At 43.7% G+C, this 144,179-nt stretch overlaps 1 protein-coding gene across 1 annotated transcript; it reads left to right on the top strand.

Moving 5' to 3' along the window:
* The first annotated feature begins 39,651 nt into the window (after window positions 1-39,651).
* ROR1 (receptor tyrosine kinase-like orphan receptor 1) lies at window positions 39,652-100,750 on the top strand. The gene is made up of 8 exons (XM_014938893.1): window positions 39,652-39,745; window positions 53,152-53,439; window positions 54,695-54,725; window positions 83,897-84,024; window positions 85,245-85,562; window positions 86,990-87,235; window positions 92,185-92,396; window positions 98,372-100,750. Exons 1-8 carry the CDS (start codon window positions 39,703-39,705, stop codon window positions 99,794-99,796), a joined length of 2,691 nt encoding a protein of 896 aa, XP_014794379.1. The 5' UTR covers window positions 39,652-39,702; the 3' UTR covers window positions 99,797-100,750.
* The last annotated feature ends 43,429 nt before the right edge of the window (window positions 100,751-144,179 follow it).

Raw genomic sequence — 144,179 nt, 5'->3', positions numbered from 1 at the left:
TTTTCTCTATATTCTTGTTTAATTCAAACACTGAACAGAGACGTTTATGTGTTTAAATGACTTGAAGATGTCTGCGGTTGTATTTTAAAGGTTGTTTCTTAAATGGCTGCTCACTTTTGAAAGCATTAGAGCTGAAATAGGATGAGCTTCTCTGAAAACGCTGAGGGGACAGCCAGGAGGGCACGACATCCTTGGTCTTTGCATTGCTGAGAAGGACTACGTCATTGGTGGCACCTTCAGCAGTGGTGGCACAGAGCTGTGGATTTCCATGCCCTCTTCTGAGCCCACGCTGGTCACTGGCAGGGAGCGGTAAGAAAAAGAAATCAGTAGCTTTTCATGGGCTTTGGGGCAAAAAGACAGTTGTGTTTTTCCTTTCTGGATGCTCCAGGCTGTCTCAGCTTCCTTGAGCTCTATCGTGTCTTGAGCTCGTAACGGAAATTCTGTATCTGACTACCATGGCAGTGTAGTGTCTTTAATAATACAGGATAATTACTTTTCTTTTTTATTGTGTATCAAGGAGATAGGACAAGGGGAAATGGCCTCAAGTTGTGCCAGGGGAGGTTTAGATTGGATATTAAGAGACATTTCTTCACCAAAAAGGGTTATCAAGCATTGGAATAGGCTGCCCAGGGGAGTGGTTGAGGCACCATCTGTGGAGGTGTTCAAAAGACGAGTAGACATCGTCCTCAGGAATATGGTTTAGTAATTTTTATTTCCTACCTCTTATTTACTTTTTTGTCAGAGTTAGGTTGGTGGTTGGTCTAGATGATCTTTAAGGTCCCTTCTAGCCTAGACGATTCTATGATTCTAAGGCACTTACCCAGTACTAAGTATGTCCCCTGTGCAGGAGCATTTAACTGGCACCTACTTTTAAAATATTGTCTTACTTGTCTTGCAAGGACCTAAGTTCTACCAGGGAGGGTCAGAGGACTCCAGCCTTTGAGCGCCGTATCCATATCCATTGGCTTTTAAAATCCTTACGTACGGACTCTTGAACAATAAAACTATGAGGACCCATTTAAGGATGGGAAAATTGCCCTTCCAGGATGGTCCTGCAAGTCTTGGGCGGTAAAATGAGTAGATAATTAGTGAGCTCTATTAAGGCATTAATGTGTTTGATGGACGTCAGACTTCCTGAGCATTCCTGCAGGACTTCTGTGTTGCTTTCATCAATAGACGTGTCGTCCTCAGTTCTGTAGGAGCTATTTACCAGTAGGGCTGGTAAAGTCATTTTCCTCATTACCAGTGCAAATACTTTACTGCTGTGCTGCTTATTATAATATTGCAGAATATGAGGGAAAGTCCTCTGCTGTCACTAAAACTTACCAGGTGATTTCAGAACATTTCTGTGTAAATGGAGTTGGAGAAAAGTAAATAATTACAGTACTTTGAAGCAGTTACATCTGTGCTAACTCTAAAGGCTGCTGTGGTAACGATAGAATTCCCTTTGTAATACCTGTTTTGGCAGCTCAGGGAATGCCTTGGTAGCTCGCTTTGGCATCCTTGGGTCTGTTGTGGTTTTGTTTGCTTCCCATCTCGTGGGTCTCTTTATTCCTCAAAGACGCGTAGTTGTTTATCTTGATCGTTGGGGAATATGAAATCTGTTGACATATAAATAAAGGCAGGTGTTATTTGTAGAGTTTTTGTGGTCGCTGATCTACAAATTATGATGGAGGTATTATCTTTGCTATTGTATTGCCACGCTGCATTCCTCAATACTTTTGTAAACTAGATTTATGTGTGATTTATGCGATTTTAATGTATCCCATATGTTAAAAAAAAATGGCAGTGAATAGTAATCAAAGGATGCAACTTAAAAAACACGTCACAGCTGATGGGATTCCTAACCCAGTACTCTTGGGGCTGTCCTCACAAAAGACGTGGTATCTGTGACTCTGTGTATCCTGCTCCACAGCGGTGGTTGGTTGAGTGGAAGTGGTTTGGGATGGTTTCTCCAGCTCCTGAACCCCCACCAGCCTTAGGGCCACCAAAAGGCTGTGTGTGGCTCTACCCAGTGTCTGCGGAGAGATGTTCGGAAGAGGGAGGTTGCTCTGATGGAATGTACTAAGAGTTGGTTTTTGGTGTCCTCCAGCCATCTGGATGGAAGCGGAGGGGAAGGGATGAGGGAGACTCGAGTGGCTGCCGAGATGAGGCGTCACTTTCAGCCGTTCTCGTCTCAAAACCCAACTGCTGAATTGCACCGCGGCCGCCAAGTTTTGTAACCGGCTTCTCCGTTTTCCCCCTTTCATCCATTATCTTTACCTCGGGGAGATTACTCATGTAGGTAAATGTTACTGATGGGAATCGGGTTGGTAGGACCAGGTCCACAGACCTGGTGTTTGCGTTGCTGTTAGATTGCAGTTTCATTTAATGGGGCGGCGTTAAGAACAGCGCTGTTGCAACATGTTAAATTGCTTTAAATACAATCAACCCTTCACATCATGCTTTGGGTTGATCATTGCCATATTTGTAAAAGTAAGGCTGAAGACATTTTCTTGGCATGTCCCGACCGACGTTATACAACCCGTAACGCAATCGCGGATTGGAAAGGCTTTAGTACTTTTAGGGAGAGGGTTCCAGGCCAGGGAACCTCAGCGTGGAGATGCTGTCACGCACAAGACTCAAATGGGCAGTGACGTAAAGGCTTTTCAAACAATCTCATGCAGTAATTTAACTTTGTTGGACTAGATTTAGACAATTTTACCTCTTTAAGATCTTTCAGGTTACATTCTAATTATTTCAAATGCCCCGTGTGGCACAGTGGAGATAACACTAAGTGGCTGTGGTTTACTTTTGCTGTTAAACTTCACGTTTAAAGAGAGCTCGTAGGTATACATTTGTTTTCTTTGACACTTGGCATAGCCAAAAATGCGCCGTCTTGATAAAGACAGGATGGCTGAGGTGGCTGTTAGCTCCAGGGGTTCCCATATTTGTTTTTCCTACATCCCTAGCAGATTCTGCAAAGGGAGAACTCCAGCTGCCTCGCAAAGTTCAACCTGTGAAAGTAAAGCTCTGCAGTGAACGCGCAAGATCACTCTACTTACCCTGTAAACCTCAAATCTCATTTGTCATCAAGGACTTTTAAAGATGGTATTAAAATTGAACTGCGAGCAAGAGATTTCTAGGCAAATTTTTACCTTTCTTCAGATTTTATTGTAAGATAAATATTTCAAAAATATCACTCTACCGAGCTGAAACAGAAACTTTTCAAATCTTTACATTATTAAGTACCACCGATACGTAGATTTAAACAATGAGGTCAGTCATTCTGTGAGTGGCTTCTGAAATGCCATTGTTCCCAGCCACGACATTATTTTGGAGGTAGCTATCAAGTTTCAAAGTTATTAAATGTTATTCAGCCCTCCTCTTGCTGCCGTCCACCCCCCCTTGAAATTCTCTCAGCAAGCATGTGCCGCTCCGCAGTCCCACGAGATTAGACTCTGTTGAGAAATGTGTAGGTGAATGATCTTTTTGTATTCTGGGCCACTGCGATGCGCTATTTGAGAAACCAGGAATGAGGGCTTATATTGCCCCAGCGGGTTGTTGTTAACTCTCTGAATTCCTAAGTTAGAACAAGATGAGTTCAGCGTATCCTTTTGTGTTTGCTTCTCCAGGAAACGTTGCGACGGGGTCTCTTCTCTGCTAGGGTGAGAGGGCGGTTCTGTAGGAAAATTTATTCTGGCTGCTTGAACTTCAGCCACTTGGGCTGGAGAGTTTTGGATTCCAACCAGTTTAATCTTCTTTTTTTCGCCCCCTCCTCCTGAATCACATGGCAAAGGAAGAGGGTGTTAAAATGCATCCCTTTGGTAAGGTTTCAGGTGTTGATTTGGGAGTCGTATTAGCAGGTAGGTGGTGAGCACAGGGGTCTGTCACGCAGGAGGACACAAAAATTCCCAAACTAAGTTACAGAGGAGGGAAGGAAAAAGGAGATTATATTGTAATCTCTCTAATGCCTTTAGAAATGCCTAAAAGTCACGCATATAAACTATATGTAAAATGTCCTGAAACTGGCTACAGAAAACATCTTTTCCTCTTTCTCCTTAAAATCACTTAAGAGACTTCAGAAAATCCCTGAGAATCTCATTTGAATGGAGAAAGTAAAAACCCAAAAATCAACACCTATCACTCAGCCTCAAGTACACGCAGCTTGCCTAAAGAGCAAGGGCTCGAAGAGAGGGAAGGAATGTATTATCTCAAAGTACATTTGTAATTATTCCGATTCAGCCTTTGCTAATAGTTACCACACAATGTCGTTTCAGATGCCACATTCTCCCCTCCCAAGTTTAGAATGGCAAATAGCTCTGTGGGAAACGCTGACTCCCTTGAAGTGGGCGGTATTGGATAGTAAAGGGAAAAAAAAAAGCAAGAAAAGAGAGGAACTGTTTTAACGTAGTCCAAGGGAATGATGGGTGAAACTGAGAAATGGAAAATACAGAGCAAGCGTCAGGAATGAAGTCCTCATTGCAGGATTTTTTAGCCTCCAGGATTAACTATGAAAGTGAATGGTGGGAACTCTTGTCGCTTGGGTCAGCGGCAGTAACGTGAAATAAACTTTTCAGAGAGTGCAACAGGGAATAATATCGCCGAGGTAAGAGAGTAGATGCAAATGCTAATGTGATTTCCCAACACGGAGGGGAAAGTTAGAGACTCGGAACGCTCTATGGCAGGCTCAACATGATTTAACTTCATGCGTGTTGCCAGGTTGACTTAGCAATTGTTGATTAAACAAAATATAAAACATTTTTCTGGCCAGGCCTGACCGTGTTGCAATTTTGGGACGTTTTATAAGCTGTTAAATGAGACGCTGACATCCTGTGTCTAGTATCTACAGATAGGCTGATCTGAAAGCCTTGGAGACCCTGAGGGTCTGACCTACATTACTGGTACTGTCAGTGCAGCAAGCTCGTATATCTTTCAAGCTTTTTGACAATTTAAAGGGCAGTCAGCCTAGCCCAAATAGTTAATCTCTCTGTCTCTCTTTCTCTCTCTTCCCCCACCTCTAAGATTCAAAGAGAAGGGAGAGTGCCAAGGAAAAATTTATTAGAGTACAGCATGCCCGTTTCTTTTTTTAAGTTAAATAAAAGAGTGTTGGATTTAGTTAAAATATGTTTTTGTTAAAATGGAAAGGGATTTAACCTCTTACTTTCCAAAAGTGAAGAGGGAAGAATCCACACAATGCCTGCTCCAGTGATTTGTTGTTTTTAGGTTAAAAAACACACACTGTCATCTGAAGGTAGAGTGGCTTCAGCCTGAGAATCACCATTCAAAAGCAGATGAGCCCTTTAGGGAGCAAAAAACAATCATCAAAGATGCTGGGAGTCATACTGTGGAGCATCTAAACCCATGTGGTGTTGGGGGGGCTGGAGAGCCTCCTGACCCGCAGATCAAAGGCTGGTTGAACCCTTTCTCCATGCCCCTCTGGGAAATCAAAACTCCTCACCTACGCCGTGCCTCCTCCAAAAGCCACAGTAGGAAAGCAGGACGCGTGCTCCGTTCCTCCCCCAGCTTTTGTAGAACAGCGTCTCCATTGTAGGGAAATGAATCAAAACATCCATCGCTAAATCTGCATCCAGTGGTTTTTCTGTTTGCTTTGATCAAAGCGTTTGATCATTATATTTATAATTTCTGTGCGAAGATGACATTCAGAGGCACATTTGCCATCATTCCTCTCTTCACTGTTAGACAGGACAAGCGTATAAGCATCTATTAACACTTAAAAAAGCCTATAAAGAGCTGAAGAGAAGAATTGTCATGGGGCAATTTTGGAAGAAGAGGCAAGCTCTGTGAAAACTGAAATGGCCGAGACCCTGCAGTGTCCCCTGTGTCTGGGAAGTGGCCTCGTGTGGCAAGAGGCCACCGGTGCTGTCAGAGGCAGCATCCCCGAGCTCTTGCTGGGTTTCAGCTGGATCCATGCAGCCAGTGGGAATGGCCAGAGCAAACGGCTCTTCCCTTGCAGCCTCTGCCCGGATTTAACTATTCCCTTCCCCCAGGAATTGTGCAACATGAGCAAAGTGAAATAGAACTGAGTATGAGCACATGAACTGGAGAAACCTCGTTTCCTGGGGATTTATGCCTTATGGGGTTCACTGCCAGCTCGAATGGAAAGACCTTTTCACATCTGGAGCATTTAAAAAGCGCTCTTTGCCTTGTAGACTGTGGTGGTTGTAAGGGCTGAGCTCACAGTTCTGCTTCCCCTCCGTCAGGGCAGGGAGGGTTTCTCTCCTTTATCCACCCATTTATATTAACACACAGGAATTTAATTGTAAAGCCCTTATGCTCATAGGGGAGTGTTCACCCGATAAAGAGCCAGCCCAAAGGGGGTTAAATAGGGCTGTATGCTGCAGTATAGTAAAGATAAATTCTTCATTCTGTCTCTCTGCCTAGCTCCATTTTCTCCGGGTGCTTTCAACGGCCTCTTCTTCCTCTGCCGTGTCGAACACAAGCTGCTTCCCTTCATTTTCAAAGTCCATCCCAGCCTGTTCTCTATCATATTTCCTCGGGCTGAGGAGGGGAGCCCCTGCCTTTTGCTGGCTCAGCCTTCATCATCTACTCATTAATCGTTCAAACAAATGACTTTGTGTTTTCCCGTACCTCTCCCCTCATGCGTGGAAGGAGTTCCCCTTCGGTATCTGCAAAGCTGTTTCATTACAGCCGCTTCAGAAATCCTTCCCTAAAGCTTTCCTCTGCTGAGATGCTGACAAAAAAAGCCTTGTTATCAGTGGGGCTTGTGAAGGCGCTGAGGCTGCTGCCGGTCACACTGACCCTACTGTTCCCTTCAGTCTCCCTCGCTCCGGGTCGCGGAGGTTTTCTAATTCTTGCCGGCAGAGAACGTGATGAATTCAAGCTGCTTAACCCCATCCCCATTTTGATAAGGCGTTGGGAGGCAAGAGCAATGGTGGTGGATTGTAACATAGAATCATAGGATCATAGAATTGCCCAGGCTGGAAGGGACCTCCAAAGGTCATCTAGTCCGACCTCCCTGCAGTCAGCAGGGACACCCCCAACTAGACCAGGTTGCCCAGGGCCTCGTCGAGCCTCTCCTTGAATATCTCCAGGGAAGGGGCCTCAACCACCTCCCTGGGCAACCTGTTCCAGTGCTCCACCACCCTCACAGTGAAGAACCATCTCCTAATATCCAGTCAAAATCTGTTCCCCTTCAGCTTGAAGCCATTCCCTCGTCCTGTCACTGCAGGCCTTTCTAAACAGGCTCTCCCCAGCCTTCCTGTAGGCTCCCTTCAGGTACTGGAAGGCCGCTATTAGGTCTCCCTGGAGCCTCCTTTTCTCCAGGCTGAACAACCCCAGCTCCCTCAGCCTGTCCTCGGAGCAGAGGTGCTCCATCCTGAGATGTTCATGGTGGGCAGGGAGGAGAAAGTGACCACCTCGTTTGGACGTGTGTTGGGGTGCACTCAGGGACCAGTTAGTCTGAGTAAATGGGGAATTTAAATCACGTGATGAAGAAATATTCACTGTCTGGGACACTTTGTGGGGAAATAACACTATATGGATCCAATCCTGAAGTCTCAGTGTGAAACATCTTAATTTTTCTAGTTTGGGTCGACTCAACAAGATATTTGAAGACTAAGCACTCATTTTAAAAATAATATAAATGCATTTTAAAAAAGAATTTTAAAAAATATCCAGACCTGATCATCTCAGGGACATGGTTTAGTGGTGGGTTGGCAGATCTAGGTTAATGGTTGGACTTGATGATATTGAAGGTCCCTTCCAACTTAGATGGTTCCATGGTTCTTTGATTTGGGCAGGTGGTTTGAACAGCCTGAGGGACAAGTGGCGTTTCCGATGGACTTCTCGAAAAACCAAACCAAAATTACTCTTGATGTGAAAGGGCTGACTTGTTATCAATTGCTGTGACTTGTCCTTCTTGTTGACTCAGCTCCCTCCGCAGCAGAGCCGTGCTCCCTAAAACCCAGCAAGTTGGAGCCGTCAGAGGAAGCAGCTGCAGGATAGTTTTCACAATCCAGGAAACCAGTTCAAGTAGTCTAGATATTTATCAGTCAATGTCAGGATAAATTTATTTGCGAGTTTAACTTAAATTATGATAGATCCATTCTATTCCTGTTGTTTCTCTTCCTGTACCATGTGCTTTTTCTTTCCTGAAGGTATTAAATTGCTACATAAATCCTGGTAATCCTTCATTCATGGGATTTAAGGAAAAAATCCAGGAAGAAAGTTGTCAGGAGAGTGGACAGTTATGCAGTTATTTCCAGAGTATGTGCTGCCAAAAAGCTAATTGTTCAAGTGCTAGAATAGCTTCTGCCACATTATGGAATTAGCTAAATGCGGTGGTTTCTTGTAACAACTTTTGCTAAAACATTTGACCACTTGATTCAGGTCTCACAGCAAACTTTCTCAGATGGAAAAGTAAGCATTCTTAACTTCTCCTTAACTAAGGAGAATTTTTTTTTCCCTAAATATGAATTATTGTATCGCCATTGTGGACAGCCTGGAAATCTCTTTCAGGGCGGAAATGAACAACCTCACTAATTTTAGTGATTTTTGACTTTTAAAAAAAATTATGATACCACTTTTTCTGGAAGTTTTGCACAATTGCTTGGGTTAACACTGGGACTGTTCTTTGGCTGTGCAATTACTCCAGATCTAGGAAGCACTCAGAATAATGACCTGATGCTGTGATAGTGGAATTCCTGAGAATGCCCTGTGTCAATATGGCCATTAAACAAATCTGAATAATTGCAGAAAGCCCATAATCTACTTTATGAGGTACGTTCCTTGTATTGCCATAAGTGGCAGAGGCGCAGAACAGGCAGAGCAAAATGACACTCTAATTTTGCAGCCCAATCCACAAGCTTAATTAAAAATGTGATTTTTAATTTAATCATAGTTCTTAATTATTTAGCTTTATAATTCTTTGACGCGTTTGTATCCCAAAGATGAGTGTATTTAAAATGAAGAGTCTTTGATCTCTAATTATGCTTAAAGAGTATAGAAAGTCAAATTGGCCACTAGTGTTTACTTTTATTCAGAGAAGTTGCAGATAGTATTTGCAGAGCCTAACCTGTCATTTAAAATTGTAGCTAAGGTGTCCTTTTCCCTCTCTGCTACAATCTCAGTTAAAATAGATGCTGTAAATAACGTCACAGCCCTCAGCGCTAAAAAGCGTGAAAAGAATTCTTCTCATTTCTATCCTCAGCTACGCACGTTTCTCAGGGATGAGGTTTTTTATTTTGTATGTGGAGGTTTTTTCCCCCCCCTGTAAATCTTTCATTTCCTAGAATGTTTGTTGCGTGCGATTCGTCAGAGCCCGTGTATGAAGTGTGATGGAAACCGTGAATGTAATCCCAGGAACCAGTTTAAGGGGGTAGCTCTGCGCCGTGTGGCGGAGGCAGCCCTGGCTGGAGGGATCCTGATTCAAAGTCCATGGAAAAGCTCCTCTGCCTTCAATGGCTTTTGGATCTTGGCCCACAGTCCTGGCTTCCCACCTTGTTTCCAGCTGCTAAAGTGCATTAAAAGAGGCTAAAAATACATCAAATAGTTTTCTAACATTATTTTTTCCATGTAAGCAACGGTCTTAGTTGCCATTTTGTCTTGTGGGTGGTCCCTGACCCTGTCTGTCCATACTGCAGTTAATGCTGTAAAGAAAGCAGAAGACTCAGGAGTGGCTACTTTTCCCGTTAGCAAGGATAATTTAGAGACAGAGGAACTGTACAAGAGAAAAAAAAGAATAGTGAGTCTCAGCAGCTGCTACTGGTCTTGTTGTGCTAGTGCCAATGTCTAAAGGGGTGGTGTAGAAGGGAAAGAAAGAAATAAGGTTTATATTTTAAAAAGGAAATTTTGATTTTTAAGGAGAGAAGGTACCTTCAGTAGATGATAGCGTATGCAGGGTGTGATGTATCCAACAGGTTGTGTAAGGCTGTGCGGGTGTGTGTGTCTCAGGGCTCAGCATCCTTTTCTCCAGGGTTTTTCCCTTTTGAGTGACAAAACAGGGATAGAGACATTATTAATGTCTCTATTTGAATTCTCCCTACCCAAACAAAAGATGTTGATAGAGGCGCCAGCATGCATAGTATGAACTTCCATTTCAGTGAATCTGTTTAAATCAGTAGAGAAATCCCTGATTGCCGCAGAACTTGGGTAGGACTTCAGATTCTCTTTGTTTTTGAGGAAGACAACTGAGGAAGATCAACTTCTCTCTGCACTGTTGGAGAGCACGGGTCAGAGGGCCAATGCAGTGCAGCACACGTTGGCCTGGGGCAATAGTTGCTTCCATCCCTTCCCCTTCCTCTGTGTTACCTATTCATGTCATGAATTCTTCTAAGCAGGGATGAACCTTCGTCTTTATCAATGTGGTCTCTGGAGCACTCAATCACTGATGGTAGCAGCAGTGGTGATATCTTCTCGAGCTTTGTCTCAGGAAATGCTTGAGGAAAGCCAGCTGTATCGGTTTTCCAGCTCATAGGATTTTGGAATCATTTTAACAATGTATCAGAACAAAACCCAAGGATTTGGAATAACTCTGAGCTTTGGAAAAAGTTTGATTCTGCTCTAAACCTGAGCACCGATGCTTTGCTTTCTGGAATAAAAGCCCTGCCTGTGAGCATCTGTGAACTCTGTGCAAGTTCAAAAACCAGAACCAGACCCACACTTTGTGGCTTCAGCCCATCTTTCATTCATTAATTTCTAAAGTATTTTATGGCCTTGGTTATCTGGCTGCTTCCTGATGCCTTTAACAGCTTCCTCGTAGCAAGTGAAGCTAATAAATTTACAATCGCCATTCTCATGGAAGTCTTAAGCAGAGTCACTTTCTTTAAAAAAATAAAACCCCAAAAGGGAGGGGGCTTCAACGTTTGATGTCTCTGATGTCTGGCAGTTGGTAGGGAAACAATACAAATAATCATTGTGACTGATGAAATGTATAGGAAGAAAAGTTGATAATTGGGTGGGCAGGAAAAAATGTATGACCTGGAAGATGCTGGATCGGTCACTGGAGCCCACCATTCGGGGGAGGAAGCGGTATTCCCAGCAGCATTCCCAGCTCAGGGCCCTCCGCGGCAGCACAACTTGTTAATCATCACACCATCAGACCGGCCAGAAGGCAGCTATAGAACTTAGGCTTTTGTGTTGCCGTGGATGCTATCTAAGCATTCCTGGAACAGTAATTTCCTTTTTGACCTCCATGGAAACAGTCATAAAACAATTCTTAAAATGTCAGGAGAAACTGCATCTAATGGTGGTGCTTTCGCCAAAGAAAACATACTTCAGTTTTGAAGCATTCCCACCAAAACACTGAAATCTTAAAGCTACTAATAGGCTGTGCATCAGTGCCTGAGCACTTTACCATGACATTTAATAAAATGTAATTCATATACCAGCCTTACTGAAATCACAGTATTCACCAAGGTGCACTAAAAACTTTCCAAAAGAGATCAGACAAAGAGTGAAGGGCAGAGGTGGAGAAGGACCAACTGGCTTATTATTGCTCCAATAATATTGCAGCGCGATAAGTGGTAAATGTTTAAAACCATGTCACACTCCTTTAAATATCTGTCCCTTGGTGAAAGGGCTGTGGTGCTCTCCATAAATGTATCGCACAGTAGATTTCACAACAAGAAAAATGTGACATTTCTGAGCAAGTAGATTTCACAACAAGAAAAATGTGACATTTCTGAGAAAGTCAATCGTAGAATGGTTTGGGTTGGAAGGGACCTTAAAGATCATTGAATTCCAACCCATGGTGGACACCTCCCACCAGACCAGGTTGCTCCAAGCCCTGTACAACCTGGCCTTGAAGTCCTCCAGGGATGGGGCAGCCACAGCTTCTCTGGGCAGCCTGTAATCCATATCCATGTGTTCGCTTCTTATAATTATTTGAATCTTTTTCTGATACTGCTTTTTGACAGCAGGGAAAAGGAGAAGATTCCTCATGTGTTTTTATGGGCGAGTTGCCTCTTGAATGGTGGGTCTCTTGTGCTTTCGTGAACTTGAGGAAGGAAGGGAAGGACTCTCGGATGTGCCTGGTGAGCGGTTGCAGCTCATTTTGTGTCTTACCCAAATCCTGCGTCGCAGTCAAGGGCCAATGGCTGAGAAGCCTTGGTTTATTGTTGCGTGGTCAGATTGGATCCAGCGCTCAGTTCAGTTCCTCTGAAGCAGAGTTTCCATGTTTAATTTAATTAGGTACCAGTGTCAGGAGCAGAGCGATGGGGGAGATCGGTAACGCCAGACACTGCCTTGTGCTGGGAGATGCTGGGCTTCCTCCGCTTCTCTTGGCATATGGGGCTGTTAATGCCCTTCCAGTTCTGGAGATGCTCGCTCACTCGATTTTAGGGAAATATGTGAGCTATTTCAGAGATAATGACGGCACTGTGAGCAGCTGGCTGGCCTTCCTCTGCTGCAGCCTTGATGCACATCAATAATCTGGTAGGGCAAACTTCAAAAGATTCAGAGAAGGGAGTTCACGCCAGCACACAAAGTTCAGCTGCTTATGGGAAGCCTATCCAAGCATATCAAATGCTTTTGGGCTGGAATTTGGACTGTGAATCTTTCAGGATTAGGCTCTTTTTCGTCTGGTGGAGGACAGTAATTCCTGTTTCCAGCAAGGCTGGAATACCATGAAGCCTTTGAAATTTTTTTGAGATTTGAGTTTCCATCCCGAAGATTATTGCCTGAAATCAAGTTGTGCTGATAGATATGGGAAAGAAGAGCAAAGAGCACTTAACCAAATTTCTTCAATGTTGGGTATGGCTTGGGCGTGTTTCAAGTTTTTGATGAAAGCCAAAGTCAGCTCTTTATTAAAACTGGCTGAGGCATCCCCGTTTGTGAGTGGCTCTCGGGCAGATTCCTGCCTGTACCCTACGTTTCTTTCATTCACTGGTGTTTTCAGATTGCCTTCATCTTTTCACCCTGGAATATTTTATTTTAATACAACCAAAGCGTTGTATTAAAGCTTTAAAAAATTCTACATGAAGCTGTTTGTACAATATTTACACTCCACTTTAAAACCTTTTAAATGTGTTTAAATATTTCTCCCTTCTTAAGCTCTTCTGCGCTTTAGAACATACTGCAATTTTGAAAGATGCTGCTTTTTCATTTTATTTTTATAGTTTTATTTTGCTATTTATTTTTTTTACTGGGACTGAGCTAAACTCGTTCCCTGTAACTGATAGAGATATCATTTAACTGATGTGGGTGTAAACTTTCACCCTTAAGACAATTTTAAAATTATATTTCTAATCTTCTTATCTATTCCATGAATCGTCAGTCTTGCTTGTAGGTTTTCTGGAGAAAATGATTTAATTATGAATGAATTCTTTCCATTTGGATTTGTTTATTTTTCTGAAAGATAAGTTATCTTCCTTTCCATGGGAGAGAGCAATTAAAATATTTCTAATCATAAATTTGAGAGTGATGCAATTCAAAGTACTTCACTGACTGTTTGCTGGGGTAGCAGAAATATAACTGATGGAAATGTATCAGAAGATTGTTGAGCCTGTGAATATGAACATCCTGATGAAGTGATATGAAAGGGAAAAGTAACAGAAGATTGCAGGAATAGTGAAATAAATGGAAATAAGTAATCAGTGCATCTTTGCTTTTCAGTTACCATTTAATTTGTGGCATTTATAGTAGTATTTACTGTTCAGCCAACTCACTTGTTTGGTGTAGACAGCCAAGTTCTTTAGAAACCTACCTGGAGAAAACCTGTAAAATGTCCTTTACTTGATTCTTGCTGCTTTGTGTCTGAGAATAAGAGCTTTAAGTACAGGAGATCCAATAAAGAATAGAGTGAAAATCTGAGGGTTTCCATGTTCACTTGGGTTGGAAGTGTCAGAAGTAAGCCCAGAAGGGAGAGAGAGGGATATAGTTTGGGGATCTGAAGGGGAGTAGGTATCACAGAAGACCCGTGGAGTATTTATTGGGTGGCGATAACGTGGTGGAGCTGGGGCGGTTGGGAAGTGAGGCCAAAGCAATGAGATATTAGTGCCTGACAAATTTTCTTGTAATCCTGTGTGGTCGTCAGCTCATGGAAGCAGGAATCTAAATATGCCTTTTGTCCACATGGATGCAGTCCTGGTGTCCATAACAAGTGATATGCCATGGCCCTGAGGTGGGCGATTTCCACCTACTAAGGGTGAACCAAAGCAATATGGTGAGGGGCCCAACATCAACCTCCTCCCCCATTTTCCTACTTTAAGAGCAGTGATTTCATCGGGGGCCTCTTTCTAGTCGAAAAAAGGGTTTCTGCTTCTGTGCTGCCTTGCTCTGTGCTCCTAGATGGGGTACTGCTGGGGCGCCTTGGAGGAAATCCCAGGTTTCCAGCTTCACCTGGTGTTCACAGGGGAGCCAACGTCCCACCAGCAGCATTTACAACCAAAAAAGTTTAAAATTAAGTGGGTAATCTGATTCCCAGCCTCTCGTCAAGTACAGCACATACCAAGGCTTTCACCTTATGTCACTGTTTCCCTTTAATTTTTGCAAGTTATTTTTCAACTGGAGACACTGTTTTCGCTTGTGCCATCATGTCATTAATTCACTGGACACATCCAGATAATCCCTATGTTCAAAGCCAGGGGAGGGAAGCAGATGGCAAGGACTGTCTAGCCAAAAGGTCTTCCAAGTTTCCGTGTTGACTTCAGTTGAAAAGGAGGATAAGCACGACTACACTGGCTTTTGGGATTTACTGCAATGCAAATTTCAGGCCATCTTTTGGGAAAATAACTATTTGTCTGTTTTTACTGATACACCTTGGGGAAACTTTCAGCCTTTTCAAGGTGGTGATATAATAGTTACGTGGTGGAAACCTTCTTTAGATATACGTGGTTTCTTTCTCCAAAAAAGTGGTCAGTATTTGCATTATTAATGGAAAAAGAATTGAAATTGGAACTTTTTGGACAGACTGTCTTAATTTCTTCTATAATCAATATTTTTTTACATAAACAAGAACCTAGAAATATACCTTGAGGAAACTTTGAACCTTTTCAAGGTGGTGATATATTAATTACATGGTGAAAACATTCCTTAGATAGACATGTTTTTTTTCTCCATAAGAGGGCTCCGTATTTGCATTATTAATGGAAAAGGAATTTAAATTGGAACTTTTTGGACAAATTGTCTTAAGTTCTTCTCTAATCACTATTTTTTTATATAAACAAGAACCTAGGAATAACCCAAATTTATAAATATGAAAAATTTTGGAAGAAATGCATTCAGCATTTGTGTCACTGCAGACGGTTACAAATTGAGACGGTCCGTGAGCGCTGAGGAGCAACGCTCATGCATTCACACATGGGCTTAATAAAAATCTAGTGTGTGGGTAAAACCAGAAAATATTAGTGCGCTATTCCAGTATGTTAGAGTTTAATGATACTCAAAATAAATCATGCCTTTTGCCATCCTTTGTAAGTAATGACTTGGATCAGATTACAATGTGCTTTCAAAGCCTTGATGCGGAATTTTGCCTCTTCTCACCAACAGTTCTTGTTGATGGATGAGTAGTACTTTTTTTATCAGATAGGGAAAAGGACTGTCTATTAACGTTTTCAATTAGCATGGTACATTTTCATAACAAATATACTGTGAGATGTTAATAAAACAGATACAGGCAGACAGTAATTCACAATAACTCTTTTTTAGAGCTCAGGGACTCAGGATCACATTGTATCCTTGGCGTTTTGCGCTGTTTTTTTTCTGGTGCAGGTCCCTTTATGACATGGACCACGAGCCCCTCTTGCAGTTGAGTGTTTAAGCACGTGCTTAAGTCTATTAAAGTTGCTCATGTGCTTAAGCACTCTGCTCAACTGGGCCCTGAGACGCGTTCAGGAAAAATGGATTTGAGGCTTTTTTGTTGAAGTTTTACCGGGCGCTTGGCACGTTGAATGTATGTCATGCGCGACTCCCAGTAATTAACATTCCTGTTCAGGTTCCTTTAAAAGTTCAGCAATATGGGACTCTTTTCAGAGGACTGGCTTTAAACCTTTGACCTCTCAGAATATTTCGAAAGAATTACAAAGACGGGTATGTTTAAACTATTCTGAGTTGCTTCTTCAAAAGTAAAATGTGTTGTCTTGATCTGAGTGGCCCAGAGAGTCTGTTTTTGGGGAGAGAGAGCATAAAAAGGGACCGTGATGACTGGTAAAAGGCTCCAGGCAGGTTTTTTGTGGTGAGTACTTTCCTGCTGGAGAAGGGAAAGGATGGTGGAAGACCTTCCTCTTCACCTGGCTCTGTTTTGTACTTCAGTGAATACACAAAATTATGCAAGGGTTCTTCTAGAAAAAACCTCACACCTCATTGTCCACCAGAGCAGGTTGCTCCAAGCCCCCTCCAACCTGCCCTTGAACCCCTCCAGGGATGGGGCAACCACAGCTTCTCTGGCCAACTTGTTCCAGGCTCTCACCACCCTCCCACCAAACAAGTTCTTCCCCACATCTCAGCTCCATCTCCCCTATTTCAGTGTCCAACCCTTCCCCCTCCTCCTGGGGCTCCCCTCCCTCATCCAGAGTCCCTCCCCAGCTTTCCTGGAGCCCCCCTTCTTTAGGGACTGGAAGGGGCTGGAAGTTCTCCCTGGAGCCTTCTCTTCTCCAGGCTGAACCCTCCCAACTCCCTCAGGCTGTCCTCCCAGCAGAGGGGCTCCAGCCTTAAATAGCGTTTGAGGAAGAATGGCATTTCTCTGCAGCATGAAGCATTTTAAGTGGTCACCCAACCCTGGCTCGTAGCCATCCAGCTGAGTTAGGAGCTCTGGGCATGTGGGAGTGGGGACGCTCTGTGGCAGATCCAGGCAGCTTTGACACAGAACTGTCTTTTATCTAAAAAATAAGAACTGGCTTCTCCAGCACTTCCAATGTTACGCTTTTCCCAAACAACAGCGCTGGAAGGGACAGTTTTGTGATATCTGGTGGACTCAAAGATAGACAAAGAAGTGGGGTGAATTTTTACGATATTTGGATAATCCTCTAGCACTGGGGCAATCCCATGTTTTGTTTCTGATGGCTGAATTTTTCCCCCCTTTTCCTATGCAGGCGAATTGGTGCTTTCTTAAATATTGACATTAATCTCCAGAGTTGGAAGCGAACCAAGCTTCTGTATTTCTTATCCTCCCAAATCGTCTGTACTTCAGATCTGTTTACCAAACGGACTATATTGCATTCCCATAAATCCTGTAGTTCGAGTTTGCTGTGATATTAATTTATTAGTACGCGTGCATTTTCAACATCAATTACGCTCTATCTCAACAGACATAATTCTCTCTTCAAAGGAGAGGGGAAGTCGAGCAGCTCTTGGATTTTTCCCATCCCATCCCCTCCCTTTGCTGGGCTCAGCCGGGCTTTCAGGCACTGGGATCCTGCACCAAAGGGAGGGATGAGAAGCATCGCTGCCGCAGCATTTCCTCCTATTTTGGGTTTTCTGATATTTTGCTTAAATGCCTGGCTCGTACGGAAGGAGGTTTCCCCTGAAAGCAAACCCACCACCTTTGCATTTGTAGGAAGGAGCCTGAAATTCTGATGGGAGTTTGAATTTCTGATTCGGAGAGCAAAAAAAGGGTGTTTGCTTTCTAAATGTGGTAATTTGAAATCAGTTTGGAGAGGGAAAAACAGTAAATTTTTTTCTTTTGAACTGAACAGCTGGAATAAATGTCTGTAGACGTGAAATCAGTTTGGAGAGGGAAAAACAGTAATATTTTGTTTCTTTTGAACTGAACAGCTGCAATAAATGTCTACAGACATGCACATCTTCATTTGTACCCAGAGCTTCCCACTACAGCAAACGTTGCCCCCTTTGGGGAAAACAATACCAAGGGTTTATTTCCTAAAATGAAAAATGCCAGTTATTTGAAAAAGACCTTTGTACCAGACCTACGCTTCATGTCCTACTGTTGCAGTGCTTGGGGGGGAAAAGGCAATGGAAAGGAAAAACTGCTTTCGTGAAAAAGAATTAAGCAATTTCGTTTTCTTCCTTGCGTTGGGCTGGAATATAAGTGGTGCCTTGTTAATAATAAAATAACTTCTCTTTTAGACGGGGTTTTTAAAACCATGAGTGCCGTTATAGTTTAAGTGCTTGTCAGCCCCTGTCACTGATGCGTTAAGGGAAAAAATCAGAAGGACATGAGACTTTGATCCAAAATTTTGCAGTTTTACCCGCATCCACTGTGTTTGTAGGTTTCACTGAATTTCACTGAATTTTTAGAGTTGGAAGGGACCATAGAGATCATCTAATCCAACTCCCAGGTTGGCAGACTCATTCCTGCCATCTTGCAGAATGTGTTTGGTTTCATTAGTGTGGGTTTCCAACAATACAAACCGTGCTTTTCCTTCATCACCCATTAGATTATTTAGTGAATCCGCGTGTAGAAGTGGGAGCGTTTCCGCAGTGCATTTTGCCAGGAATAATTATACTCATTGCCCCTGTTTTTTTCACTCAACATGTCAGAAGTTTGCAATACTTGATAGTGAAAAGAGAGGGGCCATTTTTCCATTTTTTTCTAGCAAACTAGTGAATAACCACAATCCAGATCGCTTCTTCCTGCGCAAGACTTGCAAGGGCTGTTAGGGGATTCTAGAGGCAGAAAACCCCTAATATTTTTCTCACTTTCTTTGCTTTTTTCCCCAGTTGCCCACTCAGCCCGGCCAGGGCAGCTCTGAATCCTGTGGAATGGCACAAGGTTGTGTTTCTTGCAGCCTCCTCTCCCTTTGAGATTTATTCCTGTGCAAGCTGGAATTCCAGCCTCCCTTTTATTATTTCTCTTTTTTTTTTTTCTTAATTTCCCCTCTATTTCTGTATTTTTAATTTAAATTCCCCCCTCCTTTTTTTTTTTAATTATTTTTTTTACAACAGTTATTCTTTAGTAGGTTATTAATTCAAATGGAAACCCAGTGATTTTTTTTTTCAAGTCCCTTTCCATTGGGATACCTTCCCAACTCGCCACACTGAGCTGCAGCACAGATGTTAAGCACATTTAACTGTGCAGTCGGCCTGTGCATATTTTTAACATAACTTGTCTTGAAAATATTTATTCAAGCCAAGACAACAGAAAATTAGAGTAATTTGATTGCTCAGGCTTAAGGAATAGATTACTACTGTTCCCAGATGTAAGAAACAACAGACTACTTACTCTCTCCAGCCTGAAAAAAAAGGTCTTTGGCTCCTGATAGCAAACGTATTTGCTATTATGTTCATAGTCAATCTTTTCAAAGTTGAATACCTTTAAAGATTTTCAGTTTAAACTTTTGCCAAGTGGCACGATGAGAATTTCACCCCAAAATAAGCTTGTTACGAAGGCTTTTCAAAATACCCGGTGCTCCAAGGGTGCGATATTGCAAAGCAAAGTTATAAATCATCTTTGCTGTGAAATGAGGGTGCCAGAGAGCTCTGGAGCGGACTCAGTACGTGGACTAGGCAGGGCTTTCAGCAGTCTGTACCAATTAAGCTTAAAGAGCTGGCAGTTGGCACAAAAGATGTGTGATCTGGGCTAGAGATGTGTTTTTTCCCTTCTCCTCTTTAACTAAATCGTCTTTGTTTAGATTTGCGATTATTACTCAGCCTTTTTGGACCTGTTTTTACTGGTGTGTTTTTTTCCCCCCTCTCTTTATATGACTTACATGCAATTACCAGTTTTCTGCTTATTCTTTGTATCACTCACCGTGTTTCTGAATGTATAGAAATATGCAGTAGGAGAGCAAGACGGAAATGCTAGTTGTTTTACCCAGGGTTTAAAGAACAGATTCCTAAGAGCTTGTTTGTATAATCAGTTTGTCAAAGTGCTGCAGGTGTTTTTAGACATTTTTCTGCAACTGCAGCTTCCGCCTCAGTCCTTCAGAAGCGTGTTTGGAGATGTAGCCTTGGATTCCAGTTTAACATGCAAGTACCGGAGCTATTTTCATGTGAGCTCCCCATCCGTGAAGCAATGGTCCAGTTTGCAAGTGGGGGCTGAGGTTTGTGTCTCCTCACGTTTCCACTCATGTGTAAATTCTGTGGTTCTGTACTCTGTGAAACTGCCTTTACACGTTTCACTTGGATGTTTTATATCTAGACACTTTTTTGACTTGTTAACCTAAAGGTGGTGGCCACAGATAGGAAGTTCTCTTTGTGTAAGAAGTGCTTAGGCAGATGAAGGAACCAGACTCACGTTACGTCCAAGGTGACTTTATTCACGTGGAGCTGGGCAGGTCCACTTGGTGAAATTGCAAGTCATCTCCATTTTCTCCTAGGTACCATTTTTATTTAATCTTTTTCTCTGGTGGTATTTATGACCTTTTCAAAGCCAGAGAGTCAATGATAAGCAGAAAGAACCAAGGTGCAGGGGTCAAATACTGTTAAAGAAATGATCCTTCTCAAGCTACATCTCTGTTGGTTCCCTCCAAGCAGTGTGCTGGTCCTTTCTCCCTAGGCTGCTCAGTTTATGCAGAAGATTATTCTTCAAGGATTGTCTTTCTCTCTTTTTTTCCCCCCTTGACCGTTTTTAACAAAAAAATGCCAATGTCTAGGGTTTTTCAGAAACTGCACCATGCAGCGTGGTGCATGCTTCATTGCAGATGTCCCCTCTCTGTCCCACCAGCTGTCCCTGCTCCAGTACTACATGGAGAAGAGACTATAAAAGCTTCAGTCCAGTGTCTGGTTTTACTTACGGACCTTGTTATTTTAGGGTGAAGATGAGCACGAGGAAATAGTCTTCATAATTGTTCTTGTACAACAGCTCCCTATAGTTGAAATTACTTCCTTGAACCCATCCTTCTTTTCTCTTCTCTGGGCAGCAAAGAATGCCATATTTTCACTTCTCTTTCTGCAGTAATGCCATATATTTCTCCACTCAGAGCTGAGCAGAAGGAGTCACTCAGAGGTGAAGTAAAGCACCATTTTCCCTCCCTTTTGGATCAAACCCTGCGCCTCCATTAGTCCAGGTATGACGATGGATATCCTTCTGGTCTGACCACTGTATGCCTTAAAGCCAGCTTTAACCATCCATGCTTGCAAAGAACAGCACTTTGAATCCCTAAAACCGAGGTAATGAAAGCAAAATCTTTAAGTGGATAAATGTTTTTGGGCTGCTAATCAAGTAGTGGGGAGCTCCACTAGTGCTGTGTGTACACTAGCCGCTGGAAATCTGGTTCGGTTGTCTAAAGGGAGATTTCCTTCATTCCTGTCCTTCCATGTTCACCTTTTGAAGAATACAAATGTTTGTGTATAAAAGGTCATTAGGGGCTGACTTACTGCTTGAGTAACAGCACCTTGTGTCATTTTTCACATAATAGCCAGGACGGAGCACAGCACCCTTTAAAAGGGAACTTGAACCACCCTGCTAAATGTTAACTGACAGCCCAGTAAAAACAAAAGTCTTCATTTTTCTCATTTGTCTGCTTTCTAACCAGCCAGAAACGGCGCAGAGTGCTCTTATTAGATCTCCAAGCATGCAACGGGGAGAAATCCTTGGATTCTAAAATTGCTGAGTACACACAAACGGTGCCACGGTGTCCTCGCCCAGTGCCAAAGCAAATCTCTGAGTTATGCAATTCTTCTCCTCGGGTGTTTGAGTTAGGTAAAATGTTCAGCGTGTCTGAGCTGCTCGTAAGAGTGTGTAATCTGTAGGGTCCTGCAGTTTATCAAGGTGCCGCCGGCAGACGCGGTGGCATTGGATTTCACACAGCCCTGAACAAGCCACGTTGGCTTGTGCTTGCCGTGGTGAGAGTGCCCTGGGTCGGCGTCTCCTGCTGATTTCTAGTAACGTGGCTCTGCCTGAAATCAAAGTTGTGTCTTCTCGGTCAGTCGGAGTTTAAGGGACAGAAAATGCCATGTTCATAGAATCATAGAATCGTTCAGGTTGGAAGAGACCCTTGGGATCATCGAGTCCAACCATCTCCCCTACTCTACAAAGTCCTCCCCTACACCATATCCCTCAGTACCCCATCTAAACGGCCCTTAAACACATCCGTTTAGTCCAGGAGGTTTTTCATGGGCAAGAAAACTCCACCCAGTCTAAGTCAAGGGGCCACAAGCCCGGGTAACTATTCCAGCTCAGTCAGTCCTCCCCTTATTTTACATCTGCAAAAGTCCCACCTATTTGTGTTCCATTAAGGTGACTCTGGTGGCTGCAGAGCAGGGTTTTTTCTCCTCTCCTGAATGATGATGTACCTCCATGTGCAAATAAACATTAAATTTAATTAAAGCTGAGGCCAAGATGAAGTGGCCTGCAGTAGACGGTGTGCAGATGAAAGGGGTTGCAGGAGAATGTTGGCTTCTTATCTGATGCAGGCAGTCAGCACGTGAGGCTTTAGAAGGGCTTTCAAACATCTCTACCTCTTCCTTTGCTTTTACTTAACTTTCTTTATTTTCATTGCTTGTAACTTGTAGAGCAGTTGTGAGCTAATAGCTTTGTAAGGCACTTTTCATCCACTTGTGCAGCTTTCAAAAGTGCTCAGCGTTTCCTAATTCAATAGCAGCTTTGCCGCTGGCTTCAATGGAAGCATAAGTGAGACCAAGTGCCTCTTGAAAAACCACATTGGTTTCCCCTGGGTTTTCTCTTTTTGACTCTTAGTTCATAGAATAAAGTCAGTAGCCTCATCAAGTCATAATTGTAACAGTTAAATTTTCAGCATATTCCTCTATTTCTGTGTTTGATCTCAGTATCACTAGACATCCCTTTCGATGGGGCTGCAGTATGGGTGAGTGATATATAGATATTAATTAGCTGTTAAGATGTAATTGTCAAGGAGAAGTTCCTACTCGAATCAAATATGTCCCTTTGCATGTACATAGGAAAATTTCTCTTTTCTAATTCTGTCTGTTGGTTTTGCTCTGCATTTAAGTGCTCAGTGTAGGGGAGTGTCCTGCTTCTCTTGGTGACCCCTGTCTTGCCTGGCTCCTTCCCTTCATCAGTGACACTTGGTACTGCTGGGACTTTTCCACCGCGCTGTTCTCTGCTGACTTCCAAGGATTATGAAGTATTTTTGTGTTTATTTATTTGAAAAGTTAAACCCACCTGGTCTGCTTTACATAAATACATGCTGAGATCTCCAAGACTCCCATGTCTGCAGTGCAGTGTTTATCCACTTGGAGCAGAGATCAAGTTCTCCTTGCCTGGCACAACGTCAAGCATAATGGCACTAAGTCAGCCAAATCCTGAAAGTTTTGGGCAGTCTTTTATTTATCCTTGTTAGTCAGAACTCCCTTGACCACAGTGGGAACCCTCTCAGAACTGGGAAGCAACATATGGGTATGAACAGGAGCCTGCAGCAGAAGAGCTCCCAGCAGTACATGCAGAGCTGAGGTGTCCCTGAACCCAAAAGGTCAGCTGTGCTGGTGTCTGGAGGTTTGCCAGAAAAATAAATCAGCTTTTTGGTTCTGAGAAGCTGTCAGTCTCTTTAAGGTGCCAAGGTGTGTGTGGCACAGTGTCTAAATGCAATGATTATACAGCTTTCCTTTTCTCCTGACAAACTTAAAGGTCTCTAGGTGTAAAGGGAGACCTTTTGCAAGTGTCAGCTGCAAGGCTGGAAAATGCACAGGTGCCTCATCCCATTCACCACCTCCATCTCCTCTCATCCCTGGGGAGCAAGAGTCTATCTTGGGGCCAACAGAAAGTGTGCAAGAGATAAGGCTCTGAGGCTCATCTCCGATTCCATTTGTTAAGTGAGTTTGTCTTGTGTTTAAACCCAGTGAAATGTTCAAAGAAGTTTGGTTTCTTTCTTGTAAAGCAAAGCTGGGAGGTGTAATGTCCAGCTATCACAGAAGACTAGCTTTGCTCATCCTTGCTCTCCATTAGGCTTGCACAGAGAGGAGCTCTGTCACCCAACATCACTTATTTCTAGATTAGCCTCCTGAATTCACGTGCCCTACTGCAAGATAAATCAGTCCTCATTTCTATCCTTGTGCTTTTGCTTTACATTAGTAAAAAGCTGCACACAAATGCAGCAGTTTAATAACTGCTTCCATCCTGGAAGGGGTTTAATAGAGGTTCTCCCCATCAGTGGAGATAAAAATTGCATTTGTTGCTTTGGAAGCGACAGTGCAGAAACCCCAGGCTAATCGTGTTGTTAAAGCACCCAGGCAGAAGTGGTTAAAATTTGGTGGCACGTTCTATATCAATAGCTCCTTGTTTTTAATCAATTTTAGCTTGAAGGAGCAGCAACAAAGCTTTGATTAGCAAACGTGTCCACGCTGTTTGTCTGCATCCATCACATAATTGAAATGCACTTTATTAGTGCAGGCAGAACGAAATTATGTTGATGGCCACAAGAAATGCCTCTCGGTGAACACTGTGCTGTGATTTCTGCTGTGAAACTCATCATGGGAAGAGGTTTTTGGGATCTGCTGTCTGTGATGTGACACTGCATGTGCAGGGGTTTGTATCCAAAACCCTGTATTTTTGAATCCAAAATCTGTACCTCCTTAGCTGTGTGCACACACGTGTGTGTGTCTGTGCACATATATATGTGTATGTATTAAATGGTTTCAGAGCTTTAAGCCAGTAATGCAAGGAAACCAAAATCACAGGGCTTCATTTGCTCTGTGGTTTGGAGAGAACCACATCTTCAGAGAATTCCCGCCTTCGGCATACCGAGCCCAGGCATTTCAAACAGGACATGATTTCTGCTGAGAAATGGGGTGAAAAAAGATACTTTTGGCGTGTTTGATATTCATGGTTTGTGCATGTTTGCACTGGGAGATAGGACGTTGTGGGGTGCCATCTCGATGGCCCTGAGTGCAGCAGAAGTCATTCCATTGCTTTACCCAGGCTATACCTCTCTGCTGAATCCAGTTGTGGTCTGTTCATGTCTTTTTATGACAATGCCTCCTGTTGCAGGTCAGTTTTATCCTGCCTTTGTGATAAACTGAGAATGTTTTCAATTTGGACTCCTATGAGAATGGGGAGATTTTTCCCCATTCACAGGCTTAGGACTAACCTGAAGTTCCCGGTCCCTCCAGGCTGAGTTGTTAGTATCCCAGAGGATTACTGAGATGAGAAATCACTGAGAAATCACTCACTAGGAGAGAAAAATTCAGTCCTTTGGCTCTCGGAGTTGCCAAGAGGGTTAGGTTACTACGTCTAGTCGTGCTTTCTGTGACGGGTGTTTGGCTGCTGGGAGCTGGGCTGAGATCACCAAATATAATGTCGTTATCAAATCAGGTAACCCACCAGAAAATCTCTTCTCTTACTCCTGTTTCACCCCTTCTGAGCCTTTAAGAGCTAAATTTTTAAAAGATTATTGTAATGCTATAATCTGTTATCCCTGGCCTTATGTAAACAGCATGACTAACAGCAGCACGCAAAGCCACTGTCAAAGTCAATTAATTTGGGAGAGTGGGTAAGAAAATACACAACTTAGCAGTGCAGTGTTTCAGGGGGATTAAAGACGTGCAGAAACCTGAGACAGCATCCAAAACCATTAATTGATGCTGCATTTTCCAGGTATCTCAGTAAAGCCTGGATTAGGTTCAAATATTCCTCGAGCATCTGTGGATTAAATAATGGAAAGTTTTTAGTCTTGTACAGCCACAGGGTAAGGAGTTTGATTACTTCAACGTCTTAATTGAAACTAAACAGGTGATAGATTGTGATAGTTGGCTAGAATCATGAAAATTAGAAGATAATCTGCCAGAATAATAAAATAAGTATTTCCAACACCTTTCTCTGGTCGCTGATGGGGTGTTAAGATTTGGAGCAATGAATGCTCTGTGTCTCTCAGGCAGGAACCCTCCTCCCAAAACCTCAGCCACCCCTCAAGAGACCAGAAGTGCAGTCGTGCGTGGTCTCTCTCCGTCATTCATTCAGAAGCCCCTTTGGTAGCATCAGAACCCTGCCTTGGTGGGATGAGCTGCTCAGAGCTGAGAAGTGGGAGAAGACAGAGGCCGTAGCTCCTGGCGTCGTGAGGGAGGGACCTGCTGATGAACTTTAGGAGGCTTGAAAGATTAAACAGCAGAAAAATTTGGCTTGACCGAAAGGAGTGGTTTGGGAACTGGTTACAGATGAGTGGGGAAAAAACTGGGAGGAGAAATCTGTACGTATTAGGCACAAAGTTAAGGAGAAGGCTATGGGACTTTCTACCGTTTCATTTTCCCGGTGCCCCGTTTGCTTCGCAGCTTTGAGGGGAAAACCATGTTTTCCTTTCCTTGTAAACAGCCTGCGCAAAATATTCCGAGTTGTGTCTGGATGCTATCAGAGCTGACTAATGCTAATGAACCCACGAGTCAAATTTAGCCCTGTAATAAGTATGCGCTCGTTTGAACTCGGCAGAATCTGCACACGCTCAGGCTTACTTTGGCAGACACTCGGGCTTATCACCTGCTGGGCTTGATATTCCTGCAGTCCTTTGGCCTGAAGAAGGAGGAATTAGGAGCAGTGATGAAAAAAAAAGCCTTTGGGCAGGCAGCTGGGTGGTTCACAGCTACTAGGCAAGCGGTTGGTCTGCTGGAACTTCATCTGGATGTACTGCGCTCAGCGTGTTTATTTGGATTGCCCTGCCTTTTCGGAGAAAACCCCTCTCCATTTCCAAGCTTAACTAGTTTCTTAAAGCACGGCAGTTGCCACGACTTTGAAACATAATCTCCGTAGATCTGCAGTAGCATTACATCAAATGCCTGGCTTCTTGTTTGTTGAGCTAATAAAAAAATCATCAGTGGTTTATCCTTCCATGAGGCTTCAGCGGCTGCAAAAGCAGTTAAGAGGGAACAAGCCAACTTTGCCCTGCTCCTGTTGATTTCCTATTGAACAGGCTATTAACTTTTAGAGACTCTGGTGGGGTGCTTTTTTTTTTCTGTGGCAAAGCCATTACGGGGTCACGAAGACTACGGTACTTCTGGGTGCAATTAAGATGAAGGCTTTCTAAGTCTTAGTTTGTGTTGTTTAGAAGCGGCTCTTTTGCACCGGCTGTTTCCTTAGTCCTGGCTGTGCTCAGGAAAGTGTATTCCTGCGTAATTTAAGGGTTCAGGAGACTGACTTCATCAGAGCTGTGGATTTGGTGGCTGTCGTTAAGCTGCCAGCCTGAAGCTCATGGTGCTGAGGTCCACATGCCCACCGTGGGGTGTTCACATATCCCTCAGTACTCGCGTAATTCTGCATCTGTTGAAATTGTGGGGAATCTAGTACAAGAAGGTGCTTAAGCCACTCAATGAAACAATTTGAAGATCACCCCAAAAGTAATAATGTAAATAAATTTGGTCCTATTTTTGAGTTTGGATTGAATTTTTCTTACAGTAGCCCCTGGACGTTCGCGTAATTCTGCATCTGTTGAAATTGTGGGGAATCTAGTACAAGAAGGTGCTTAAGCCACTCAATGAAACAGTTTGAAGATCACCCCAAAAGTAATAATGTAAATAAATTTGGTCCTATTTTTGAGTTTGGATTGAATTTTTCTTAATGTTAGAGATTATCTGAATCCAGGAGATCCTGATGAACCTTGGAATTCAGATTTTCCTGTAGTAAATAAGTTGTAACTGTGGCTGAATCCGTAAATTAACTCGTTCCAGCAATGAAAATATTAAAAATAAACCTCTGAAGCATTGATATAAACCTTTTGTGAAGACTAATTGCCGATATAATTGCTTTTGTTTGTTAGCATGTGGACAGCCCTGATTTGGAGTCCCATGAGAGCAGGACAAGGACAGATGTGCCTGTGTCGTGTCACCGTTGTGTCTGAAACCCAACCTGGGGCCATGAAAAGGGAGTTTGGTCTTCACCTCTGAGAGACCTCGTCCTCCCTTGAGGCTGCTAATGAATGCAAATTAGCTGGAGGGCCTTGGTTTGGTTTTGGTCTCTGGAGCATGCTGTGCCTGCACTTGCTGGAGATGGAGGGATCTGGGTCAGGATGCTGCTTCCTGGTGCTTCCACCCAAGCCTGGTTCTCCACACACATGGTGATCAGTACTTACAAGTGTCATCTGCTTGACTCCAGGGAAAATTTGAAAAAAACCCAGCACTTGAGCAGAAAAAATTAAGTTTTAGGTCTGCCTTCTAAAACATGCAGGCTTTAAGCCTGTCTGAGATGAGGCTTGTGTGGGTTTAGACCAGGGTGTAAGTTCCTCTTGAACAATCAATGTCACTCAGTCCTGACTTGGCCAAAGCATCCAGCTCTGGCATCAGTTAAATATTTACATTCCCCCTTTTTTTTTATATATATATAAATTGTGCTCTATTAGCATACGTTTCACAGTGTATCCTTGTGTTTCAGCCTCTTTATAAATTTGGCAGTTTGTACATTAATCAACATCGACCCATGTAAAATCCGAGGCATGAGGCTGAAGCCGTCAAACGGGCAGCATTTACTGTTTCATCATAGGCAGCCAATAAGTCATGTTGCAGTGTGTGCCTCGCACCAAGAGGATATGGTATAAAACGGAGCGTGTTTACACTAGGGAGACTTCTGTGTATTTAAGAAGTAATTGTTTCGGGGCCGTTCATTAATTCATGAGCTGACACGGGTACGTTTTTCCTCGCCGCAACAAAAATAATTATCGAGCTCCGAAAATAATGGTGAATTTGCACATGGCAGGCTTCGACTGTAATTTTCTTCGCCAGTTATAAGGGTCTGATTGTAGATTGCTGGTAGCCTTATCCATTTCAATCATTTCTGGCCCTCAAGTGCTGAGGTGCAAGGAGTTACGGTGCGCTGGGATTTATGGTGGAGGTAAATGATCTCTTGTTTGCCCTCCCCGTGCTTGGCTGGGTTTGCCGCCTTTAAAGCTTTTTGCTGGTGGATTTAGTGCAGTGGCACTGATGGAAGCCAGGGACAAGCGAGCAGGTGCAACGCAAAGCCCTCTCCAGGCACTTCATCCTTCGTCTGCAGACACTTCTGTCCCTCCCAACCCTGCGCTTGTGGGCGCTGCTCGGGTCTGCTGTCTTGTGAGATAAATAAATGGGAACCTCTGTGGGGGGACCTTAAAGATCATCTTGTCCAACTGTCAACCTAACTGACAAAAATAGACACCCACACAACAAACAAGGAGGATCATCACTAAACCATACCTCCCAGCACTACATCAACCCGTCTTTTGAACACCTCCAGGGATGGTGCCTCTGTGGATGTTGTGGTAGCAGAGGGGCAGGCACCCCCCCCAAAACACTTGGGCATGGCATTGATGCCTTTAGGAAAGCACGTTTCCATTGTAAGCCTGGGCTGTGGAGCACTCAGAGTCTCAAGGACATCTTGGCTTTGTGAGAGACCCTCTTCTGTTTGCTTGGAGGGATCTCAGGACTCTTCAGACTCAGGACCGTTTTTGGGGGGTTGTTAAGGAAACCTTCATCTCAGGCAACACAGTGTTGCCCCCAGAAACGTTGCCTCCTGCCATTCCTCCCTTGACCCTTCCTCATCATTCCTGATGTTCAAACATCTTCACCTAACAGTGACATCTTTCTCCATCTCTCTGCCCTCTTGATATTTTGGTGTTTTTCTGTGACTCATCTTGGTTTTTGTCACATCCTCTTAGCCCAGACTAGCCACCCAGTAATTTCTTGCTGCCACTGTTAATTTTTTGCTTCCCCCTGTTGCAGTCAACTGGTTTCCTTTGTCTGGTTCCCCACTTCCACTTTCTCCTCTGTCTTTCCACCAGTCTGAGGTGCTCAGAAGAGAGTAGCTCAGGGCATGGAAAGAAATCCAGTATTATCTCAGGTGGGATTGGAGAGAAGGGAAATTTGTATTTATTATGCAAATTCCCCAAACTTTGTAGGTCTGCTGAGCTGTGTTACCACTGAAGATCAACCAGGCTCTCTGATATCCATGCCCAATAAAACCTGCCTTTATGGGCAAGAAAATGAGGTTGTTCCTCCAATATCTTGCTTCCACGTCCCTGGTGCTTTGGATTAGACAGAGTACAGATAATTTTTCTTAGGAAAAGGTAGATGTGCGATGAGTTTGTGCAGAGCAGGATCACCCCTGGTCCTGCAGGAAGGCCAAGCAGAGCGTTTTCTGCATGAGGCTCCCATGCCTTGAGGTCCCCGTCTGGTGGACGTGTGTCAGGAGCGCCCATCGTAGCCACATTTCTGCAGTTCGTAAGCACAAAGAGTCGACTGTGAGCTCTGAAACGCTGGCGTTCAGCCAACTGGCCATTTCTTTTCTTCGTTCCCTGTCATTAAAGCTGTGGGTTGCTCCAGGGTGCAGTGTTTTGCTCTTCTTAAGTGGAACTGTTAACGACCCAATTTAGAGCCACTGTAAAGTGCACCCAGATTCCACAGTGACTTCTAAATCCATATAACATTAATGATAATCTGTAATTAATAGCTGCAATCAAAAGGAATTGTAGTTCAGTAATTAGAAATTTAGGAGTAAAGTATTAGCATATAAAAAAGGCCTGTTAAAAACCTCTTCTTCCAAGAGATGGCTCTGATCCTGTGGAAGAAAACAATTTTTAACTGATATGGCCTTAGCCAAAGAGCAGTTTTTAACTGATATGGCCTTAGCCAAAGAGCCAAAGAGCCAAAGAGCCAAAGTTACTAAAAATATTGCAGTCCACCCTGACCTGTGTAGATCATTAGACTCCTACCAAAACATTTAAAGGTATTTTAAGAGTTTGCAGATATTCAGTATGTAGCAATCACATAGTTTTATGATGATATTGCCTATTGCTATTCCAGAACAATGTGTTTGAGAATAAGCTTTAATCTCCCCAGTAGGCCTTTTGGGGTGGGTATTACTGGTAAGTAGAGGAAGCCCCCCAGTGACTGCCCACCTTTGAGCCAAAAGCTTTCCTGGTGTATCCTCATCGGCGAGAGCAGATCTACAAGAGAAGGTAAAGCAGGAGGTGTCAGGTGCATGCAGAGCTCTTGGCTTCCTGCCCTGCGATCACAAATAGGGAGCTGTGATTCTTTTTGTTGAGGCATCACACATGGGCTAATTTCAATTTATCCTTCAATTTATCTCCAGCCCTCGGAAGCTGGAGGCATTTAGAAAGACTCCCAGGCAGAGAGGTTGTTCGTTGCGTACGTGCTGATTAAAGTGCCAGTAGCAGCGATGAGGTGCTCTGATAGATGGAACAGGCTGTGGTATAAATGAAGTTCCTAACAGTTTCCAGTCCTGCGCTAAATTAAATCATCCTGCTGCACGTCTCACTTTTGAAGCTGAAAATTAATGTATTGTATATCTGAAATCCACAGAGCTTGAATTGTTCGCTGGTGTTGAAAATTTCCCTATCTAATGCCAATTATTAAGCCACCCCAGGCTATCAATAATGATACAGTACACATAAATCACAGACAGATATGCTTGAAAGTTTTCCATTCTAAGAATGTGAACAAAATTAACCATTTGAAAGTTATTAGCATCGTGCAGTATCATCTCTGCCCCTGTGTGGAAGGAGCTCCAGCAAGTCCTGTGCCAGCAGAAAGTGCAGTTTCTGACACAGGGATGGCAGGAGTTGTGAACTCTGCAGGAATCATCTGGTAAACTCTTATCTCTTGGATCTGCCCATGCAAGGGTTTGGCAGAACAAGCTTTACATTTGCTTTATCAGCCATAGGGTAACCAGGTGGAGCAAAGGTAAGTAGTTAATGTTAAACATCTGAAGGAGACATCATGCGGCATTTTATCCTGCTCTTGGTTAACCATGGAATCACAGAATGGTATGGGGTTGAAAGGGGCCTTTGGAGATCATCTCGTCCAGCCCCCTGCCAAAGCAGAGTCACCCAGAGCAGGTTGGAGATGGCATTTGAATATCTCCAGAGAAGGAGACCCCATGCCCTCTCTGGGCAGCCTGTTCCAGGGCTCTGGAACCCTCACAGTAAAGTTTTTCCTCATGTTGAGATGGAATTTCCCATGTTCCAGTTTGTGCCCATTGCCCTTTGTCCTGTCACCGGCCTCCACTGAGAAGAGTCTGGCCTCAACCTCTTCACACTCACCCTTTGGATATTTATAAGATATCGTCTGTTCTCTGGCAGTTCTTATTGCATATAATTTGGAGGCTCTTCTCTTTCAAAATATTTAAAATGGCAGTATGAAGGGCAGCAGCTTCACCCGAACGTGGAGGGTTGAGTCTCTTTGTGGGAGTATATTTTTAACATGGACCATTTGCTGTAGACTATATATAGCGTATCTTTTACACATCATTATGTACAGAAATTGCTGTATTGCAGAATCACATGGGGTTGGGAAGGGACGTCTGGAGACCATCTAGTCCAACCCCCTGCCAGAGCAGGTCCACCCAGAGCAGGTCCCACAGGAACTTGTCCATGTGGGGTTTGAATTCTCCAGAGAAAGAGACTCCACCACGTCTCTGGGCAGCCTGTTCCAGGGCTCTGCCACCCTCAAAGAAGTTCCTCCTCATGTTTAGGTGGAACTTCTTATATTCAAGTTTGTGCCCATTTATACATTCATAACTGATAAATGGAAGATTAGTCATATGGCGTACTATTGAAGGCAGAATATTCTCCTATATAGTCTATATAATATATTCTCCTAGAGAATACGCTTGAAGAGCAGAAATGCTCTCAACAATTTCCCATCTTCATGCAGTTTTGCCTCATTCAACTGACTGAGGTTTTTATGTGATTCCTGCCTCCTTTTGAAGCACAAGAATTGTATAATGCAGACACGTCTACTGACGCGCAGAGGTACTGATGTCATGAAAATAAAATCCTTTCGCACATGAAAGATATAAGCAAAATTTGAGGTATATATTATGGAAATTTCAGGCCGGTGCCAATTTTTAAACAGACAAGAAAATTAGTAAATAATAGGTGGTATCCATTACAGTCTGCAGAAAGTATGTCTAGATTTCCTTCAGCACCTCCAGGGTGGGCTGTGGATGGGCTGGTGATTGCAAAACGTGGTATCTCGGGAGATCAGATGAAAATGTGTGGGGAAGTTACAAAGGATCAGTGAAACAGAAAAGGCAAAAGGGGAAAAAAAAAAAGGGGGAGATGAGGGAGATAGGACTGAGAAGAAAAACAGCCTCGAGGCATATCTGTGGGAAGATCCTGGAAGAGATCAGTCAGGTAGGAAGGAGACAGAGAGAAAGATGAAGCGTCGGTCTGGAATGTGCAGAAAAGCAAAAAATACTGAGCGAGCACTTAGCATAATTAGGTTTTGCTCTAAGTCTGTATAACTTTATCTGTGATTCCTGGCTTCCTAATGTTATATCCAAGTAGGATAGCTGAAGAGTCTATTTTCTGCAGATTTTTTATTCACCTTTTTTAAGGGGGCATTGAAATATTCATCTGTGATTTGGCCAAAGTAGTTGTGCCCAAATCTCCTAGTAGATTATCCTGTCTTGACCCTCCTGACAGCGTGGGGTAGCTCCCCGTTTGTGTCTGTAGTAACGTCTTGCCCAGTCTTGTTTTTAGTGTTTCGTGAAATTGGGGTTTTATTGCTTCCTTAGGCAAAATCCTTCCTAGGATAACAAATCCCACTTGGGGTAGGCTTTCTACGCGGCTTCAGAAAGAGATTCGCAAATGGAAAACTTTCTTTTATTTAGTTTAAACATTCATTTTGTATAGTTTATCTTATTACTCAGACTTATAAATGCGCACTCTAAATACCTCTCTGCTCTTTTTGCTATTTTGGGTATTCTGCAGTGAGATCTGAGTTGCATACGTTGAGGTCACGTTCATATTTGTATCAGAAAAAATTGCTTACTCTCAATTATATATATTAGGGTATTAATTAGGGTATAGAATGACCTATATATAACGATGAGATACGAAATAAGATAGAGGATGCCCATGAAGGACACACTTTGAATTTTTTGTTTGTGTGTTTGAACTAGACCTATCTTCCAGCTTAAAAAGAGGTGTTTTTGCAAGACCTGGGATTTTCATCTCAGCACCCAGAAGAAAACCTGTCCCAGGCAGGAATTGTACTGGATGTGTACGTTCCTACGCTCAGCAGCCGTACAGACCTCATGCATTGCTCGTAGGAAGCATATCCACATTCTTAGACTTATTTTACTCTCCGCTTTGTTTCCATATAGCAGATTTATTCCCCATTAAAACCTTCACTCCTTTCTGGGTTGAGTGTCGTCTTAGTTATCTCCCTTCTTCCTGTTTTGACTTATATTCTCTTTACTTCGCGTTACGAGTGCATCAGGTAGAGATATTAATTAGGCTGGGCAGGGGGCCTGGATCTTCTCCTTTTGGGTTCTGTGGCCAGGGGAGGAGGCTGCCGTGTCCTTTTGATGGGTCTGTGAGTGTGACAGCCCAAACACCGGAGCCCTGAGTAATGGTTGCTTCTGGTGAGAAAATGAGACAGTAGTGTGTGCCGGCGATAAGAGCTAGCTCTGTAGTTTTTCTTCAGAGGCAGACTTTTGTAAACCTTATTGAAGTTTATTTAATCACAAAGGCTTTAAAAGGACTGACTTATGTGAAATTCACTCCGCACTTATGCAATATGGTATTAAAATCAGATGTTAGCCAACTTCTCTGTGGGGAGTGTATTTGAACACACTTTACTTGGCTTTTCACAGGGGTTGTAACTGACTGTTGTGATTTCTCATTAACTTAAGAGCAACGTTTCTTAATGGTGATAGAGATTTGTACAGATAATTATCTTTCCACTATTAAGGATAAGATTCGTCATTCATTTGGAATGATTTCATCTATATATAAAATCTTAACAGGATAATGGTTCTCTCTGCTGATCACATTTTGCAGGTTGACTTTTTTCCGAAGCAAATCTTACTGTTCAGGTAGTGAAAGTGGGGCATAGAAGGGCAATTTTAACAATAAAGGATTTATTTTAAAACACCTCATCTGAAATCCAGTTGCAATATTAAGCAGATATATATATATTATTTTTTTTTAATGGTGACAGCAAGTGGACAAGCCTGTTCTGGTGCCCCAAATGCACCTCACTGTGTGTAAATCCTGGATATGGGATTGAGAGGATGAAGGGAGCAGTTGGTTAGTGGGAGTTTAAAGATTGGGGAGGTGAGTGAGGCGAGTAGATGGGCCATGGCCGAGTGGAGTGATGGATGCTGAACATCACTCCCTGGTCTCCTCCAGGCTCTCATGGGTGGAATAGCTGTAGCTGTCTTGCATTCAGGGTGACCTTCTTGGTGCTCCAGCTCTTCGGCCCGCTCACACACGGTGGGTCCCAAAAGAGGAAAAAAAGTCTTACTCATTCCCAGTCTGGTTTTTTAAACACATTTTCCTCCTGGAGGCAGAGTTACTGAGCAAGGCAGATCAGGAGGTGGGTTTGGTTCCAGGGGAAGAACGAATTTGCTTAGATGAGGCTTTGATCCTCCTCCCATCCATGACTCATCTCTCTCCACGGCCTGGCTGGGAGCTCACCTTCCGACAGAGCCTGCCTTGGATTTGGCCTGAGTGTTCTAACATCGTTTTTCCAAGGAGAGGTATCACTGCTCTCAATTTCAGGCACAGCAGGCCAGAGCCATTGCAGATAGAAATTAAACTCCTGCATATCTTGTGGTCTTCTTTTCTGGGATACTTTTGTTTTCTGCATTAATGGCTGTGTGACAGAACTCAGAGGGTTGTGATTAATGGAGCAGGGTCTAGTTGGAGGCCTGTAACCAGCGGTGTCCCCCAGGGGTCAATACTCGGCCCAGTCCTGTTCAACATATTCATCAGTGACCTGGATGAGGGGACAGAGTGTATCCTCAGCAAGTTTGCTGATGATACCAAACTGGGAGGGCTGGCCAACACTCCAGAGGGCTGTGCCACCATCCAGCGTGACCTGGACAGGCTGGAGAGCTGGGCAGAGAAGAGCCTCATGAAGTTCAACAAAGGCAAATGTAAGGTCCTACACCGGGGGAGGAAGAACCCCAGGCACAAATACAGGTTAGGGGTGGATCTTCTGGGAAGTACTACTGAGGAAAAGGATCTGGGAGTCCTGGTGGATGGGCAGGATCTCCATGAGCCAGCAATGTGCCCTTGTTGCCAAGAGGGCCAATGGAATCCTGGGCTGCGTAGGGAAGAGTGTGGCCAGCAGGTCGAGGGAGGTCATTCTCCCCCTCTACTCTGCACTGGTGAGGCCACAACTGGAATCCTGCATCCAGTTCTGGGCTCCCCAGTTCAAGAGAGACGGGGAACTGCTGGAGAGAGTCCAGCCTAGGGCAACAAAGATGATTAAGGGATTAGAGCACCTCCCTTACAAGGAAAGGCTCAAAATGGTGGGGATCTTTAGCCTCGAGAAGAGAAGACTGAGGGGAGACCTCATCTATGTTTACAAGTTCCTAAGGGTGAGATGAAGAATGATGGAGCCGGACTCTCTTCAGTGGTTTCCAGCAATAGGACAAGGGGCAACAGGCAGAAGCTGGAACATGGGAAGTTCCACTCAAATATGAGGAAGAACTTTTTTAGGGTGAGGGTGACAGAGCACTGGAAGAGGCTGCCCAGGGAGGTTGTGGAGTCCCCTTCTCTGGAGATCTTCAAGACCTGCCTTGATGCAGTCCTGAGTGATGTGCTCTGGGCAATCCTGCTTAGCAGGGGAGTTGGACTAAATGATCTCTAGAGGTCCCTTCCAACTCTGTCAAATCTGTGAATCTGTGAACTTTAAGTCGATGGTATCTCTCCAAGCTGTGTAACTGCTCTGTGTGTTCCTTTCAGTCAAATAAAATGTTTACTAAGGGCATGGTAATGCGTTGTTCTCAAATCAGAGCTTTAATTCAGGAATAGCAGAAAATTACCAGTTACCAGCCCGGAGAACTACCTCACAAATTGTAAAGTTTGGTCTTCTAACGTGGTATTTTCTGTAGATAAGGTGATGGATGTCTACTTTGTGAGATTTATGGTCACGTTTTCAAAGCCTGTTTAAGAATAAGCATTAATATAAACACTCTGGAGTTTTAAATAGCAAAATACTGCATTTGGTCATGTTCTTGTTAGTACTTTTTCTTTCATTTTGGTTAATGTGTGTTAGGTGTTTGCAGAATATGGTTTATTTGTGGGCTCTTTAATAATAGAGTATTTCCAGGTGAGCAAAAGTAATATTACCTACAGAAAATATATTGTCGAGGGCAAAACCTGAATGTGTGAGCCATGTGAATGATGTAACCTATTGCCCATGGGTTTGAGAGGTACCCAGTGGCCAGAAGAGATGAACCTGTTTGGTCTCAGCAGGAGGTGTGAGAGGCAACAGTACCTCAGATCCCATTCTGAGAGGGGTTTCACCATAAGTCAACATGAACTGCCCCTTTTTTTGGGCAGGAGGGATGGAGGGCCCAGGGGAGATGTAGAAGATCGAGTATCCCAAACTCCAGTACCAGCCTGACACCGACCAGGTCCTGGCCAGCATTTGGCCCTCAAGTTACGCCAGGGGAGGTTCAGGCTGGATATTAGGAAAAAATTCTTCACTGAAAGGGTTATCAGACATTGGAATGGGCTGCCCAGGGAGGTAGTTGAGGCACCATCCCTGGAGGTGTTCAAAAGACAGGTTGATGTACTGCTGGGAGGTATGGTTTAGTAATGGTGATGCTTCTTGTTTGTTGTGTGGGTGTCTATTTTTGTCAGTTAGGTTGATGGTTGGACAAGATGATCTTTAAGGTCCCTTCCAACCTAGAAGATTCTGTGATCTGTTATTAGTCACCTACCCCACGTCTCAGCTTTAGCCTCAGAGCAAATCCATCGATCACGGTCAGGGTCACCATGAAGGTGATATTAGCACTGGATCGATTTTCTTTTCCTTAAACCTTGCAGGTCTTTCGGCCACGAGGTCCCTAAAATTTGGGTTAGGTAAGAAGCTCAACTGTTGAAAAGTAAAGAACGGGGAGGGACGGACACAGCGGGCTGGAATCTCAGCTTGTGTAAAAAAGGTGTCACTGCTGACTTGAGAGCGATGCCATTTCACACGGGCTGAGGATCAGTCCCCATCAGAGGGTTTCTGCCCTGCATATCTGCCCAGGCCAGGGACCACGTTTGTAGATGAGTTATAATGCCTTCAAATTCCCTGTTTACATTGGAAATAACTTGACGGAGTCTTAAATAAGCACTGCTACCAGGTGGGCTTTTAAGAAAGACGATATTTATAATACGTGTAGTGGCTGTATCTGAACTCAACAGCTTCATGCATTTGTATGACTTCGTGTTTACAATTTTCTCGTGATTTTTAGATGAAATAGAATAGTCGCTAACTGGTCAAATAAACGCAGAATATCTTTGCATATCCTTGCACTGCCAGAGTTTTATGAGCAAAATTGCTTTGTAGTTAAAAGGCGCCTGGGAACAAGCTATGGGGATGGTGTTGAAATTAAAAACAATACTCTTCAAACTATTCCTGTTCTCGTTTGGGATCCCGCTGATGCTCAGCATCCCGACTCTGCGCTCACCGTGCACCTGTGGGACGGAGTGAAATCACCCGGCGATGGGGTGATTTCCAGCCACAGGGTGCTAATTTGTGGTGAGGCTTTTTAGCATCTTGCTGAGATCTTGCTGCTGCCACGTTGAACACTGCTTGGTTTTTTGCCCAGGGAGGTGGTGGAGTCACCATCCCTGGCTGTGTTTAAGGGCCGTTTAGATGCAGTGCTAAGGGACATGGTGTAGGGGAGGACTTTGTAGAGTAGGGTAGATGGTTGGACTCGATGATCCCAAGGGTCTCTTCCAACCTCAATGATTCTATGATTCTATGATCGTTTTATTTCAGATTCACTTCCACCTTCAGGGCCCTAGCTCTTCTCCTCTCCATGGCTCTCCTCCTTCTCAAGGTTGGGTTTCCTGGGGCTGGGTGGACTCGGAGAATTAGGGGGTGCGGTGAGTTTCCGTGCCGTGTAATGTGTGTGCACACCCCTTCTTCCCACCATCACTCACTCAGTCTCATATATATGTGTATTAATCCCCAGGGGGTGACTCTGAGAGGTTGTGCTCCAAAAGCAATCTGTCCCAGATGCTTGTAGAGCCTCATAAGGCTTACAAGGGGACAGTAATTCCCCCTTTGCCATGGGTTGATGGGTTCACACTGCTCATCGTGGCTTTACAAAGGCCCTCAGGGAGCCCAAAAACCATCTGGTCATGGATACTGCACCCGTTGGGGTGTGGGAGGCTCTACCATGGCAGTTACACAGCAGGGTCCTCATAGTGGTTTTTGAATAGATCACTGATGTTTGGATACAGGGAGGTTGGTGGCCCCTATAGCTGGGGCTGGAATGATGCTGGTGGTTCCCTTAACACCATCCTCTCTGTACGACTTACTGTTTGCGTGTTAAATAAAACCAAAAAATATAAGTGAAGACTAAAGTCAACGTTCAGCTTTTTCTTGAAAAGGAAAAAAATGTCATAGCAATGAGAAAATGCTGCTGATGAGCAGATCAGGCTTTCCAGGCTGTGTTTACAGGAGTCGTAGGAAGATCTTTCCTACAAGAAGCCCTATTAACTTCTGTGCATAAACCGTGTCTCGTCTCGCGCGCACGGGTTTGCAGGATTAAAATGGCTTGTAAATGTTAATAGATAACATGTTCAGCCACCTCATAGAGCTTGTGTTTTTCTTAGCTGTGGCGCTGCAGAGTCGTTCTACCTCTATTAAAACGGGTGGAGGGATTTCAAGGTGGGCCGAATGCGTCTCAAAGACTGGTTGCTTAATTAACAGGAGGCCTCCCAGTGACAGCGTTGCAAAACAAACTCCAGCGCTGGCCCGGTGCCTTTTTCCACTTCGCTGGTTCTGCTGCCCACATGTCTCAGCCTGCCAACACGGAGCGTCGAGTGCCTTTTAATAGCTGCTGTTCTTCAAATAATTTTATTACCGTGACAGCAACTTTTATAAAAACGCCTCTTACTGTCCTGATGATACAGAATCGATATATTAACTGCAACTTTTTTTTTTTCTTCCTATCTTTCCCTTCCAGGAGCAAATTCATCAGTTGTTGCTGACTTCATGCCTACATCATCATGGAACATCTCAAGTGAATTAGATAAAGGTAAGTTGGATAAAAAAAAATAAATAGTTGTTATATCAGATTTAAAAATCTCAATTCTTCTTCTCGACTTGGCCCAATTAGCAAGCAAAGAGGTGAGAGGGCACTTAAGATAAACCTTTTTTTGCTTTGTGATCATTTGACATTTGATTATGTGGGGTTCTGTGATTTCTGGAGAATGCTGCATTCGCATTTGATTATGTGGGGTTCTGTGATTTCTGCTGCATTCATTTCTTGGTCTAGTAAAATGTTCCACATGGTAAAAATATTTCAAGATGTGAGTTCGCTTGGTTTATGAACTGCTTGACATTTTGTCTGGTGGATCTTATGATTTGAACTCAAAATTAACAAGCATCAGGCGGTCAGTTTGCCTCAATGTGTTTTATTTTGAAATTTTGAGGCTTTAAATTAAGAGATGGGGAAAATATATTTGCAGGTGGTAATTATGTGTGATTTGGAGCTCTCTGAAGGGTATGTATTGTGATAAAAGGGATGTATTTCTCATTCCCCTTAATTTTGTACATTATGCACCACCAATTATTTAAGCCAAATTGTTTAACCTCCTCTAGCCCTTATTGCGAGGCAGTGGCCTGCAGCTCCTGAGTCAGTCTGACCTTTGAAATGCTCCTAACGTAAGGTTTAGAGTGGTGGATGCTGTTAGCCACACTAACTGTGCAGTTTGTCAGCCACTCTTCTCATTTGCTTATAACTTTGCCAACCATTAACTATTTAGACTGAAATTTCCCATTGTGGAGTTCTGCCACAGATGGTTTTTCCAAATGTTTTTGTCTGTATGTTGTTAACGTGGGTTTTTTATGAACATGTGTTCATAATGTTTTATGTGTAAGCATAAATATGCTTTCTGTGCACAAGTATGAAGAGAATACGTAGTTCTGGGTACTTTAAGGCAAGGCTGACTCTTTCACGTCTGCCTTCCCACCAGGGAAGGAGCAGGACTTTCTGGTGATTCAGGACATGTTGGAGATGACAAAAGTCAAAGGGCTTATGCTTGCTGGTGGGAAAGGGAGAAAAAGTGTGTAGTCATTAAGCAGCAGATTCCTGATTCACAGCAAATTGCTGAAAGAAGGATTTGACAGAGTGGATGTGTTATCCCACTGCAGTGGTTTATCCAAGTGCCCATGGCGGGTCTGTAGGTCTGGCCTGTGCATTGGGAATGTCCCAAACCTGCCAAGGACCAAGGGCAGTGATTCTACCAAACAGGATGCCTCTGTGTTTCTTTACTTGTTTGGCAACTTGCTTTGGTTTTTCAAAATGAAATAAATAAATAAGTGGCATTTACAAGCAACCTTTACTGATCTACAGGGTAGGTTTTTCTCTAGGAACCCACCCCATGGTCACAGGAGAAGACGTGGTTGCACTTCGTAGAAGTGGTTGAAATATTTTTGGCTGCTGAAAGAAGGATTTGACAGAGTGGATGTCTTATCCCACTGCAGTGATTTATCCAAGTGCCCATGGTGAGTCTGTAGGTCTGGCCTGTGCGTTGGGAATGTCCCAAAGCTGCCGAGGACCAAGGGCAGTGGTTCTCATGGCGGGTCTGTAGGTCTGGCCTGTGCATTGGGAATGTCCCAAACCTGCCAAGGACCAAGGGCAGTGATTCTACCAAACAGGATGCCTCTGTGTTTCTTTACTTGTTTGGCAACTTGCTTTGGTTTTTCAAAAAGAAATAAATAAATAAGTGGCATTTACAAGCAACCTTTACTGATCTACAGGGTAGGTTTTTCTCTAGGAACCCACCCCATGGTCACAGGAGAAGACGTGGTTGCACTTCGTAGAAGTGGTTGAAATATTTTTGGCAAATGATCGTTGGTGATATATTCTTTGTTCTCCACTGTGAGCCCAGGGGTTCAATTGGTAGAGCACCCAGAGATTGCTATATATCGCAGGGAAAGTTGTGCACCTCCAGCCAAAACCTAGATAGAGGGAAAGGTACAGAAGAAATAGTTAAGATAATGTCATTTTATGGTAAACTGTATTTGATTTGTGCTGAGAAATAGCCCTCAGTAGTTTCTTTGTTCTTATTCCTAATGGGAGGTTTTGTGTAGACTGGTTTCTTATGGCCAGGGTGATTTTTATCCCATATTTTGGTTAGGCTTTCTCTCAGCTGGCAGTTCAAATGCTCCATTTTTTCCAGTAGCATGTGCCCCAGGTGGGCACTTTCCAAATCCTTGGTGAAACAGGGAGACTCCTGCCTCCTTTGATGTCTGCTTTGTTCAAGCTAGCTCCAGAGCGAGCAGAGTTGAGACTTGGGGTGACTGCCACCATCCTGAACGTTGGGTCATTGTAAACCAAAGCCACACTTATGCTTTTTGTGCCAGCACTGAGCCCAGCCTCTGCATTAAACCATTTCCCCCGTTACTTCCATGGCACCTGCTCCTGAGCTATATTGTCAGAAACAGGTAAAATGAAGTTTCACGCTCTTAATCCACCTGGAATGCGGCAATTAGGACTGGTTGGGCTGAATCCTGCATTCCTGGGGGATTACCGGCCCCTTTGCTCGACCTGATTAGCATTTAGACTGCTGTAAGCTTACACACCTAAACGTGGATTTACATATGTGATTAAAATGCATTTGCTGCCCAAAAAGCTTAGTCAGAGGGGCGGATTCTCCCGGTGTGCCTACGAGCAAGGTAACGCACACACGTTTTGTCTTGTCTGAAAGAGAAGCAGGGGCTTTAATGTGGGAGCCATTGGTTCCACTCAAGGTCTTTGAACCTCTCGCTTGTAGAAAGCAAAATCCACTGTGGCACATGCCGACCTGGGGAGGCGAAACCTCAGAGGGGAAAATTAGGCACGCACTTCGTTTCCATTTCTTTTGCAAACAAGCATCTCAAGAAATCAACATATCCACTTGTCCTTGCTGCAGTCAGCCGTGAGGTCACGCAGGCGTCACGGTAAAACTCATTTTAAAGCCTATTAAGTTCACCACATGAAAGTGGTTTCCAGCCAGATTTCCCAATTAAATGGCTGTCCGCATGAAGTGGCTCTAAACTCTACCTGCTGCCTTTTGGAAATGAGCATCTCTTCCTCGGATCTCTCTCCTCTCTTTGGGAAGCAGGAACACCTCACAGTCTTGGTAAACAATATTCTGCATTTTGAAATAATTGCTTAATATGGTACTTTCCTTAGCTCGGTGAGTTGTGCAGTGATTATCTTACAACTGAGCCCTATTCAGGTTTCAATTTCTATTAAATAAGCTAAATCGACAGCATTAAACAGTTGCCTGTTTATTCTTTTTAACAGGAAATGAATTTAAAAGAGACGCAGCCACCCGTGAAGAGCTGTTGAAAGCAACGATTGATGGGAGGGAGGAGGTGGTTTCTCACCATAACCTTAAAAAAACAAACAAACTGCGCATAAAAAATAAAAAAATAATCATTTTTAAAATGGGAGAAATTTAGCTATGAGCATTTCTCTCTTTTCTGACTGGTAAATCACGGCGTGCGGAGGGAATGCCACGAGGGAAAAAGAGAAATGAAAATTTGATCCAGTGAAATATTTAATTATGTAAGGAGAAATAAGTGAACTTGAGGGGAAAAGAAGGGGCTCTGGTGGTAGGAAAAGGCCTGTCTCACGGGGTCAGTGGCAGAATGAGAAGGCTTTCACCCCCAGGTTGCTAGCGGAGATTTCCTCGGTGGGCAGGAGATGTCCAGCAGGGACCTTGGCTCTTTGGAGAAGGTCCTACACGGCCTTGTAGGCTCCCAACGCTCGCCATGGCACAGCCATTCCCTCTTGGTGGCTCAAAGCAATTTCCTTATCCAGAAATGGTTTGCCATCAGCTGCAGCTATAGGTGGTATCCGAGGCAAAACAAAAAAGGCCAGATGAAGTCGGGAGTAAGCAGAGTTCACGGGGACACTCTACCCTGGTGCTGGCATTCAGGGTCCATGCTCCATTTGTTCCTTAATGTGACTCTTTTTTGGGGTGCACCAGCAAGGCTCCCTTTCTCCTCCCTGTTGTTTAAGGCACTCTAGTTTCTCTTTTCTCTTTGCTTGTGCCTTGCCTTCCCTCTCTCTTACACCAAGGGACAAGCTCCTGCTCTGGCTCTTTGTTTGAGAAACCTTCTGATTTACCATGAGCTCTTCTTTTCCCCGATCCTAGTTCAAAAAGGCGAAGAGCCCTTCATTCACCTGCTTCTCTTCCACGAAAATGATTGTGGATGGATAGGCTTTTCCTTCTGTCGGATGTTGGTTTATTTACAAAGAAACAGATAGGCCTACATTTGAATGAGAGCCTATTTACATCTGGTACACCAGAGGAATTGTTTGGGAACTCTTCATCCTCAGGCAAAGATAATATTGGAGTCTCTGCCAAGAAAAAGTCAGCTTTGAAATATTGTTTTCTTTCAACTGTAAGTCGAATTCAACTTTGGTGAACGTTCACCGGAATAGGATTCTCTATGGGATTGATAAGAGAATGATGCCATTGCTGTGGCTCCTCCTCATCAGGTCCTCCCTGGTCCCCTCATGTCCAACTGCAGCCGCCTCAGGAGCTCGTTCCACCATGGCAGTGCTCAAGGATGTGTCCTGGCCATGGTTGAGCCAGAGCCAAGGACACCAGTGCTGGGGTGCAGGATGTTATCACGTTGCTGGTACCTCCTCCCAGGAGCTCTTCCCTTGGTCCTTCCAAAGAAAACTGATTAACGTGAGTTTTAGCAGATTGGGCCTATTTTCCTTTCCCTTTTCACAGCCTGTCTGCTTTGGTAAACAAGTATGAACTGTTAGAATGAGCCAGGGCTTGGCAACCATTTTCATTTCCAGAGATCCGTGATCCCAAGCCCAGACTTGGAGCTTCCCACTGCGTACAGCCACTCTTGTGTGGCATAAACCCTGTGGTCAGTGCTGTGGCAGCACTTTGCAGTCTCCTCAGTCTCTTGGTGTTGTACAGAAAGCCATCGTTCCCCAGGATTTCACTAAATGAGCCCCAAATCGGTCAGTGGTTTAAGGTTAAACTGGGATTAATCCTGAAGTATTCAAGGGTGGAGACACCCCCCCAGTGCTGCCTCCAGCTCTGGGGCCACCAACAGCAGAAGGACATGGGGCTGTTAGAGTGGGGCCAGAGGAGGCCCCGGAGATGCTGGGAGGGCTGGAGCCCCTCTGCTGGGAGGGGGGGCTGAGAGAGTTGGGGGGGTTCGGCCTGGAGAAGAGAAGGCTCCGGGGAGAACTTCCAACCCCTTCCAGGCCCTAAAGAAGGGGGGCTCCAGGAAAGCTGGGGAGGGACTCTGGATGAGGGAGGGGAGCCCTAGGAGGAGGGGGAAAGAGGGGAGATGGAGCTGAGATGTGGGGAAGAACTTGTTTGGTGGGAGGGTGGTGAGAGCCTGGCCCAGGTTGCCCCGAGAAGCTGTGGCTGCCCCATCCCTGGAGGGGTTCAAGGGCAGGTTGGAGGGGGCTTGGAGCAACCTGGTGTGGTGGGAGGTGTCCCTGTCCATGACAGGGGGTTGGAACGGGATGGTCTTTAAGGTCCTTTCCAACTCTAACCATTCTATGATTTCAATACAAGGATCACTTATAGCAAGCGTCCCTCCTCTGGGATGGTCTGGGGGTCCAGAGCAGAAAATAACCGTGTAAGGCCAAAACAAGGGGTGGGAGAGCTCCAGTACTTGTGTCGCTACCATGTGCATGGGACTGTGTGTCATTAACTTCTCGGAGATCCTTGTGCAGGCTGAGCATCCCCTGTCAGGATAGGCTGGAGGTCATGGAGCGCAGAAGGTGCTGCAGGACATCCTGGTTGGGCTTCCAAAGGGGAGAAGCAAGCCTTGCCATCCTTACTGATGAATCCAGGCTAAAGCTGTCACCTTGGCAAGTCTTTCCAGGCAGGGCAATGACCTGGCCATGAGTTCTTCTAGGGAAAATCTTTCTGATGTCCCAGGGAGAATTTGACTCTTAGGCAAACTACATCTTAAAAAACATAAACAAAACCAAACATGGAGAAAACCAGGTGGATTGAGACCTCCTTACTTTGGCCCCAGTTCTTTAGAGATTTCCAGATTTTCTTTTGAAATCACTGGATGTGAATTTGATACACGTGGTGAAAGGGGAAGAATTACAGCTTTCACATTTATGCACAATTTACCTTTTTATTTTCCTTTATTATCTGGGGGATATTCGGTAAATCAAGCTCCCCTGATGGGGCTCAGGATTCTGATTCTATTTGTGGGGTCCCGTTAGTAGCGAGGCAGTAAATTACTGCTACTTTGTTTGAAAATTTTTTTAGCCACAGTACATTAGCTCCTTTTGTTTGCTTTTCCACTGACGGAGTGTACGTTTTTATTTGAGAATTTGTGTTTCTTGAATGTCTCATTTATAAATAATACAGGGTGTGAAATTCGAAGGTCACAGAACACAACCTGGAAAAGAAACCACCCCCAGTAACGTTGGGCATTCATGGCAAAAATATTCCACAAAATGCTTCCCTCACATGGGGTTTTTTGTATAACTTCAGTTTGTGCAGTGAATATCTGACCATTATGCATAAGGTAACTATATATAATAACCTTTTCCTGGCTCATCCAGCTATCTTTGTTTATTTGAAAGATTGATAGATCAGAGGGTCAAGGGACGTGTTTTATTGTAAGTTTCTGTTCCAAATTTCCTGACATTTTTGGTTTAAAAAAAAAAATAGACCTTTAAAAGGCACAGAAAGGGCTAATAAGAACCAGATCCTAAAGTGATGCTATGTCAAAATGTCAAAAATAACAGCTTTTCTTTGACTCTACAGCATTAATCTTAAGGCACATACCTTTCTATACACCCGGCCTTTAATAGCTTGAGTTTTTGTACGTGGCTTTTTACTGCAGAGCAGCTTCTAAAGTGACAACAAAATCCCTTGATGGTTTTCAGTAGTTGGGTTTATAGCTGGATGTGGACATTTGTTTACCTATTCCAAATCACTTTTTTCGTGATAAAGTTTAGAGGCTTCCTACTTGTGCTATAAAACTGGTTCCTGAGTAAAGAAAAGCTTCATTTCCCCTTGCCAGATTATAGCGTCAAAGCTATCACCAAGACATCTGTCCTTAAACCTGGAAGTTGACTCATAAAAGGGGAGGCAGATGTGAACTCTCAAACGCATACTAAGAATTCGGGTAGGCAGGAAGGGCAGTGAGTTGTCCAGTTCCTACCTAAAAGCGACAGGATTCAGGTGCTCAGCCCCAGAGAATTTTTTTGGGAGTCCAGAGGCATCTTGTGCTCCGGTTTCCCTCCACAAACCCTCCATCCCCTGTGGCCCAGGGCAATCTCTAATCTGCTAATTATCAGAAAGCAGCAATTAATTCTGAGAATCCCAAATACAGCGGGTGTCAGGTGTGGACATCTGAAGAGGCATAAAGCCTCGGGCAGCGGTCAGCCTGTTTCAGGTCAGTAAATTATCCTCAAGTGGCACTAAAGCCTCTAGATAGTGTCTGGGAGGAGAAAACCCAACAGACAGCTGCAGCCTGTATCCCAAATTGAGTCTTGCACATACACATCACTGAGGAAACTCCTTTGAAAATAAGTTGGGCAAGCAAAGGCAGCAGAGTATTTCCTCGTGTCCCAAGACAGTTGACATTGAATATTTCCGCATGATTGTCTGGACTTCTTTAACTCTGATATTCTTCAGATGGGTTGCTAAATCCTGGGCTGGGTGCGGTATCCCTTTCCTCCCACTGTCATTCCTCTACTTTTATTCATTTAAAATAAGTGAAATTCCAGGTGGGAATCTTCTTTTCGCTCCTTTTAAAAACAAGGGTCAGTTGATCGGACTCACAGATTGGACCTGCCGGGAGTTGTCCTCCTTTGTGAGTTACAGGCAGATCAAGCAATCGATGGTTAATCCTTTTTCCAACTAAAAAGTATGTTCTCTGTCTATGGCCACACTTCAGTCAAAAATCCTGCTGGTTCCTGCCGTAGCTGAACTGGAATAGCTTAAAACCCGAGTTGATTGAACATATGGAACAACCAGCAAGGCCCCTCCAGCGTCTTCAGGCTGGGTGGGCTCCACGTTGTTGACTTTCTCCAAAGGGAACATTTCCATATAGAAAATTTCCAACATCTGAGCTCAATGCTGATGCCAATACGTGTGAGTACAAGGTGCATCCAGGTGTGGCATCAGACTGGACTAATGTGAATAATCCAGAGCTCTGAATGAATGAAAATGCTTCTTTCCAAGCTATTATATTACATCAGGTGGCCTGGTTTGGACCCTCTGATGTGCCTATCACACTCTTTCCCTTTAAATAAACTCTGTAAGTTACCGATTTTCACACTTAACCATCATGCAGTCACCAATTGAAACACTTTTTGGATTTCTTTTTGCCAACGTATGCTGTGACAAAGAACCATTGAGCTGCTAAACCTCTTGGTGCAGAAGGATAAATGCAACGAGCAGCCTGTGAGACTGGTGTCCCAGCTGCCTTACTCCAACCAGCTCAGGTGGTTGCTTTACCTGCTGCAACCCAGAGCTGAATTTTCAGCTCCAGAATTAAATTTATTCTCTGTCCCAGCAGCTGGAAACAGTGTCCCCACAGCTGTAGGTTTGCCTGAGAAAAGGTTTGGAGATGGTACTTTCCAGAGGAGTGTGTTGTTATACATCTAGAATGGGAAGAAACTTGGTCCACCAGCCTCTCTGTGGCACCTGGATCAAAGCTGTTTTCAGGCTCTCGATGGATTGAATGGAGACTTTAATTTTAGCTTTTCTTTGAATATTCCGAAAGATCAGAAGGGCAGAAAGAAAAGGATAAATGAAACAGCAATTCTTCTCATAAAATGAACATTTTGGGGTCTAATCCTGTATCCCTATCGTGCTTTAAACACCTAGTGAAATCAGAACCACAGATCACACAGTGCTTGGCCGGGGGAAAGGGTCTCGCTGTGGCCAGCAAAATCCTCCTCCAAGCAAAGAGGGTGTTACTGCTCTAAGATGTGTCTTTGGTAATTTAAGATAGAGTAACCATGTGGTCACAGAGGAGATTAACATTCCTTGGCCAGAGAGGACGAGCTTTTATTTTGAAAGCCACCTGGGTTCCACTTAAAAGTAGTAGAATGCTCGAGGATTTATTACGACCGGGCAGGCTCCTATTTAACAATGTCAAGACGTAGCTGTGGAAATACACACACTTTTCTTCTTTCGAGACACGCAACTCACTACATTTCGTCCTTGCACAGCTGTTGCTGTTCTGTAACATCAAACCAGCAAAAAAGTTTGGCCACGAAGGATACCTAATATTTGGATTTTATATGCAGTGTCTCCAATTTATGCGCTTAGAATCACGAAGATGACTTATGATGTGTTGTGTTTGCATTGGCAATGGCTCAAAACCAGAAATATATTTCAGGCTTGGCTTTCCAGATATTATCTCAAGTCATTTAAAAGTTCATTATAGGGCACCCGCTAGTGCTGCTATAGCAAAGGGGCTGTCAGCATTTTTCAAGGGTTTATAACTCAGCCATTAAAAAAAAAATATCTCTGTGGGCTGAAACTTGGCATTCAGGGTCTAGGCCCAGCAGTAAATTGTTTTTACAAATTAAAAAAAAATCAGGTTGACTATTATTAAATTATAGGTGGGCTAAATTTTATTTAGACCTTTTTCAGGCTATTCTCCCATACTTCTGTAAACTAAACCGTTTCCAAACTGTTTTTATAGAGTGCTACTCTCAAATACGGACCGGCTTTTGTTCTGTTCTTGAAACCCTGAGATTTAACTTAAAATAAAATAACAGTGCTTATCCCAGCATAGCACTTTTCACCTTCAAAGTGCTTTACGAGCATTATCTCATTAATGTACATAACAGCCTCCCCATGATGTAAGAGGGATTATTATCCTCACTTTATAGCCGGAGAGATTGAGCCAAAAGGTTTAAGGCTGTTTTTAAAAGGACTTAGTTGCACAAATCCCATGTGAGCTTTGATTGGCTTTGGGTGTCTACTTCCCTTTGGCTCTTCTAAAAATCACAAGTGAAGTGATTCACCCAAGACTATTCAGAGCCAGGATTAAAACTCAGACTTTCCAATGGCCAGTGCCACCAGACTGGTTAATTCTCAGAAGCGCAGTAATGACTTCATGCACAAGAGCCATCCCGTTTCTAAGAAATTATGCTTTGGGTCAGGGGGAGTCAGCTCTGGGCATCTGGGGAGCTCCTTGGTGGCAGGGAGACTGTCACATGAAGTAAGAGAAAACGTGGAATGCTCTAAGACCATGGCTGTGCCACACACTGTCTTCATTGTGTGTGCCAGCAGCGGGTCCATCCCGTTTCATCCAGCCCTGTTTTCCTCCTGCTGAAAGCAGGATTTATCCTGAATTTCACTGAATTTTTAGAGTTGGAAGGGACCATAGAGATGATCTAGTCCAACTCCCCTGCTGAAGCAGGATTGCCTAGAGCTTGTCAGAGCATGTTACTCAGGAACAAGGTTTCTTGGCCTATGGTCCCAGGAGGGGGAGATGTTAATGCTGGTGGCACCAGAGAGTGGCTGACAGGGGGGTGACCTGGACAGAAACCTGGACTTTGCGTAGTTGTTACTAAAGGAAGAGGACGGTGGCAGTAATTTTGGAGATTTGATGGGCTTTGGTAGGTGAGAGTTAGACACAAGTATCAAAAACTAAATTTGGCTTCTCTTCAGCCTTTCCATGCTGGCCAAGGGCAGCAATGGATGGCTTTTGTGCGTGCCAGGGAAGGAATGCTCGTAATTTTGTATGCCTCAGGAACAGTCCAAGGTTTTTTGGAAGCTCTGTTAGACTTTCAGCTCACTCGTAATTACAGAGCTGCTTTCTCTGTGAGAAAGGTCTCCTCATGAAGCTTCCAGTTGCTTGAAACTTGCCTTATTTAAATATCTCATCTCAGGTGATCTTCTTGATCTGAGTTATGGTTTGGGTGTAAAATGTATGGATTAAGCTATGCTGAATTTAACAGATGTATTTTGTTTTGGTGTCTCTATAGTAGTTTGTGGAGGAAGGTGGAGAACGCTTAGGGAAGAGTCTCAGCTCCTGATGCTGAGAGGCTATTTCTGTTTGTACCCATAGAGAAGTTGCACCCATAGCTCTTGCATTACAGCCATAGTTTCTCCCTGCCTTAATGTTGCTACTGATACTTAAAAATCCTTCTCCAGCCTTTGAAAATCTACCCTACATCCTTTGTCCTTTATTCTCCCCTCCTGGATACCATAGGACCTTTAAAATAGGACCATAGGACCTGAGATTAGATCTCAGGAAGAATTTTTTTACTATGAGGGTGGTGAGACCCTGGAACAGGTTGCCCAGGGAAGTTGTGGATGCCCCATCCCTGGAGGGGTTTGAGGCCAGGCTGGATGGGGCTTGGAGCAACCTGCTCTAGTGGGAGGTGTCCCTGCCCAGGGCAGGGGGTTGGACCTGGATGGTCTTTGAGGTCCCTTCCAACCCAAACCATTTTATGATGCTATGATACTGTGTTTACTGTGTTGTTTGTCAGCAAGACCATTGCAGGAGTGAGGCCGTTCCGTTCCCTGGCTGTGTTATAGCGTAGACGTCCGAGCCAGCCTCTGAAACGTTATCAGGAATTATATAAATGACTGCGGTAAAGAAATGTTACGTGGGATAATTAACTGCGGTTATCCAGTTCCATGCTCTTACCGTGACTTTATTAAACCCAGATTGTGGAGAGAACCCAAGAATACGTGTGCTGACTTAGATTAGGCTTCCCGGTGAGGTTATTAAGATAGCGAGTCAGAAACGTTTCTAGTCTTGCAACGAAGCGTGCAGAAACGATGCCGGAGAGCAGAGAGGCCACTCTGACACCCCCGAAGAGCCACGGGACCCTCTCCTCTCTCTTCGCCCAGGGCCAGGTTCCCTGCCCTTTTTACCCCATGCACAGATTTCCTGACTAATTAGATCCATGGGAGCGTAGGTAACTGTCGTGTTTTGCACAGTTTCATACCTGCACGTTGGAAGACTAGGTATTCAGTGAAGAAAAAAATATGTGTGGGCAGTTTCTTTGTGCTAAACGTTTATCCTAGGGCTCCTCGGGACCAAGTGAGAACAGGGATGCCTTTTACAAAAAGTGCTGTGCAAATCCAGGGTAAGAGCTTACATGCTGAACAGATTAAATACAACGGAAAGGGATATCCACATACATGAAACATAATGAAGGGAGTAGCCGGTGAAGACACGATTAAAGTCAATAATTAGGGAAGGGAATTAGTTAGGTGAGTTAGTTGGCTAAGCTAGTTTTATACGTGCTGGAGATTTTTATTTTTTTTTATGCTTTTAGGCAGGCTCATTGCTGGAGTTGACAGCAGCTGTAGCTGAGAATGGTGGAGCACGAGCAGCACAGCACAGGTCTACTCCCTGAGGGGCTTTTCTTGACCTCCTGGGTTGGCCGTGAGAGGCAGGAACAGGGTCCAGCCTCTGGATTCCTCATTCCTTGGCTGCCCTGCTGAGACAGCCAGCAGAGGATAATGGGTTTTGGCCAGTAATGACCATCGTTAGGTCTGAACCTGTGACAGAGATGAAAGCCCACATATTCCATTCCCTGTACCCAATCCATCTCGCTCTCTGCCTTTAAAGGATTTAATTAAACATTGAATACAACTAACTGGAAATAGTCCTCTTCCTGGACGGTGCAGAATGAAATAGCACTTGACAGGAGAAGGCAGCACTCATGAGTGGATTAGAAGAGATTAATTTAGCAAAATTTTGATTTAACATTCTCTGTCTTGACAAAAGAATTCTTGGTCTTCTGCTTGCACCTATCATGAGACCTGTTTCAGATTTCAGACAAAATGTAGTAATCCCAGCAAGAGAGATACTGAGTGAGAGAAAAAGTCTTCATCTCCTAGATGTGATCCTTATTCCTTCATCTGTGCAGTTGGTGCTTACAAAATCAATGGCAACATCCTGTCTGCCCTGCTCTGCGAGTTGATTGAAAGTGCCTCCGAGATCTTCGCTTCTGAGTTAATCCTTTCACATATTGCTGTATCTTGTGGGTCCTAAAGGGAGTGGGAGCAGATCTGCATAGGCAGAGGCATCAAAATGAGCAGCCACATTTCTGGTATTTTTTTCATGTTTATTGGTTGGCAGAAAGGAAAAATAAAAGAACAAAAAGCAGCAGTGTTACCTCCTTTTTCTGTGTTAAATAAAGCCAAATAGGATGATGTTGAGAAAACAGAGCAAATCCATGGGTGCGTGAAGGAAGATAGGTTTCCAAGAAATACAGCATTACTGTAGTGCAATGGAAATTCCAAAATTTTATTTCTTTTATTACCATGCAAAACTATGTGGAACCTATTGCCAGCCCTGAAACATCAATTAACAAGTATTCTCATTTTCTACTAAACCTGATAGCCACTTCCTTTGTTTCCCTTTCAAAGACGATCATGAGCTTTCTTTAAAATGACATTTCTTGAGCTGGAGGTCTTTATTCACCCTTTTTTATTTCTTTTTACCTAACAGACTACTTCTTGACGCTGGACGAACCTATGAATAACATCACCACCACCCTCGGCCAGACGGCAGAGCTGCACTGCAAAGTCTCTGGCAATCCTCCTCCCACGGTCCGTTGGCTGAAGAACGACGCTCCGGTTGTCCAAGAGCCCCGGAGGATCTCCTTCCGTGCCACAAGCTACGGGTCTCGGCTGCGAATAAGGAACCTGGACACTACGGATACGGGCTACTTCCAGTGTGTGGCCACTAACGGCAGAAAGACTGTCTCTACAACTGGTGTGCTCTTTGTGAAATTCGGTACGTCACCTCCTGTGTCTCTTTGGTCTCTATGTGACCTCTCTTCGCCTCTTTTCTTTGAGAAATTGCAGTTTGCAGTATAGTTTGAGGGCATGTTAGTAAGATATATATATATACATATATATACACACACCTATTAGGTAAAATAAGCACGTTTTCTTCAAAGTCAAAGCTTACATTAAGATAACTGGCTTCAAAGCTGATCTTCAAACTGAGAGGATTCCAACCAAGAAGCAGGTTTTGCGTGTCTTCTCCACATTCAGAAGGAAACAACTCACTGAGTTGAAGATCTCTGCACAGGCTGTCCTTAGGAAAAGGACAAAAAAACACATGATGAATCATAGAATCACAGAATGGTTTGGGTTGGAAGGGACCTTAAAGCCCATCCAGTCCCATCTCCTGTCCTGTGCAGGGACACCTCCCACCAGATCAGGTTGCTCAAAGCCCCTTGCAGTCTGGTCCTTAACACTTCCAGATCCAGTTGATCCGTGTGATGAGTTTCATAGTCTTTTTTCATAAATCTTCCAAATTTTCTAAATTCTAATAAGAAATTACTCATTAGATGTTCTATTATAAGGCAGTTGTTGTCCTTTAGCCTGCATCTGAAATGTAGGAGATTTTTATCTGAGCAATGATACTTTTATAGGTGCTCTTGTTGAAAACAGTAAGCATCTTTCTTTTTTCTGACTGGAGCGATATTTAATCTCTCAATTCAGTTTCTGGAGCAAATACTCATTCGTATGAATGTCCCTGAAATCTGTTTCAGTTCTCCCAGTAGTTGAACTTGCGCTCCATCCTGCCCAGTCCCCCCAGTAGTTGCCCAAATAGAAGCAGGGAGGGCAGGAACAACGAAACCCTCCCAGCCAGAGCCCTCTGGGGCCACGGCACGTTTGATCCATGCATCTAAATCAGGCCTAGGGAGAATTCCCTGATAAATTATGAAGATTGATAGGGGGAAATGATGCTATTTTCCCCCAGTTATAGTTACAACATGCTTTGGTACAAGCCTCCCGTGGCTTGAATTGCAGGATGAGTGTCTCACCTGGTTATTGTCCTCGTCTACGGCGAAAATCATTGCTCCAGGATACGAGTCTTGTCTTTGGTACTGAAGAACTGCGACTCGTCTCTTAAACTGCATAAACCACATGCAACATGACAGACTGCTGCTTTTATCTTTTAAAAGGTTTTTCGAAAGCTTCCTGCTCTCTACCTCCCCATAACTCATCACGCTGTTTTTCTTCTGTCACTTTTCCAGGTCCCCCGCCAACAGCAAGTCCAGGATCATCGTAAGTTGTTTCATGTCTCTTATGTCGATTCATTAATCTTGCGTTTCGGCAGTCAGAAGTTCATTTTTCATGTTGTGTGACAGGAGCACTTTTACATTCCACTTTAAGTCAGATAGTATGGTAATTTATTGTAACGGAATTATCTGTCTCTTAGATGTATTTTCATGTTATCATGTCAACTCCTATTTCTTACACTAGACTTCTTAATTTCCGATATTATTACCTTTAGATCTTCTAGTGCCTTCAGTCTTTGAAGTGATTTCAGTGTACATACAGGTATGAGCAGAAACTGATTTTCATACATGTCACGGCCCAATCTGGAAAATATTTATCACTATAAGTAGATTTTACTACCTGGGGGCTTCTTACTGATTTTAAGGGGACTGATAGTCATGAGCGGTATTCTGTATCAATCTGTAGCTGTATTAGTAAACTGTCTTAGAAATGAGTTTTTGAAGATTGAGTACCTGGATGGAAAAACTGTCTGTTTTTATGAGAGCTCCCTGTATCCTGCTGGGTCTGAGCATTTGCCACATGGTTGTATTTTGGCAGCGGAGCTTCTGTCTTGGGTAGCTTTTGAGAATGTACATTTATCTTCCCCTCTAGTTTGAAGACACATGACCAAACTTGCTCACCTTTTATAGTCCCCTATTGTTTTCAAGTGTGATCTTCAGCTCTTCTGAAGTTTGAAATTAATTTTGTGATAGTGTGTCCGGTTTATTCAGATTGTACATGCATAGAACAGTGCTAAAACCTGCCTCTCCTGGTGAGGGAAGCTGCACTGTTAGAAGAGAAATACAGTACCAGCTAAAACTTAAAATGAAACTATTAATATGATGGCAAGGGGTGCAAAAGTTTGGGGATGTGAACGTTCCTGACTGTCCTTATAGAAGATGGTTTACAAAGTATTGCAGAGGGTATTAATTAGGGGAAGCATCTGACCACAAAAGGACATGCTAGGATGCCCTCTAATGGAACATCATAAAATGTATTTTTGTCTTCCCTTTTGAAGGTACCTGACACGAAGTAACGGCGTTTGTTTTGGAACTTAGACTCCTTTGCTCAGACTTAGACTTCTTTTTGTGATTGTGGTGGTCTGGGGAGGAGAGCTTCACGGTGCTGTGGGAAGCAGGGACTGTTGTGCTCTTTAGCAGTCTGGAGACTTAATTAATGAGTTGAGAAGACGTGTATTTTGTGTCTGCTTCCACCTAGTTCGGGGTTACCGAAATTTGTAAGGGTAAGGGACACGTCCTTGGTGGTCAGAAACCCTCAGCAGAGCAGTGTGAGCACAGAAAGCAGAGAGCTGTGCTGGAATTTCACTGTCTTGGCTACTCAGGATGGCCTCACTTTTTAAAAACAAAATAGGTTTGGGAGCCTTTTTCCCATTTTTCTTTCTGGCAGGGTTTTGGGGTGGCTTTTTTTTTGCCCACAACTTAACTAGCTAAAAGCCTCACCCAGTTACAGAGAGGTAACAACAAACGGTCCCTCTAATTCCATGAGTGTTGGGCTGAGCTCTGAGGTGGTGTCTACACAGCATCATCTGGAGCACAAGGAAAAAGAACAAATGTGTGTCAGAAGTGTTAGTTCAGAGACTAGGAGTTTTGGAGTATTACACTCCACCTGAGCTAAGCACCTTTATCATACCATAGCCCTGTCTTATTTTGTATGCAGATCCCATATATCCACAGAACAATTAATCACTGTTTTCTATATGCGCCATATCAAACATTAAATTGGTTTTATCTAAGATTTAATTTTGTTTTAAGCGTTCACTGCCCGTTGGCATGCACAGGTACAAAGAGCGTGAAAAGGTGAAAATAAAGTGCGGCTTCTTCTTTAATAGTTGACTTTATAATTGTGCCTTATAACTCTGTTACCACAAAAGACATTTAATCACACTTCATGTAGTGGGAGGTTGGGGGCTCTGTTTAGGAAGAGGTCACATTGTGTTAAACATTGGAGAGAAACGTCTCCAAAGAAATGTGCAGAGGGATCTCTGTTTTACCCAGTGGAGAACATTTACATTCCTGTAGAAGCAAAGCAGATTTAATCTGTGAAATAAGAGAATCAGGAAGGAGCTTATGAGAAAGAAATGATAAACTTGGAGCTCGTACTAAATTAGAGTTTGAAAAAAAAAGGTCAGTGTATGTTGTCTTGAACCTGGTTCATATCTGGTGCCAGTGGATTGAGTGCAAGAGCCTCATGGAGAGCAGAGGAGGGTCAGGTCCCGCTGCGCGAAGCGAAATCCAAAGAAATGGTATGTTGTGGAATGAGGGAGAGAAATTGCCTCGAAATCTGTTCCTCGCTGTGTGCTGTTCTTTCCATGCCAACAATATCTGGAGTATTGTATAGCCTGCTCGTGCGTAGCCTTCTCCCTCTACAAGTTGGCAACCTAATTCCTAGCTATGAAATGAATGAAAATGTGGTGGAAGTGCCTGTGGTAGGAGTGAGCCCACATCACAGAGGTTAAGTGTCATAAAACAGTGACATAAAACATTTGAAGGAATACTGGTTAAAGGCAGCAGTACTCTTCAGCACAGGGGAACAGAGCATTTTCTACAGCTCTGCTATATTTTCTCGTCTGAAACACAAATTTATTTAAGTTGTTACAGAGATTAAAATGTAATTTTTCTGGTATTTTGGTAGCAAATTTCTTTAAATATGAAGATAATTTAGATCCTGCTCCCTGTGAGACCCTCCGAATGCATCAGCCCTCAGAATGTGACATTGTTGCATAGTCTTGATGCCATTTTAGGACTCCTCGTTGGTGTCAGATAAGCAATAGGTACAGTCATGAGAAATACCTGCTTTTATTCTGTCAAAGTAACCCCATCCGTGCCAGGCTCAGTTTTCAAGTTTCCAGGGTGACAGATGTACTCCATGGGGAAACACTTCCTTCAAGGAATAGTCCTGGGAGCTGGGTTAGAAAACATCATCCTACCATTTCTTCAAAGCTTAGGGCATCAGTCCTGGTGCTTGGGGTAAACTGGCTGTTGGTCCGTGGGTCCAGCTGATTTTGGTTCCCCAAAATACCTTTTCGGGAACCTATATCTCTCTTCCCCTGCTGGGCAGGCTGGTGTTGCTCTGAACAAAGGGACAACCACCGTACGTCATCACAGGGACATATCTTATTATCTTACGGTGGGGGAGTATGGAAAGCACTTTGAAGGATGTTGTGGAGATGAAAATTCCTACTTGGGCAACGTTTGGGCCTTATCAGCTTGAGTTTCTTCTCCTAGGATAAGGCAATGAACAAAATCGATGGCAAGTAGCGGCCTTTCTCAGTGGGAGTACTTTTCCCATGTTGTCTTTATCAATCTACCATGAGGGGAAGGTTCTGTTTATTTAAGGATTTAATTTGAGGATCGTGTTTTTTAGAAAAAAATCCATATGCTCGGCATCTTTTCTCAGCAGAATTTATAGGTGCAGAGTTCTGCACTGATGGGATGGCAGAAAAATAGATGGGCCAACTGCAGCTCGGAAATAAAAAGGTGAAATGGATGATTTCTGGAAAAGAAGACGGGCAGTGCTAAATAACGTAATAATTACGTAATAACGTAATAATAACGTAATGATAGGACAAGGGGAAACGGTTTTAAATTGGAAGAAAAAAGATTCAGATTAGGCATCGGGAAGAAATTTTTTACTCTGAGGGTGGTGAGACACTGGAACAGGTTGCCCAGAGAAGCTGTGGATGCCCCATCCCTGGAGGTGTTCAAGGCCAGGCTGGATGGGGCCTTGAGCAACCTGCTCTAGTGGGAGGTGTCCCTGCCCAGGGCAGGGGGTTGGAACTGGATGATCTTTGAGGTCCCTTCCGACCCAAACCATTCTATGATTCATGTGTATGTTATATCCGTATCCTTTCTGCTTTCCTTAAGAGCCATTACAGTCAGCTGGAGCCAAAAGCCTGATTTGCAAATCAGCCTGAAGCAAAGGAAAGAAAGAACAGCAGAAACACAGCACTGCGGTCCGTAAGGAAATCCAGGATCTCGAGATCTTGGTGCAGTGAGAAGCACTGGCTGACCTGGACGTCCTTCCTTTAGCTCTCCTGCCTTTGGCAAATGTCAGCTTTAATAAAAGCCCTTATCTGCCAGGCCGTGGAGTTACATTCCATTAACGTGCTCTGCCGCGCTGTGGAGAACCTTTCCTTTAAAAAGTAAAAACAACCCACGCTCCCACTTTATAAATAAATCATTATTTTATCTTTGGTTTGGCCGGAAGGTGCTGCAGATAGAGCGGCGTGGTGAGCTGTGGGTGGAGAGTGCCCAGGGAGCGGGTGGCCGCGTCAGCTCCGGCTCTCGGGCTACTGGAATAGTTTCCGTAAAGTGGATGGTGTCAAGGGCACCTCCACAACCAGCAGGAGTCTGGGGGGAAGGGGGGGACACCTCATCTGGCAGATAAGCCAGGTCCTGCTGGCTCTTGGTGTAAAAAGTCTCCATCGGCTGATTTAGCCGCTTCTAAATTGGAATTTATGAATGCAAACTCCAGTTGAATTCATTGACTAATGGGAAGAAGGTCAAAGAGAGCATTTTGCTAAATTCACTCTTTTCCAGCGTGTGTCGGTGTATACTTGTGCGTTGTGTATTTCAGTGTGTATATATATATATTGTACACCCACTATATAGATACATATAGTGTACACATATATATTCATGGCTGTAGCCACCGTGTCTAAAAAGTTCCTGAAAGACCATAACTTTAACATTATTTTTGAAGTTCCTATGCTTGACTTCACTTTGAAACTCACTTTTTATCATGATCCCTGGCAAGGTTTGGACCTTTTAAGAAAGTAGAAGTGTGTATCTTAACCTCAGGTCTCTCCGGTTGCTACAGAGATCGAAATCAGAAAGGGCTGAGGTCAGAGCACAGCAGATTCCTGCAGATGAGAGAATTTAATATAACAATAGAGATACTTTGGCCTGGAAAATGATTGCGTGCCCAATCTTTTCCATTATTATTGTCCTTTTTTTCTCATTCTGTATTTTTTCCACTACCTGGAGCGATGGCCTTGTGCTTGCCCTCAACTTCACCCACTCCAGGAGAAATCCCAGCACAAGTCACTGAAATTCAAGGAGGTGGAGCAAAGTTGCACTCTGTTCAAGAACTGCCACAAAAGCCACAGTGGGAAAGAAAAGAAAAATGCTATTTTTACCTTTTTTTACATGGTTCGGTCTAAAAGCGAGCTAGACAAACCCTGCTGGAGCGTGGTCCAGTGGGAAGAGTTCAGGAAAGTGCTCTGTATCTTCATAGAATGGTTTGGGTTGGAAGGGACCTTAAAGATCATCAAGTTCCAGCACCCTGCCCTGGGCAGGGACACCTCCCCCTCCAACATGTTGTCAGAGATGTACAAAAACAATTTGTTGTGTCGTGAGCACGTTTCAAAAAGGCTTAACCCACAGGTGAGATTACTTCACTCAACAATGCAGACTTTTGACTTTATTACAGTGGAGAAGTTGGAAGAACAGCGTGGTTGGCACCTCCTGGAAGTGTATGTTCGCAAGATGTGGTGGTTTTGGGTTTTAGAGGAGAAAAATGTCTAACTCATCGATGTTGCTGCTCTTGGATATGCAGTGGTTACCGCGGGGCAGAGGGACAATGGAGTGAATGTGGATCAGGCAGGATGTGTGTACCACGGACTGGCACCTCCCGAGTACAGTTTATGCAGTCCTTGTGTCAGGATTGCTCTTGAGCAGTCCTTTTGTTCTCAACAGAGCCTTTTCTATATATATAACCCAAATATGGTATTGTTTTGTTCTTTATTTAACCACTGGGAATGAGGAGAGGAGGAAAAGAGGAGAGGAGAGGGCTGTAATTTTAAAGGGCATTTGATTCATAAAATCAAATGGGGTTTGTGATTCCCAGAAATAGCTTGCAAGGCTTGTGAAACCACAGGCCCCACAGGATTCTCCCATCCTCTTTTTCAGTGATTAAGATTTTTTTATTTTTTTTTAAAGTTAAACACATCTGGGTTTTTTAGTAAAACAGATCTTTTATACAGTGGCTCCGTGTGGCTGGATGTCAGCGTGGTTCCTTCAACGAGAAAACGCGTAACCACTGGCCGACGTCCAGGTGAGACTTGGCCAACTGTTTATTTGATGGTGGCTTTCATGGAGTTAACAAGGAGACTTTCCCCTTTTGGTTGTAGAAGGTAAATTTTATAGAAGAAAAGATGCCAATAAAAGAGGCAAGAGTAGATTCATGGGAGTGCAGCATCCTGAGATCCATCTCCCTGCTGGTTCTCACCATCCATCCACAGCACCCCGGGGCTCCTACACCCATGCTGGGCACCATCCTGGACCTCCAGGGTCTTGGTGAAGGAAGACTGTTTGATTTCCAGTCCTGTAACGTGTTTTGTGGCCATCACAGAAACTACCTCAGTGGAAATTTTGAAGGAGGACTGAATGCAAGTCCCAGGAGCTTTGGCGCGGGGTCTTTTACAGCCCCGCTGTGTGTTGGTGCAACAGCTTGTATGTTCGGCCTAGAGGAGCTAAGACGCAAACCCGAAGTGGGATATTCTATGTGGAGGCCAACATAAATATATCCGTGCAAAAAAATCATGCGGTATGAAGATGGAGTCTGAGTGGCTGATGCTGACAGAAACCATGTTACGTTCTGTTGCATTACTTCATTTGAGTGAAAATAATACTCCCTTAGTTTTGCCAGGGCCTGAGGGTCGGATTATCTGCTGTGAGCATGCCAGTGGTGGAAATGAAGTGTCTCCTGGGAGGGCAGGACTTGTCCTCTTCACTGGGGCTTTGATCTGGTGCTTACTTATCTGCTGTGCCACTGTCTCACCTTTTCCCTTGCTCTGATTTATTCTGCTGGGGTTTTCTTTGCGACGTTCCTGTAGCGTCGCGGGCAGTGAGGTGACTGCTGAGACACTGGGTTGTACGGTTTGGGAGGGGACGTGCTCTTGGGACCTTCTGGAACAAGCAAAAATAAATGAAAACCGCTGGGTAAATGCAGTATAGAATTTAGGAAGCCATATTTGTGTCTTGTGTTAAATGAATTGGCTACAGACAATATTCTAGTGCAATTTATCTACCTCAGCATACTTTTGTAGCTAAATATACACATTATCTGAGAATCCCAGGATCCTTTGCCTCTTTACCTCCTCTTATCTCCCAGACCACATACGGGAAATTGAGCCAGAGTGAGATTAAAGGTGTGTTTCAGTTGCCTTCACTCCAGTTATTTGTGCCACGCTGGTCACCTTCTCTGGGTTTGACACCCTGGGGGGACGTGACCAAGCGATGGAATGTGCAGCCTGTAATGAAATGGAGAATTGAGCTCTGTCTGTGGAGGAACAGGCCAAATCCTGAGCCACGGGGTTATTGTTCTTTCTGCTGCAGTCCTGCAACTTCTGCGGGTTTTTGTGTGAGCAATGCTGCAAAAATCCCAGTTCTTTGCCACAGAGCTCTTACCCCAGCTCTTGCTAATGAAGTGGGTTAAATTGTATTTTGTTATGCTGGGGTAAGTCTACAGAAAAGAAGCTGGCCTGTAGTTTGGAGAAAGGTTAACATTAGAAAGTGCTTTTCGCTTTCGAAAGGGTATCTGATAAATATTATTGCGAATTTTAGCTGAAGTGCTCCACTCTTATCTGCCTGCAGTGCAAACAGAAAGCCCTTCTGTCTTCATGTGGCACAAAGGAAAGGTATGACACAACATGGAGACATAGTTGTATTATCTGAAAACAAATTAATTAGGCTGATGTCAATATTTTTTTAAGTGGGGAGGGAAAAATGAGTAAAGTACATTATGACTTGGGAGCCAGAGCTCCCTAATGCATTTTTGTAATGCGAGGGAAAAGACAATGTGCTGTTAAGAGCTGGATTTGTTTTCATTCTGCACAGGATCACCCATAGCAACTACGTATGCAAATAAATGTTTGGTATAGAAATGGCCTTTGCAGAATGCTACAGCCAGTAGTTGAAGAGTATTTGTACTTCTATTTCTACGAGGCTTTAATACAACCCAGTGGTATGGTCAGTAATGCCTGATGCTGCAGAAGGGATTTGTAGCAGGACAGTCCCACCCCCTGCCCTGGGCAGGGACACCTCCCACCAGCCCAGGTGGCTCCAAGCCCCCTCCAACCTGCCCTTGAACCCCTCCAGGGATGGGGCAGCCACAGCTTCTCGGGGCAACCTGGGCCAGGCTCTCACCACCCTCCCACCAAACAAGTTCTTCCCCACATCTCAGCTCCATCTCCCCTCTTGCAGGGTCCAACCCTTCCCCCTCCTCCTAGGGCTCCCCTCCCTCATCCAGAGTCCCTCCCCAGCTTTCCTGGAGCCCCCCTTCTTGAGGGACTGGAAGGGGCTGGAAGGTCTCCCCGGAGCCTTCTCTTCTCCAGGCTGAACCCCCCAACTCTCTCAGCCCCCCCTCCCAGCAGAGGGGCTCCAGCCCTCCCAGCATCTTCATGACCTCCTCTGGTCCCTCTCCAACAGGTCCATGTCCTTCCTGTGCTGTTCCCAGCACAATTCCCACTGCAGATCCAAAATGAGGAAAAAGAGAGTATGTACAGTGAATTTTATACACTGAAAGAGTTTCTCAACGTGCCCGCAGAGGAGAGGAGGAGGCAGGCAGGGTGGGTTGTGTGTGTATTACAACCCACAGTGGAAGTGAAGATGAAAATGTCAAATTGCTTTTACTTAGGAAGCACTCAGCTTTCAGCATTTTGGAAATACTGGATCTGGTTTTGTACCTTTTTATATTCCACTGCTTTTTAGGATGTTAACATAGCCTTGCTGCAGGAGTCCTGTTGCACTGAGCTTGTTTGACCATGTTTGCTAAATGCTGAGGATAACACTGAAAGCTGAATTTACTCATAAATACTTTATGTATTCAGAAGTACTCATAAGTACTTTATAAAGATACCTTATTGTCATTTTTTAACGCTGTGGATCTAGGGTAACTTCAAACCCCATGCAGGAACCTGGGGGGGCAGAGACATAAAGTGCAAGTAGAGGACAGATTTTCCTTTCTCTAATTGGTTGTCTCAGTTGTCAGTGTTTGCACAAACACTTAAAGAAATCCTGTAATTATATAATTTTACCCTGAGTTACAGACTGTGTGCGTATTTTCCTGATTTACTTAAAAACGAGCAAAGTGAGGATCATTTTGAAATTTCTTCTGTTTGGCAACAGAAAGGGGGAAAAAAAAATCAGGAAAGGCTGAAAAGTTGCATGACTGACCCTGATCAGCTCCTGCAGCCCTGGGGGTGTTGTGTTTATGGAGATAATTCTTTAGTTGCTGCAAAAAAAAAAAAAAGAAAGAAAGATCATTCCGCACAGTTGGCAATCTGTGTCTAAGTCTGATAATAAACTGAGTCTTGTGAGTTAAACCACAGAGTCAGACCTGCCAAGTGTTGTTCCTATTAATGCTGTAGATCCTTAATGTCACACGGAGGCCTTTTTCCCACTGAACTCCTGGCAGAAGCTGTCTGGGTAGGAGTTCAATCCACCCCAGGACAGAAGACCCGAGCTACTAAAGCTCCACATTAAGGCTGCAGCTAAGACTGTTTGGAAAAAAGTATTGGAATTGATTAAAAATACTGAGCCTTCTGTATTTGGGTTTATTCCATGTTGAAATGAAGCTGAGACTATCAAGAGTTCTTCTCAGAAAATGAAAGTTGTGTAGCCCCTAGCCTGGGATGTACTCACTTGAGAGGAGGAAGATGCTGGGGCTGCCTTGGAGCAGAGATATAACCTGGTTTTCCCATATTTCATGTGGTCATTCCAGATAACAGCTACTTTGAGGCCAACCCAAAAGCTCCTTCTGGAGCTGCTGAAAGATTGCAGCAGCAACTTCATCCAAACCGCTGTGTTTCTGTGAAACGTTCCAGGTTTCAGAAGACGATGTTTTCTCTCCAAGACCATTTTCATCAAAAAAAAAAAAATAATTCTCATTTAGCTCTAATCGTAAGGGCAATTTAAATGACTTACAAGGAATTCTTTGAGCCCGAAGGCTGTGAGGCAAGATCTGACAATATTACAATTAATTTCACCCTTCCTGGGCCGGGTCAGGTTACAGCACTGGCTAAACAGAGCCTGTCTTTGTGCTGCTTTATTTTGGAAAGGACTTGCCCTGAATGTATGTCTTGTCCTCAAAGAGAGCAAATAAAAAAATATGGTTTAGAGTGTCTGTGATTCGCCTGGGATTAGACCTGATTTGGGTTAGGCTCGGACAACATGGTAGCTTGAAGTTTCTGGCAGAGATTATTAGTCTGTTGTTTTATTTGTATTTACAGCACAGGACCTTCTTCAATGGCTCTTCATCTAAGAATTGCTAAAATAGAGATGGGTTTTGGGGAAGAACGGCGTATTTGACAATGTAGCCATCTCCTTCCCAGTCCTAGGCTTTTGGAGCTTTCTATTATATTTTGAGGGTTTGCAGGTCTATCTTAAAAAAAAATAATAAAACCACCAAAAAGCTAAAGCACTGGAAACCAACCTCCTTGATTTCCTTTCCCACCAGCCAGTGGTGGGATTGCAGGAGAATACATTACTTGGGTCTCTTTTGTCTGGCTGTTGGCTCCTCAGCACTATTGCCCACTGTGTACGGGTGTTACTTCTGGGGAGGTGGGTGTAAAGGGCTTTAGGTGTAGGAGGAAAGAAGGGAAATATTTGTATTATGTGTATAAAATGATTTCTAGCTGTCATGGAATGAGTTAAGCGTGACTAAGTCAGAAAACTAACCAATGAAATTGTGAGTCAGTCATCTTTATTATGATTTTCTGGTCTTGGACAGCCTGGTTTTACTTAAAAACCTGGAGCTTCTGGTGGCTCAGTTTCCTTACAGCACTTTCCTGGGTTTCTGACCGATTCTGACACAGCCAGGGGAGTTGGTCAGCTGTTAAGGGGTGAAATAAGGAAATAGTCAAACATTTCAGAAACCAGTTAATGTCTGAGGTCATCTCCAAGGTACAGGGAGATGACTCCTGCGCCGTAACACCTTTAATTATAAGGAAAACCCTATTTAAAGGCCTATAACGTTTCTGTGGTTGTAATAAAATATCCTGCATAACCAGGTAGTAAAACCTCAGTGGGCAAATCTCAATCTCTTTCTCATTTTGTTCTCCTTCAGTGCCCAGCTGTTGTTGATATTCCTTAACCAAATCCTCTTCTGCTATTTTGGGGTTGTGTCGATGGGGAACCAAGAAAAGGAGGAGCAATGAGGGCTCTGTCGGAGGTTCGTCAGATCGTTCCGGCGTGCGATGGCTCGACTCCGGGCAACACTTCAAGAGGGTTTTTTTGTTTTATCTGCTCAGCTGCCAGCCTCGCCGGCAGCGGGCTGAAAAGGGAATTAAGATGAAACATCTGAAACGTTGGAGTAGCGAAAGCTCCGGCGGCTTGTGGTAGCAATTATTCAAGAGAATAAAAAATAGTAATAGTAATAATGATAATTACGGTGTGGCAAACGAAGCATGGGTAGTGGGAGGGGGAGAGGCGGTGTCTGTGGCCTGTGCCTGATGGATTTTTTTCCGGTCTTGGGCTCTCTTTCACCCACGTGAAAAGTCATCTCTGGCCATATGTAGCCTCCTTCTTCCTGCCCCCCCTCCCATGGGCACTTTATGCTTCTCCTCCCCCTTCAGATGGACTTGGCACCAAACCTTTGCTTTTTCCCTAATGAGACATCCCAGGATGGGGTCCCAGAGCCGTGTGCTGGACCACTGCTTGTCCCTCAAGCTGCCCAGGCAGCTGCAGATTTTCCTTCCTTAAGCAGCCCCCATGTGTCTTCAGATCTTCTGGTTTCATAAATCGTTCAGTGATTATGGGGTGTTTCTCCTTCCACTTTGAATAGAACCATGGACTTGTAGAATTGTCAAGGTTGGAAGGGACCTTATGATCATTGAGTCCAACCATCCACCCAGCACTGCCCAAACCCCCACAGACCCACGTCCCTCAGCACCTCGTCTGCCCGGCTTTTAAATACCCCCAGGGATGGTGATTCCACCAGTGCCCTGGGCAACCTCCTCCAAAGTGTAATGTTGGAAGGAACAGTCCTCATCCCAGACTAACAGTGGGGCTCCTTGTGAGGACGTGTCAATCATGCCAGGCTCAACTCAAGAGTTTACCCTGGGCTTCTACAGTCTTTAGGAGAACCAGTGGTTTTAAGCGTGGGCCTTACAATCTAGTAAAGACATGAGAAATGGGAATAAATCTGTGTTGACCCAGGGTGCTTTCACTGCTGCAGTATGGTGTAAAACCTTCAGAATGAGTTTTTCCTATAAAGATAACATCGTTGAGCTGCCCGCCTGTACGTAGTTACCTACTCAATAGCAATTTGTGTGACTTCATCACAAAATCATTAAGTGCAAGGAAGAAGATCATAAGGTGTTACATTATTTATCCTGATAATTGAAAACACCCCTGATGCTCTGGCTTTGGCCGTTCAAAGCAATAACACTGAGCGACTTCAAATACTGTAAAAGGAGTTAATCTTCGATTTCAGAATGTGTCAGGTTTATTGATCTTGTTAACAGGAAAATCTGTGTGGTTACCTCAATGGGGAAAGAAAGTGGTTATCATCTGACCTGTTACTTGTTGGATGCTGCTATTGATGCCCGAGCCAACAAAGATCCGTGTTAAGCAAAAATTAATCACAAATGTTACCCTGCCATAGTTTTCCAGGCAAATTTCTCATGTCAGTAAATTTACTTTAAACAAATACATTTTCTCTCACTCCTGATTTTACCCGAGATGAATGGGCACATTCTTTTGCCACAGTTCTGCCTGGCAATTAGCATTGAGAACACTTAGCAAGCTGATCCCCTTTCAAGGTTCACAGCTAGTTCAGAGATTTGGAGGGTTTAGAGGTGAGACGAGACCTTCCCAGTCCTCCATGGAGCCATCCCAGGGACTGTACAGGCTGTAGTACTTCTCTCGTGTATGTTATGTTCCAAATCCAGTGGTTTTGAATTAACAAGGGCACATCCTTGGGGGAAAAAAAAAAGAGAAAAAAAAAAAAGAAGTGTCATGTTGATTTTATCTGTCTTTAACTTCTGAACAAGCTTGTGCCATGTCACGTCAAATGCCTTTATAAGATTCTAAATATACAAACATTGTTATCTTTACAACCCAACTCCGGACTTCGCCAGAGCACGTCTGAGAGGTCTCTTTTCCGTAAGCTCCTGGGAATTGCCACCGGCTCTGTTACTGCCTCAAATCCGGCGTTGTTTGGGCTTCCTTTCAGCCATCGCACTGTTTTGTCTTGGGTGGTGTAAGGCTGGCAGATGTGGAGTCACTTGGGTCATTCCACCGCGTACGTGAGGGCTCTCGGGCGGTTGGGTGAGTCAACAGATCATGGGAACATTGTCTTTTACAGTTTTTGGGTGCAAGACCACGACGCTGTCTTGACCCACCTGTGTTTAAAAGATCTGGTTTTGGTAGGTCCTGCCTAATGTCTTCTTTAGTTACTTTTCGAATATTTTGCTGTATTTATATGATAGGTCCCTAATGTCTTCTTTAGTTACTTTTCGAATAGAAACTATTTTGCTGTATTTATATGATAGGTAAATAAGTGCATTTTCTCTGCCTTATTGTTGACAGTTCTGCCATTTCTATCATGTCAGAAACAACTATGAATTATAGCTGAATCTCTTCATCTTGGACCTAAAAGCATACTGAAAGCCTCTTAGGTGCTTTTGGCATCTATGCTGCTTTCAGAAATCTCCTTGTCTGACTTTTCGTAATTTTTTAGCATCTATTTAAAATTTGGTGGTGTCAGTTTTTCCTCCTCCATGGATGCAAATTAGCCCAGGCACAAGGAGCAGGTGAGGATTTGACCTTCCGTGAGGGCACCGTCTTTCGTAGATTTGAAAGGAACAGAAGATAATGAGAGAAAATGTTATCTTAGCAGTGATAGATGTGAAGGAATGATCTGGAGAGTGTTTGCTTTGCGCCGGGAGCTGTGTTTGGGGCAATAATTGGCGTCAGGATCTGCGACTGTTTCAGGATCTCAGCTGTTAAGGGATGAACCCAAATCCATGCATTTCTGCGGAGCTGCTCCGTATTTTTCCTCAGTGAGAATAACCCAGGAATGTTACTCCATCCTTGGCCTATAAGGCATTTTGTGTGAGACAAAATTGGCAGTCGTGGTCGTGCCAAAATAAAGTTCCTCGACTGGATAAAAGGAGCAAGGGTATAAAAATACCAGCGTTTCCTTTGATTTTTGCTTCACACACACTGTGCGTAAATGGTGTTGCTGCATGGATGGTATGTGTGCGTGCCTTTTTAAATGGTGGTTGGCTTAATCCTTACTTAATTTTTTTATGCAGTTGTAAAATACATGTTTTATATTACCAGACCACGATAAGAGTTAGTGTTGATACGAACCAGCCTTTCACCTACTCAAAGGTAAAAAAAACAGCTTTTAGATGTGATAAAGTGTAACTGCAGAAGTATGTACGGGACAGACTTTATTAAAACAAGGTTCTCGAAACAGCTCTGTTATCTTAACTAATATTTTTCCAGTGGGGGAGTGCCTGTGTATCATACATAACGTGCATATAGCCTTATCAATACCAATTAATTTCAGAATTACAGCTGAAATCTCGGTGTTGCAGAGCTCAGCCCACCACGCTGTGCTGAGACAGGTCGGAAGTCTGGCAGACTGGGCTGGGCTTTCTTACCAGCCATTACCCAGGTGGCCAAGAAAGCCAACGGCATCCTGGCTTGTATTAGAAATAGTGTGACCAGCAGAAGTAGGGAGGTGGTTGTCCCCCTGTACTCAGCACTGGTGAGGCCACACTTGGAGTGTTGTGTCCAGTTTTGGGCACCTCGATGCAAGAGAGATATGGAGGTGCTGGAGCCTGTGCAGAGGAGGGCAATGAAGCTGATGAAATCTTAAGAAGAGCAGTTGAAGGAGCTGGAGTTGTTTAGTTTGAGGAAGAGGAGACTGAAGGGAGACCTCATCACTCTCTACAATTACTTGACATTGGAGAGAAGTTGGGGCTGGTCTCTTCTCACAGGTCATTAGCGATAGAGCAAGAGGGAACGGCCTCAAGCTGCAACAGGGTAGGTTTAGACTGGACATTAGGAAACAATTCTTCACAAAAAGAGTGGTTAGACACTGGAAGAGGCTGCCCAGGGAGGTGGTTGAGTCATCCTTGGATAAGTTTTAAGAGTCATTTAGATGTGGTGTTGGGAGATATGGTGTAGGGGAGAACTTTGTAGAGTAGGGTTGGTGATTGGACTCAACGATCCCAAGGTTTTTTCCAACCTGAACGATTCTATGATTGGTACAGCTGATATTAAGAGTACCCCAAATATAGTTTGCATCAAAGTATACTAGTAATCGTGTAAAAGGCCTTATAAATTTGTGATCCATTCCCAGCAGAAGGTTAGCACAATTACTTCTAATGCAGAATTCGATGGAATTACTATTCTCGATTGCTGACACGCTGGAATAGTCAAATAAAACTGAATAAAGCAACTGGGGGAGTTTTATTTGTTAGTAAATAGCAATAAATTGCATCTCCTGCAGACTTGGGCAAGCCCAGAAAAATAAGTGCCTTTTTCCTTCTCCCGCTATTTGAATCATAAAAACCATGGTGCTGGCTGTGGGGGGAGGAAAGCAGTTTTTTCACCTGGAATACCAATTATTGGCTGTAAATGAGCTGCAAAGTGGCTTTATCTAACATGTTTTCTACAAACACCTTACTGCAGGCAAGCTGGGCTTTTCTTTGAGTTGTTCAAAGGCTTTAAGCTTGTAGTGTTTTGAACTGGTTGGCCTTGCAAAATTAGATGTTTCCACCTTTATTTACCATAATAAATAAAAAAAAAAGAAAAAGAGGTCAGAATTTACTTAATAACTCTTTTAATGCTGCTGCCAGAAAACAGGCAGGGAGGCGTGTTTCAACTTATTCACTCTTTTGGGGTAGCAGGAGGAAAAAGCAGTCCCTGCCTTTTTTTCTAAGAACAAAAGTTTTGGAAGGGATTTGGGTGATTTCTCTGTAGAAAGCTGCCGTTAAGAACTCTTTTAAATAGTTCTTCCATCAAATCAGGATGTTTCAGAATTTAGGGCTAGGTGTCCCTCTCGAAGCTAAGCAAAATATGAATATTTTGGTCCCAAGAAGGTTACTGGAGTGTGGCTGGTTCACTCTGCTCTGTGCAGCCTACGTAGGGGGGCAAAATGCTTTTAAAGAAAACAAACAAGTTCTCCCTTGCCTTATCCGATTTCCGTGAGGGAATGGATGGACAGACCTTCATTTTCACCCAAGCATATTTTCACTCCTGTTTGTTGTCTTAAGAATGAGTTTCTTATCTCGAAAGCGATCTTTTTTTGCAAGACATTCCCAGTTTAATATAACTCATGATACCCTTTAAAGCAGACTGGCTATTCCCAGCTGAGGAGCCTCTATTTATGTGTCTGTCAGGAGGAGAATTTATGATAGACCCGCCAGTTATGTGAACTTTGAATGTTTTCACAGTTGTTAAACTCGACCAACTATTTCAATAAGACTAACTGCTTAAAACAGTTCTGGACTCACCGGTTGCCCCCAGCCGAAGTATGAGTATGATGCTCATAAACCCAGCATCCCCCGGACTGCTTGTCAGCAGAGAAAAACACTTGACATAATTCCTAGGAAGGCCGTTTAGAAAAATATCTTTTCTGCTAGATTTTTTTTAAAGGAGCCTGGAATTTCAAATCATCGTTTCCCATGTAGTTGCTCTCCATCCCCTGTCCTTACTTTGCAGTGAGGTCTGGCCTCTCTCCCATCAGGGCAGGAGTTGCCACATGGAGAGGAACAAGGCTCTGTATCTGTAAAATCAGTTGTTGACAATTAATTTTTGGTATTTGGCTTAACATTGGGGCATCTAACAGCAGTGCAAAAGGCTGAGCAGGTACAGGGCTTGTGTTCGGGTACCGGTGTGCCCCTACCCGTGCCCCTGTGTTAAATAAAAGGAGAACTAACAGCTAATTTTTGCAGTAAGATTGAACTTATTACTGTTATTTTTGTAGCAATTGTGGACTATAGTAGTTACCAATGGGTGCAAATTTTTGGTCAGATAATAGTTTAAACATGCTAACATTATATGTATTATTTTTAATTAACTTGTGCCGAGGCATGTGTTTCACTTTTAATTCAAGTGTCAGATTTGTGAAGTCTGTTTTTCATCATGCTTAAGGTTAAAATATTAGGTCACCAGAAGAAAGACCTATTTGAGTCACATAAGACAAATTAAATGTTAGAAGGAAGGAGAGGGGAGGGAGGAGCAGAACTAAAGCTGCAACTTCAGAAAATAAGGTAAAGCAGGAAAGAGTGAGTGAGAGAGAAAATGAGCTGCAGAAGTTCTGAAACTCATTTTTGTAGCGTTCAATATCGGCTCTTGGTGCTTACAAGTTTTTGTATCAGTCAGGAATAGTTCAAAGCTGAATTTCCAGTGTCCTGAGGCCCAGGAAGGAGCAGGATATTGCCTTCTGTAAGTCCATCCTGGGCAAAGAACAATTCTCAATATTTTTATCAGGGAATAATCCAGGTCTTTAAGACATGTTGCTGGAGAAAGGGAAGTTTAGACTTCCTTCCATAGAAGAGAATTAAAAAAAATGCATAGGGTGTAAAAATAGCTTGAAAATGAAGACACTTTCCCATGTTACTTAAATAGTCTATGTGTTAACGCCGTAAAAACCTGTATTTTCCTTTAGATGAAATGTTTTCATTTTTTGATGTTGTCATTTATGAACGTGGTTGCTTCCTGTGTGCTCCAGGAGACTTGACTATCCTGTTGTGAAGGAAGGTGTGTATCATACAGTACCAAGCAAAATCTCTTTTGTTGGACACTTGAGCAGTTTCAGTCATCAGCAATGAATAAGCAGTTGTGAGGGAGGAATCATTAGCAATGCTAACTGGAAAATTTAAAATGTTAATTTTTTTTCCTTAAAAAAGGGACATCTAACAAAAGAGATGTAATGTAAGGCAAACAGAAAGCTGTTACTTAAAACCTTGTGATTATTCTCACCCTCTCCTGATCGCAGGGGTTCAAAGTAGCCTTGTCCCTGCTGTTTTCTCAACCCAGTGCTCCTCAGAGGACCCAACTCCTCATTCATTCCAGCCTGGTTATGCCCCACTTTTGGTGTAAAGAGACTTTCTCATGTGGTATCAGTTGCATGAACAGTCACTCTGAGGCCCATTATACCTGTGAAATATTTGGGAAAAAAGCCCTTAATGTCCAGATCAAGCCATTTGAAAGGTGACCCAACCTTGACTATATTTCTCCTATACTTAAAGTTTTGGTTTTTAATACATCACAGAAGTGCACTTTTCTGTGTATGATGAGGGAGGAAAAATCAAATTTGTGGGGGAGATGCACAGTGTAACCTGCAACTTATTTTATTGCTCAATGAAGTCTGAACAACCTGTGTAACTTCATGTGACTAAATAATGAATAAATTCCTTAGCATTGGGGATTTTTATCTGACTAGAGACAGAATGCAGTCCAAGTATGTCCTTTGTGGTATGACCTATTTGTAGTTCTATGTATACCCTCCTGGCAGACCCCAAGAGGCAGAAGGGTGTGTTATTCTCCCGTTCCAATGTGGAGAAGTGGTGCAACCTTGTAGTAACTCTCCCAGATGGCAATGATGGCCAACAGTCTCCGGGGAATATCAGCTTCCTGGTCAAATAGGTCGCTTAAATACTTTCCCTGCATATGAAAGCAATGAGATGTTTGATGAAGGAGCTCCATTGGATCTGGTGGCTTGATGCCACTTGTTCAGGGGGAGCTGCACCAAGCCATGATGGTTGGGCATGGGTGAGATGTTTGATGAAGGAGCTCCATTGGATATGGTGGCTTGATGCCACTTGTACAGGTGGAGCTGCACCAAGCCATGGTGGTTGGGCATGGCAGGAGCTGATGGAGTGATGGTTGGGCATGGAGGGGTGACGGAATGATGGCTGGGCATGGGGGGAGCTGATGGAGTGATGGTTGGGCATGGAAGGCTGATGGAGATGTGGCAGTTGGGCTGTAGTACACTTTGAGGCTCCTCAAAGCAGGCTGATGGAGTGATGGTTGGGCATGGAAGGCTGATGGAGATGTGGCAGTTGGGCTGTAGTACACTTTGAGGCTCCTCAAAGCGCATTCAAAAGGGTCCCAGTTATTAGGGATTTGGGCAATAATCTGAGGGATGGGACCTTAGAGGGAGAAGGTCTCTTCCCTTTGCTTGTCTTGCATCCAGCTTCGCAACGTAGAACCCAAGGGTTGCTGTCTCGCTGTGTAGGAGATGGATGTGGATGTGGTGTGGTCCAGTCTTCTCCATCCTCTCCAGAGGGCTGGAGCCCCAGCAGGGCGGAGGGGGAGTCTGGTATCACTCCGAGCAGAGCGGCTGCAGCCGATTTATGGGGTGAAGCTGATGATCGTTCCATCAAAAACTCCTTATCTAAAGGTTAATGCCTGATGAGAGGTGGATAAGGAACGTGTGTGTGAGATCACTGCAGCTCCGTGAGGGAATCCAGGAGGAGGGGGTGTGTTTTTCTGTGCAGTACAAAGGTTTGATAGAAGAGGCAACGTTTAGCACTTGTAATCTTATCCTGCTTGACTGCTCTTCAAAAACATTTTCCTTTTTTTTTTTTTTTTCCCCCTCCGCATCTAGAAACTTGGACAAACCGACCTTCCAAACGTAACCTTAAAATAGCTTTGTCAAACGCAAAACATAAGTGCAAGAAGTTTCCTGCCATTTCCATAACTACGAGCATATGATTTGCAGTTCATCTTGAATAATGATGTAAGAAATCTGCCAGGAAAGATCCAAACGCTGTTACCGGGGTCGTTCCCTAACCATCTGCAGCTGCCCGGCCGGCTCGCACCCTGCCTCGCAGGAACGCCTCTCGGCTGCGCGGGAGGAGTTTGGGGAGGGAAGGGTTTGTTAGAAAGTGTTTAAGAGGAGAAAAAGAGTGAATCTCAGAGGCTAACATCCCAGCTAATTTATTTATTTTTTTGGTCGATGTTTAGCTGAAATTCGTGGCCGCCGTTACTGGTGGCTTTTGCTTCCCCGAAATGAGTCATTTTGATGGAGACACTGTAGAGCTTCCTCACGATGACAAAGAAAAACACGCAGTAATTGCTTCGGCGCGTCCTTGCCAAGGGATTAATTGCATGAGAGATGTATTTTATTAAGCTTCCAGAGCCATGGATGCTGCCGTGCTGCCCAGCTGAGGTTAGTAGAAAACACATGTCAGCTCTCACCAGTGATGTTTATGTCTCTGCACAAACCTGCCTCCTTTCAGCACCCAGAGCCTCTAACCAGAAGTGACTGGGGGAAGGGAGCGCAGCCATACACAGCCCTGAGAAACACTCGGACCAATCGGTTTGGGTAATTTTAAGATTTTTTTGGGGGTGCGGGGGAGCATCAGGGAATTTTGTCTGTCCTGGTTTTGGTGGAGAATGGCCATAATGTGGCCTGGGCCGCTCGGTGCCATCTCACCAGCTAAGCCGTGCAGAACAGCAGCCCAAACTCACATTTGTTTTGAATTATTTAGCCATCTCTGGATCAGAGAAATAACCATTCTATGATTCTATGATCCTATGTTAAACCAGCCATCAGTCCAGAATGGGAGCTAACAACTAACTAACTAGTTACTTAGGCAGATCATATTTGCTTATTGAGTTTTATTCTTATTATTTTCAGGAACCAGGTGTATCAGTGGTGCTTTGGGACTCTGTAAATTTAATGGTGTCAAAGGACAGCATTATTAATTTTTTATTTTATGCCTATGCTTTTGGAGTGAGCCATTTAAACCCTCGCTGCCCTGTGACTTTAAAGGGGTGTCAAAGCAGCAATAGCTTATATTACACAGAACTTTATCTTAAATTACACAGTGACGTGCAAGTCTGGGCAATTCTCTTCTTTTTGCAAAGTAAAATGCAGCCCTCACATTTCAGAAATATTGTTATGAAACAGAGCCAATATGTTCCCATTTTCAAAGCGAGGCACAAGCAACTGGGTTTTGCTCTTAGGAAAGTATGACAGAATATTATTCATCTGTTTGCTTTAAGGGATATCTGCCAAGTAAAAACTCCTTTCATTTTATTCCGTGTGAAGCTGGAACACGAGTACAGAATGAAATACAATTTATTTAACAATGTACAAATAATTTATACAGCATTAATGCATGTAGAGAGGGTGTATTGAATATAGATGTAATAATTAAAATAATTTATTGATGAATCTTTAAATTAACTACAAAGTTTTCTAGAGCATGTTTCTCCCCTTTGTGCTGTCACCTGTCAGCATTCATAGCATCATAGAATGGTTTGAGTTGGAAAGGAGCTTAAAGATCATCCAATTGCCACCCCCTGCCCTGGGCAGGGACACCTCCCACCACACCAGGCTGCTCCAAGCCCCCTCCAACCTGCCCTTGAACCCCTCCAGGGATGGGGCAGCCACAGCTTCTCTGGCCAACCTGGGCCAGGCTCTCACCACCCTCCCACCAAACAAGTTCTTCCCCACATCTCAGCTCCATCTCCCCTCTTTCAGGGTCCAACCCTTCCCCCTCCTCCTAGGGCTCCCCTCCCTCATCCAGAGTCCCTCCCCAGCTTTCCTGGAGCCCCCCTTCTTTAGGGACTGGAAGGGGCTGGAAGGTCTCCCCGGAGCCTTCTCTTCTCCAGGCTGAACCCCCCCAACTCTCTCAGCCTGTCCTCCCAGCAGAGGGGCTCCAGCCCTCCCAGCATCTCCATGGCCTCCTCTGGTCCCTCTCCAACAGCTCTGTGTCCTTCCTGTGCTGAGGACTCCAGAGCTGGACACAGTGCTCCAGGTGAGGTCTCCCCAGAGCGGAGCAGAGGGGCAGAATCCCCCCTGGCCCTGCTGGCCACGCTTCTTTTGATGCAGCCCAGGGTGCGGGGGTCTTTCTGGGCTGCCAGCACGTATATTCATTATTAACCCACCTCCCCTAAAGCAACACCCCCATAACCCCAGTTGTAGGTTGCAGATTTGTGGGTGCATGACTCAAGCATTAAGCAGGACCCTTTTGGTGCCACCCTTGAGAGGGCAGAGGAGTCTCCCCAGGCGCCGTGCAGATTCCAGCAAATTTCCTGTGGGGACAACGGGAGCAGAGCCGTCCACTTCCACTTCTGTTGTCCCCCTGCAGCAAGCAGTGGTTTTTTTCCTTGGGAGAGATGGGTATAAAGCACTTGGTTGTCTGAACTAGGCAACGTTGGCTGCCTCTTCCCATCAGTGCTCTGCCGATGGATATAAATTATTTCGATAAACAGCTCTGAGTAGTTCAGTGCTATGGCAGAACATTTATTATTTTCTTTTAAGCAAGACAAAATGCCTTTCACTTCGTAAGTGAAAAAAATGCCTGGATGGTCTTCACACAGAGCCAAAGCTCCTCCATCTCCACGTGGTGGATCTCGCAGATAATTCAGCATTTATTTGCTTTTGCTCTTCGGGTCGGCAGATCTCCATAAATCAGTCTGGCTTTGCTCACACACCTTAATCCCCTGCTTGGCTTTACAGCGCCGTCTTCCAGTGTCACTGCACGTCAGGATGTCCTTTCCCCTGCTGCTTTTATTAAGCCTCGCTGTCTCTGTGTACGCTCCCCTATTTACATTGCTGCCAGTTAGAGATTTGGTTACCAAAATAATGGTAATCCAGTGATCCCATCTAACCAACCAACAGACTTAAGGATAAGTGTATATATCGTAGCGGGCTGGAGCTGGAACAGGCATCGGGAGGGAGAGTGATGCTCCTGCCTCTTGTCTTGGGACACCAACAGCATTTGGGACTTTGTCCTGCCCTGTCCTACGTCCCTCCTTTGCCCATTTTAGCTCAAGGTATCAAAATTAGTCCTGTATTTGTGACTCACAGGCACTCATGCAAATCCTTCTTAAAGCAAAAGGAAAAAAAAACCAAGAAAGAAATGCATGGGGTGTGGTAGAAATGACCACACGATTACACCATCTTTGGAATATGTATTTTTAATACACTGGATATTGTAAAAATAAATACAACATGATCTCACAAGGTTCAGTTTTTCTATTCATTTATTAAATACTTGTAAGAGAACTCATGTTAAAGCCTGGTTACAAAGCCTTTGCTAAACTAAGTCCCTGGACCCGTTGTTGACATTTGCTGGGAATGTTGTTTAGATTTGGGCAATTTCTGGTAATTTAGAAGAAGACTGGGAAAGAAAAGGCAGTGTGTTGGGAAGTGGACTTTGATGGGGAATCTTCCAGCAATGGTTTGTATTGAGGAGGTGGGCTGCAGAGATGTGCTTGGTGGGATCCCTGCAGCCCCTCCAGGTTTAGGGTGAGCCAGTAAGAAACAAACTGTGAACTGATTATTACTGGTTTTTTGGCTGCTGTGAGCTGCTTTGCCTGGTTTGCTTTGGGGATGCCTAAAAAGCTGCTGCTGTTTCAAGTCAGAGGCAATTAGAAATTCTCCCCGGTTTCAGAGCACAGCAGAAAGGACAGAGCAACCTTTCCATTCCCTGGAGCTCTCATCTTAGATGAGATAAAGAGATCTCTCCTGATACGACCCAACTGTAACTACCTCCTCTGGGATCCCAGGGCAAAGTCAGAGATTTTGGTCCTCCCTTCCTTTCCTTCCACGTTTTTTGATGTTACTGTATCTCCCATAAGAAACAGCCCCCTGGGGAGCTTCTGATAATGACTGGCTGAATCAGCAGTGCCTGTGATACTTGGTCCTGCTGCCTCTGCTGATCCTGTTTTGGCCTGGAATAGGGCCAGGGAGTTTGTGGGGTGTGGGAAGTGGTAGACATCAGTAACGGGGTGACCTTTACCAAGAAGAACACCTCCATGGCAGGTACGACAGCGCTGGGATGTGGTAGTGCTGCAGACACAGCCATAGATGGTGATGGATGGATGGATGGATGGATGGATGGATGGATGGATGGATGGATGGATGGATGGATGCTTTGAGACCCAGTCTCAAACTGCTCAGCCTTTTCTGAATGTGCTTTTTCATTCACCATGAGACCTTTGTGCATAGAGCCATCAGCACCCGTCTGCCTTGATGTTTACATCTTCAATGTGCCAAATTGAGATGAGGTGAAGGAGGTGTCTCAGGCCGAAGAGCAGGTTCTTGCTGTGCAGTGAGGTACCACCAAAAAGCCGTTGGGAGAGTCTGGGCGAGATGCAAAAGGCAGGAGGAGAAGGAGGAACTTGCACCGGCCGTTCTCTGGTTTAGGGTTGGTTTATTATTTTGTTACCATTTCAATATGTGAAAAGCTGCTGGTGACCCAAGGTTGACAGATGTAAATATTGCTAGCACGAAACTAGAGGGAGTTAAAGAGGGGGAAATGAACCCAGGCGGTGACAGTGAATTCTTTGTCAGTTGTTTGCAAATTGTTTTGTGTGCTGTGACTTGGTCTCTCCTTCTGGCTCCGTCTTGGTGACCCTTGTTGAGACCTTTGCCATCTTAAACTATATGTGAAACAGCGTCCTTTTACTAATACAGGCACTTTCTTGTATTCAGATGGACCCAGAAAGACATGAAATACCTTACTGTGGTGCCAATTTTTCTATGCAGCCCTTGTAATCCGTAGAAAGAATTGCTGCCTGAAGATCCAGTGCATCCCATGTTGATGCAAGCTCTAGGTTAGGTCAGATTACGTTAGTGAATTGGTGTGGACACCCTTCAAAGCTCTTAGTCTTCTGTAAACTTTGTGCAATCGGATACTTAAAGACACCTGAGTATAGTGTAGATTTAATCCATGGTACTGTTATTACCTGGAGCCAGAAGTATTGTTGCTTTCAATAGGGGAAACCACAGCGGGATCTAAAAGCAATGGGCAAGCTCCAAGGTAAACATCAAGGTTTGAAGTATTTAAAGTCCCAAACAGAAAACTGAGTGGAAACCAAATCTGAAAAGAAATAATCCTAAAACACTGCAATGCTGTATCATCTGTTGGTCATTAAAATCCAGCACTTTTTTTTTTTTGTTTTCTAGTCTTCACAGAATGATGGCCGGAACTTTGTGGGGTGCAGGGAGGGGAAGAAGTGGGAGTTGGGGCGGGGAGGGTCAGCACCCAGACCATAATTTGCAAAAGTGATTAAGTCCATCCCCAATCAGCAATGTCTGGCGCTTAGACTGACTTCCGTTTCATTAGGATTTAAGCTTGTCCATATATTTTTACACATTAATTGCTGAATCAGGCCTAATTTACCTCCTGTTTGAGCCAAAGGGACGCATCCTTTTGCTGTGGGTACATTTGAGGAGCGTGGGTACATGGGATTTGCTTACAAAAAGTACACGAGGGATATGCAAAACATAAAAGGAATGGGTGATCTCACCCTTGATCCCAAGAAAGTGATGGCTGCGTTTTGAAGCCGGCAGCAGGAGGTGGGGAACATGTTCAAGCTGTGTAGGAGCTCTGCGTGCTGTGGTGGGCTCCACGTCAGGCTACGGCTCTGCTTTTGGGTGAAAGGTGAGGAGAGCAGAAGGTGTTCAGCCTCAGCAGCCATCTGTTTAGCAGGAAATAGTCTTAGGTGGAGAGCTGGCAGCTGCCCGCCTCCCCCCCCCAAAAAAAACCACTGGGTTGTGGGGAGCAATGGCTCAGGGAATGTCCATCTGGCCCAGCTGCAGTGTTGTCTCCAAGGGCTGTCCTGGATATGGCTGGACACAGCTTTGGTTGCCCATCAAGAACCAAAGGGATGCTCAGGGAGGCCCTAAGTACTGAAAGGGTTGTCAAGCCTTGGAATGGGCTGCCCAGAGAAGTGGTTGAGGCACCATCCCTGGAGGGATTTAAAAGACAGGTAGACATAGTGCTTAGAGACATGGTTTAGTATGGTTTTTGTCAGTGTTAGGTTGATGGTTGGACTAGGTGATCTGAAAGGTTCCTTCCAACCTGGACAATTCTATGACTCTGTGATTCTATGTAAACATTTCCATCCTGAGCTGCAGGAGTGAGGGAGGGGAAGAGACATCCCAAAGAGATGCAGAGAGAGGATTCCATGTGACCTGAAGAGCTGACAAGGAGCGATACAGAAATGGAGTCAGGGAGTGAGACGTGGCCACTTGTTCATTGATGAGGACGTGCTAATAAATAGCTTCACCACAATGATGTGTTACCAGCCTATGGTCAGGACTTCTATCATGGGCGCTGCTATTTGGAGATCCTCATAGGTGTCAGGAGCAAAGAGGAACCTCACAGCCTGGTACTTCCCTTCTTTATCACCATGGCCCAGCAGAGCAGCTCTGGGAGCAGAGACAGGGGACCACTTTGTCTCCTGTCCCAGGGCTCCTCCTGTCATAGTCTGATGCTCTGTTCCTTTGATTTGATTTCTCCTGACCCATTATGGAGGCGATTTCCAAAACAATACAAAGTAGTGCCTGCTCCATTTGAGCTACTAATCTCATGTTTTCGCTCTGTGGATTCAAGGCTGGCATGAAGCCCCAGGGGCAGAGGTGGTGGGCTCCAGGCTCTCCTCTTTACTCTAATCATCACCTTCTGAGATTATCTCCCAAATCCTGTTCCTCAGGGCATTTCCATCCAGGTGAACTGGTGTCCCTGCTCATTCACAATCCTTGCTTTGTGCAGCTCTTGCAGTTAAATCTTCTTTAGCCCCAGAGTGAGGTGAGTTTGCTTTGTTGGTATGTTAATCGCATTCCTCCTGGTATTGTCTTCTCTAGCCAGTTGTGTGCTTAGATTGCAATGCTTGATCGCCTTCAAGAGCAGTTGCTGTTAGGTCTAGTCCCCAAGTTACATGCCATAAGAAATTATAATGAATGATAAATTATCATTATTATTATATAAATAATCATAGTTGGAAGTGACCTTCAAGATCCCACAGTTCCAACCACAGCCCTGGGGAGGGACACCTCCCACCAGCCCAGGTTGCTCCAAGCCCCCTCCAACCTGCCCTTCAACCCCTCCAGGGATGGGGCAGCCACAGCTTCTCGGGGCAACCTAGGCCAGGCTCTCACCAATATTTCCCATCCCAATGGGGGGATCTATCGATTAGGAAATGGAGAATTGACCCGCCACAGCTTCTCGGGGCAACCTAGGCCAGGGTCTCACCAATAGTTCCCATCCCAATGGGGGGATCTATTGATTAGGAAATGGAGAATTGACCTCCAGAGCCTGCAGTAGCTGTTGTGGGTTTTCTGCTCAGGTTTCAGTTGTTTTGTCTTCTCTTCAAGAACCAACAGAATAAAAATATTTTCTCCAGAGCTGACTCCATGTAGAAACACATGGATGTGGTTGTGTGTCTCCGTTTACATCTCGGAGCATCTTTTGGCTGAATACTATCCATTATCTGAGACATCTGAGCCTACTATCGCTCCAGTTAATTAAGAGTTTAATTGGCAGTTTAAGGGTTGCGCTTTTGCGATCCAATTTTCAGTGTACTTGGGAACATCTTGGGACCATCATCCAATGAAGCCTGGAGCCCTTCCTGTTGATTTCTCAATTGATGTGAGATGTCTGTGGAAGGAGGTTTCCATCTCGACCGTCCCTCTTTCCCACCCCCCTTGTCTTCGCAGTCATAAATTACCCCCGTTAATCCCTGGCGTCTGGCTTCTCCCCGTGAAGGGGAACACAACGCTGCGTGAATGCGGAGCTGGTAGCGGAGGAGTGCTGGGAGATGTTTGAGGTGTCCTGGAAGGCAATCCTGGCACTTCTTCCTGCTAATCCCATTAGCTGGCCCTGGCCACTGTGACAGGGCTCTGGGGAGCCCACAGCCGGCCGCTCGCTCTAAGCCATGCACACAATGGGTGGGTGACTTCAAAGAGGCTAAATGGGATTTGCATTTCCAAGCTCTCACAGCCAAGGTCTTCAGGAGGGGATGAAAGTGTCTTTTGTTAAACTTAATGGCAGAGTTGATTAAAAAAGCTCTGATTTATTTTTTTTTTCCCCTATTAAGGCATAGTCTGATGCCACTGTTTGGCTTTGGGCGTCTGGGGGAGGATGAATTCTGACAAAAAAAAAAAAAGCACACCAAGAAAGTAACCTATCCCCTCCCCAGCTGTGATCGTACTCAGGGATATTCCAATATCATTTCTCCTAATTTGAGAGCCATATCGTAGCTGTCTTGGGTGGGTACGGGCAAATTGTCATTAAGCATCTCCCTGTAGGCAGAGCCAAGGTGTCTGGATTTCCAGAAAAATGTGTCCCAGATATCTCCAAGTAGGTTCTCAAAGCCAGAAAGTAAAAGAGCTGATTCATGGAGTTGGGTGCGTGTTTCAGCGCTCACGTATGCAAACCCCTCCTCAAAACACCCATAAAACTATCTGCTGTGTGCCAGCGCTTGGCTGCTGGTTATCTGCTCAAAATAAGCAGTGACTGCTCTGCTCTTCAGAGGGTTAGCAATTTCCTCTCTTTGCTTTGTTTGAAGAATATTGGCAAATAATTTCACATCTGGATTTATGTATTAAATGTCTCCTATATTGCATAAAACAAAGCACCTAATGAAAGAAATCTGTCTATTTAACTCCCGTCTTAGCTTTGGTTCTGTTTTAGCAATAACCGTTACCACACTCGGGGAAGATTGAAGAAACATTTCCTATTTCAAGGGTATCAGTGCTGGGGGTGGTTTGACTTTCTAGATAGGCTTTAAATTCTGTCTCTGCTGGCATGGCTCTTCCTGCTGTGTTTATCAATCCGAAGGACAAGTTTGGTTCAAGAGGAGAAAACAGCATGTTGGCTGCTTTAAATAAACAGCAATGCTTTTTATCAGGCAGTTTATCTTTTCTCTTGTAATCCAGGCTGAATGTAGCCTTCCCCCTCATGCAGAAATCATTAATTTCGTATAATGTTGATGCGTTTTCTGTCTAACCTGAAATGCCACCAACTGTTTTTACCAGGCAGCTGAAGTTTGGTTTAAAAAAATAAATAAATATTCGAGATCTTGTTGAATATAGGGATATAATATATATAATATAATCCTTATATTGGTGAGATACTGAAAACTACCTGCAGCAGTGTGGGAACCCTTTAGGGTTAGAATCACCCGGGGCACAAAGCCCGTGCCCCCTGCGCTGCCTAAAGACCATATAATCCCTTATCACAGGCTCTTAATGGAGGGGACAGGGGCACATGGAGGGAGGGGGATCCTGTGCTGGGTGAGACCCCCCCAGAACGAATCGCCCAGCACAGGACAAACCCTTACTTTGGCCTGGGATAATACAAGTGCCAGCTCCCCGGAGGGACGTTTTGTTGCGAAGTCAGGTGTGAAATGTTTCACCCTTTTTGTGCTCCTGATTGATTTCAGGGACGAGTATGAAGAGGACGGGTTCTGCCAGCCCTACCGGGGCATCGCCTGCGCCCGATTTATTGGGAACCGAACCATCTACATGGAGTCCTTGCATATGCAAGGTGAAATAGAAAATCAGATCACAGGTGGGTCAAAAAATGCGCCCGCTTCTTTCCCAGGAAGCTGTCTTTTTCCCAAAAAGCTGCAAGAGTTTTATAGACTGCAATACTATTTTTATTTCCTCTTTATCCTCTCCTGCTTCCCACCACAAAGCTCTCCCAGGACTCGTGTGGTGTCCATGGAGGGGGTCCTCTGAAGAGTGACTGAGCAGCCCACCGTGTCTCTGCTGATCCAGCTCCCCAAAAGGAAACTAAAATATGATTTTCCAAGGAAAAGGGGTTGTATATCCCCAGCTTCTGGGAACAGCTCAAAGCCAGGCTACTTTGAGCTGCTTTTTCCCAAGCAGATTTGAAAAGTGAAGGGAGACCCCAGACTTAGTTAATTATTAGGTGGTTGAGATCATTCAGGAGAGCCAGAAGTGCTGGAACAGGCTGCACCTCTTCCAGCATAAGATAATGTATGCGAAAATAATTCAGCAGGTCAACTTTTCCCTTCAGATTTAGTAAAGAACGATTATTCATTGGTTTTGTAAGAGATGCTGTGCTGCTGGGGGGGCTGAATTCAAGCTGAGGCCTCCAAAGTCCCACGATGCTTCTCTGGGTTTTTCTATTCATTAATCTCAGCCAGGTCCTACCCAGAAATCGTCTTGCCTACATGCAGGATTTCTCTTGCTGTCAGAATATCCCAAATTTCTCTTCCCCCTGGAGTGTTCTTCCTTCAATTTGTAAAGGCTGTCAGCATTGGGAGAGAGACTTCTGCCTTGCTCACAGGAGAGGCCGATGGTTTCTGTACAGTCAACAGTTCATAATCTCATGTCATTTATTTTGTTTGAGAAGTCACTTGGAATGTTCTCAAAGCTGTGACCTTCCACGAAGGTGCTGGTACTGTCATCCTGCAGCCTGCAGGGTTTTCCCCTGCTGGGTAACAAAAATCCAAATATTAACTGACTTTGCAAACCGTTATAAATTATTTGGGGGGAAAAAAAAAAAAGTATAATCAGGTTTGGGGTTTTGGTAGCGCACTTAATCCCGTGGTGAAAACCAGATGTGTTTTTCTCTGTCAGCAAAATCAGCCTCGTTAATAACTTTTAATGTGATTAGCACACTGTACTTCTGCAAGGCCCGTTCGTCACCTGAACATCTGAAAATAATAGTGGCTCCGGGAAGTGCGGGTTACGCTGGGGAGGCGAGAGCGCGGGGAGAAAATTCCCCCCGGGTGGAGTAAAATCCTTTTGTGTATTTTCCAGCTGCCTTCACCATGATTGGCACTTCCAGCCATTTGTCAGATAAGTGCTCCCAGTTTGCCATCCCTTCGCTGTGCCATTACGCCTTCCCCTACTGCGATGAGACCTCCTCGGCTCCCAAACCCCGAGACTTGTGCCGCGACGAATGCGAAATCCTGGAGAACGTCCTGTGTCAGACGGAGTACATCTTTGCGAGGTCTAATCCCATGATTCTGATGAGATTAAAGCTGCCCAACTGCGAAGATCTTCCCCAGCCAGACAGCCCCGAAGCTGTCAATTGTATCCGCATCGGCATCCCAATGGCAGATCCCATCAATAAAAGTAAGTGAAAACCGCCTGTTTCACAGAATCACAGAATCTTCTAGGTTGGAAGGGACCGTAAAGATCATCTTGTCCAACCGTCAACCTGACTGACAAAAATAGACACCCACACAACAAACAAGGAGCATCATCACTAAACCATCCCTCCCAGCACTACATCAACCTGTCTTTTGAACACCATTGCATAGAATCATAGAATGGTTTGGGTTGGAAGGGCCCTCAAAGATCATCAAGTTCCACCCCCCCTGCCCTGGGCAGGGACACCTCCAACCACACCAAGTTGCTCAAAGCGCCATCCAGCCTGGCCTTGAACACTTCCAGGGATGGGGCAGCCACAACTTCCCTGGGCAACCTGTTCCAGTGTCTCACCGCCCTCATAGTAAAAAATTTCTTCCTGAGATCTAATCTGAATCTTTTTTCTTCCAATTTAAAACCGTTTCCTCTTGTCCTACCATTACCCTTCCTGGCAGAGAGTCCCTCCCCAGCTCTTCTATAGGCACCCTTCAGATATTGAAAGGCTGCTATTTCTCCATATAAAAGATGTGGCTGGGAAAAGGTTGGCTGTAAGGGCTTGTGCATCCGAGTTGGGACTGGTGCTGGGCTTTGGGAGCTCACAGACACCGTGCTCTTGAATTACCACTCCCGTGCTTCTCCCCTACTCCAGAGCACCTAGAAACTCAGAAATATTATTTTCAGTTATTTCTCTGGCTGCCTATTTTTCTCTGGCTAACGCTAAATGCCATTTATTGGTTCCAGCTCTTTTCTAATTGATATGATGTAGGAAACCACAACAGTGTAAGCATTTGAGGACTGAGGATCGTCAGAAGCTTCAGCCCTGACGTGCAGGGTGCAGTATAGGGAGGGAGGAACATCTATAGGGGCTGGGTCCATGGCTGTCCCTGCCTAATAACACCTCGTTTTAGGCATGGGCTGAGCTGGCTCTTTGATCAGGCTGGGCTGCAGCCCCGCTCACAGCCCTTCTACATCTGAATAGTCAAATATAAAACGTGGCTCCCACCAATTCTCCACCTTCCTATGAAAATAATGGCTGCGATTCAGGTTCCCACTGTAGTTTTTACTTCTTTTGTGTATCTTATATTAAAAACGCTTGGCATAAGCTGTTTTCATTACAGAAGCATAAGCTTTAAATCCTCCCAGGAATGCGAATGCAAAGCAGGCCCTGCCTTACAGCCGCAGCAAATTGGGAGCCCGTGCTCCCAAACTGGGTTTCCCGGCCGTGGGCCAGCAGCGCTGCGCCGGGGCTGGGGGATGCCGGGGTGCGTTGGCCATCTGCCCTTGCCATCACCAACTCTTGCTGTGGTGGTTTTATTTCGTTGTTTTATTTTATTTTTGTTAATTTCTAATTTTATTATTATTTCAGTAATCCTTATTTTATTTCATTTTCTTTTTTTTTTTTTTTTTTTCAGACCACAAATGCTACAACAGCACGGGAGTCGATTACCGGGGGACGGTGAGCGTGACGCGGTCGGGGCGGCAGTGCCAGCCCTGGAACTCGCAGTACCCCCACACTCACACCTTCACTGCCATCAGGTACCCCGAGCTCAACGGGGGTCACTCCTACTGCCGCAACCCCGGCAACCAGAAGGACGCCCCGTGGTGCTTCACCTTAGATGAGAACTTCAAGTCTGAGCTTTGTGACGTCCCGGCATGTGGTAATTACCAGCCTTTTATATGTTTCATAGAATCATAGAATTGCCCAGGCCAGAAGGGACCTCCAAAGGTCATCTAGTCTGACCTCCCCGCAGTCAGCAGGGACACCCCCAACTAGACCAGGTTGCCCAGGGCCTCGTCGAGCCTCTCCTTGAATATCTCCAGGGAAGGGGCCTCAACCACCTCCCTGGGCAACCTGTTCCAGTGCTCCACCACCCTCACAGTGAAGAACCCTCTCCTAATCTCCAGTCTAAATCTGTTCCCCTTCAGCTTGAAGCCATTGCCCCTCGTCCTGTCACTACAGGCCTTTCTAAACAGGTTCTCCCCAGCCTTCCTGTAGGCTCCCTTCAGGTACTGGAAGGCCGCTATTAGGTCTCCCCGGAGCCTCCTCTTCTTCAGGCTGAACAACCCCAGCTCCCTCAGCCTGTCCTCGTAGCAGAGGTGCTCCATCCCCCTGAGCATCCTTGTGGCCCTCCTCTGGACCCTCTCCATCAGGTCCATGTCCTTCTTATATTGAGGGCTCCAGACCTGCACATGTTTCGGTGTCTTATGTCCATACCACAGCCTTGCAAAAGGAGGGGGGAGCTGGGCACAAAGTGCTGGCACAAAGATATTTAACTGGGGCCAGGAGGTGGAGAAGCAGCAGCACATTTCCAGCCCAAGCGTCCCAGGCTTTCCAGGATCGATAGGATCAATACGACCCCTTAGTCTCAAATTAAATTGGGTGCCAGAAGCCACACTCTTTGACGCTGATCCACAAGGTGGTTGTAAAACATTCTCCATTTCACTTGGTTTATTAAGAGCCCTTTTAATAAATGCAAACCTCGCTTAAACAAATCTTGAAAAAATCAAGATGATCTTGCCAGGACCCCTTAGCCGTACTGTAAGTTTGTGTTTACACAACTGGTTTTGCAAAATGAACAAAAATGGAGATTCAGCTCTCATTTTATTCTGCTTTTCTGAGTCCCAGGGGGAGTGGATGGCAGACCTGAATGAATGGTTCCTAATGGTTTTATCTGCATTTAGAAATAATAATATCGACAGCGTGCCAAGAAAAAAATACAGCTATTTGCATGGACATGCCAGAAATGTACCCAGAAATGGGCTGGAAATTCACGGTATAAAAGTTTCACACAAAATTGTATGTTGCCTACAAGTTGTCACAGTAACGTTACCTTTCCCCTCGGAAAGGAGATGCCTTTTGATGTTATTGTTCGATAGCCAGAACCAAATTAAATTATTTCTGGTTATGGTTATGAACATTCCTGCAGGGAGACATGTTCTGAGCCTGCTCCAAAGTCTTTTTCAATTAATGGAAAGATGGGAATCGGTGCCAAAATAGGATCTAAATTATGTTCTTACTGAAAGAGTAGATCAGGGGAAAGGCAGACAGTCTGGGCTCTGTCATGTGCATCTCAAACCCTCTCTAACATTTACACACACTGTTTAGAGGACAGTCTGGGCTCTGTCATGTGCATCTCAAGCCCTCTCTAACATTTACACACGCAGATTCCTGTATCTCTTTTGCTATTATTTCAGTGCATTTAACTTCAGTTATTTTTCTTGTTAATTAGGCACAGTAATAGACTGACTACACAGAATCACAGAATGATATGGAGATCATCTCCTCCAACCCCCTGCCAGAGCAGGGTCACCCAGAGCAGGTTGCACAGGAACGTGTCCAGGCAGGTTTTGAATGTCTCTGGAGAAGGAGACCCCACACCCTCTCTGGGCACCCTGCTCCAGGGCTCTGCCATCCCCAAAGTAAAGAAGTTCCTCCTCATGTTGAGATGGAATTTCCTGGGTTCCAGCTTGTGCCCGTTGCCCCTTGTCCTGTCATCAGGCACCACTGAGAAGAGTCTGGCCCCATCCTCTTAACACCTCCCCGTTAGCTATTGCTCAGCGTTGGTACCACTGAGAAGAGTCTGGCCTCATCCTCTTAACACCTCCCCTTTAGCTATTGCTCAGCGTTGGTAAGATCCCCTCTCGGGCTGCTCTTCTCCAGCTGAACAGCCCCAGGTCCCTCAACCTTTCCTCATCAGAGAGGTGCTCCAGTCCCTTGATCATCTCTGTAGCCTCCACTGGACTCTCTCCAGTAGTTCCCTGTCGTTCTTGAACTGGGGGGCCCAGAACTGGACACAGTACACAGGAATATTTCAACCTATAAAACTGTTCCAAAGATATTTTTCAGCCCTTCAGTACAAAAATGGGGATCTAAGTAGCAAGACTCCCTGTATGTTGGCTCTTGGCTCCCCACCCCAGGAGCTGCAGGTGCCTGGGCTGCTCCAGGTGAGGAAAAGTGGCTCAGACCCCGGGCATTTGGGCAAGCTCAGGGGTCTCTGCGTGTCCACCAGCTCCAGCGATGGAGCTTTCTGTACTCACTGCGCTGTCACTGCACGACCATTCAGCCCTGTGCATTTTGTGTTTTCCACAACTTTGGGATAATTGGATAATTAAGAGTTGATGGGGGGGGCTGCTTGCCAGGGACCCTCTGGATGGGCTCCGAGATCCCAGGACTGGCTCAGTCTTTTGATCTGAAACAGCTGAAAGCAGGACGCTTTTGGACGTGTTGCAAAAGTCTCTGATTTGAACGTTTTACTAGATAATGGATGAGATAGTTTGGCTGGCTTGAGGAATTCCCAACAAGGGTTTTAATTACCTCTCCCCACTACCTTAAATGGTACTCGCTGTGCAGCTGGCATTATTATTCTAAATGCAGACAAATGGAGCTATATCAGGTGAGTAGTAATTTAAGTGTTAAATGCTAATCTGCATATTAAAACCAAAATACCATGTGAGACTGGCATTCTGCTGGTTTTGCGCTGGCTGAAAGCCATTTCAGGCACATTTTAATAAGTATTGTGCATTCTGCCTCACCAGGACATGCCTACGTGGAAAATGGATTTAATTAGGGTGGCTCCCAAGAAACCTGTTAACTTAATGAGGCTTCACGGCAGGGGCTGCAGCTTAATAGGAATAATAATTCCCTTTGACTGGAATAGCTCAGGTGATGAACTGGTGCCCAGGTCCCCGTCTGCCTCGTGCTGGTGCTTTCTTTTTCTTCCTTCAACTGTATCTTTCAGTTGTCTCACAAGCTGCAATAGATTCGTTTCATAAAAGTTTGTCAACCTGAATATAGGAAGATGTGAAACACGGAGTAATTGGAGCATGAAGCTCAGCAAAGACAAACCTAAGAAGGTTTTGAAGGGGAAGGAGGAAGGGCTTTGATTGTGTGTCCGTGCTAGAGGGCAGCAACTCACGAAGGAAACCCATAGTTGGTCCATGCTGTAGAGCTGGATGTTCTCTGAAGACAGGGTGAGAGCACACACCACCCTTCTGTTGGGCACAGGGAGACTGTTCGGGGATGCTTTAGTCCTCTCTTGTTTCCCAAAGCCTGTAGAAATATTTGCACTACCTCCACTCTCAATTAAAAACCAGATGGTTTTTAAGAACTTAAAAGAATGGCCAAAAAGGAGTGTGGGGGGAGCAGAAGGACGGCGTGAGCCTGTAAGAGGAGAGGGGTTATTCAGAAGGACATCCAGAACCATTTGAACTTTGCCTCCGTCACAATTTGAGTCCAACCCAAGCTTCAGATCAAGTTCATGTTTAATTAAGTGCATAAAAGATATCTGTGTGGGCCGCTAAGCACTTTTACAAATCCAGCCTGGAAAACACAGACAAACAAACTGCAGTGACCCTGTAGGAATAATAAAACATTCCCCGTTCTGCCAGAATCTGCTCAGACTTGGACTTTTGGTGGAATTTCACCATCTCCCTCGGAAACAACCAGTCCTGCAGCCCATGGAAATCTTTAAAGTTCCTCTCAGCAAGGTGCCCTGTGAAACCAGAGCCAGCTGGAGGGAGATGAGCGGCTGGTGTCCTGTCTGTCCCTCGCTGGGCACTGGTAGAACAGGGGCTCATCTTTCCAAAGTTAATCACTCGCTCCCTGGCTGTGTGTGGAGGGAGCACGACGTTAAATAGACCGGCTTCCCAACCTCTTCCGGATCCTTCTATATTTTATCCATGCTCTGCCTTTCCTTTCACCCATCATTGCTGTGTCCTTTGCACCAGCGTTTGCCACCCTCCCAATGACACACATAGTGTATAGTTGTGTCCTGGTTTGAGAGGGATGGGCTTTCCCATTAGCCCATTAATCCTATTAAAACCAAGTCCTCAGGATGTAAGGTTTTTTTAAGATAATGCTACAGCTTTTGTCTGTTTTCAGACTCTGAACCCCTTTCCTGATTTCCAGGGATAAAAACCAGGATGGTTCTCTCTCTTTCTTGCCATTTCCATGCATTTTCTCCCGTTTCCCAGGTGTTCTCCATTTCTTCTGCTCTAGTGTCCCTAATTGTCCGGCTCCTGCACCTAAAGCTAGCTAGAACATATGTTTTCTGTTGCGTGTGATGTTTGTTCCAGTGCCCTGGGTGGCCACACAAATGCTTTGGCCAGTGCTAGGAGATGTTGAGAACACAAAGCTGGAAATAAATAAGGGGATAAAACCGTCCTTTTTAGTGGCTCCCCACTTTTCTGTTGGATTAAGGAAACTATGGCACCAAAACCTAATGTACATATAAAAAATGGAGTCCATAATCCCACCAGAGCCTTTCTTCTGTAAGCTGTTTTAGAAATGATCTTTTCTGTGGACCTGCGTTAGACCATTACTTCGTTTCACCCCAAGCAAGAGCCACCTCTCAATATTCAGCTATTTCCTGGCCAGAAGTAGGTTTGGACTCACATGATACAGGGAGAATTCTGTGCTCTTACAGAAATGTTACTCAGCAAAATTAATTGCTCTGTCATTCTTAAGGTAATAAAACAGCGTTCAAGGTGGACTGCAGTAGTATTATCTGGATGTTTTATTCTTTTTAACACTTGTATTTGACCCAGGGATGTGTTTGACTCTGTGGGATACTTCATTCATTGTTGTTTGGCTTTTTTTCTGACCCAGATTACAAGGATTCCAAGGAAAAGAACAAAATGGAAATCCTGTATATCCTGGTGCCAAGTGTTACCATTCCCCTGGCCATAGCCTTGCTCTTCTTCTTCATCTGCATCTGCCGCAACAATCAGAAGTCTTCCTCCCCTCCTGTTCAAAGGCAGCCCAAGCACGTGAGAGGACAGAATGTGGAGATGTCCATGCTCAACGCCTACAAACCAAAGGTGATGCCTCCTTTCTCCTTCCACACTCGCTCTCTGTAAGGGCAGGGAGTGAAATGCTTTGATCAGCTCAGCGCTGAAATATTAAGCTGATTTGAACTGGTGCCTTTGGCTGTAATTTTTGGAAGGACTTTTTTTTTTATCAGCAGCGTAGCAAGTGTGCTGGGCCTGCGGAGGTAATTCCTGTGTGTCCGTGTAGCTGGATAAATAGGAGCTGGGGGTTTCTCGTAATAAACCCGTTACTGAAGCGTCTCCAAATTGCCTCATTTCGGTTAGAAAGTAGTGCAGATAAAGATGTGATTCAGCATTTTCTCAAGAGACATTTTTTTCACTGGTCCTCTGTAGCCGTGTGTCATCTTTGACTCAGCTGAAATCACTTTGGAAAGATTTGTTCCCTGTTTTTTTCAGACTTACTCGTTCTCTCCCTTAAAAAGAGAAATTACCAAACCAGAGCCTCAGAAACCTGCCTGTGGTTCTGGCCAGCACAGCTGATGCAAAGCGGCTGTTTGCTGCTGGTATTGTTTGCCTTCACCCTGGTCCCAGGTTCATGAAGTGTTTTTTAAAACCATTTAAGATTTAAGCATGATTAACCTTGAGCTCCTTATTTATTGGCCGGGCAGCTGGTTTGCAAACCTGTGTGGATCACCCCCTCCAGGGCTGTAACTGCCTCCTGCCACCTACAGGCAGAATAATGCCCTGGAAATGAGTTTTCACCTGGTTTTTCATGCCAATTCTCTTCCACAACTTGCAGGAGATTGTTCTTCTGAAGCATTTCAGAGTGAAAATTAGTATCTACCAGTAATTAGAATAGAAACTGTGTAGACTGTGGTATCATGCCTTTGGGTAAGCTGTTATTTTTGTTAGAAAATGACGTAGCAAAATGAATCCAAATTCTGATTGTGTTGGGTTGCAGCAATACCAGCTCTAACCCTCCAGTATCGCTGCCGTAGGTAAGATGCTCATCGCTCGGCATCAGGAAAGCTTATACTTCAGGAGCTGTGTTCTCCATCTCTGAGTAAATCCTGGAATAGTTTTCATCTTAAGTTCAATAACATAGCTAAGGGATACTGCTGTTGCTTGATCTTTAATGTCAAGTTGATAGAATTGGGTCATGAGGAGTTAATTGTGGCAGCCTGGAGAAAATTACTGATGGAGCTGTATCCCGGGGAGTGCAGGGATGGATGGATGGAGCTGTGCCACCCAGGCACCAGTCCCTCTTTCGGGTCTGACACAGACACAGCAAGAGGAAAATTCCAGCTCACCAAAAGAGGGGGATAAAAGTAAACCCTCCGTGTGGCTCTGCTGGAAAACGCAGCGCTGCTCTTCCCCGTTAGCAATACCAACTGCACACAGGGGTGTTTTTATCTCTAACCTGAGAATTCCTGTTTCAAATGGTGTTGTGGGCACTGGGTGCTGGTGTCGAGGTGCCAGCAGGGCTGTTGGGGGGGGTGTCTGCCCAGGGGGGTCAGTCAGACTTTGGTCTGTTGTTATATTTTACCTCCTCGGTCCCACACACGCTGCCCCCAGTGAATTTATCTCCATTTTCCTTTGAAGTTCTTCATTTCGACTTCCATGCAGAGCTTAGAGTAATGGTAAATTGTAATTTACCATTACTCTATGTAAAAAATACTCAATGGTAAATTGTAATTTACCATTATGGTAATGGTGTAAAACCATATAATTTAAGTGTCAAAACCACATCTTGCATCCAATCTCCATGGAATATTTTGTTAAATTTGCATTTGCTTCTTGGTTCCCGTTCTGCTAGATATGTGGGGGTACAACCCTGGCTAAATTTAAGATAATGGGAACATCAGCATCGTTTTAATGAGGTCGGAGTTTCCACTGCTGACACCTTAAGGGCTCAGCACAGGAGAGGAACTCGCCCAGAAACGTTTGCAAATATAGACCCCACTGTTTCCTTTTAATGTTCAAAGTCATCTGTTCCAAAAAAAAAAAACCCCAACTTTCCATATTATTTATGCTAATTCTGTATTTTCCCACTTGGAAACCTGGCTCGTCCTGTCTCAAATATTTTGATTGCCTTTCAAACATAATGGTAAAAGAAAGGAAGTAGAATCCTATTTTTAAATACTGTATCCAGTATTAATGTCAGCTTTGGGTAGAAACACGCTCCGGCTTCAAGCTCCGGCTGAGGTAGATGTGTGTTTGCTGGTGCAAATAAAAACGTTAGCCTTTCATCCAAAAGCCTGTTTCAGTTTTAAGGGATTTTAATTGCCTTCAGAAAAAATATCATAAACTAAGCTCGTCTTGTCATTCACCTAATGGAAGGAGCCGATAAAGAGATAGAGGCGCTGGGCTTCGCTCTCGCTGCTCTCCCTTTGTACTGGGTTTACTTTGGCGTGCTGCCTCCTATGTATTTTACACTGGAGGTAATTCCTGTGTGTCCGTGTAGCTGGATAAATAGGAGCTGGGGGTTTCTCGTAATAAACCCGTTACTGAAGCGTCTCCAAATTGCCTCATTTCGGTTAGAAAGTAGTGCAGATAAAGATGTGATTCAGCATTTTCTCAAGAGACATTTTTTTCACTGGTCCTCTGTAGCCGTGTGTCATCTTTGACTCAGCTGAAATCACTTTGGAAAGATTTGTTCCCTGTTTTTTTCAGACTTACTCGTTCTCTCCCTTAAAAAGAGAAATTACCAAACCAGAGCCTCAGAAACCTGCCTGTGGTTCTGGCCAGCACAGCTGATGCAAAGCGGCTGTTTGCTGCTGGTATTGTTTGCCTTCACCCTGGTCCCAGGTTCATGAGGTGTTTTTTAAAGCCATTTAAGATTTAAGCATGATTAACCTTGAGCTCCTTATTTATTGGCCGGGCAGCTGGTTTGCAAACCTGTGTGGATCACCCCCTCCAGGGCTGTAACTGCCTCCTGCCACCTACAGGCAGAATAATGCCCTGGAAATGAGTTTTCACCTGGTTTTTCATGCCAATTCTCTTCCACAACTTGCAGGAGATTGTTCTTCTGAAGCATTTCAGAGTGAAAATTAGTATCTACCAGTAATTAGAATAGAAACTGTGTAGACTGTGGTATCATGCCTTTGGGTAAGCTGTTATTTTTGTTAGAAAATGACGTAGCAAAATGAATCCAAATTCTGATTGTGTTGGGTTGCAGCAATACCAGCTCTAACCCTCCAGTATCGCTGCCGTAGGTAAGATGCTCATCGCTCGGCATCAGGAAAGCTTATACTTCAGGAGCTGTGTTCTCCATCTCTGAGTAAATCCTGGAATAGTTTTCATCTTAAGTTCAATAACATAGCTAAGGGATACTGCTGTTGCTTGATCTTTAATGTCAAGTTGATAGAATTGGGTCATGAGGAGTTAATTGTGGCAGCCTGGAGAAAATTACTGATGGAGCTGTATCCCGGGGAGTGCAGGGATGGATGGATGGAGCTGTGCCACCCAGGCACCAGTCCCTCTTTCGGGTCAGACACAGACACAGCAAGAGGAAAATTCCAGCTCACCAAAAGAGCAGGAGACTCACTTTTAAGTCAGGGATAAAAGTAAACCCTCCGTGTGGCTCTGCTGGAAAACGCAGCGCTGCTCTTCCCCGTTAGCAATACCAACTGCACACAGGGGTGTTTTTATCTCTAACCTGAGAATTCCTGTTTCAAATGGTGTTGTGGGCACTGGGTGCTGGTGTCGAGGTGCCAGCAGGGCTGTTGGGGGGGGTGTCTGCCCAGGGGGGTCAGTCAGACTTTGGTCTGTTGTTATATTTTACCTCCTCGGTCCCACACACGCTGCCCCCAGTGAATTTATCTCCATTTTCCTTTGAAGTTCTTCATTTCGACTTCCATGCAGAGCTTAGAGTAATGGTAAATTGTAATTTACCATTACTCTATGTAAAAAATACTCAATGGTAAATTGTAATTTACCATTATGGTAATGGTGTAAAACCATATAATTTAAGTGTCAAAACCACATCTTGCATCCAATCTCCATGGAATATTTTGTTAAATTTGCATTTGCTTCTTGGTTCCCGTTCTGCTAGATATGTGGGGGTACAACCCTGGCTAAATTTAAGATAATGGGAACATCAGCATCGTTTTAATGAGGTCGGAGTTTCCACTGCTGACACCTTAAGGGCTCAGCACAGGAGAGGAACTCGCCCAGAAACGTTTGCAAATATAGACCCCACTGTTTCCTTTTAATGTTCAAAGTCATCTGTTCCAAAAAAAAAAAACCCCAACTTTCCATATTATTTATGCTAATTCTGTATTTTCCCACTTGGAAACCTGGCTCGTCCTGTCTCAAATATTTTGATTGCCTTTCAAACATAATGGTAAAAGAAAGGAAGTAGAATCCTATTTTTAAATACTGTATCCAGTATTAATGTCAGCTTTGGGTAGAAACACGCTCCGGCTTCAAGCTCCGGCTGAGGTAGATGTGTGTTTGCTGGTGCAAATAAAAACGTTAGCCTTTCATCCAAAAGCCTGTTTCAGTTTTAAGGGATTTTAATTGCCTTCAGAAAAAATATCATAAACTAAGCTCGTCTTGTCATTCACCTAATGGAAGGAGCCGATAAAGAGATAGAGGCGCTGGGCTTCGCTCTCGCTGCTCTCCCTTTGTACTGGGTTTACTTTGGCGTGCTGCCTCCTATGTATTTTACACTTCTTTACATTTTGTACACCCATGTATGACAAATACTTGTCAAACAAAAACTAAGCAGATTTATAACCGCTTAACTTGAAATGAGCCCTTCCTGCCAAAACTTTATGACTTCATTTTCTTTCATAGTTTTCCACTATGTTGGTTCAAACAGACAAACCCAGCCTCAGGTCAGACAGAGGTCATTTCACTTTCATTACTAAAATATAATTTACAATATGCCAGACCTAAACAAGTTTTAGCCTAAAGGATTTGTATAATATAAACCATCTGTTCCTCAACAATATAGCTAATTTCCTGCCATCACCATACAGTCTACTGGCTGCCTGCTTAAATGGCATTATTATTATTATTATTATTATTATTATTATTATTATTATTATTATTATTGCGGTATTTCTCTAAAAGTCATAAGTGGTCAATGCGATTAGAATTCATTCATTCTAAAATGTCATTTTTTAAATGATTTTCTAAAATGTCGATTTTTTTTCCTACATTGCCACTGTAAAGCTGCCGTTACATTATTTCAGGAATGTAAAATACTAATGTTTACACTAATTCACAAAACATAGATCCCACACTCATTAGCCTTAAATTACTACCTGTGGCTCTGCTGAGGAGCCTGAATGAGTGGGTTGGGGTGTAGGTGTTACAAGCACATGTGGAAGTTAAGTTGTGTTATTTTCAGATATTCTTTATGGCCTACAAGTGAGTATGAGCACCCAGAATAACAAGAGTTTTTTTAAAAGTTTGCCTTTCTTCTTTGACCACTGTCTCCTTTTTTTCTGGCTGACTCTTTCCTACATGTTTCAGGACTGAAGGCTGAGTCAAGTGTGAGCAGAAATAGTCTGTACTGTACGTTGAAGGGTTAATAGCAAAGTCGAGGAAAAAATGGCTACAAGAACATAGTTTTAAAGAGAGAGTTTTCTGGCCCAAAAAAACACTTCAGCATGTACTTACTTAAAGTATGTGAATTGCCTCAATTCCTGAAATTATTCCATTTTCAGTATATAAATGCCCGAATATATACATGCCCTTGCTGAAAAGCTGATGGTTCCTGTATATGTTTAGATCTAATGCTTACTGTTGCTGCTGATCTTGTTTAGAGGATAAAGAGTAATTCTAAATTTAGTTTTGGAGTGGGGTGCACGGAGATTATTAGGGTGCACTCAGCCCTGAGTCGCCGATGTTGGGGTGCTGGTGCTGTTGGGGTGCTGGTGTCCCTCAGCTCCATGATCCAGGAGCTCCTGTGTCCATCTGCTTGGCTGATGTCCTGGGCGAAAAAGATTTTTATCTTAAAAATACATTTTCAGGCCTATTTTGTTGACGTGTTTTTGGTGTCCTTCCTTTGACAGAGTAAGGCTAAGGAATTACCTCTGTCTGCTGTTCGTTTCATGGAAGAACTGGGGGAATGTGCTTTCGGCAAGATCTACAAGGGACACCTCTACCTTCCGGGCATGGACCACGCTCAGCTCGTCGCCATCAAGACGCTAAAAGACTTTAACAACCCCCAGCAGTGGGCAGAGTTCCAGCAAGAAGCCTCCCTCATGGCCGAGCTCCACCACCCCAACATCGTTTGCCTCTTAGGTGTCGTGACCCAGGAGCAACCCATCTGCATGCTCTTCGAGTACATGAACCAAGGAGACCTCCACGAGTTCCTCATCATGCGCTCGCCCCATTCGGATGTCGGGTGCAGCAGCGATGAGGACGGGACTGTAAAATCCAGCCTGGACCACGGGGATTTCCTCCACATCGCCGTCCAGATCGCGGCGGGGATGGAGTACTTGTCCAGTCATTTTTTTGTCCACAAAGATCTCGCCGCTCGCAACATTTTAATTGGAGAACAGCTTCATGTGAAGATCTCTGACCTTGGACTCTCGAGAGAAATCTACTCGGCAGATTATTACAGAGTTCAGAACAAGTCTCTCTTGCCCATCCGCTGGATGCCACCGGAGGCCATTATGTACGGCAAGTTCTCTTCCGATTCAGATATTTGGTCATTTGGAGTTGTTTTATGGGAAATATTCAGCTTCGGGCTTCAGCCGTATTACGGATTTAGCAATCAAGAAGTCATAGAGATGATCAGGAAAAGACAACTGCTGCCGTGCTCTGAAGACTGTCCTCCCAGGATGTACAGCCTGATGACAGAGTGTTGGCACGACCTGCCCTCCCGCCGGCCACGATTTAAGGAAATCCACGCCCGGCTGCGCTCCTGGGAGGGTCTCTCAAGTCACACCAGTTCTACCACCCCCTCCGGTGGGAATGCCACCACTCAAACGACTTCCCTCAGCGCCAGTCCCGTTAGTAACCTCAGCAATCCCAGGTACCCCAACTACATGTTTCCGGCACAAGGTATACCCCAAGGCCAAATCGCCGGCTTCATCGGGCCACCAATACCTCAAAACCAGAGATATATCCCCATCAATGGGTACCCGATTCCACCGGGATACGCTGCTTTCCCAGCTGCCCACTACCAACCGCAAGGTCCACCCAGGGTGATCCAGCACTGTCCTCCACCAAAGAGTCGTTCTCCCAGCAGCGCCAGCGGATCCACCAGCACGGGTCACGTCACCAGTTTGCCGTCTTCGGGATCCAACCAGGAAGCCAATATTCCCTTGCTATCCCACGTGTCGATTCCTAATCATCCAGGGGGGATTGGTATCACAGTTTTTGGAAATAAAACTCAAAAACCGTACAAAATTGACTCAAAGCAGTCTTCCCTACTAGGCGACTCCAGCATCCATGGACAAAATGAATCTATGATTTCAGCTGAATTGTAAATAAGCGAGGCCTTTGTAAATATAACTATTTACGATACAAACTAGGAAAGTCGTAGCAAAGATTTATATTCAAATATTTTATTAAAGATTCTCCTGGTTGCTTTAACAGACGTTGCAGCAAGTATCTTCTGTGAAGTTTAACTGCTTAACAGGATGGGCAGAACTCAACCAGACAAAGATCATTGTGGTATGAACAACTCAGCTTTGTCAATGGACGCGTTGTTTCTAATTAAGTGCCACCGACAATTCAAAAAAGTGGAAAAAGGGGAAGTGGGATTTTTTTTTTTTTTTTTTTTCAAAGAAAAACATTTTCTCGTAGGCTTTTTCACAGCTTTTTAAACCTCTGATGTGGTTTAAATCATGGAAACTTTTTTTGTACTGAAAGCATATTTTAATATTTGTCTCTTTTTTTAGGAGATGCAAATATTCGGAGATCTACTGGTTGTGCAATTTTGGATCCAATAGCTAGTTAAAATATTTGTAAATTTTGCAGTCAAGGATTATGTTTCAAATATGTGATCTGAGAGCTGAATAAATTACTTCAGGTAGGATTTTGGTCTTTCGTTAAGTTGGGAGTCTGAGTTTAGACCAAAAAAAGTCATTTATTTGACAGCACAATAGCTTGAGTTACCAACTCACAGTCTACAAACGTCATCTGCTATTGGCTGCTAAAGGTGGCTGGAGTTCTAAGAAATTGCCTTAAAGGAAATGAAATTAAAGGGTTTTAATTTCAGAACCTTGAATCAACTTACTCAAAGATAACATTTCATAATCTAGTAGTTAAAGCAGAAATTCTATATCCTTTTGTTGCTATGCAACTGTTTAGTGGAAAGGCTCCAAACCACAATTTTATATATGACAATCAATTTTCCCAGGAATATTTATTGTTTCAGATCAATGAGTAATTTCAGTGACTATGACTCCAGTAGCCCTGAAAAAAGGGAAATTCACTTTCTCCAGTAGCCCTGAAAAAAGGGAAATTCACGTTCCACCATCAGGCAGCAAATCCATTGATAGCAGTTTTTGCTTATCAAGTCTAATAATGTGAATTAGTGTTGACTTTCGACTTAGAACCTAAGACATTTGTATAATTACTAAAAATTCATTCAGGTATAAGCAATCTAGATTATTCATTTGAAACCACTTTAATGAGTTACAGAAGTGCTGTGTACATGACAGTTTTTTTTCACAGACTCTCTTTTGTACTGAATAGTATTTTTTATTGTACACGGAACGAAAACAATCTTTTGCTCAGTTGACAATGTTGTATAATATGACTTTATTTTTTATCTTTTTGCACAGAAGTGTGATAATGTTTTGTACAGCAGAAGTGAAAATACATCTCTGCATTTTATATCTCGGGCTGTTTCTTTTTTATTTTTAACCTGATGTAGATGTTCTTGAAATATATTATGGTGATACTCAGCCACTACCTTATACAAATATTTTTCTTTGTTTTCACTGCATGCGTTTAATCACTGTATTACTTGATGATTGATTTATTAATTATGGGCATTTCAATTAGGCAAGCATGAAAATGTAATAACAAAGGCTATTTTATAATTAAGATATGTGCATTTTTGTATTTCACATGCCAGAGATGATATTAAACACTGATTATTTTATGCTGCTGTTTATTAAAACATTGTTTTAACGTAAACATACCGGCATTTCCTCCATCTTGGCCTGAGATATTTGAAAAATTTCGGGTTTAAGAGAGCTGAAATCCCTACTGGGAGTAGGGATCCTGCTGAAATGGGACATGAGAGTTTTGCAAATCAGATTTGCAGACAGACTGCTGAGGGGTAGCTTACGGAGGCTTAAACGAATATTTGACTGTGCAAATATTTGCAGGACACACCAAAGAAACGGGATGCCGTAACCGCCCCGGGAGAGCGATGGTGCAGTCTTGGCTGTGATCCTCGTGGGTGCTGCTCAGCTCCGCACCGAGGGCTGGCATCGCCCTTTCCACCCCTCACTTAACTTCTATGTCCTGCTGCATCATCTGAGCTTCTGTGGTACCTTCTGTTGCTGCGGCATCCGGAGCTGCAGGCTTGAAACTCTGCTTGCAAGTTAAGAACGGTCAGTAATTATATAGTAAGGACTTGGTTGGACTCGATGATCCCAAGGGTCTTTTCCAACGTAAATGATTCTATGGTTCTATGACTTTTGTGATTTCTGAGGTACTTTATGATCCTGAGATGTCAGCTTCCATCTGGCTTGAATTTGCATCTGGGTCAGTAATGAAAATACGTTACGTTAGCTAAAATTTAGTTTTGGCTAAAGATGCAGACAATAATTACATCTTATTAACTTCTGTGTTTGCGTCGGGATACCAGAGCCAAATGCAAAAAAATTACTTTTGGGCAGAGGTGTTTTACAGGACCAGATGAGATGTTTTTCTCTGAGCCATGGCTGTTCCCATAACCAGAGGTGAGGGAATTGCTCTTTCTCCCTTACGAGCACACACAGCTTTGCGGCGCTCACTGGGCATCTTGTTCAATAGACAGTAATTCTGTTGTCGTCCTTGATCCATCTTTTCTCTCATCTACCCCTGCCTACTTTTTCAAGTGGTTGCATCAGCGCAAACAATCCTTTTGCATCTTGAGCATCAAATGCACTGAGGAGGAAGAAGCCTTTTTTTTCTACCTATTTTTCCTATGGGATTTCTTCGCTTGTGCCATTAAGGGCTTGAAATTTCAACAGTGCCAGTTTAAAGACAGTCTGCTGTATCGTAGGTGTCTGGTTTCAGAAACAGAGGAAGCTCTATGCAGGCAAACAAGTCTTAGGTTATGCTGTTATGGAAAAATCTTTGGTAAAGAACGTGCTGTAAATGAAATTAATGGAGAAATAAGAACCTTTGCGCCATAGTTGACACACCGACATTTGTGCAAAAACATGACTGAAAAAGATATTGAGATATGATCAGTATATGAGATATGGTCAATGATTTCAAAGTATTTGCTTATCACTGTTAAGCAACAGCCTTCACTGAGTGAACGTGTGAAGCAAATGGAAGTATCTCCAGGAGGCTTTTCATCGGCACAGGCTGGAAAAGACAGGACTGGAACCAGCTCAAGAGTCGTCAGGAACGATGGGCTCTGCCGGCTGGGGATGGCAAGTGATGTGTGTCCTCTCGGGTCAAGTTGGAACATGTTGGGCATCGTGCCATAGCTCAGTTCAGTTCTGTAAAGATGAACCCCACTCGGGTCAAACTGCCCTCACATCAGCACCCTGCACACCGGCTCTGCCACCGCTCGCAGGTAAGCTTAGCTGTGAATTTGCATTCTTGGCTTTAATCACCCTGATGGGAAAGCAGTAACTTAATACTTCATGGAGCACCAGTGGGAATCATAAAATAGTCCCTCGCACACACTTTGTGGGTTTATGTCAAAAACCCAGGAGCTGCCGTGCAAGCCGACTCACAGCTCAGCTTAGGGTTTTTCCTTTATTTCAAAGTCAGCTGGGTTCTTACAGTTAAAATATTTTTAGACTCACAGATGTAAAGCAGCACTGAACAACGCACCTGAAGACTCCTGCAAAGAACCTCTTCCTGCCCTTCTCTCCCTCTCACAGCGGATGAAGTTTGTGAACTGTGAGGCTGAAATCAGAGTCTGGCTCACAACCGATGCGTGGGGAACAAACGCTAACGCAGAGAGGCAGGAATTCATCAGGGAGAGATTAGAGGGGTGGGGGGAAAAAATCTTCTAAAACCCAATTAGATAATGTGGAAAATAAACGTTGCCAGAAATTAAGGAATTACTCCTCAGGTGGGACTGCAGACTGATACAGATGAAAGCCATTTTTGTGGCAAACGAAGAGGGAATTCTCCAGATTCCTAATGGTACATGCTAGAATCATCATCCCTTCTTCCTTCAAAGAGAGAGGACAGCCAAGGCTGTGGAAATGCAGTAATGGATTGAGAAGCTCTAGAGGTTTGGAAATAAAACTCTGAATAAACACTGTTTAGTAAGCCCTCAATCTGGAGAATCTCATTCCCTCCAGGTTAGCTTATATTTCTGTAAGAGAGAATAAATATTTGCTGATTAAAAGACCAAAATGCAGAGTCTGCAATGGAGATTTTGTATCCTTTGTTCCCACAGAGGAGTGATTATAGCGGGTTTCTGCATTCTCTGGATTGAAAGCAGAAGGTAAAGCAGAGAACTACTTGTGCAGAAATTCAGGCTGGAAAACTCAGAAATACCAGAATATGTTTATCCAGAGCATGAGAAATGGTCAAAAAGGAATCTATGGTTTCCTTTGCACGACTAAGGGTATCCAAGAAGGTCGCAGGCTTGGAAATACTCTATTACATTTGCTTGTTGTTCTGTTCTGTAACCTACAATCACCAGGAGAACTTTAAAATGTCCACCTAACTCAAAACACTCCTGACGGTAAGGGCAGGCGATACGAAAACTCTCTCAAGTACAAACACATGCCGTTCCTTGTGGACCCAATTCTATGGAATAAGTACCTTCAGCATCTACTGGCTCTAGTTACTGCATTTTTGCCTCGTTGGCAGGATTCACTCTTCTCAGTATGGCTGAGCGTTGTCTCCTCACGAAGTGGAGTTGTTTGAGCAAGTAGGGAGATACATATATTTTTTGTCAAAAAAAGTCTTCTCATTGTTCTTCATGGCTTCCAGTAAAACACACAGAACTCCACAGGGGTCTTTGTGCTGATTTTAGCGGTGCCTGAATCAGGCTTTCTACTTTCTGGAGGGTTCTGAGGAGTTTTAATGAGCTTGATAAAACCCTGGACTTGCAGCCTGTACCTGTGAGGAATTTGATCTTGCAGTACAAGTTCACAACGGGTTCTGGTGTCTGCACAGCGTGTGTCACAAAGTACCAAGCCAGCAAAAAGAGACATGTTAACACATTGGTTCAAAAGAATAATTTTGTTCAAGAACTGTCTTTTGTTCCGGAGTACTACAATAAACTAAAAAATAGGTGAGTTTTTTATTTGCTGGAAAAAAGACAGCATCTTTATGTCATAGTATTTTAACCAGTATTTCTTTAGAATATCAATAATTCCTTCTGTGATCAGGGAATGGAATGAGCAGCCACGCTAAGCTGAGTTTCACCACCTCTGGTTCTGCTGGAGAACCTCAGTGGAAAAAGGAGGAAACTGGGTGAAGCTGGTGGTGAACAAACCTCTTGTGGAGAGGAAGCTCTAGCTGCGTTTCGAATGAGCACCTCCTTTGTGTCCGTAAGATCTACGTACCAATTCCTCAGTTCCCCTCCCCAGGTATCACCGTGTCTTCATGGTATGTGACCTTGCACCTTCGCACCAGACATTTATTTTGCTTGAGACAGAGCCAGCACATTTATTCCAGCGAAAAGACGGTAGCCAAACACTTCTGGGCTGTTAAGACTTGCAAAGCGTGGCTAAACCCAGGAGGTCTAAGGGTGCTGGGACCAATCTTAAAGCATGTAGTCACTCAAACCACATCCTTGAGTTCTGGGAGAGCATGCTTTCTTTTGGCTGCATCTTCAATGGTGATGGGGTTCTTTTTGGGGCCCCACGTCTGCTCTCTCCACGGGCCTGAAAGCCTCTCTCAAAGATGTGACGTTCATGGAATCCGAGAAGCAATTTTTATCTTGCTATGGGCTATCTTTTATAGGAGGAGAGAATATTGCCCCCAAGTCAGTCACTCTCTAGCCCATCATATTTCTTCCTGTTTGATCTCTCAGAGATTAAAGTTCAGTATATTTCAGGACAGTTATATTGCTGAGGTAATATAAAATTATTAAAAACAGAGAGAGAGACAATATTGTGACTACACATCAAAAGCTCTTTAAGACAAAGGAGGGAAAATTGACTTGAAACTGGAATTATTAGAAGCATCTGTGGTGTCCTCTATTTTCCGTTTAACAGTGCAACACATTTTGGAATGGTGTCTGACTGTTTCAAACTGGGCACCTGGTACTGCCTTAATTTTCTGATTTGTACCCTAAACCCCATGGTTTATCTGCTCCTGCAGAGGTGAGCAGCAACTGGTGGTTAATGGGTTTTGAGCTTAAGACATACAGGAACATTTTCCAAAGCTGCAACCTATAGCCTGGATGGAGAAGAAGCTGGGTTGCGTTTGCTCATCCGAGGAATTTAAAACAAACCAGAAATATCTACAAGATTTGTAAGAAGTGCATGAGTTTTGAAACCACAACTGGTGCTCAGAGTGCGATGTGCAGATGTTTGTTTAGATTTGTGGGTACACGTATCTATACACACCCAAATGTTTTCAGTAGGTGTTTCCATAGTTTAAAAAAAAAATCCAATAATATTTTGAAACGGTACCTAACAGGAGGTAGGATAACTTTTATTTCCAGTCATCCTCAGTGTAAACACAAATGAGCTGATTTGGGTGGACCCCGGGCTGTGGAAGGCAGAAATAGGGCCTCTATGGTGGGGTCTGTAATGGCCAGGTCCCTAGAGAAGGAGCAGTGCCAGGTTTTTGTGGTTTGAGGAACCCACAACAGCTAATTGTCGTTTAGACAATTATTCTCTCACCCAATTACCCTTCCTCACTCAGGGAGGGGAATCAGGAAAAAACAAGGAAACCCAAGGGTTGAAATAGAAGCAGATTTAATAGAATAAGACTAGATAATTAACATTAATAACAGGAAAGAGGCAATATTGATCCTGATACCGATATAAAACCCCCCCAGGACTGTCCCCAGCCCATTCCCCAGCAGAAGCCGTGCCCTCCCCGCAGGGACAGCCAGTGTGGGACCCTGCGAGCGCTGCGGCTTTGGGAGGGAGGGAAGGGCTCAGGGCTCCGGGGCAGGGGGTCCTCAGGGTCCCAGCCATCCAGGGAGAGAGAGAAAGAGAAAACTCCTCAGCAAACTTTCTAATTTCTCTGGACGATGCCGTTCATGGTATGAAATAACCCTGTTGGCAGCTTGGGGCAAGTGCCCGGGTCTCGCTCCTCCTCATCCCCACACTTGATGACCTCAAAAACACTGAAACCTTGAAACACACACCCCAGAGCTGGCTGTAAAGTAAATATTTTCACAATTTCAGACACTGGAGTCTTCCAAAGATGCAGTTTTCCCAGGCATTAAAAGAGCAATGAGTCTCTCACCTCAACGCAGCTGTGAGTGGGGAATTCAGCCACCTGCCAGATGAGGAGCCAGGTGGCCAGAGCCATCATTAGGATAACGAGCAAAACATTGCACCCTGGGAAAAAACACCCATTAGTGTGAGCTCACCTGCCTTCACACACATTTTAAGGGCAGAAGAGGCAGAAAAATGCAAGTGACTTCCTAAGGGCAGGTTGAGGCAGGGAGTCTCCTGAACAGGGCTGTCCAGGACATGGCCGGCGGGGCCTGTGTGGCTGGAGACGTGCTTTGTTTGGATCCAACAAGGCGTGTGTTACCTTGCAGGTGAGACAGATGGGAGGAGATGGGATGGAGGGCTGTTGGGGGTTGGAAATGAAGGTGGGGAACCGCCACAACCAGGTCTGGAAGTGAGGGCTCCTTGTCCTGGAGAGAGGGATGTCGCTGGGCCCAGTCACAGGGGACATGGCGACCATGGTGGCCCACTCAGCAGTCACCTCAGGGAGGCCGCCCTGCAAGGAGGCTGCCATGGGGATTTTGACTGATTTACCCCACACAGCCCTCATACAGGGCTTCTCCTCCCCAGTGCCATCTCCCCAGGCCTTTCCTGAGCTCTCCATAACTGGCCTCCTGAGAGGATAGCACAGTACTTCCCAGTCAAGGCCTGCATTTCCTCCCTGTTCTGCTTAAATTCACCTTCTTGCCCCCAGCTTTCCAGCAAATGAACACAGTTGTGGCTTGTGAAGGCTGTGGCTTATTTTCTTAAGACTGCTGTCTCCGTTTTGCATTGGTGTTACCCAAAATCATTATGCTGAGCCAATGTTGTTTAAACAAACTCTGCTGCTGCAGTTCCTCCCTGGTTGGGCCTGGCGTATTTTCTTGCTTCTTAAGTACTTTTATGCACCAAAGAGCTTGAACGCTTTAGAGATTTTTTTTTATTTTATTTTTTTACAAGACAATTTAGGCAGTACAGAGGCTTTGTAAAAGCTCTGCTGAGTATTCCATGCCAAACTCCAGGTTTTTGCTGGTATGACTGTCTCGTAAGTTTGCATCTAAACCTTTGCTATTCCACCTCGGCCACTCCTCTGCTCGTTTTTAGGCCAAACATGTAGTGTTCCGAATAGAAATTCTCCCTTTCCTCACAGGATCCACCCAGACTAGCCGGGCACTGGCTCAACCCAGCACGTTGCTGTAATTCCTCCTGCATCATATGGGGATGCATTTGGACTTCTATGGCAGAGATGTGGGAGGAAAACTGCTGAGCAGGGTGAACCTGACTCTTGTTTACTCAGAATATGTTTTTCTATACATTTGGGCAGCTACTTTGTTGAATGCCAACGATGGCTTTGAAAAATATCTGTGCCAATGCAACAAGAATATTGCTAGACTAGGAGAAGGAAGAAACTGGATAATTAGGTTTTTATCATGACTTCACACAGTGACACTGACTCCTGGCAGAAGAAGAACTCTGAGGACCCCAGTCAGAAGTCCATCTGTGGCTGTGGAAAGTCATGTTCTTAGAGATCTGTACAGAGTTCAGTGGTGAGCAGGAACAATGTGAGCACCAGCTCCTCCCTGAGAAACGGGTGCTCTTCTTCCCCTGGAAGGTCATTGTCTCTCTTCCCTTGGCACTCTGAGAGCTGCTTGCAGAGCCTACTACTTCCAGTAACTCCCCTTAAGAGTTCAGGCTGCTCAGAGGGCAGCAGGTTCCAGTGGGAACAGCAAAAAAAAAACCCCATGACTGAGCTGTTGGGCTGAGGGTGGGTGGGATGCTGAGTGTGTAAAACCACCATTAGTCCCAGCCGTAAAGTGGTGTACATGTCTCCTGGGCTAGCATTTCAAAGAGGTCAAATCCAGGCAAACTAACTTAGGAGCGTTAGAGAAGACACAAATAAACAGGCAGCCTGGACCCTTTATTATGGCAATAGCAGGAAACAATGCCAGAAATGGAATAAATTATTCCAAAGTAGACTCACATAAACCATATCCAAAGATAGATGGCATCAAATAGATTAGTCATTTGATAAAAAAAGTTAAAAATACTTTTGTATGTGGGTACAAGTTCGTTTATGCTGAAAATATCTCTGGTCCTAAGGAAGCTAGCCTTCCTAAGCAGCCAAGCCATGAAGATTGCACAAGAAGCCATAAATCTGGCGTTTCCTAATTTCTGAGTGCTCAGCACTGCAGCATAAATAATACTCCTTTCAAACATCGCTTTGTAGGCAACTTCATTGCAATATAATTTATGTATTTATTTTCTTATCTGGTAGTTAGTCTCAGTCCTGAAAATATGCAGACCACTTAAGAGAGCAGGATCAGGACTTGATGCTCTTACTGGTTTGTATCATACAGAAGCTGCTTCTGTGCACGGCGCAACAGCTGTCGATGGTGCAAATGCCACATGGTCCCATGCTGGTGCAGAAAGGGTTGTGTGCTGGTTCTCCCATATTCTGCTCTTGCAGCAACTGGAAGGGATATGAGGACAATGTAGTTCTCATGGTATTCTTTCTCATCTTGCTGACTGTAAGGCTGCTGTGCTTATTCACTCCTGGCTGCTTCGTGAGACTTTGTTCAGCTCCTCAAAATGATGCTGCTCCAAGTGACTTGTGGAGGGTGGCAGGAGCCCAGGTGATGGTTCAGTCTTGTCCAGGTCTTGGTTTGATTCTGCAGGGGTTCAAAACATTTGGGCTGTTGTTAACATGAGGTGGATACTGTCAACCTAACATCTCTTCACCATGGAGGAGAGGACAGACCCACCAAATTGTTATGGCAGTGACCATATAGACACACTGTTAACCAGAACTTTGGAGAGGAATGTATGAATTCCTGGAAAATCAGAACAGAGGAGAAGGGGGAAGATAACAGATGTGGGTCACCTGGGTAGTGTTGCCATATCTCTCTCCAGGATAAGAAGCAGGGACACGTTCCAGGTAGGACTCGCATACCGCTGCGCGTTTTATCAGTGCATTTGTCATCAAAATAAGCAGGGCCGAAATACAACAGGCTGGTAGAAACTGTTGAGTGGTTGTTCTAGCCTGGCCATTAAATGTCCAAAAAGTCTTGGATAGATATAGAAATTTTAAGTTTTTCCCAGGACTGGTTTTTTTTTTTTTTCTGGCTAGAAAAATGGGAACATATGTGGGGAACCATGCAAATAGTCCCTTAGATAGGAAGTCTGTAGACGGGTTTTTGAGTCATTTAAAAATACAAGATATACAGGGCAAACAGTAATGATCTCTAGTTCCTTTAGCGCTTAGCAACAAAGCTGTCCTATCTTAAAGTTATGCAGCATCTGAATGTTTTGCCTTTGTGGGGAAGCACTCTGGGAGGACTTCCCTGACAACCCTGAGTACTGGCAATAAAAGTAACATTTTACTTGCTATCCATTTAAGGAAAAAGATGGAGATTTACATGTCTTCTCTGTCAGAAAAATATTAGAACATTTTCTGTAATGGTTGTGAATTTTAAAATGCAAACTCCAGGATGGGGTAAATGGGATCTGTTGGCCGTTCTTCTCTGCAAACAGGAATAATTTCTTTTTACTTCTGCACTTCTTCACCAGTGGGTCTCTTGGCAGCTCCTTAACTCTGATGAAAACAGATGATGAAATGAATGACTATGACTGGAGTTGTTACCAATGCTAATTTTTAGATAGACCAGGCTAGCTGATTCCTTTGATCTTTAGGATTTACACTCTTCTATCTTGTGTAAGTCAGCTCTTCAAGAGGCATGTACCCACCCAGCTCTCTGCACTTCGGAAAAATGTTTTAAAGAAGCTGATAATTTTACTTTTAAGTTTTCTGGGCTATGATATTGTCAGTCTTGATCAAGAGTGTTGGGATGAGTCTTAAGATCAGTGATAAAGTGTTGTTTCATTTTGCCACCATGTTTCATACTTACTGCCCTCCCTGTTTTTGTTGTTTGGTTTAGTTTGTTTTTTTTAAAGACAAATTAAACCAGATTTTTTTTCTTGGAGCACTCTTTTTCCCTTCTTTCTGTCCTCATTTACAGCCTCACTGCCTGCCATCACTTTAAATGAGTCTATACTCTTCTCATAACTAAATATGTCCCCCAGGCGTATGCATGATTTTTCCAGACAACTTTGTATTGATTATGAGTAAAACAAACGGTAAAATCATGTATCATTTACAACTGTCTGCTGGGATTTATAAAAGAATAAAAGGGAAAATTGAAAGGAGCAAGAAGATTGTGTCCTTTTTTTTTTTCCCAAATATCTAAATTAAAGGGCTACTGCGATTATTCTGGCCACAAAGCAACCAGTTTAACAGAACAGAGTTGTGTAATTTTACTAAGTGTGAACTCAGGGCTTTGATAGCTTATGCTTTACAGACTCGTGTGTGTGTGTGTGTGTGTGTGTGTGTGTGTGTGTGTGTGTGTGTGTGTGTGTGTGTGTGTTCATGTTTCTTTAGGTGATGCTTTCAAATCCAGTAACAGAAAACGCAGCAAACAGGGATGCAGAAGTGGTGAAAAGCCCAGTGTGTCTTTATACAGGGAAATGGCTTCGCAGTGTGTTAGAGCCTGCACCCAGAAGGTAACACTGTCTCTGTTGTTGTTGTTATTCATAAATAGATGTTAAGAATTTAAAAAACTTTCTAAACAACTCTAAAAAGTGCTTAACGAGTAAATTGGACCACTGATTTAATTTTCATGAACAAAAAGTCGAGTTTTGAAAGCAAATAGGTGGCCTGGTCTTCCAAGTGGTGCAGTGGTGAATGAGACTCAGGGCAATTCATGTGTTCTGGTGAACAGCTGAGATAAAACAGGGGGACGGGAAGTGCTGATATTTTCTCTCCGACACACCAGCTGGTTTATCTACCCTCCAGTCTAAGCACAGCACGGCCACTCAACAAATATTGGCTTTATTTCAAGGAAACAAACAGAAAACAAAGCTCTGTCCATTCAAGCCATCCAGCAAAAACAGCCAGAAACCCTCATTCATGTCTCTTTCTCCTCCCCTGCTCAGATATTTCTGGAATGGAGGAAAAAACCTTCTTGCCCGAAGGAAGGTCCCTAAAACTCCTCCGCCTCCAGCGAAGCCTATTTCTGCCCTTCCTTCCTGGCTGGCCCCTAAATAAGTCCTTTAGCAAGGAATGCTGTTCCTCGGTGATTCCCAGCAGTGCAACACTGGTGCTCAGCAGTGGGGCAACCTCTTCCTCAGGGTTTTTAAAAGATGTGTGTGTCGGACTTGCTGATTAATCCTGATCCTTCTGTTTTACAATGATCCACTGCCAGAACAGATTGCCTGGAGGGTGAAACTTGTGGCAGAACTTCTCAGTTTGCTCAGGGAGTGCCAACAAAGAGGGAAGGTGCGGGTATGGATCCTGTCAATTTTTTTCTACTCACCAAATGAGATGCTTTAGCCCATTACAGTGGCAGAAAGTGTCCAGAGTCTGGTGACTGTAAAGAAATTCCCATTAGCCAGAAGGCAGGAAAGCTGTGCTTTCAGAAGGCCATCAGAACTGTGGTTCAGCTGCCTCTCCATGTTCCTCCATTTCCTGCATTATTTTATTTCACTGCTGGGGCGAGATACCACATGCAAACAGGAATCAAGCCCAATCTCCATGCAAATGCATCCACAGCCAGTTCTTGCCTACATTGCTATTAAAGACAGGGAAGGAGGGTAAGTTCCTCCTCTGGGACAAAGTTAGCACAGGTTCAGTTTATACTGGTAGGATCTAGATGAGAAATGTTTTAAAAGACCCCACTTTCCATTGCGGAACTTCCTGATATTGAGAAGGCCTGTGTTTCTTCTCTGAAGTCTTACCAGCCAGCTGAAGGGTCTTCTCTGGGCTTTGCCAGGTAACAAATTACACTGAACATTCTGCTTTCACTGCCACTATTTCAGAAAAAGCAACATAAGTCCAGGACGGTTGGGCCTGTGTACTAAAGAGAGCAATTATTTTCTTTTTCCTGTTAGTGAATATTCTCAATTATTTAATTTCCTATGGAGACATTTGGCAAGCAGTTTCCTTCCCAGCTACTGCCAGCAACTCTTGTTCCTAAATGAAACAAGTTCTTGGCCTACAGGACCATAGCCAGGAAATTTGTCATTGTTGGGCCAAGTGATATTTTTATTTGACCTAATCAATGACATTTATTTCAGGCAATACATATTTTAAGGTCATTTATTATATTAATAAATAGCCTAGGGAAACCATTGAATTCACTCTAAATAAAGAGGAAAAAAAAAAAACAGGATCATTTTTATGATGTATTTCTTTTTGTACTGCTAGGGTTGTTCATGGCATCACTGTTGAAATATTTTTGAAGCTAACTTTCAAACTAGCAGATGGAGCCAGGTTCTTTTTCTCAGTTGAGTTGCCTTTGCTTCCCTCCAGAATTTGGCAGTGCTTGGCTGCTGACAGTTTTCTTAAGGACAGCAAGTTCTCAGCCCCGGTAACACTAGTGCAGTGGATTCCTAACTCATTCTATTTCCAGACCCTTGCTATGGGGATGTGTCTGGGAGACATTAAGGATAAAATCTTGGCCCTGCTGAAGTTGAATTCTAATTCATGCTGGTGGAAACAGGATTTCATTGTAGAATTTTTGCTCAGGTACAGAATCAAATTGATTGCAAACCCCAAACAAACATCTTCAGTTTGTCTTTAGGGTTGATCTAGTTGTGCCTTCGATGCTCAGGTACAACTTCTACTGGTTTCATTGCAAACTCTGAGTGTGGAATGGAAGGAAATTGAGATCTGTAATGGAATTATTTCCTTTTATGGACACAGCTTTAAATATTGCTAAAAGCAAAAGGCCTCTGGCAAGCAGCTTTTGACATTTTACAGGACTACAATGGCAAGGGAGGTTGGAAGGATATCAAAGAGACAAAAATAATGTTGATCACTGAGCTCAGGAGTCCATGTTTTTTTAATAACTGGTGTCTTCCTCTCACTTTCATTGTTACTTCCTGAAAGATAATAGACAGTAGTGGGATCACAGGGGATTTGATAATTCAGACAGTGGGTCATTCAGTGTTTTGTTATGTATAAAATTGCATTGGCCCAATATGCTTTGTTTACAGTTTAATCTGCCCCCCCAATCAATTATTTTTATAGAAGCAGGAGTAATAAGAATGAGATAATGCAGAGCTTTAGGAGGGCGCCAAGTCAGACAATGCTGGCTAGTCCCAAGTAGACAAGAGTCTCGTGCGGGTTTGCCAGGTTTCTGGTGGGGGCCAGTAAAGGGGATGCAATTTTTAATTTTCCTCCTTCCCATAAAAACATCCTGCTAAAGAAATGTTTGGTATTCTGAGTTGTTTCAGAAGAAGCATCCTAAGATGGATGTTAGGAAGGTGGTCAGTGCTGGATTCCAGTGCTCTGGAATTAGTTTTAGTTTTATGGTGATGGGGCTATGGTCTCCAACCAGACCCACTGCTGTAGGAATCCTCCAAGCAGCATAGGAGGAAAAGTTCTTCCTGTGCTCTCCTGGGCACAGTGAGCCTCAGGAATGTCTTTCTTGCCTTACTCTAGAAGAGACATGCATGTCATCAAAAATCTCATCTCACAAAGTCAATGGTAAGACTGACATAATCCACACAGGGCTGGGGTGATGGAAAGGAGGGTTATTCCAGATGAGATGACCCAAAGTGAATTCTTGAAATAAGGAGAAGGCTCCTCTCCCTTCCCATTCCCAGATCCACAGCCCCGCTCTGTGCCCATCCCAACTCTCCTGCAGGTTGCACCCTCCCACCAACCCCATCCACTTGCTGACCAGCCCATCCCCGATCCCAGAGAAAGAAGTGGCACATTCCCTACTTTCCCTGTGGTGACAGAAAGATTCTGTGGATGCCAGAACTGACCCTGAGGGGAATGGGATCTGCTGCCAGAGACTTCCTGATTAAAGGTGACTTTCCATGGGAGTTCAAACCCCCTAAAGCAGCTGTGGTCCTGCCCCATCCCTTACCCCAGCACTGGTGCCTGCCTGACCCTGTGGTGTCCCAGCTCAGGAAGCCAAACTAGGAGAAAACAATCCTTTTTTTTAATTTTATTTGATTGGTTTTCTGATGGCTTCCCTCTCAGTTCACAGCAGGATCAGATGAACCCTGGGGAGGGATAGGAATGTGTGGACAAAAGCGCAAGAGACGGTAGGGTGATGGCAGAACCAGCTTGGGCTCTTTTAAGCTGTCATGAAACTGAAAATCGCTTTACTTTACCTTTACTGCTTGTGATTTCTCTCCCTTGGTTTAGTAAAAGATGCTGTAGGTACAGAGTATATCTCAGGCAGTAACAAGGCTTACAGTGTGAATAGCCCACACAGCAATGTGATGAACCATAAAGGAATCACATTTAAATAGGCACTTTGCTTCATTTGTTTCCAATGTTTGTGTAGTAACGTAGAAACTAAGGCAAAAAACTCACCCAAAAATTCCAAATGGACTTTACAAAATGCTACCTAATGGCAAGAATATTCCTCCCCTTGGTAAGATTTGCTTTATAAACAATTTTTGGACAATGTTTTATTTTCCTTCTACTTAAAGGAAAGTTCAGAATATTAAAATAATCTTTGCTTTTACCAGTGGTAGCGAACAGACATAATAATTTCTTGTGGAAGTCATTCCTCTTGGGTTTGTTGGAGCTTTGTGCACTTATTTCTGTCTGTCATTTGTCAACCATTAATACTGTAAGGGTTTTAAATCCACTTAATTGATTATGTTCTTTTGTGAAAGTTATACATGAGTGCATGCATTAACTAACAAATTCTATAATTGCCAAAAGCTCCTCCCTTCTTCTCTATTTATGTTTTCAGAGGGATTAGAAGCATTTTATTTGAAGATTACCACAGGCCATGGTCTAGAATAGCTATATGAAAAGCAAGAGAGAGTTTCAAAAATTCATGTAAGATGATACACCTGGTTTAGCAAAATTGAACATGATGGATTTGATGCTGTCCTTGTGCCAGATTTATCCCCGTGTAACTAGGATGGTGTCTGTAGTCAGGCTGTTTTAGCTGGGTGTTCGAAACTCGTGGTCAAGATAACGTGGGGTCATGTGTCTCAGGACAGCCATGTGAGCTAACACCTACTGGACATACAGCCCCCAGCATCTGGTTTGGAGTCAGGAGATGTGCTGATGTTGTACAAACTCAACACAAGGGATGGACAGGCAGACATGGTGTTGAGGGACGTGGTTTAGTGGTGGTTTGGGCAGTGTTAGGGTGATGATTGGACTTTATGATCTTAAAGGTCCCTTCCAATTCTATGATCCTTGCCACGAAGGCCTTCCAGTCAACGTCCTTGTTGGCTGGCAACTCTCTTGGAAGTTTCAATTTGAATTGGGCACCATCGTACTGAGAAGTTGTTAATTGCAAGTGGTAAAGCATCAAGAGATAAGGGAAGTGTGTGTCTCAGCTGTGGCCTTTGTGAAGGCCAACACCCTACTGCTGGATTTTGCTGTACCTAAATTACTACCCAAACAGGGTAATTGGTAATGTTTTACAAGGCACCACAAATATCAGGAGGACTTATGTAGTCACTAGATTTGGACGATTTAATGGCTGATGTGTAATTCTCTCTCCCTGTAATTTTTGATATTTATGCCACTTTGATTTCTGAAGACCCAGAATTCACAGGGAACTACCATAACACTGTCTCTGTTGTTGTTGTTATTCATAAATAGATGTTAAGAATTTAAAAAACTTTCTAAACAACTCTAAAAAGTGCTTAACGAGTAAATTGGACCACTGATTTAATTTTCATGAACAAAAAGTCGAGTTTTGAAAGCAAATAGGTGGCCTGGTCTTCCAAGTGGTGCAGTGGTGAATGAGACTCAGGGCAATTCATGTGTTCTGGTGAACAGCTGAGATAAAACAGGGGGACGGGAAGTGCTGATATTTTCTCTCTACCCTCCAGTCTAAGCACAGCACGGCCACTCAACAAATATTGGCTTTATTTCAAGGAAACAAACAGAAAACAAAGCTCTGTCCATTCAAGCCATCCAGCAAAAACAGCCAGAAACCCTCATTCATGTCTCTTTCTCCTCCCCTGCTCAGATATTTCTGGAATGGAGGAAAAAACCTTCTTGCCCGAAGGAAGGTCCCTAAAACTCCTCCGCCTCCAGCGAAGCCTATTTCTGCCCTTCCTTCCTGGCTGGCCCCTAAATAAGTCCTTTAGCAAGGAATGCTGTTCCTCAGTGATTCCCAGCAGTGGGGCAACCGCTTCCTCAGGCTTTTTAAAAGATGCGTGTGTCGTACTCGCTGATTAAGCCTGATCCTTCTGTTTTACAACTATCCACTGCCAGAACAGATTGCCTGGAGGGTGAAACTTGTGGCAGGACTTCTCAGTTTGCTCAGGGAGTGCCAACAAAGAGGGAAGGTGCGGGTATGGATCCTGTCAATTTTTTTCTACTCACCAAATGAGATGCTTTAGCCCATTACAGTGGCAGAAAGTGTCCAGAGTCTGGTGACTGTAAAGAAATTCCCATTAGCCAGAAGGCAGGAAAGCTGTGCTTTCAGAAGGCCATCAGAACTGTGGTTCAGCTGCCTCTCCATGTTCCTCCATTTCCTGCATTATTTTATTTCACTGCTGGGGCGAGATACCACATGCAAACAGGAATCAAGCCCAATCTCCATGCAAATGCATCCACAGCCAGTTCTTGCCTACATTGCTATTAAAGACAGGGAAGGAGGGTAAGTTCCTCCTCTGGGACAAAGTTAGCACAGGTTCAGTTTATACTGGTAGGATCTAGATGAGAAATGTTTTAAAAGACCCCACTTTCCATTGCGGAACTTCCTGATATTGAGAAGGCCTGTGTTTCTTCTCTGAAGTCTTACCAGCCAGCTGAAGGGTCTTCTCTGGGCTTTGCCAGGTAACAAATTACACTGAACATTCTGCTTTCACTGTCACTATTTCAGAAAAAGCAACATAAGTCCAGGACGGTTGGGCCTGTGTACTAAAGAGAGCAATTATTTTCTTTTTCCTGTTAGTGAATATTCTCAATTATTTAATTTCCTATGGAGACATTTGGCAAGCAGTTTCCTTCCCAGCTACTGCCAGCAACTCTTGTTCCTAAATGAAACAAGTTCTTGGCCTACAGGACCATAGCCAGGAAATTTGTCATTGTTGGGCCAAGTGATATTTTTATTTGACCTAATCAATGACATTTATTTCAGGCAATACATATTTTAAGGTCATTTATTATATTAATAAATAGCCTAGGGAAACCATTGAATTCACTCTAAATAAAGAGGAAAAAAAAAAAACAGGATCATTTTTATGATGTATTTCTTTTTGTACTGCTAGGGTTGTTCATGGCATCACTGTTGAAATATTTTTGAAGCTAACTTTCAAACTAGCAGATGGAGCCAGGTTCTTTTTCTCAGTTGAGTTGCCTTTGCTTCCCTCCAGAATTTGGCAGTGCTTGGCTGCTGACAGTTTTCTTAAGGACAGCAAGTTCTCAGCCCCGGTAACACTAGTGCAGTGGATTCCTAACTCATTCTATTTCCAGACCCTTGCTATGGGGATGTGTCTGGGAGACATTAAGGATAAAATCTTGGCCCTGCTGAAGTTGAATTCTAATTCATGCTGGTGGAAACAGGATTTCATTGTAGAATTTTTGCTCAGGTACAGAATCAAATTGATTGCAAACCCCAAACAAACATCTTCAGTTTGTCTTTAGGGTTGATCTAGTTGTGCCTTCGATGCTCAGGTACAACTTCTACTGGTTTCATTGCAAACTCTGAGTGTGGAATGGAAGGAAATTGAGATCTGTAATGGAATTATTTCCTTTTATGGACACAGCTTTAAATATTGCTAAAAGCAAAAGGCCTCTGGCAAGCAGCTTTTGACATTTTACAGGACTACAATGGCAAGGGAGGTTGGAAGGATATCAAAGAGACAAAAATAATGTTGATCACTGAGCTCAGGAGTCCATGTTTTTTTAATAACTGGTGTCTTCCTCTCACTTTCATTGTTACTTCCTGAAAGATAATAGACAGTAGTGGGATCACAGGGGATTTGATAATTCAGACAGTGGGTCATTCAGTGTTTTGTTATGTATAAAATTGCATTGGCCCAATATGCTTTGTTTACAGTTTAATCTGCCCCCCCAATCAATTATTTTTATAGAAGCAGGAGTAATAAGAATGAGATAATGCAGAGCTTTAGGAGGGCGCCAAGTCAGACAATGCTGGCTAGTCCCAAGTAGACAAGAGTCTCGTGCGGGTTTGCCAGGTTTCTGGTGGGGGCCAGTAAAGGGGATGCAATTTTTAATTTTCCTCCTTCCCATAAAAACATCCTGCTAAAGAAATGTTTGGTGTTCTGAGTTGTTTCAGAAGAAGCATCCTAAGATGGATGTTAGGAAGGTGGTCAGTGCTGGATTCCAGTGCTCTGGAATTAGTTTTAGTTTTATGGTGATGGGGCTATGGTCTCCAACCAGACCCACTGCTGTAGGAATCCTCCAAGCAGCATAGGAGGAAAAGTTCTTCCTGTGCTCTCCTGGGCACAGTGAGCCTCAGGAATGTCTTTCTTGCCTTACTCTAGAAGAGACATGCATGTCATCAAATATCTCATCTCACAAAGTCAATGGTAAGACTGACATAATCCACACAGGGCTGGGGTGATGGAAAGGAGGGTTATTCCAGATGAGATGACCCAAAGTGAATTCTTGAAATAAGGAGAAGGCTCCTCTCCCTTCCCATTCCCAGATCCACAGCCCCGCTCTGTGCCCATCCCAACTCTCCTGCAGGTTGCACCCTCCCACCAACCCCATCCACTTGCTGACCAGCCCATCCCTGATCCCAGAGAAAGAAGTGGCACATTCCCTACTTTCCCTGTGGTGACAGAAAGATTCTGTGGATGCCAGAACTGACCCTGAGGGGAATGGGATCTGCTGCCAGAGACTTCCTGATTAAAGGTGACTTTCCATGGGAGTTCAAACCCCCTAAAGCAGCTGTGGTCCTGCCCCATCCCTTACCCCAGCACTGGTGCCTGCCTGACCCTGTGGTGTCCCAGCTCAGGAAGCCAAACTAGGAGAAAACAATCCTTTTTTTTAATTTTATTTGATTGGTTTTCTGATGGCTTCCCTCTCAGTTCACAGCAGGATCAGATGAACCCTGGGGAGGGATAGGAATGTGTGGACAAAAGCGCAAGAGACGGTAGGGTGATGGCAGAATCAGCTTGGGCTCTTTTAAGCTGTCATGAAACTGAAAATCGCTTTACTTTACCTTTACTGCTTGTGATTTCTCTCCCTTGGTTTAGTAAAAGATGCTGTAGGTACAGAGTATATCTCAGGCAGTAACAAGGCTTACAGTGTGAATAGCCCACACAGCAATGTGATGAACCATAAAGGAATCACATTTAAATAGGCACTTTGCTTCATTTGTTTCCAATGTTTGTGTAGTAACGTAGAAACTAAGGCAAAAAACTCACCCAAAAATTCCAAATGGACTTTACAAAATGCTACCTAATGGCAAGAATATTCCTCCCCTTGGTAAGATTTGCTTTATAAACAATTTTTGGACAATGTTTTATTTTCCTTCTACTTAAAGGAAAGTTCAGAATATTAAAATAATCTTTGCTTTTACCAGCGGTAGCGAACAGACATAATAATTTCTTGTGGAAGTCATTCCTCTTGGGTTTGTTGGAGCTTTGTGCACTTATTTCTGTCTGTCATTTGTCAACCATTAATACTGTAAGGGTTTTAAATCCACTTAATTGATTATGTTCTTTTGTGAAAGTTATACATGAGTGCATGCATTAACTAACAAATTCTATAATTGCCAAAAGCTCCTCCCTTCTTCTCTATTTATGTTTTCAGAGGGATTAGAAGCATTTTATTTGAAGATTACCACAGGCCATGGTCTAGAATAGCTATATGAAAAGCAAGAGAGAGTTTCAAAAATTCATGTAAGATGATACACCTGGTTTAGCAAAATTGAACATGATGGATTTGATGCTGTCCTTGTGCCAGATTTATCCCCGTGTAACTAGGATGGTGTCTGTAGTCAGGCTGTTTTAGCTGGGTGTCCAAAACTCGTGGTCAAGATGATGTGTTGATGTGGGGTCATGTGTCTCAGGACAGCCACGTGAGCTAACACCTACTGGACATACGGCCCCCAGCATCTGGTTTGGAGTCAGGAGATATGCTGATGTTGTACAAACTCAGCACAAGGGATGGACAGGCAGATATGGTGTCGAGGGACATGGTTTGCATGTAAGATGATACACCTGGTTTAGCAAAATTGAACATGATGGATTTGATGCTGTCCTTGTGCCAGATTTATCCCCGTGTAACTAGGATGGTGTCTGTAGTCAGGCTGTTTTAGCTGGGTGTTCGAAACTCGTGGTCAAGATAACGTGGGGTCATGTGTCTCAGGACAGCCATGTGAGCTAACACCTACTGGACATACAGCCCCCAGCATCTGGTTTGGAGTCAGGAGATGTGCTGATGTTGTACAAACTCAACACAAGGGATGGACAGGCAGACATGGTGTTGAGGGACGTGGTTTAGTGGTGGTTTGGGCAGTGTTAGGGTGATGGTTGGACTTAATGATCTTAAAGGTCCCTTCCAATTCTATGATCCTTGCCATGAAGGCCTTCCAGTCAATGTCCTTGTTGGCTGGCGACTCTCTTCGAAGTTTGAATTTGAATTGGGCACCATCGTACTGAGAAGTTGTTAATTGCAAGTGTTAAAGCACCAAGAGGCAATAAGGGAAGTGTGTGTCTCAGCTGTGGCCTTTGTGAAGGCCAACACCGTACTGCTGGATTTTGCTGTATCTAAATTACTACCCAAATTGGGTAATTGGTAATGTTTTACAAGGCACCACAAATATCAGGAGGACTTATGTAGTCACTAGATTTGGACGATTTAATGGCTGATGTGTAATTCTCTCTCCCTGTAATTTTTGATATTTATGCCACTTTGATTTCTGAAGACCCAGAATTCACAGGGAACTACCATGATTGGGAGGCAAAACACATGAAAAGAACAGAATACTGGGATGAGGATACATAAGTTTAAATTGCTGAGCATTTATACCTTGGTGTCTTTATAAGTGCAGAGGCAATATTTGGGTATCACAATATTTTCAGTTTCTGGATGTTTGTCCCTGTGAGTCCTTAAGTTACAGCAGGTCTCACCTTATCTTAATTTTCTGTTCCTAAGACAAATATTTCCTTGTACAGTGCACCTATGGGGGGACAGGTTGGGGAGGAAAGGACACTTGGTAGCTGGGAGGAGATCTGTCCAAACCAGCAGCTTCACTCCTCGGAAAGGAGGCTTTCTCTACCAAACACAGCTCTGACTTATTGGAACAAATTCCTTGTTGGAACTATGAAGTTACACACCCTTAGGGTCAGCTGAAGATGTGATCAATGTCCTTAAATTTTGCTCTTGAATTCTCCTGTGGCTTAGTTTGTGGAAAAAAATGTAGGGAAGTTGCAAAGCCAGGATGCTGCTTTGTGTCTCGGAGGTGACTGACATTTTCTTCCATTTTATTTCTTATGTGGTAACTATACAACAGTAAAAAAAAAATAAAAAATCCTTTTTTCCTGTTGAATTCCATTTGTTTTCAACATCAGTTAGTAAGGAGAGGACTGCTTCATTGAATTTGAAGGACAGCAAGCCCTGAATTCAAATTAAGAGTATTTTTTTTCTTTCACAAGAAGCCCCTAGAATATAGGGTTAATATTCCTTTGACATAGCTTCCTTGTTTTTATGTCCTTTAACAGAACTCCTTTGTTTTATATGTTTGATAATTGTTTCATTATGCAGTGGCACACCATCCTGCGAGAGACTGTACAAAATGGGGTGAATGTCCCTTTTTGCACACACAGCTCAGGCAACCTGGAGTTGTTTCAAGGGTGGTGTCTTCATCTCCCATTGCAGTGATTTTTTTTTTTCCTTCCCCATTAAATTCATAAGAACTAGAGAGGAAATTGCAAAGGTGAACTTTCTGATTTGGGGCGGGGGGAGTGGAAGGGGTGAGGGCCAGATGCCTGGTGATGGGGAACTGGGGACATCTCGGTGCCACCTGGTGGCAGCAGATAATGGGCTTTTAACAGATTTCTCCTTGCCTTTGAACTGCTGGGTCTGATAGATCAAAGACAGGTCCAAGCATTCAGCTGCAGGTTCAAACACAGGGTTGCCTCTCGTTTTGTAATTTTTTTTTTTTTTTTCCCCCCCATCAATTGCAAACAGCTCACAAAACATGCTTGTTTTTTAAAAGCTTGCAGTCTGTTCTTAACTTCTGGCATGGGATTAGAGAGGAAAGAGGCCAAAAATTTGCTGACATAAGTGCAGCAGCAGCAATCTTCATTTCAGTTATATAATAAGGCAAATGTTCATACTTATATGTGTTTTCTTCATGAAATTGGATCTCTAAATTCAATTACTTCTATAAAAGAGGTTTGAAATCCAGCTTGGTTTTGTGTAATATGCTGTTCACATTACTGTGAGCAGTTTGCCCCTGTTGAGTTTTTACATGTTTGCTAATTACGGTGGCACCGAGTCAATTTTTACATCGTTAAATCAGTGTAAGCCTTTAGGGACTGGTGATTTGTCCTGGTGTAATGAGCAGTTTGTTGCACATAATCCTTAGGAAGAACTGAATATTGTCAAAGAGAAGATGGTGAAACACAGGGAAATGAGGAGGTGCAAGGCATGAAAATGGGATTATTTCTAGGTAGTAGGGCAAGTTCTGTAGCATCTGTGCCTGGGGCAGGCAGTCTAGGGACCAAGAAAGGAATGTAAGCAAGAGCCTCCAGTTCCCAGCTAAGTGCTGACACTGCAGACCTATGTCTTCCTCCTCACTCATGACCACCTCTGGAATCCACAAAATAAAGATGTGCATGGAAGAAGGGTACTTAAATCTTTTTCATTTTCCCTCTCCCAGATAACGGGCATTCCCACTGTATGGATTGACCGCCCTGTGCTCTCTAAACCCGTGGCTGCTGAGGGAAGATTGCAGAGAATATACACTTAGAATTTGTGCGTGTGGTTTGCTAAAACCCTGAAAAAAAGAGCGGGGCTGTGATTTTACTGCATCTTAAAAGCTAGTTTGCCATCTTGTGGCTGGAAAGAGAAGGCAGTGACCAGGCGCTCTGATTTGATGACTCCTCGGTTTCATTTCGTGAGAGATAAATGAAACATCTGATTAACAGCAGTGTATTTAGGAACAGTTTTTCCCCCCCAGTACAATAATAAATGTTCCAGGAAGCGTGAAAATAAAATATACTCTCTAAAAACCAAGGCAGAGTGACAGGTATTGGACAAGTTACTGGGTTGGCTCATATATTAAATGATGTTATTCTCTGACTCTATTTTTTTCTTTACATCAGTTTTCTCTCCAGTTGCAATTGTATTTTGACACAGTATAGAAGTGATGAGAAATCAAACTGAAGAGTAATACTTGACTCCAGGAGAATAAAAGTGGAGGACATGAGTGATTTTTTTTTTATTTTTTTTTTAAGAACTTTATTTAATCTCTTTTATACTATTTCATCCCTAGTACATCGCTGCTTTTCAGAATTGTGGGTTTTTTAAACAAATTTAAAATAGAAAGCAAGGTTGCTTTATTTGCTGAAACTGGAAGGGATGTGGCAAAGCTAAGAACCATATCATGATAGAACAACGTTATGTGTACCTGTATCACCTCTTTCTTTAAAAATAAATGTTAGGATACAAGCAACATAGCACTTTTTTGGGGGGGGTGTTTTCTCATGGTTATATTTCACATTTCTTATCTTTTGGACAATGCAAGTTGTTTCAGCCCATTTCACATGCCTCTGAGACTCAGTCCTGAAAGGTGTTCAGCAATTGAATCATGAGCCAGCAAAGCTCTTACCACATAATTATCTTCAAAATTGACAAGTTGGCAATTAACTCCAAGCTATTAATTTCAGAGTGCCTTGATAGTGATGGTACAGTTAGTTGTGTGATTAGTGCTTTATGGACTCTGGGTCAAAGCTCTCAGCACTTCACAGGATAAAGCCTCTCCAGCCTGTGTGGTTTTCAGCTCTTTATATGCTACAGCTGCTTAGGCAAGTGGCTTTTGCATCTTCCAGAGGTTTTTCATTTAAAATGTGTTCTTAGGAAGAGATCAGAGGAAAAGACCTGTATACATCCTGTATTGCAGGCCAAGGGTATAGGATTTGATAGTCTAATTCTCTGCTTTAACTCAAGCATAAACTATTTTACTTTGAACTCCAAGACCAAAGGGTGGGGAGAAAGCTGGGCACAGAAGGGGAAGGAAGGTTTTTTCAGTTTAGGTAGATCAAGACACAGGAATGACATCCTGGTCAAAACAAGTGTGTGTCTGTCCCTTCAAGTTAGGCTCATGAATAAAGAGCAAACCCAAAAATCAAATAAATTTCTTCAAAAAACTCATGCTCACCTGTGCCTCAAAATGCTTTTTTATAAGCACGTGTTTGAAGTGAACAACAGCTGAAGGAGCCATTGTGTTTATTACATAAATTTGTCTTATAGAAGTTATGTCTTATAGTATGCTAAATTGATTTTATCCATTAAGTTATATTTTTTGCTTACAGATGCAATGCTACTGTCTCTCTCCTTATCAGAAAGCAAAGGAAACAAACAGCTACAGGACTGTATGAAATGGGCAAAATAGAGCCAGAAAACTACCCCTCTCCAGGTAAAGAGTCAGTACCACAAAAATTAGCTTTTCCTATGACTACATATGATGTGATTTTCCCTTCTTTTATCAGTGTAAATTGGCCACAACTTCATTGTCATTTAATGTTACTGGAAGCCTTGAATCAAGTATTTTAATATTGTCATTTGTGGATTTAAATGTGCTTCTACCGAGGGGAAAAAATCACATTGGAAATTATGGACAGAACCAGATCTAGGGAAGAAAAATCAATGTCATTATAAACACATGTGCATATTAGCATATTAGTAATGATCACAGATTACTTTTTGACCTATTCAGTAGTGTCAATGTTAATAATATATAACTATTTCTTCAGTGAGAATTGAGTAAGAGCCTGCTCGAAACCATGTAGTGGATCATGTTTTGGCTGGAGTTTGTAGGTTTGATTTTTTTTATTTATTTTTTTTTTTCCTTGCTAACCAAAGGAAATTGGGATCAGCTCAACTCAAATATATAGAAGCTTTACCAAAATAGAAGTTACATAAATGAAAGAAGAATTGGGTTCTACGTATCTAAAGTCAGGAGGTGGTTTACACATTTTTATTAACATAAGGTTTCATTTTTAATTTTTTTTTTATTTTTTTTCCAAAAGAGAAGAAGGAACAGATGTAAAGTTGTTATGTAGAGATACTGTTGGAATACAGCTGTTACACACTGGTTTTAAATATTTATTACTTCATGGGAGCTTTCCAAAGTTTATCATCCTCTGCTGACAAGGGAATCTTCCTAGTATTTCTAATACTTTGACCCAAATTGGCACTTCCTAAGATTGCTAAAATGTCTGACCATCAGAGGTCCAAATAATATTGCATTAGATTTTATGGTTTCAAATGATTCAATGTCTAAATGCAGGGGAAACAAATTTTTAAAAGGGAATATTTGCGCCAGATTTTCTTATTGAGAGTTAGACCTAGAAGAGAACTTGAATCTCTACACAGTAAAAGGAAAATCTTCCTCTTTTTTTTTTTTTTTTTTTTTTTTGGTCAAATCCAATCCAAGCAGCCGGCAGGCAAGTGGGATGTTTGTGTTGCTGATGTGTAGTTGAGCAGAGCTGTGATAGAACTGGTGTAACTGGGAGGACTCCAGCAGGCACCACAGAGCTGCTGATTCCACCCAAGGCCCCCCCTTGCTTTACCTTCAGGGAGCTGCAGCCAGTGGTCAATGAACACCTGAAATGTCAATTTTTTGACAAAAGAGACTGAAAACTGTAAAATCCTGCACAATAAATCACTGCAGCTTGAACCTTCCATAGCATGAGAAGGAGCAGGACTTGAACTTGTCAGTCCAAGAAAGAGGGGAAGCTATTCATCGAGAACACGCCACTGAGCAGTGAACTCTGTGGCTTGATTTCTTTTTTTCCTTATAAACTTGTTTTTGTTACCAAGCCTGTGCTTGGAAATAAAATAGGTGACACATTGAAAATGTTTTTGTCAGGACCTTAAAGGAAAAATGCTGCCCATACATGTGCTGCGTAAGTCTATGGGGTCCTTTCATAACCTGAAACATTTGAGCCACATGTTTTGCATGTGAAAAATATAAGTTTCCTTAGTTGGAAAAATGCTGCCCATACATGTGCTGCGTAAGTCTATGGGGTCCTTTCATAACCTGAAACATTTGAGCCACATGTTTTGCATGTGAAAAATATAAGTTTCCTTAGTTTTTTTTTTTTTTTTTTTCTCAGAATAGTATACAAAGCAAGAGTTTAGTGGTTTGGAGCATTGTGATTTTCTAACATTCAAAGTAGGTGACATCACTAACTGGCTGCAAATTAGTCAGAAAAAAATGTTTAAAAATAGCACCCTCTTCTCAATAAATCTGTTCCTTGTTTGTATTGGAGACATATGGGCTTACTTAACTGACAAAAACAAATTATAATACTGTTAACACAGCAGAGTCCTAGAGCTATAAAAGAGCAAATGGGAACCCTGCTGACAGAATTGTTAATATTGATAATGCTGGGAGTGATGGAGAGGATATTTCACTCATTCAGAACACAACATCATCATTCAGAGCCTCAGAGAGAAACTTTATTTTTGACAGGTTAAAAAGCAGTTGTCCAGAATGGTTTGGAAGAATCTATAAAGTTCGAGTTTAAATGGATTAGATTTCAGGCAGAGCTGTCAGACAGATGAAAAATGTAGTTTATTACATTATTCTGCAACTTGTTATACAAATACTTCCCTATTTATAGAGCATGTGAATCTGCATGTTTCCTGTGCATTCCCAGCAGATGCAGCTCCATGTATTATGACAAATTCAGACCTGCATTTAAAATGAAAAATATGTTTTGGCTTGTTTTAGAAGCATCCTTTCTACCCTGTCCTGCTGTACTTAGTTTCCTTCAGTCGTTATTGATCTTCTTCCTTGTTCCAAACCACAGATGTGCCTGAGCTCCTAAATAGCTGATGAAGAGGGACCTGACAAGCAAGAAGAGCTATGGGAGAAGGAAGTGGACAATCCAGTAGCTTGGACTAACTCTCTACCAAAAGATTACAGGATTAAATCGGAGAGACTGCATGCACAGATAAGCAAGTACTTTATTATCTTTTAACAGTCTATGGGTTTTTGTACCGTTCCTACCAGGTGACTCTTCAAGTTGTTACTTGGTTGGGTTTTGGTTGGTTGTTTTGTTGGCATGGTGCTATCAGCTTCAGGTAGAGGTTGAGCAGGAATGGAGTAAGAACCTGGTTTGTGCATGCAAGCTTGGCTTTTCACCAGGACTTGTGCTTTCCTCTTACCCTTGGTGGTTTATTGCTGTGTAATTTTTTGGATCTTGCTGCCTAAATAGCTTGGTATTTTTAAGTCTTCTGACCTCTGCTGGGCCTACAGCAATGACAAGATACAGGAAGTACTCTGAAGGAGTAGGTAGTTCTGTATGCATGGGGCAACATATCTATTGAGATGCCGTTGCTTATATTAAAATCAGGCTATGGTAGTGTTCAGAACTTAAAATCTGACAATGCTAATTTTACACTCCAGATTTCCTGTGTTCTTCTGGTCTTTGCATTGGATATGAAATGTCTGAATGTGGTGTATTTTAGTTTTCTTAAAAGAGCCGTACATCTCTCTGATCTCTGCCTGGCTTATCAGCTGTAACCATCACTGAGTAGCTCACACAGCTCTGTTGAGACCTAGGACAAGGGCAAATGACAGGTAGGTAGACAAGATGGTGAAGATTCATACAGCTTGGATCCAGGCTCAGGTTTCAAGAGCCAGCCAGGTCCTGTCATTAAGTAAACAAGAGCCACAGCGTTACAAAGTCTGCAGAATCACATTCACAGAAGATCTCTGAGATGACAAAAGAAATGTATTTTTTCAGTCTTTAAGTCACTGGCCTCTTAACATCTCTGTACGCTGTCTAAAGAGAGAGCTAAGTGTCTTTTATACTTGCACACTGTGTCCTGTAAAAAAACCAACCCATAATAGTGGAGAACAAGGGTGAAAGGCACAAGTACTTTGCTGTGGGAATCCTTTAGAAATGTCAGTTGTGCAATAAAACTTCAGAAATATTTATTATCTGAATACCTAGAGATAAAACGGGTGTGGGTGTCCCACCTCTGAAACCTGTTTCTTAGGTGACAGCAGACAGAGTGGCTGTCATAAAGCAACCTGCTCCACAGCTTGCTCTGTGTGTGTGACACACATGGCACTTCTTCTCAGTAACAGGTATCTTGTGATTTAGTCCTGAAAGACTAAAACCACGGAAAACTGTGAGACACACATGTGTCACAGTGCTTGCAGGTATCAGCCTCTAAGCAAAGAGCACACCTGGAGGGGGGAAAAAATCTATCACCTCTCCACCCCTGGGCCACTACAGTGTGACCACAGTGAAGTTATTTTGCATTTCTGAGACACCTTTCTCATTTTGACCTGTCTCTTACCTCTGAGGGGAGTAAAGTTTAGACCAGAATTTGTTTCTGCGGTGTGCTTGGATGTTCATAGCTAATCAGGTCATGCTCTGAAAATATTGTACTAGTTCTGAAGCAAAGCAGGAGCCTCAAAATTTATCAATAAGGTCACTTTTCTAAGAAAATTCTCATGTTAGCCTTGCAGTACATAAGGAATTATTGTATCTTCCATGTATTATAATCTCTGTTGAGTTCTGACATCTGCTTAAACTGGGTAAGGAACATAATTAGGGTAAACAGGGGACAACGCTGGATTCTTTGTACACCTATACATGTACATCTGGAAAAAACTCATAAACATTCTTGGTCTAAAAGAGGTATTTCTAAGCAGCTGGCACAGAACATGCACCAGCTCTGACCAGGCATTGGCTCTGTGAGACAGGCATCCGGAGGGATGGATGGTATCTTTGATGGGGCCTTTCTAGAAACGGTTCACAGCCAGGAATGCAAACAATATATAAGTGAGAGATGCTGCAGTTTGTACTTCAGCGGGGACGCAGATGATATCACTTTAATCCTATTGACCATCTGTGGAAAATTATCTCCAGCTACAAACGCCTCGCCTCTTTCCCATTAGAAATCCAGCTCCGTGTTTTCCCGTGTACAGGGTAACAGGATGCTGAACTGCAGTCCTTTAAATTTCACACTTCTTTATGAGCTCTTATCGGTGACCTTTGCTTTGTGTAACACATTATAGGCAGGGTGTAGCTCATAGCACCGTGTGCCTGCTAGGAGAAAAAGCAGTGTATTTCCCGCGGTGGTTTCATCGACAGAGAAGGTTGTCCGCTCGCTTTTTATTAAATATCTGTAGAAAAACTAATCAACGGCAGCTTCTCTCCGGACCTGCCTGGTTTGGGACTCCCAGGTGTGAGCCTGCCCTCGCTGAAGCCAGGAGAGATGCTCACCAAGGCTGCCCAAGGCTTGTTGTGGTGCTGGAGCTGCTTCTCCTCTAGATGGCCCCGTGGGCCTGCCTGGGACACGCTGGGGCAGGGAAAGGGCTCTGCCTGCCTTCAGCAGCTCCTCCTTGGAGAGCCAGCTGCCACAAGGTAGAGTTCAGCTTGGAATAGTCCAGGAAAGCTCCTCGGCTTTTCCATAGGATGAGGGAGAAACCCCTTCAAAATACTATCTTTGAAATGTCACGGCCGCTGTTGATAGAATGGGCTCCGTGCACAGCCCGGTGGGTTTGGGGTAGGCACTTGGCTTGTTCAGGGAGATTTCAGTCTGTGATCACTGGCAGAAGAGTTACACTGAGCTCTACCATCCCATATAACTGTTAAATGTATATCAATCATATAAGTGTATATAAATCTGAAAGTATCGTGCCTGAAGAAACAGGATACTGCACTGCTGTAACGAGACAGCGAGGGAAAGTATATCAGTCCCTGCAGCTCCACCGAAGGGGACATAAATGGGGCAGTGGGAGACAGGATGTCTTCTTTTTGCGTGTGGATGTCTGACTATGTTGTTACACAGCTTCAAGTACGTGTTTGTGAATAGGCACAGAAGTGTAGCAAAGACCCTATGCTGTCTTCAGTCTATAATATAGATGAGTGATGAGAATAGATGTGCTCAGGTGGAGCTCAGTGTGCTTTGTCTCCTGTCTGCTGTACTTTCTATGGACTATGTCGTGCTATTCTCATTTTCAATAATATTCTCTAAATAATCCTGAGAAAAGCAGCAGGGTTACTTGCAGAGGACAGTATTCCTTGCTCTGTAGCACTGTATCACAATGACATTTCATGTTAAGGACAGGTTGAAAAACAGTTTAGAAAGGGTGAGTAAAGTACAGAAGACCTTGTTCATAGTGTGACCAGTCTAGGAGTCAAAGACAATAAATGGTTTGTTACCCCTGGTAGCAACTTCCACTGCTAGAGTATTTGTAACCATAAGCATTACACTGCCTATTTAGGTCCATAAGACATTTATAACAAACATGTATTCCTTTTTATAATTACGCTTTTCTTAACATTAAGGATGACCTCTCTCAGAGCCTGGTTGTAAGCTTGGGTGACTTCAAAGTGCTGCCCTAGCTCAGCAGAAAATTCTGATGGCAAGGGATTGCTGAAAGGCTTCCTCCTGATTCTTTTCTCACTAGGGGTGTCCTGTGGTTTAACATCCGACAAGCAGGTTGATCAAAGGTATCCAGTGAGAAACAACATGACTGGTTCAACCAAGGGGTGAGAGAATGAAAGTTGAAAGATCTCTTTTATCTTGAGCACACTGTAAAATATGTTAATAATTTAGAGCATCCAAGGACAAAAAGATAGCACTTGAAAGGGAGGTGAGAGAATGGCAGAAGTTTATAAGGGTTGTTTGCAAAGCAGCTAAATCAAACAAATCTTTCATTTGACTTTAAGCATAAGAAAGAGGTGTGAACAAATTCTTAATTAGATTGATGCCCAAGGCAAAGTGCTTGATGCTTAAGTTAGGCTGCCTGGTTCTTTTGTGGCTTTTTTTTTTTTTAAATAAAAAATAAAACTAGGAACGATCTTGAAATCTTGAGGCCGGATCCCCTGTTTTGTTGGCTGCTGGTGTGAATAGTCCTAAAAGTTGCAAGATTTGCCTTGAAGTGAAGCCCAGCCTGTGGGGAACCTCTGCCAGCACCCCAGTCCCTACCTTGCTCTCTCTCCCAGCTGCTCTGAAGAGCAGCCAGCAGGGCAGAAGGCAGCTGGAGCGTGTTGCTTTGAAGGTGGAGCAGTCATCCTTGCATGCTGCTTTTCTACACCACTGAGTCAGGGATTTTGGAGACTCTTGGTACAGGTCTGAGACAGCCAGGTAGCATCTACAGATGCCTTCTTAGAGAGCCCCATGTTTTGTGACATGAAGAGCAAGGTAGTCATTATGTTTTATTTTGTTTTCCTGAGAAGAGCATTCCCTTTTCTCCTGATAGCAATACCCTACAAATGACCCATATGGCATCCTGAATTTGGGTTTTACCCCACGCCCCACCCCCCATCCTAAAATACCTTCCACAGGTCTGTCAGTTCTCCAAGAGATGGCTCTGAACCTTTTAATCTGACCAATTTAACAGCTCCAAATACTTTCCTCTTCAGTGCTTGCTACTAATGAAAAAAACTAGTCTTTCGGTGTGATGGGTGAGTTAAGAACAACTTTACAACTTCTCTAGCGTTTGTCTTTAATCATCCCCTGGATATAGCTAGTGCTGCTGCTTCAATGTGTTTGAGTATAATAGTTTAAACAACCCTAAAGCATGTGCTTCTTGTGGTTAATGAAAAAGTAGTTAGTATCAGCAAATATGTGCTCAGCCTTCCTTGGGTGCAGGCAAAGTTGTTCTACCCTGAACACAGTAATAGTCCTGAGTAGATTGGGGAGAGGGTGGGGGACAAAACCAAAATGCTCGTAGAGGCAGATGAGCCTCCCAGAACCCAAGTCTTTGAAAGCTTTCCAACTATTATCCCATCTCTGTTGGATGTTGCGGCTCTGATGATTTCCGTGTGTCTGTAGAACAAGGACAGCTGCAATTTAAAATGATGGCACATTAATTGTTAAATTAGATCGGAGAGCCCAGGAAATGCATGTTAGTGCCACATTAAAGCTGCATTAATTTATCGTGATTAATTGCACGAGGAATATCAAATGAATTATTGATTGGTCTCTTATTACCGCAACAGCTGTCTGTCATTACTGTGTGTGGTGGTTTGTGATAACTATTACCCTTGTCATTTGCTGGACTAAAACTCTGTGATGAATCATAATCTACATTCCCACAACTAACAGATGCCAATTTTTCCTGCTTTCAGTGGTCAAATGAGTAGGTATTAAAGTTTAGTGGAAACATAGAGTAAATAATCTAGTAGAATTAAATATGTTGTTAAGGATTGAAGAATCCAAATGTTGGAAATAACCAAGACAGGGAGCAAACACCCCTAAATGTACCCGTGACGGCAGCCTTTGGGGAAGAAAAGCGCTAGGTTCTGCGTGTTAAGGTCAGCTTTGGTTTTGATTTTTAAACTCAGTTTGCCCTGAGTTTAATGTTATGCAGCGTGGATTGAGCCAGCACAGCAAGGCATGGCTGGGATATACTGCTGTGGAATTTATTTGTGCTTACACCATTGCTTTTGCTCCGGCTGGAATGAGGTGCAAGAGACTTGCACACTGTTTCTACTTGTTGACAGCTCATACCTCTTCCCCAGCTCTGAGCCAGCAGAGGAAGGTTTTGTCCTGTATTCACAAAAGACACCATCACGTTCTTAATTTTTAAAACGGTAGGTTAATGTTTGATCAAATTGGCTCTTTCTGGTGCTTCTTGCCAAACGCAGCGCCTGGCAGTCACTTCCTCTGGATACTTCTCTTTCGTGATGTTGGTGAGCGAGCTTTGTTCTAACACTATAGGAACGACTTGGTGAGATGTGATATGTGAGGATTATAATGCGCTGAGAGGGTATGACTAATTGCAATGACAGGGCAGAGCTGGTGGATTCATTGCAGAGAAATTAAATAGCACATTCCACACCACTGTCTGATCAGCTGTCGGCAAGAGAGGAAGGCACATACAATGGGAAAGAAAGGCCAGGCTCCAGAGACAACACCCAGATCCCCTCCTCAGCCAATCATCCATTCATACTGGGAATTATACCAGTGTATGTATGTCAGAAGCAGCCAAGCTGACATAATGGCCATTGGTGATTGATTAGTGAAATAAAAAGGAAAAAATTCAGGAGTGAAGACAAGCAAAAGCATCTCCTCGGGGCAGGTATTCTTTGTGCTGTGCTGAATCCAGCATGGTTTTGTCCTTGCCTGCCGTTCTAAATTGATTTCAAGTAAAACTCTATTAATTCTTGCGAGTCTCAAACTGAAGTGAAAGCTGCCATTTCCAATGACAATACATAGAAAAACATCGTATGCTTTACTAAGGAAAGCATCATTTCCAAAGCTGAAGTCAGAAGAGGTGAATTAACTTACTCAGGGTCACTGAAGGAAATAGAAACCATTACTTAAATTCTGCCAGATGGATTGCAGCATCCACTGACGTTGCTGCTTCTACCAGCAGTGATGGGATTGTACCCCAGGCAAAACGCAAAGGAACCCCTCAGAGAAACAGAATTATTTCAAGTTTTTGTGTAACGGAATGGGGAGGGTAATAGCTGCCAGGCTGTGACCCTAAATATAAATCGAGAGTAGAGCCCAGTTTGGCAGACATCTTCCCCTTTCTCTAAGCAGTACGTGTCTGGGCAGTCAGAAAAGAGTTCTGGGGAGAGTTGCTGCTGAGCGCTAACAGTGAGGGGATCAGTGTTCATGACAGAGCCTCACACATAGTTTGAAAACATTTAAAATGTGAATGCTGTTATAGAATCATAGAATGGTTTGGGTTGGAAGGGACCTTAAAGATCATCAAGTTCCAACCCCCCTGCCCTGGGCAGGGACACCTCCCACCAGACCAGGTTGCTCCAAGCCCCATCCAGCCTGGCCTTGAACCCCTCCAGGGATGGGGCAGCCACAACTTCCCTGGGCAACCTGTTCCAGTGTCTCACCACCCTCAGAGTAAAAAATTTCTTCCTGATAACTAATCTGTTACAGAAAGATGGTTTTGCCTGCAGTGAAAAGAAAGGTGAAGGAAAATTTAAAGACAACTAATTTACTTGCTAAAAAAATGCAATTTAAGCTTAGCCCAAACTGTTAGTAAATCTGCATAAATTTCACTGAATGTGGCCAGTTTTCTGTTATAATGTTGAGAGGTTGCCATACTCCAGAAGAATGCAGGTAAATAGAGTGGTATCATGCTGCACAAAACCATTCAGGTCCATCTGGGCTGTTAGCTGCAAACCAGCTCATCCCCTCTTGTTGCCATGTCCTTTTTCCCCATGTTCTGCCTGTGCTCCTGGGAAGGTCTCTTGGCACTTCTGGCACCAGAGGCAGTTTGGTTTAGATTAAGTGTGAAGAAAAAAGAAACAAAAAACATATAATCCCAGAGCTCTTGATATAAAACCTCCCAGCAATGTTCAACGCTACCTCCATGTCAAGGAGTAACAGGAGGGGAGAAAATGGGGGGAAAAAATATTCCCTTCTATGTAAAGAAAGGTTTTGGAGGCTGGAGTGTGGGGTTGAGAAAATGAAAGCTCTCTTCTTGCTTCTGCTAGAGGCCGGGAGTATCACACGAGGTGCCCTGCTTCTCTGTACTGCATTTTTCCTAAATGAAGGATGGGAGATAATAACTTTGACATCTCAGAAGTCTTAAGAGCTGTCGATGAAAATTGCAACTTAAGAGTTGTATATTGCTCTCCATACCTAAAGATCTCTGGTTTGACCTGATAACACTCACGAAATCTTTTGCAAAATCCCTCTCCTTATCCGTTAATTTAGCTGCAGAATGAAGCTGAGCAGGGTTAAAGGCTGCAGGGAACTGCTAGTGTTGCAGAAGCCACAGGAAAAGAGCTCAGGGTGCTGCGCTGGGTGGAAGGCAGGGGCCATCCACACAAACCTGTTAGAAACGCTCTGCTAGTTCTGCAGCTGCTCACAGAACAACTTGTTTTTATTAGGCACTTCTCTCCGAGACTTTTGAAATAACTGAATGAACTTGTTAAATTTTAAAAGTGAATTGATGTACATGTTTTTGATTTACCATGACAGCTTAATTTATTCAAGAAGAAAACCTCGGTCTCGCAGTTACTTTTCTCTTCCCCTATAAGGCTAAAAAAAGGGGGCAATTAAATATTTAAAGCTCTCCGTCTCCTTTGCTGTGCAATGATACTAGCACATGCAAACCTAGACTCCTCCTAATGGTATGATATATTTAAAATGCATTGATGTATAGTGTTGCAGTAACCAGATCCTAATTGGTGTAAATGGATGTGTTTGCATTAGCTGGATGGAGCGGTGCCAGCTCTGGCCCTCTGCTTCAAAAGATGCACCTCTGTCTCTTGAGGAGAACAGAGTATCTTCTTGTGCTCAAAAGTAGATGACGAAGCACAGACCTTTTCTTTTTGAAACCAGCAGATGAAGCTCGATGGAGTTAAATTGGAGCCAGATTGTGCCCAGATGTACATTGAGAACTGGGAGTGGAGCGGGTCTCTTTAGTCATCCTCCCCATCATGGCAGGGAGGAGAAGTGTCCTGTAAGCTGGATACCAGAGCTCTCAGGGGCTCATTTGGTGGGGTGAGTTGTTCCTTCTTGCCCACCTGGACCAGAATTTGGCAGGCAGACCTTGGATCATTGGCCCCTGAGCCTGGCAGCAGCAGGATGCTGACTCAGCATCCCCCCTTGCTGCCACAGCTGTGCTCTGCTCCCCCACTGCCTGTGCCAGGTCCCACCAGGAAGGAGAGGCTCTTATTTTACATTCAGAGTCATTTGTGCTGATAGGGCTCTTGGTCCAGATGATCTGTAGCCACCCGGGTGGCTAGATGGCTGTAATTGCCATTATCAGAGGTGGTGTTAAAGCAGGAGGGAAAAACACACAACTTGGAGATGAGAGAAGACACGTAAATGAGACATTTCTGTCCCACTTTCTCAAAATAGGATTTAAGAAGTAATGAAGCCCAGCTGCTTTTTCTAGAGCACCGCAGCAAGGAGTGAGCTAGAGTGAAGTGGGAAAGAAAGCTGCAGGCAAAATAACAGCTCAGGTGAAGTCTGCCAAGTCTGTTGTTAAATGATTAACTTTTCCTGAGGGGGAGGATGCCTGTCTGCAGCAGCTCCAAAGGCTGCAGGAAGAGCTGATACAGAGGTGGGGAGGGAGAGCAGAGCTGGCCAGAGGCTCTTCAAATTTTAGAAGTTGTTTCATTAAGCATAAATCTCAGTTCAGCCATCGATCCCAAGGATCTGGTGATGTTTTGCCATGTTTGCCATGGCGATGGGGGCAGTCAGTTACTCACCCAGGTGGGAGCTATCTGCTGGATTCTGCCCACACCTGATGCAGATGAAAGATCCTATAAAAAAAAAAAGAAGGATCCTGTAAAAATGCATCCTGAGGTCTGCAAAGGCTTACCTCAAAGTCACTGGGCCCAGTTATTCATTAGGACACTATTATGCTAATAGTCACTGATTGGTGTTTGAGTAAAGACTTGAGGAAGCAGAGAAGGTTCACTCAGCTGCAAGGGGGATGTGATAACACCCAACTGGCAGGCGGGTAGCAAACTCTGCTCCCACAAGCCCGTATGCTCATCTCTGCATTCTAGGGAGAAAAATTTAATTTTGAGTGTCTTCAGCTCTGCTTGCAGGTATTAGCAGATATAGGAGGGAATTTAGCAGGAAAATGAAGTGGGGAAAACATGCACATGAGGGAGGGAGAACATTTCTGTTTGGTCTAATCAATTATGGCCCCTTTATGGGCTCACTGTTTTCTAAAGGGGCATCATAAAGACTTGAGTGTACCTTTCTGGCCCTGCTGTGGGGTTGGGAAGGATGTTATCCAAGCCAGCGTCTAGACTCTTGTTCCTTATCTAAAACACCTTGCTTGGATTCAGCAAGTGGTGTTTGTACTGTGTGTGTTTGGTTCTTTTTTTTGTGTCTGGAAAGCCTTAATGGTCTCTTCTGTGTTTGGTGCAACTATTAGGGTGAGCTGCTATTTCAAAGTACATCATATATAATGATACAAACTATTAAGTGTTTGCAGTCAGATATTATAGGATCATTAAAGAGTCTTTACAGAAAATCCCAACTAAAAAGCTACAGTCTCAGCCAATTTGGAAATATCCCAAATCTCCACAGAGGACCTCTCTCTCTTCCTGAATAAAAAGGTATTTGGTCACAAAGAAGAGGCTGTGATTTTCTGAAATCATCTTTCGGGTGCCTGGTTTATAACACAGGGAGGAGAGAGAGGGGGATTGAAGGTTTGACCGTATCAGTGTGGCTGAGAATAGAGCAATTCGCTGCAATTCTTGTGGGTGAGCTGTGCAATATTCCCAGACAGATTTTAGCCTGGGTTAGTCTTTCCTCCACTAAACTTTCTTTCTCCTTCGATCCTTTCTTTCAACAATAGTTCCTCTTCCTTTTCCTTGCCATTCATTTTTCTACACCTGGCTGCTTTTTTTTTCTTATTCTTTCTTCATTCTGTTTTTCACACCCTGTGTTTACAGTGATGAGAACTGCAGGGGAGAGGTGCCCCATCCTATGTTTGTAAAGCACTGTGTGCGTGTCTGGAGCTGCCTAGATGGTTTGCTGTCATAATATCTCTCATGGTTTGGGGTTTTTGTTTCCCACTCATCCAATGTGATCCCTCCATCATGAGCTTGCAGAGGAAAAGCTAAATCAGCCAGTCCCCATTTTGCTGACATTTTAATATTTGATTATTTGCTCCTTATCTTGTCTTCCATATATGTAAGTGTAAAAATGCCAGTCCTGGGGATATAATAAGATGATGTTCTGTCTCATCTCCTATATGTCACATTACTTTAAATTGTACAAGAGAAAAATTTATCTGGAGAAGGCAAATCTGTGGTCTAGTTTTTGTTATACCTCCAGCCTAGAAATCTGCATGGATAAGAGACCTTTTTTTGTGAGCAAGTGCAAAAGCTCAAGGATGCATTTCTCCTGTCTCCACTCCTCCATCCCTCCCCTGACAAATGCACGGCAGCTTATTCCTGTTCCTCTGGAAGATGGGAATCATCCCAGGGATCCTTGTAGGGATCGTGTAGTGTTGGAGCTGGGCAGTCCTGAACACTTTGCTGGTGCTGTGAGTTCATGCTCTTTTTCGTCTCTTGTTTTTAACTTTTGGGAGAAACTAGGTCCATCAAGACTTTTTTTTTTTTTTTTTTTTTTTTTTTTCCAAATAAAAGCAACCCTTTCTGTCTTGAGCGATTGCTAAGACCTCATGGTATGTTGTGCTGACTCAGCTAGACAGGTGTAATATCTGGGTGCCATCACAAGGGCTGGTTCTGCTTTCCTTTTCCTCTGAGTGGGCTGCTTGCTCCTGTCTCCTCTCTTGTACAAACACAGATGCTTTTCTGACCTCTTAGGCCATTAAATTGGCAGAAAATGAATGGCATCAACAGCAATAACCCCATCAAACCCAGACTGCTTTTCTTCTGAGAGCAAGGGTTTTGTCTGAATTGAAGGGTCAGCGTAGCGTTGGGGGAGTACAGAATTGGTGCAAGGGCAATAGGAGGAAGTTAGATGGAGGGATCACCCTTTGAGATGAGGTGGGGAGTACATGAGGCAATAAAGGAGAAGGATCTGCAATTGACAGGAGAGAAAAGACTGAAACAAGCTGGAGGGGAGAGCTCAGGAACCCTAAATCGGAGAGGTAGGCTTCTCTGCCAGGATGTGGATCCAGCTCTCACAAGAAAAAGTCTCGTGACCAACTTTCAGTAGCATAAAGCACTTTGTTAGCGTTTTAAAGAATATAATCTAATTTCGTCCTGTTGCTTTCATTCCTTCAGTAATGAAGATAAGCTTGTCAGTACAAATTTTTAATATACTGGTTTTGGTCACTTTGCTTCAAGTGCTTTTTGGACCTCTGTGATGCATTCAGAGGACATCGGTGTACATGGCTTTTACTCCTTTGCCTTGGGATGGAAGTCACTTGAAAAGACACATTTTTGTGATGTATTGGGAATGTCCACTGACATGAAGCCTAACGTTAAGACTGAATAACTTGGATTGTATCTTTTAAAACCTGTTGAACTAGCAAATCTGAGATTCAATTAGAGGGATGAAGGAGAAGGAAGTTTTGAAACCGTTGCATGAAAGCCTGATTGTCAGATGGGTATAGAGGAACAAGCTTCCTTCCAGATCATAGAATAGAATGTATTCTGATGCAAGATCACTTGTAAGAGTTTATGTTTTCTGAAAAGTAGACGAAATACTGCAGTCTGCACTGCTACCAGAAATTCTCCACTTTTGTTGCCTGCTGGCTTTAGTAAGAACTTGCAAGACCTGCACCAGGGAAGGGAAACAAGCCATTATATGGACTTCTCTACTGCAAATTCCACTGCGGCCATGGGACACCCCTCCAAAGCCAATCTATTCATAGCACAATGCCTCTGAGCGCCTCTGCCTCTGCTAAAATCATCCTTTACCACTGCAGTGACTCATGAACTTAGTTTTGCCATATGTTTTGCTGCTCTCATATTTTTGGGAGAACGGGAGGAAAATGAATGGTTTTGAATGTAAAAGAGCTCTCCCTCTGTACCAGCCTGGAAATGCTGCTGGCTGGGCTCCCCATGCCTGCCGTGCTTGGGCTTTCTTCACAAATGCAATTAGGTTCAGGCAAGAAAAATGTTCACTGGTGAGGACATGGCAGAACCGGGATGTAGATTTGTAAATCTCAAACCCTGAGGTACTGATTGCCAGACCTGTGGGAGCAATTCTTAGCACTTAAACCAACCAGAGGACAACAAGCTTTAAAAACATCAACTTTTTAGCACCCAAACCACCTTTGCAAAGTAAAATATTAGTTTGGAAACTGGAAACTTGCATCAGCAGAAACCTGCTTCTGCTGGAGATGGTGGCACAAACCTGAAGCCTCCTCTGTGCGTTGCTGAGGTCTGGGTTCAATATCTACATGTTTTGATCAAATGTGCTGTGGCCGCCTTGGTCTTTTGATTAAAACCGCATGTTGCCAGCAGTCCTCTCCTCCTCTCTCCCAAAACAGGAATTCACAGAGCAATCAGAAGAATTTCCACTGTTTTCCATCTGTCTGGGACCTGAAGGCTTGAAAAGAAAAGATTTTGTCATGGTCTATTGCCCATCATTTCGAAGATCCCTTAGATTTATCTAGCTATACCTTTCACTTGTAGATCTGAAAGCATTTCATATTCAGTTAAGAGATTTAAAATCTGTTATGAAAACTGGGATGTTTGCTTTGTATTGTCATTAAGCGAAATGCATGGAAAGTCAGGGAGCTGAGAAATTCCCATTCACCTTGTACCAGCTACCACTATTTAGAAATAGGTTTAAACTAGCTATTCAGACTAATTATAAAGCTACATAAAGAGAAATCTGTATAGCATTTTATGCATTTTTATGTGCTTTATTTTACATCATGAAGTTTTTAAAAAAATATCATCATTATCAATTATGATAGACAAGTGGTTCTTTTGTAAGTGTATTTGCTAGTACACTGTATAATTAGTTACATCTATCTGCGGAGCAAACTGACTCCTGTAGGTTTTCTATCACTTTTAAACCAAAATTTGGTTTGATAAGTATTCAAGTATGACAAAAATAATTTGCTAGCACCTAATGTAAAAGCAATTAGGTCATGCCATAAGAGTTGGGCCAAGTCAGATCTATCAATTTTATCTTTCTAGCATTTAAACAAGGGTAGCTATCTTCTTTTTCTTTTTTCTTTTTTTTTTTTTTAAAGTTTCTAGCTCTGAGTCATTGCATTTCCTGAATGTCTCTGCGTGACAGAGGACTGAAGAGTGATTTTCCTTTTCCAAAACAAATATAGACAAACACACTTTAATTAAGACACTCCTTTGCTTCAGGGCTCCTCTGACCATTCCGCTTGGAATACACAAACAGCATGGCTGTAACAGCAGAAAAATCATTGTTAGAGATAAGTATTAACTGCAAAACTTCCTCTTACATTTTATTTCTGAATGCTCTCTCCTTCCAAAAATTAGATACTGAAGGGTAACTAATGAATACAAGCTTACTCTGTATTTCTTAACATGCCAGTAACTTCCAAGCTGATCCCAGGTGTAATTGCACACCTACTGCAGAAGTGATCTGGATGCTCTTTATAAATAATTCACACTTTGTCACCAGATTGTCTTGGCTCCATCACAAAGTTTGGAGCAAACACAAACCCTTCTGCAGCATCTAATGAAGCTGAGCGCCCTGGAGAAAGGAGGGACTACAACTGGTGACATGGCCTATTGTCATGGTCTCCCACAGCAGCTGGAGGAACAGCTGCCTATTTGGACCAGCTCAAACGAAGTGTGGGGCTTGAGCTTTTTCACTCCACGGATGGAGAGGGCAGGTGAAACATCTCTTCTGATGGTTGGCCCTGATGCCATCATCTCTGCTCCTTATCACAGAAATACCACACTCTGGGGGTCGGTCTCTTTCCTCAAGTCACAGGCGACAGGACAAGAGGAAATGGCCTCAAGTTGCACCAGGGGAGGTTCAGGCTGGATATTAGGAAAAATTTTTTCACTGAAAGGGTTCTCAGCCATTGGAATGGGCTGCCCAGGGAGGTGGTTGAGGCACCATCCCTGGAGGTGTTCAAAAGACGGGTTGATGTAGTGCTGGGAGGTATGGTTTAGTGATGATGCTCCTTGTTTGTTGTGTGGGTGTCTATTTTTGTCAGTTAGGTTGACGGTTGGACAAGATGATCTTTAAGGTCCCTTCCAACCTAGAAGATTCTGATTCTGTGATATCCATCTGACTGTAAATCCCAGCACCCATGGGTTTTCCTGCCCATGGGACACCTTTACTTTGTGCTCTGCTTTTACAAGATGAAGAACAGTTTTAAGTATCAAGGAGAAATATCCCTGTTGGTTCTAACAATCGTTTGCCTCAGTGTAACACGCTGGCTGGTTTTGCAGCTGATCCCTTAGTGAGGGGCAGATCTCACATCGTACTCACCACTTCAGATCATACTCCATATATGTGCATCGATATCAAAATATAATCTGGTATATCTGAGGAAAGCCTGGTACTACTGGAGCTCAAGCATTGTACATGGATTACTGATGGCATTGTCTATTACTGACAGCCCTGTCTATGTAAATGATATTAGGCACTAGTAGGGAAAAAATGTATGAAATGAAAAACTATGATTATGCTCTTCATCTGTAAAGTAGTTTAAATAGTATCATTCCAGTCTGAATATGTAATTTGGCATTAAAATCTCATAACAGGATTAGCCCATCGCTCATAGACCCTGCAAGAATAATTTTAAAGGAAGTTATTTATATGGAAAAGCCAAGACACTTGTGCTTTTTACGGGCAGATAATGGAGACTGGAGAATGATTTATGCCAAATGGAAACAATTCCTCATAATTGCATGAAGTACTTAATATTCCATCTCCGCCCCCATGAACAGGAAACTGTCTGGCTTTCAATTTATGGTTAATTTGTAATAATCATATATTATATCTATCATGTGTTCGGTTGCGCTCTGAAATACAATGAAGCCTTTTCCCCCAGGAGTCGTCTCCCAAGCCCTCCCTAACCTCTCACTGTCAGTAGCATCGCTTCCTTTCCTTACATCATGGGCCTCTAATCAATCAGCCTGCAACCAGGAGTCACACATTTAATTTGGCTAATATTTGGAAACAAAATCTGTGCCTTCCCATCTCGAGCGGAACAAGAATTTCTGAATATACTACTTGCATCCCAGGAGGGGGAAAATACATTTTCTTTGTGCTACAAGCTGGAAAGGAGCAACAGGTATAGAGTGGGGCAGCGTGAGCTGTTGTTCACAATATCCTCTGCCAGCAGGATTTCCTTGTTATATCGGAGAAGGAGAGGCTGGATGTGGAGCAGAAAGTGCTCGTGTGTGTCTCCGGGCTGCTGTGCAGTGTGACACCCACTGCCAGGCACAGCTGGGAGCTCCGGCTCTTTACAGGCACAACTTACTTGAAGATAAATTGGGATCTATTCTATATCCAGCACCGGTGGCAGAGGAATTTGCCTGGAAGTGGGTTTACATTACAGTGGCATGTTTGTCTTCTGAAAGCTGAAGGATCTTGGCTTGAGCTCTGAATAAAAACCCACAAACTTTCATTTAGTGGGACGGCTTGAAATCGGGACTCTGCCCTCCAGCAGACCTTGACATTAACCAGCTTCCCCACCACCTCTTCTTACCAGTGTAATTACAACCTGAAATGCTGCCAGAGTATGTGCACCCAAGAGGACAAGGAACTGATTTTTGGAAGCCA

This window comes from Calidris pugnax, unplaced genomic scaffold, assembly GCF_001431845.1.
Source record: "Calidris pugnax isolate Ruff unplaced genomic scaffold, ASM143184v1 scaffold18, whole genome shotgun sequence".
NCBI classification, from domain to species: domain Eukaryota; kingdom Metazoa; phylum Chordata; class Aves; order Charadriiformes; family Scolopacidae; genus Calidris; species Calidris pugnax.
This window is presented reverse-complemented; position numbering and strand designations above follow the sequence as displayed.

Excerpts from the sequence above, each read along its gene's own strand:
- ROR1 (XM_014938893.1), top strand. The coding sequence starts at position 39,703 with ATGCCTACATCATCATGGAACATCTCAAGTGAATTAGATAAAG. Across the intron at positions 39,746-53,151 it reads CTCAAGTGAATTAGATAAAG|ACTACTTCTTGACGCTGGAC; the intron begins GTAAGTTGGATA and ends TTTACCTAACAG. Across the intron at positions 53,440-54,694 it reads TGTGCTCTTTGTGAAATTCG|GTCCCCCGCCAACAGCAAGT; the intron begins GTACGTCACCTC and ends TCACTTTTCCAG.